The 122,267-nt window shown below is 42.4% G+C and overlaps 3 protein-coding genes across 12 annotated transcripts; 2 read left to right on the plus strand and 1 right to left on the minus strand.

Annotated features, from left to right (window-relative positions):
* Positions 1-27,815: 27,815 nt before the first annotated feature.
* si:ch211-223a10.1 (putative ZDHHC-type palmitoyltransferase 6) lies at positions 27,816-50,187 on the plus strand. 5 transcript variants are annotated; one of them, XM_035753854.2, is made up of 11 exons: positions 27,816-28,154; positions 36,103-36,238; positions 36,671-36,781; positions 40,085-40,217; positions 40,728-40,906; positions 41,125-41,198; positions 41,364-41,526; positions 41,634-41,719; positions 45,237-45,427; positions 47,133-47,202; positions 49,042-49,167. In XM_035753854.2, exons 1-10 carry the CDS (start codon positions 28,043-28,045, stop codon positions 47,184-47,186), a joined length of 1,239 nt encoding a protein of 412 aa, XP_035609747.1. In that variant the 5' UTR covers positions 27,816-28,042; the 3' UTR covers positions 47,187-47,202; positions 49,042-49,167. The 5 variants fall into 5 exon arrangements, with proteins under 5 accessions (XP_035609747.1, XP_035609746.1, XP_035609745.1 ...); XM_035753853.2 differs by having other exon boundaries at positions 47,133-47,211; positions 49,042-49,157; XM_035753852.2 differs by lacking the exon at positions 47,133-47,202 and having other exon boundaries at positions 41,427-41,526; positions 49,042-50,187.
* Positions 50,188-56,024: 5,837 nt separating this feature from the next.
* On the plus strand, positions 56,025-79,128 carry LOC118369465 (rho GTPase-activating protein 22). Of its 3 annotated transcripts, none has more exons than XM_052498301.1 (11): positions 56,025-56,398; positions 56,718-56,809; positions 65,777-65,955; positions 66,376-66,463; positions 70,253-70,378; positions 70,547-70,763; positions 71,148-71,280; positions 71,508-71,581; positions 72,454-72,575; positions 73,841-75,026; positions 75,175-79,128. In XM_052498301.1, the coding sequence occupies exons 2-11, from the start codon at positions 56,767-56,769 to the stop codon at positions 75,389-75,391; spliced, it is 2,385 nt and encodes a 794-aa protein (XP_052354261.1). In that variant the 5' UTR covers positions 56,025-56,398; positions 56,718-56,766; the 3' UTR covers positions 75,392-79,128. The 3 variants fall into 3 exon arrangements, with proteins under 3 accessions (XP_052354261.1, XP_052354263.1, XP_052354262.1); XM_052498303.1 differs by lacking the exon at positions 56,025-56,398 and adding an exon at positions 56,427-56,593; XM_052498302.1 differs by lacking the exons at positions 56,025-56,398; positions 56,718-56,809 and adding an exon at positions 58,123-58,383.
* Positions 79,129-85,090: 5,962 nt separating this feature from the next.
* Positions 85,091-116,276, minus strand: LOC118369466 (mitogen-activated protein kinase 8). 4 transcript variants are annotated; one of them, XM_035753857.2, is made up of 12 exons: positions 116,106-116,276; positions 98,724-98,897; positions 96,478-96,607; positions 96,006-96,064; positions 95,486-95,624; positions 89,797-89,962; positions 89,539-89,610; positions 88,527-88,709; positions 88,319-88,443; positions 88,088-88,151; positions 87,557-87,637; positions 85,091-87,221 (listed from the first exon to the last, which is right to left on the minus strand). In XM_035753857.2, the coding sequence occupies exons 2-12, from the start codon at positions 98,849-98,851 to the stop codon at positions 87,058-87,060; spliced, it is 1,311 nt and encodes a 436-aa protein (XP_035609750.1). In that variant the 5' UTR covers positions 98,852-98,897; positions 116,106-116,276; the 3' UTR covers positions 85,091-87,057. The 4 variants fall into 4 exon arrangements, with proteins under 4 accessions (XP_035609750.1, XP_035609752.1, XP_035609749.1 ...); XM_035753859.2 differs by lacking the exon at positions 89,539-89,610 and adding an exon at positions 89,043-89,114 and having other exon boundaries at positions 98,724-98,902; XM_035753856.2 differs by having other exon boundaries at positions 98,724-98,902.
* Positions 116,277-122,267: the final 5,991 nt, after the last annotated feature.

Raw genomic sequence — 122,267 nt, forward strand, 5'->3', positions numbered from 1 at the left:
CGGTGGGCTGCCACCGGATGGCTGGTGCGTGGAGGTGGCACTGGGTAGACCGGACCGTGCAGGCGGACCGTGCAGGCACCGAGCCTGCCCAACCTTACCTGGTTGAATGCTCCCCGTAGCCAGGCCAGTGCGGCGAGGTGGAATAGCCTGCAATAGGTTGTGCTGGCGAACCGGGGACACCATGCGTAAGGCTGGTGCCATGTACACCGGCCCGAAGAGACGCACTGGAGACCAGATGCGTAGAGCCGGCTTCATGGCACCTGGCTCGATGCCCACTCTAGCCCGGCCGATACGAGGAGCTGGAATGTACCGCACCGGGCTATGCACACGCACTCGGGAAACTGTACGCTCCACCGCATAACACGCTGCCTGCCCGGTCCCTCTCTCTCTCCGGTAAGCATGGGAAGTTGGTGCAGGTCTCCTACCTTGCTTCGCCACAATCCCCGTGTGCCTCCCCCGAATAAATTTTGGGGGCTGCCTCTCGGGCTTCCAGCCGCGCCGCCCTGCTGCCTCCTCATACCAGCGCCTCTCTGCCTTCGCTGCCTCCAGCTCTGCTTTGGGGCGGCGATATTCCCCTGGCTGTGCCCAGGGTCCTTTGCCATCCAGAATCTCCTCCCATGTCCAGGAGTCCTCTGTTCTTTGCCACTGCTGCTGATGCCCTTTACCATGCTGCTTGGTCCTCTGTTGGTGGGTGTTTCTGTAACGGCATTCCTCCTCCTCTTCTTATCAACGGAATACTGTTGTGAATAGAGTTTGGCCGTTTTAAATGGTGTACATTGTGAAATAAAATAAGCATGTTTTTTTCAATTATCTGCTGATTGATGACCAACCAAGAGAATTGAACATGACTCAACAGAAGAACCATATCTCCACCTTAAAACAATCCTTGCTCCTTTGTTCTGTGCAGTCTGCAGCCTCCTAATTTCACTTGCTTTTGTATTTCCCCAGACCACAGAACATTAGTTCACCTGACTCTCAATTAATGCTTGGATTAATTGCTTAAGAATCTTTCCCGGTAAATATTTAGCTATCCTTCTGATCATGCATGCAGTTGTATTTTTTATTTTTACATACTGTTGTGTAGATGAGTTATTTGAGACGACCATGATAAGCAGTTGTCTAGCTGCACACCTAGTAGTATGGTTTCTGCCACTCTCTCAATTTGTACTTCCCCCATACTTAATTGTATCCCATGCTGTGTTGACCTTTTCCTGGTGGAGCAGACCAACATAACCTTGGTTTTCTTGGTATTCAAAACAAGTTTGTTACGGTAAACACGTTCCCTGATATTTCCCAGATCTACTTGTAGAGCTTGCTGTACCCGTTGAACCGATTGTCTTGCTGTATAAACTGTAGTATCATCTGCAAATATAGTAGTTTAAGTTTCAGATAAGGTTTGTTGGTATGTATTAAGGTTGTTGGTATGTATTAAGTAAAGAAGTGGCCCAAGGCAGCTACCCTGCAGTATTCCACAGTTTAAGGCATGAGTGGAAGAAAACTCCCCCTTTGATATAGGTGGACTGTTTCCTGTCAGTTAGATATGACTGTACCCAATTCATTGCTACCTCCTTAAACCAATAATGTAATAATGTCGTCAAAATTGTTTCATGGTGCACTAAATCAAATTCTGCACTCAAATCTAAAAATAGTACACCCACAAACCTGCCAGTATCCATAGCATTGAACCACTGGTCAGTCATGTCAACCAATGCAGTGGCAGTGGAATGGTTTTTGCGATAAGCATGATCATTGGCTGTAATCAGATCATTATGTTTGATGTACTCCCATATTTGTTTATTTCAGTGGAGCTGCAATCTGGGGAGCAGCATAGCAAAGTAAAAAATTGTCCATAAGATCATAACCTGTACATTTATCATCGGATGATGACTTCAATAGCTTTACCACCTCCTTTGACACCCTTTTTGTAGATTAAAAGAGCTGATTTTTTTTGCTCATAATATGATCATCAATCCATTGGACAATAGCTTGTTTGGAAGAATGGGCGTTGAAATTATCTCTCAGTAAATACATTTTCTTTGTAAAAAAAATAGCAAAATGATTCTTCTCCCATCAACCTTCACACTAGATGGGCATGATGAAATAGACAAACTAAGTAAGCCCTTAACTGTATCCCATACCTTTTCATAATATTTTTTTACAATCAATAAAAGCATTTTTGTCTAATATATATTTTTCTTACTATTTAATTTAACTGCATAATTACGTAGTGTTCTATAATTCTGTTAATCATTTTCTAGTTTAGATGTGGCTGCTAAAACTTTTGCCATATTTATTTGAGAAAATGCCTCACCCAGTTCATTACCAATCCATGGAGATGGACGCACCCCAACTGTACAGTACTCTTTTTTACTGGGGCATGATGGTCCATTACTCCTTTGGTCGTAATGGACCAATTATTCTGTAATTATTCCTCCTTTGGTCGCCTTTCCTTCCAGTTCTCTGCTGCCCATGACTGGAACGAATTGCAAAAATCTCTGAAGCTGGACACTCACATCTCCCTCACTAGCTTTAAGCACCAGCTGTCAGAGCAGCTTACCGATCGCTGCACCTGTACATAGCCCATCTGTAAACAGCCCATCTATCTACCTACCTCATCCCCATACTGGTATTTATGGATTTATTTTGCTCCTTTGCACCCCAGTATCTCTACCTGCACATTCATCTTCTACCGATCTACCATTCCAGTGTTTAATTGCTATACTGTAATTACTTCGCCACCATGGCCTATTTATTTCCTTAATTTACCTCATTTGCTGTATATAGACTTATTGTTTTCTTTTGTTCTACTGTATTATTGACTGTATGTTTTGTTTATTCCATGTGTAACTCCGTGTTGTTGTATGTGTCAAATTGCTACGCTTTATCTTGGCCAGGTCGCAGTTGCAAATGATAACTTGTTCTCAACTAGCCTACCTGGTTAAATGAAGGTGAAATAAAATAATAAGATAAAAACCTCAGTGAGCAAATAAATAAAACATTCTGTAGCGTGATTTAAATAATTTTCTAGTTAAATCAGCTCCCAGGGTACAGCAGCCAAATCATTGTAAAATAGCTCATGATTAAATGTTTAAAAATGTCCTTAGGCCACAAACTTTGGGGTTTCTTTGGAACCTTGATCTTCATGGTTATGGTCACAATATTATGTCTGTCTGTCCAGCCCACTGGCATTGATCTGGCTTTTAAGCATTGCAATGGTATATTAAAGAAGATCAGATCAATGCACATGTCCGAATGATGACCTAACTTAGTTGATGATCATATCTCATTAATTTAGTTATTTCTGACTTATTGTGATCCTTCCAATTGTCGTAGCGTTTGCTGTCATAATGTGAAGCTTGTTATTTAAAAAAAAATCAATTCTCTATCTGTAATTATTCTATTATTATTATATGTGATTAAACAAATCACGGAATAGTAATTAACTAGGAAGTCTGGGCACCACGGGAAAATGTTGTTTATAGATTTGCAATTTTCTGAATATAATGCTTCAGATATTTTATTATCTTATCGATTACAGTCTTCTATTAATGTATTATTACCTCATCAGTCTCATTCCTGAACATCACAAACCCTTGGATATCTGCACAAACCCTAGCATCATAAATCATGAATCAGCGATATACAAATTGGCTTAATTATTTATTTCCTAACTAACTAATCAATCACAGAATTATATAAACAAACAAACAAACAAAACAAAACAAACACACACAGTAGGTCATACATTTGTTACTAACATGACACAAAGAAACGTCCCTAGTGGACGAAACTGATATGACGACTTGGTAGACAAAGGAAAGGGGTGGGGACATCTCAAGAGCGGGAAAATTCAGAGTTGATAACTACACTCATGGAAATGCTAATACTTTGAACATGAATAACTGCTCATTCGAAAATAAATCACAATTTACATATTTATGATTGTATGCCTTTGTCCCTCTCTGCGATCGCCGTTCCGTCTGCTGGGTAGATTGTCGACAGAAAGTTTCTGGTTTGTCCACCAGAGATCAAAGTCTTTCGTAGTTGTAGCTTGTTATAATGGATATGTCAGAGTACCATTCGGTCGTTCGACGAATGGTGCAGGTCTACAATTTTGTTTCTGGTGTCCTTTGACAGCTCTTTGGTCTTGGCCATAGTGGAGTTTGGAGTGTGACTGTTTGAGGTTGTGGACAGGTGTCTTTTATACTGATAACAAGTTCAAACAGGTGCCATTGATACAGGTAACGAGTGGAGGACAGAGGAGCCTCTTAAAGAAGTTACAGGTCTGTGAGAGCCAGAAATCTTGCTTGTTTGTAGGTGACCAAATACTTATTTTCCACCATAATTTGCAAATAAAATCATTTTTTTTTAAATCTCATTTTGTCTGTCATAGTTGAAGTGTACCTATGATGAAAATTTACAGGCCTCTCTCATCTTTTTAAGTGGGAGAACTTGCACAATTGGTGGCTGAGTAAATACTTTTTTGCCCCACTGTATATGACACAATTTATATTAAAATCACCCAAGATAAATACATCTCTGTTACTGTCTGTGGCCAGGTCAAACCCAGTGCATAAGTCATCCAGATCGAACACCTTAGACGTAGGAGGTCTATACACACATTCTACCAATATGGGTGCCTAGTGAGGCAGATATACTTGAACCGATAGTGCCTCTATTTGACATACATTAAGGTCCCTCCTCATCCCTCCTGTGAAAAGGTATGTGATTTTGAATATACAGTACTACACCCCCAACATTCCTATTCCTGTCCCTTCTCAGTAGACTATATCCATGAATGTTAATTTGCCCATAATTTACATATGCATCCAAATGCATTTCGGTCAAAGCTAAAATATGAATATTATTTATGTTGACTAAGTTAAAAACCTCATGTAGTTTGTTAGTGTAAGGGGTGCGAACTGGCGGCAGAGAAGTCAGACACAGCATAACTGTTTTTCCAACAGCGTGTCAGGATTTGGCCAGGGTTGTTCCGGTTTTTGGTCACTAGATGCCCCCATTGTGCCTTTTGACCTTTTGTTTTCCCTTGATCCCCATTATTATTTGCACCTGTGCCTCGTTTCCCCTGATTGTATTTAAACCCTTTGTTTTCCTCTGTTCTTTGCTCTGTGTTTGTATGTTAGCACCCAGCCCTAGTACTCTGTGAGCTCTTGTTGATCCCGGTGGACTCTCTTGTGGAGTTCTGTTGTTTTGTTCTTGTTTGTTTATTTTTGAGTATCTTTTGAGGCTTTTTGTGCTGTGCCTTCCACCTTGTGGATTTGCCTTTTTATCTTGGAGGATTGCCTTTGTTCTTGTGGAATTCCTTTTGAGGTTGTGGAGTTACATGTTTTCCTGAAGAACTTCACTTTTTACTTCATTAAATACACCGTCTCAAGTACTGCTGTGTCTGTCTCATCTTCTGGGTTCTGTTGACTATTCGTGGCTCAGTTGGTTTAGTGACTGTTTCTCACTCCGGAGACCCGGGTTCGTAACCGGGTCCTGACACAGCACAGTTTATTAACAAACAAAACCCTGGAAAACAGACTAATAAAATAAATGGGTCCATAACCCAACACACACCAGGACAGACAAGCACTTACAACAAACAATCACCCACAAGGACATGAGGGGGAACAGAGGGTTAAATACACAACATGTAATTGATGGGATTGGAACCAGGTGCGATGGAAGACAAGACAAAACCAATGGAAAATGAAAAGAGGATCAGCGATGGCTAGATGGTCGGTGACTTCGACCGCCGAACGCTGCCCGAACAAGGAGAGGGACCAACTTCGGTGGAAGTCATGACAGTTAGGAAGGCGACATACATTAACCTTAGCTATATGCAACCCTTTCCTTGTCGAGTAAAGAGCATGTATTCATTATAATTGAAGTTGTCAACATACACTACAACACACAAACTCAGATTTGAACATTGGATTAAAATAGCCAGGAAGTTACTCTAGAGTCCCGATACAGTTGCCCATTGATGTAAAGTTTATCCATCACCAAGGAGACTCGTTGATTCAGACAACGCTTTTCCTTCATGATAGGATACAGTTTTTTTCTCCTTTCACTGATCTCCGTGGGGAAGTGATCATTCATTCCAAAATCAGTGTTTCTGAGTTCTCTGCTCCTGCTCTTCGCCATTTCCTTTTGCTTAAAATGTTCAAAACATCAAATAACAGCCCCGTGTCCTATTCCCAGAGGCCTTACTCATTCTATGGACTCCGGAGTAAGTGACATTACGCGCGACATCTGTGGGCAGTTTCAGCTGAGTTGGGACAGTGTCCTCACAGCTTCTGCTGTTGTCATTCTCTGGTATCCCTGACAAGATTGTGCTGCATTGAAAAGATTGTCCAGCAATGATTGACACTGTACATCAAGCAAGGTTTCTTTAAGTTGTTTGTTCTCCCTTTGCACCACCTCCACCTTGCCATGAATAGAGTCTACAGTACCTTTCAGCGCCGTGTTCTCTTTCCTTCGATCCTTCGATCTGACGTTGGCTGAATTCTAGACTGGCACATGATGCATTGTTGTCCTCTCGTAGTATATCCAAGATATCAAGTTTGGCAAGCTTTCATTTCATGGATTTCAACAAGTCAACATCCCATATCCGTAAACCTCTCCCCCCTCTCCAAGCGCCCCCTCTTGCTTGGGGTTGGTTCGATGCTTTCATTGATACTGCTTGGCCAATTTGGATTTGGTTTGTTTTGTTGATTGGGTTTGTTGTCCTTTAACAGTGCTTGAATCCTCCGAAACCATCGACATGTTTCTTTGAGCTCGTAAGTATCTCTTGTCAATGAATCTTTCAAGCTCTTCAATGGATTCTGAATCATCCAGTGTGTTTGCCGGCAGTGTAAAACAAAAATAACAAAAGAACGCATGTATCTTTCCTGTACAGGCCGTTTGTAGATACACCCAATAATGTTTTTTTTTTTTTACGATTGTGTACTCACTGAGTGTAGAGGGATGGTTCCCTACAGAAAGATCTTCCTATATAAGGAGTAGTACAGAGGACCTGGAGCAGGTATCAGATATCAACCCTGACAAGTTCATGCCTACGGTTATAGGAGCTCTCTGTTCCTCTACACAACAGGAGCTGGGCCTTAAACATGAGTCCCAACAACTGCTGCAGGTTTACACACACACGCGCACGCGCACACGCACACACACACCACATACACACACACACACACATCTCTAATGTATTATGGATTGTTGTCCAACACAATCTGCTAAAGCATGAGGTGAAATGGACTGATCTGCAGATTTCATTTTCACATCTAATTGTAGCAAATTGTAACACATTTAAAGCATAATAAGCCAGTGAATTTGTTATCTTATCCTCCGGGAGCCTTATTGCATTACAGACAAATGCAGATTGATTCGCTAATACAGGTTTAGCTGTTAGCCAGGGTGCTATTCGATTACACCTCCAGCCTTGTTCTGTAGCTCTCTGAAGATTAGGACCTCTTTCACATCAGAGAATGGCTGATAAACCTGATTAGGTCTAAATGAGTTAGCGTCTTACTGTATGTGTCCATTTTTATAGATCAGAGTGAAAGGAGTACTAACTCGCAAACGGTATGTGTGCGCGCGTGTGTGTGTGTGTGTGTGTGTGTGCGTGTGTGTGTGTGTGTGTGTGTGTGTGTGTGTGTGTGTGTGTGTGTGTGTGTGTGTGTGTGTGTGTGTGTGTGTGTGTGTGTGTGTGTGTGTGTGTGTGTGTGTGTGTGTGTGTGTGTGTGTGAGCGCGAGTGTGTTTATGTGTGTTAAACTTGGTTAAAGCGCATGGCAATCCAATTGTGTGACCTGGGTTGGCGTGTGTTGATAGCCGTTGTGATTACTCCAGTTCTTGTTAATCACATTTCTCCCTGCGTTCTGCCACTCCATTACATATCTGATGGATTAGACCACTAAATTAGCAGGAAGCTTATCACATTTAGCTTTGTCCTCAACAATGGCTGCCCCAAATCATTTATGATTTAGTGATTTATTTATGTCTGGACTATTTTTCATCTGTTCATGACCTGCTTGTTTTAATTGACTGAACAGAACCACGAAAGAGATAGGACTTCGATTTAGCTTCTCGAAAGGCAATTGAATGCATTGTACATTATTACTCATAACATATCTAGCCGCTGGTCATCGATGTTTCTGTGACTGCATACTCACATACCTCATACATCTGAATACTGATTGTGAACTGAATAGCTTGGTCCAGGCTTTTCTGTTTGTGCTGTCCTGTAAAGGGTTAATTCTGTATTGGTTCAAGGACCTGGATTTATGCCTGTATTGTTGCCATATTATCTCCTCAGCAAACACGTTAACTGGTATCTCTCTGCCTTATCCATTGAATCTCTATAATGTGACATCCTCTACCTTGTTCGTTAAATAGTCAGAAAGGACTAGAGCACGGATGGAGTCAGAATATAGTATGTGATTCCTCTCTCTCCCCGTCTTTCCAATCAGTTCTGAAGGTCCTGGAGACAACCATTTCCGTGAACGGGGTGGTTCACCTAATAAACTGGCCACTGGGTGTATATTAAGTAGCCTTTACATATTTTTTTGCACAGAAATGGTTGAAAAAGTGTCGGATTGCTCTTTTTTTGTCAATGTTTTCACCCCTTTTTAAATGTTGTTTGACATTTAAACCTTTTAAAATGTTATTTTGTGTTCCCTGAAGTCTACTGGTTACAATGATACAGTACCTTCAGAAAGTATTCTCACCCCTTGACTTTTATCACATTTTGTTGTGTTATAGCATTTAAAAAATGTCACAATGAGGCCAATGGTGACTTTAAAACAGTTACAGAGTTGAATGGCTGTTGTTACGTTATAGACTTATTTTAAAATGGAATAAATATTTTTTTGTTCCACAGCAATCTACACACACAATACCCCATAGTGACAAAGATAAAGGTTTTTGCAAATGTATTATATATAAAAACAGAAATACCTTATTTACATAAGCATTCTAACCTTTTGCTTTGAAAAATTGAGCTCAGGTGCATCCTATTTCTATTGATCGTCCTTGAGATGTTTCTACAACTTGATTGGAGTCCACCTGTGGTAAATTCAATTGATTGGATATGGTTTGGAAAGGCACGATATAAGGTCCCACAGTTGACAGTGCAAGTCAGAGCAAAAACCAAGCCATGAGGTTGAAGGAATTGTCCGTAGAGTCTGAGACAGGATTGTATCGAAGCACAGATCTGGGGAAGGGTACCAAAACATTTCTGCTGCATTGAAGGTCACCAAGAACACAATGGCCTCAATCATTCTTAAATGGAAGAAATTTGGATCTACCAAGAGTCCGCCCGGCCAAACTGAGTAATCGGGGGAGAAGGGCTTTGGTCAGGGAGATGACCAAGAACCTGATGGTCACTCTGACAGAGCAGAGTTCCTCTGTGGAGATGGGAGATCCTTCGCGAAGGACAACCATCTCTACAGCACCCTTTATGAGAGAGTGGCCAGATGGAAGCCACTCCTCAGTAAAAGGCACATGACAGCCCGCTTGGAGTTTGCCAAAAGGCACCTAAAGGCTCTCAGACTATGACAAACAAGATTATCTGGTCTGATGAAACCAAGATTGAACACTTTGGCCTGAATTCCAACCGTCACGTCTGGAGGAAATCTGGCACCATCTCTATGGTGAATCATGGTGATGGCAGCATCATGCTGTGGTGATTTTTATATATGATTTTTTAAATAATTTGTAGACTGCAAATTGACCCCAAGAAGACCGAACAGATTTAAAATTTGACTAAAACATAATAATTTCAAACCTTTCTTACATTTGTATATGATGACTTGTCTCTCTATAATGTGTGAAAATACATTTTACATTTACGTCATTTAGCAGACTCCCGCCGAAGGTGGCTCCTCTTCCTGTTCGGGCGGCGCTCAGCGATCGTCGTCACCAGTCTACTAGCTGCCACCGATCCCCTTTTCCTTTTCTGTTAGTTTTGTTACACCTGTTTCTTGTTTGGGTTTTGGGTAGGGCTATGTAAGCCGGTTATGCCCGCCTGCTTTTGTGCAGGCTTATTCCTCTGTTGGTTTGTGGATGTGCATTTGTATTTTATTTTCTCCAGACTGTTTGGGTCCTGTTTTTGGGCCGGTCAGTTTAATGCACCTAGTGTTTTTGTCGTGACCGTTTTGTACCGGAATAAATACGATTGTCCTAACCCTCTGCTCTCTGCGCCTCCAAACCCACTACTCCTAGAAGACCTGACACAGACGCTCTTATCCAGAGTGACTTACAGGAGCAATTACGATTAAGTGCCTTGCTCAAGGGCCCAGAAAGATTTTCCACCTAGTTGGCTCGGGGATTTGAACCAGCAACCTTTCAGTTACTGGCCCAGCACTCTTAACCCCTAGGCTACATGCCGCTCAGATTTCCCAAATTAAAATCACTTGGAGCTGATTTCCTGATTTCCTGATTTCCTGATTTTTGTATGTTCAACAATGAAAATTCAACAGTTGGACCACCAGTTGGGGAACCCTGGTCTATGACTAGGGTAGCTGGAGACCTTGGCAATTTTTAGGGCACTCCTTTGACACTGTCTTGTATAGAGGTCCTACAGAGGTCCTGGATGGCAGGAAGCTTGACCCCAGTGATGTACTGGGCCATACGCTCTGTAGCGCCTTGCAGTTGGAGACTGAGCAGTTGCCATATCAGGCGGTGATGCAACCAGTCAAGATGCTCTCGATGGTGCAGCTGTAGTTGTAGAGTGTTTTTGAGGATCTGAGGACCCGTGCCAAATCTTTTCAGTCTCCTGAGGGAAAATAGGTGTTGTCAAGCCCTCTTCACGTCTGTCTCGGTGTGTTTGGACCATGATTATTTGTTGGTGATGTGGACACCAAGGAACTTGAAGCTCTCAACATTCTCGACTACAGCCCCGTCGATGAGAATGGGGGCATGCCCCGCCCTCCATTGCTGTAGTCCATGATCATCTCCTTTGTCTTGATCAAGTTGAGGCTTTGCTGAATGGGACAAACTTCTCTCTTCAATGAGAGCCCAAGCACCTCCCCAGTGTTTCCCCCAATCAGGTATTCAGACATTTGCACAATCTAGCACAAACTTTTTCCCCCTGTCACATTTTCTAGATGGCGCTCGTATTACCTTCATTGTTGTTTTCCATACAAATAATAACTTTGGAGATGTATGCGTTCCAGTCAAAGTAAGTGCCTTATGTTCTGTATATCTTGTTGTTTCTTCTGTAGTATACCGTATGTACAGTGCCTTGCGAAAGTATTCGGCCCCCTTGAACTTTGCGACCTTTTGCCACATTTCAGGCTTCAAACATAAAGATATAAAACTGTATTTTTTTGTTGTTGTGAAGAATCAACAACAAGTGGGACACAATCATGAAGTGGAACGACATTTATTGGATATTTCAAACTTTTTGAACAAATCAAAAACAGAAAAATTGGCCGTGCAAAATTATTCAGAGCCTTTTACTTTCAGTGCAGCAAACTCTCTCCAGAAGTTCAGTGAGGATCTCTGAATGATCCAATGTTGACCTAAATGACTAATGATGATAAATACAATCCACCTGTGTGTAATCAAGTCTCCGTATAAATGCACCTGCACTGTGATAGTCTCAGAGGTCCGTTAAAAGCGCAGAGAGCATCATGAAGAACAAGGAACACACCAAACAAACATAGAGGCATGCACAAACTACCCAACATCAGATTATTTAGATCAATGATGAGCTCACCCTTGATGTGATCTCTGCATGTCTGGCAGACATATCAGTGTGGATGACGGATCACCACCTCAAGCTGAACCTCGGCAAGACGGAGCTGCTCTTCCTCCCGGGGAAGGACTGCCCGTTCCATGATCTCGCCATCACGGAGCGCTAAGAACCTTGGCGTGATCCTGGACAACACCCTGTCGTTCTCAACCAACATCAAGGCGGTGGCCCGTTCCTGTAGGTTCATGCTCTACAACATCCGCAGAGTACGACCCTGCCTCACACAGGAAGCGGCGCAGGTCCTAATCCAGGCACTTGTCATCTCCCGTCTGGATTACTGCAACTCGCTGTTGGCTGGGCTCCCTGCCTGTGCCATTAAACCCCTACAACTCATCCAGAACGCCGCAGCCCGTCTGGTGTTCAACCTTCCCAAGTTCTCTCACGTCACCCCGCTCCTCCGCTCTCTCCACTGGCTTCCAGTTGAAGCTCGCATCCGCTACAAGACCATGGTGCTTGCCTACGGAGCTGTGAGGGGAACGGCACCTCAGTACCTCCAGGCTCTGATCAGGCCCCGCTCAGCCCAGTCAAAACTGTTCGCTGCTCTGGCCCCCCAATGGTGGAACAAACTCCCCCACGACGCCAGGACAGCGGAGTCAATCACCACCTTCCGGAGACACCTGAAACCCCACCTCTTTAAGGAATACCTAGGATAGGATAAAGTAATCCTCCCCCCCCCCTTAAAAGATTTAGATGCACTATTGTAAAGTGGCTGTTCCACTGGATGTCATAAGGTGAATGCACCAATTTGTAAGTCGCTCTGGATAAGAGCGTTTGCTAAATGACTTAAGTGTAAATGTTAAATGTATGTGATGAATTGTAAATAGTCATTTATATTAGCTAATTCATATTATGGTTTCTGTCAGTCAAGAGCGCAGGTAAATATGTCAAGGTCTGAACATTGCATCCAAAAATAAACTGGTCACATGCAGGACATAACGTTGTAAGGAATGTGTTCTTGCAAAATATTTCTGTGGAAAAAACAGTGTTGCCAGCTCAAACAGTTACTGTTGCTTCAAACCGGAAGTTCTAAATAAGCGTTCTAATCAAACCGGTTTGAGCGTACGCTGCAGGGAACACTGTAGAATGATCACACACATGTACTGTCAAAAGGGCTAGGGAGTTTTTTAGGATAAAAATAAACAGAATAGAGGTAAGCACAGGCAAAATCCTAGAGGAGAACCTGGTTCTGCTTTCCAACAGACACTGGGAGACAAATTCACCTTTCAGCAGGACAATAACCTAAAACACATATACACTGGCGTTGCTTACTAAGACAACATTGAATGTTCCCGTGTGGCCTAGTTACAGTTTTGACTTAAATTGGCATGGTAACCTATGGCAAGACTTGAACAAATATTGTACAATCTAGGTGTGCAGATCTCTTAGAGACTTACCCAGAAAGACTCACAGCTGAAATCACTGCCAAAAGTGATTCTAACATGTTTTTACATCATCATGGGGGTATTTTGTATAAGATGGGTGAGAGAAAACAAATATTGAGTTCTGGCTGTAAACACAGAAAAATGTGGAATAAGTCAATGGGTATGAATACTTTCTTGGAGGTACTGTATTTATGGACGCGAGTCCACTAGCTACTGCTAACACAGTCCCTACCTCTGCAGACGGAGCGTTTGAACTCTTTTTCTATTTACATCCATTTGGATACGTCCGTGACAATGAGCTAACGTTGCCCGATTTTTCCCTGGCTTAGCTAGAAGAGTTTGCCTTCTCATCGGGACACTGGACACTGTTCGTTAGGAGGTAGATCGCATTGCATATCAAACACACTAGACTAGAAGCTAGCTCGAAAACTTGGCAATATGACAACCACATTTTTTTTTTTTAAACAGAACACTGGTGGGAATTGGCCTCTATGGATAGGGCTACATTGAAATGTTTCTTACAGAAGAAATATGGAAAGCATATGCATAACCATGGTACTAAATGAAAGGGAACAGTTTGGAGATCATGTATTAAGACCAAAAGGGGAGGACAGAACAGTTCACCTGACACAAGACTGAATCAAAACATTACACTGTTGATTTGATGTACATTTAGCACTTGCTGTACTTTTCGCCGCATTTGTCGATAACAAAAATCTGGAAAACACTCTGGGATACATTCAGTAACACGATACGAATATTCCTGGAAAATATGGGGTAGCTGCAACATAAGACAAAAAAAGTACAAGGGTTTGAGAGAGAGAGGACTAACTGGTGTCTCCAAGTCGCCACACACCTCTGCAAAGCATGCACAGTTCCTAAGTCATTTCAATGCACTTTTATGACTCAAAAGAATTACAGTCGTTTAACATTATCGGTGTGGAAACGTTATTCGTAGAGTTCACAGCCTACTACGCTTGTGAGAAGTAAGCTTTTTATTTATTTCAGAACCATTATGAGTTTTGTCAACCTTTTCATTGTCTTTTTGTTTGGAGTGCTCCATGAGCAATGAGTATGAGTCTGGTTTCTCTGTCCTGATAACATTGAAGAAGCATGCGTGCCTTCTATGCAAGCATAGAAGTAGATCTAACTGGCCTGCTGCGTGCAAATGTAGGAAAGTACCCATTTGGCAATGTCTGATTTCTGATTGTCCTAACAGACCACATAAGTTGGTCGTAGAAAAACAGTGTTACGATCTGATCCACCCAGTGGAGGTCTGGCGAATGAATACGCTTTGGGGACCGAGCCGTAACATAAGTCAATGATCTTATTTTTCCTTGTTCGACAGGTCACATACTGGGTGTAAGTACTCAAAGTGCAGCCATTGAAATCCCCCCTGATGAATTTGGGGTAAAAAATCATGTCAGCTGCAATGACAATGTTTGCTCTTAAATGCACAGATCAAGTTTGGAAGCGCAGAATTGTCAGAATATTATGAGAGGGTTTTCTATTTAGGAGCTGAGATGTGGAGATGTTTGTGGTAAACAAATATATATAAATATATAAGTGGTTTGTAATACCCTACATTTTTTACTTGTAATCAAAATCACATCACAGGCAAATAAGATCATCTTAAAACAATGTGGTCTCTACGCTGGCGAGATGTGCTCCTCTAGGTGATAGATGGGCTGTGTGTGGTGTGTGTGTGTGTGTGTGTGTGTGTGTGTGTGTGTGTGTGTGTGTGTGTGTGTGTGTGTGTGTGTGTGTGTGTGTGTGTGTGTGTGTGTGTGTGTGTGTGTGTGTGTGTGTGTGTGTGTGTGTGTGTGTGTGTGTGTGTGTGTATGTGTGTGTGTGTGTGTGTGTGTGTGTGTGTGTGTGTGTGTGATCGATGCGTAGCCTCTGTACAGTGGTGTTTTATGAATGCGGTGTGTGTGTTAACAGAGTTACGACAACAGACTCTACTTCATCATCTTAGACATAATCACCTCATGGCCTGTTAACCTGAGAGGGTGGCTGGGGGGCAAGAGCGAGAATGTAGGGAGGGGTGCAGGGAGTTGTTTGGAGAGTACAAGGAATGAGTGCGGGAAGGAGAGGAGCCATCTGGTGGTGGGAGGCACACAAGGTTGTATTTTGAGACGTGCCTTGTAAGAGGCTTCTTTTGTTCCACCCATTAGTGAGAGTGCTGTAGCAATGTAATAACTGTATGTGGTAGTCAGTGGTGGCTGCTGAAAGGAGGACGGCTCATAATAATGTCTGAAATGGAGCGAATGGAATTGCTTCAAACACATGGAGATCACGTGTTTGATGTATTTGATACCATTCTACCTTTTCCGCACCAGCCATTCCAACGAACCTGTTCTCTCGTGGTGGTAGTAGTGCCCCATCAATTTAAAATGTATAGGGTACAGATTGGGGTGGCAGAAAGTCTTGAGCATTTTGCCATGTCAATTTCGTCTGCTTTGCCATGTAGTTGCTGCCAGCTTGGAAGCCTTTATTAAAGGCCTCTAAACGTGGAAGTGACATAAAACACCAAATATTCAGTCATATGGAGAAGGTTTTAGTTTAGTTTAGTTTAGTTTATTTTATTTTTACATGGACAGTGCACATTAATCAACGTTTCAGTAAAAGTGCCGGTTTTAGCCAGCCGGCTAATTTTCAACCGCAGTCCCTGGGCAGGTTATTAAAAACAATTACAATATAGACAATAGCACCATAGACATAGCAACATAGGACAAGCAAGACATAGCATACAGACAGAGCAACATAGGACAAGCAAGACGTAGCATTCAGACAGAGCAACATAGAACAAAAAGCAGCAGGACAAAATTCATAAAAGCAACAAAGTGTTTCCACACTTCAGAAGCTACAGACAACAGACAACATGGAAAGCGGCAACACACAGCTAGGGACCATGTTCACAAATCTGATTGACCTTCAGCCATGTCTTCAAGCATTTTGTGAAAGTGTGATATGTGGTGCAGTTATGTGTGTCTGATGGCAGTGTATTCCAGACATGGGAAGCTCTCACAGAGAATGCAGATTTACTAAAGGTGCTTTTCCTTAGGGGAACTATACAGTCACCTCTCATGGCAGACCTTGTGGATCTGCTGCCATATGTCTGGGTTTTCTGTTTAACAAAAATATTGAGTGGAGGGGGAGCCAGGCCATTAAGGATCTTGAATACAAGACATGCGTCGGTGTATTGCACAAGATTTTCCCAACTCAAGAGCTCATGTTTTCTAAGGATGTGACAATGATGATGGCTATTGGGCTTCCTATCAAGCACTTTGAGAGCCTGTTTGTAGACAGAATAGGTTTTAATGTTGTACAGCAAGCTTGGGCCCAACTAGTCAAGCAGTATGTTAAGTGGGGAGTATCATAGATTTGAAGTACAGTTTTGCTACCTCTGTAGTCAAACAATTTCGTATAAATCGGAAATTAGCTAGATTGAATTTAGTTATTTGAATTACCTTTTTCACATGCTTTTTAAAAGAGAGGTTGGAATCAAGTATGATGCCAAGGTACTTAAAATCAGATACCACCTGGAGCTTCTCCCCTGACACATAGACATCTGGCTCAGTAGCATCTGTTGCCCTCTTTGTGAAGAACATGCAAACAGTTTTTTTCACATTGAGATGCAAACACGAGTCACAGAGCCACTTTGTAACCTGGACCATTACAGTAGTGAGTTCTTGTGCAGCTTGTTGTTTGCTCTTTGCATGCACATATATCACTGTATCATCTGCATACATTTGAACTTCAGACCCAGTACATACAGAAGGCAGATCATTAATGTACAGGCTGAACAGGAGGGGCCCCAGTATTGACCCTTGGGGCACGCCCACATCATAGCTACGAGTGGGCGACAGCTCATTGCTCACTCTGACACACTGAGTTCTGCCTTCAAGGTATGATTTCATCCATCTCAAGGCATCAGGGGAAAAGTTGAACTTGGACAATTTTGTGATGAGAATCTCATGGTTAACAGTATCAAAAGCCTTCCTTAGGTCCAGAAACACAGCCCCAACAGCACCCCTTTGTCCATCTTGGACTTCACATTTTCCAGAAGAAAGCAGTTGGCCGTTTCTGTGGAGTGTTTCGCTCTGAAGCCAAACTGCATGGAGTGTAATGTGAAGGGGCTGTTGTTGAGGTGGGCAATCAGTTGTTCTGCTACACACTTTTCAACAACCTTTGACACCACAGGTAGTAAGTATACTAATGGGCCTGTAGTTACTCACGTCAGCAGGGTCGCCTGATTTAAAGATGGCCGTTATTATGGTCGACTTCCATACCCTTGGAAACACACCAAGACCAATAGATGTGTTGGTGACCTTAGTAATGGGGCCAATGAGTGACTCTTTGTAGTTTTTAAGAAAGGTAGAGTCCATCCCAAACACATCTTTGGCTTTAGAGTTCTTTGGTGAGCAAATCACCTTGGAAAGGTGGAAACGAGTTTCCTAGGGTTAGAGACAGAAGCTTGACATTTGGAGTGGGAGAAAGTGGCTTTAGCAGCAGACACAGAGGAAGAGAAGGTAGAGATCAGGGAGTGAAAGGATGATAGGTCCTCCGGAAGTTTAGTTTTCCTCCATTATCGCTCAGCTGCCCGCAGCCCTGTTACGTAAGCTCTCAATGAGTCACTCAGCCACGGAGCGGGATGGGAGGGCCGAGCCGGCCTGGAGGAAAGGGGACAGTGCGAGTCGTAGGATGCGGAAAGGGAGGAGAGTAGGGTCGAAGAGGCAGAATCAGGAGACAGGAGGGAGAAGGATTTAGCATTAGGGATGGATGATATAAAAGGAGAGAGTAGAGGGAGAGAGAGCGTTTGGGCTTCTTGTGTACAATTTGCTGTCTACAAATGATTTGTAATTATGTTCCCCGACCATCCGCCTCAGCTCTAATCACAGCAATATAAGGCTAGTTTGCAATATGAGACTAGTTTTATCAATAGATTAAAAAAATACACTTGATGACATTGTTGCATGCTAAATATTTCTGATCAGTGAGAGATGAGCAAAGTATCTAATGTGCTTCCACTTCCACTTGTACAGCCAGGGATTCATTAACCAAATGCAGTGCATTTGGAAAGTATTCCAACATTTTGCATCAATCTACAGACAATTCACCATAATAGCAAAGCAAAACCACGTTTTTTGAAATTATTGCATTTTTTTTATTTTTTTTAAAATACATTTACATAACTATTCAGACCCCTTACCCTTTGTTGAAGCACCTTTGGCAGCGATTCCAGCATTGATTCTTCTTGGGTATGACATCACAAGCCTGGCACACCTGTATTTTGGGAGCTTCTCCCATTCTTCTCTGCAGATCCTCTCAAGCTATTTTCAAGTCTCTCCAGAGATGTTCGATCGGGTTGAAGTCCGGGATCTGTCTGGGACACTCAAGGACATTCAGAAACTTGTCCCGAAGCCACTCCTGCGTTGTCTTGGCTGTGTGCTTAAGGTTGTTGCCTTGTTGGAAGGTGAACCTTCGCCCCAGTCTAAGGACCCGAGTGTTCTGGAGCAAGTTTCAAACTTCATTGATTTAAGAATGATGGAGGCCTCTGTGTTCATGGGGGCCTTCAATGCTGCAGAAATGTTTTGGTACCCTTCCCCAAATCTGTGCCTCGACACAATGCTGTCTCGGCGCTCTGCGGGCAATTCCTTCGACCTCATGGCTTGGGTTTTGCTCTGACATGCAATGTCAACTATGGGACCTTATATAGACAGGTATGTTACTTTCCAAATCATGTCCAATCAATTGAATTTACCACAGGTGGACTCCAATCAAGCTGAAGGGGCATCTAAAGGATGATCAATGGACATTTCAAGTTTCACAGCAAAGGGTCTGAAAACCTACAGTTGAAGTCGGAAGTTTACATACACCTTAGCCAAATACATTTAAACTCAGTTTTTCACAATTCCTGACATTTAATCCAAGTAAAAATGTCCTGTTTGTTTTAAGAATGTGAAATGTCAGAATAATAGTAGAGAGAGTGATTTATATCAGCTTTTATTTCTTTCATCACATTCCCAGTGGGTCAGAAGTTTACATACACTCAATTAGTATTTGGTAGCATTGCATTTATATTGTTTAACTTGGGTCAAACATTGCAGGTAGCCTTCCACAAGCTTCCCACAATAAGTTGGGTGAATTTTGGCCCATTCCTGCTGACAGAGCTGGTGTAACTGAGTCAGGTTTGTAGGCCTCCTTGCTCGCACACGCTTTTTCAGTTCTGCCCACACATTTTCAATGGGATTGAGGTCATAGCTTTGTGATGACCACTCCAATACCTTGACATTGTTGTCCTTAAGCCATTTTGCCACAACTTTGGAAGTATGCTTGGGGTCATCGTCCTTTTGGAAGACCCATTTGCGACCAAGCTTTAATTTCCTGACTGGTGTCTTGAGATGTGGCTTCATTATATCCACATAATGTTCGCTCCTCATGATGCTATCTATATTGTGAAGTACACCAGTCCCTCCTACAGCAAAGCACCCCCACAACATCAGACCAGAGGACATTTCTCCAAAAAGTACGATCTTTGTCCCCATGTGCAGTTGCAAACTGTAGTCTGGCTTTTTTATGGCTATTTTGGAGCAGTGGCTTCTTCCTTGCTGAGCGGCCTTTCAGGTTATGTCGATATAGGACTCATTTTACAGTGGATATAGATACTTTTGTACCTGTTTCCTCCAGCATCTTCACAAGGTCCTTTGCTGTTGTTCTGAGATTGATTTGCACTTTTCGCACCAAAGTACGTTCATCTTTAGGAGACAAAACGAGTCTCCTTCCTGAGCGGTATGATGGCTGCGTGGTCCCATGGTGTTTATACTTGCATACTATTGTTTGTACAAATGAACATGGTACCTTCAGGCGTTTGGAACTTGCTCCCAAGGATGAACAAGACTTGTGGATGTCTACTATTTTTTCTGAAGTCTTGGCTGATTTCTTTTGATTTTCCCATGATGTCAAGCAAAGAGGCACATAGTTTGAAGGTAGGCCTTGAAATACATCCACAGGTACACCTCCAATTGACTCAAATTGTGTCGGAATCTTCTAAAGCCATGACATCATTTTCTGGAATTTTCCAAGCTGTTTAAAGGCACAGTCAACTTAGTGTATGTAAACTTTTAACCCACTGGAATTGTGATACAGTGAATTATAAGTGAAATCATCTGTCTGTAAACAATTGTTGGAAAAAGGACTTGTGTCATGCACAAAGTAGATGTCCTAACCGATTTGCCAGAAATATAGTTTGTTAGCAAGACATTTTTGGAGAGGTTGAAAAACGAGTTTTAATTAATCTAAGTGTATGTAAACTTCCAACTTCAGCTGTATGTAAATAAGGTATTTCTGTTTTCTATTTTATTACATTTGCAAACATTTCTAAAAAACTGTTTTTCAATTTGTCATTATGGAGTATTGTGTGTAGAATGATGAGGAACATTTGGTATTTAATACATTTTAGAATAAGGCTGTAACGTAACAAAATGTGGAAAAAGTTAAGGGGTCTGATTACTTTCCAAATACACTGTATATCATATTAACATGGCATAAGTCATTACAAAATGTGTAGAATTGCAGGAAATTTGTTTCAAACTGCAAACATTTCTCTCCACCCCATGTCAAAATGGGTAGATTTGCAGGAAATTAGCTGTAAAACAAAACAAAAAATATCTTATGCTATATTGGCATAAATCATTGCAAAATGTGTAGAATTGCCGGAAATGTGTTATAAACTTGCAATCTTCTCTCCGCCCCATGGCAGAATGTGGAGAATTGCATTTTTCTCTTCACAGTCAAGAGGGGAGCCCCCCAAAAAAGGCTAAGGACTTCAATCTTACAGTGGTGAAGTAATTGCAACTTCAATTGGTGCTGGAGGTAGATGGTTAACATCAAAAGGTTCCTTTTGCCATATTAAAGAGTGACAAACCACTCATCATTGGGTTAAAGTCATGTAACTTACTGGATCTAGTGAATCCAGTAAATGACTCATTTTGAGAATGCATATGCTGAGGTTTTCCAGAGAATAGGAAAACTCAAGGTGCAGCACGAAATCAAGTTACAGCAGCCAAATAGACCAGTGATCCATGCACCTAGGAAGGTACCATTATCCCTCTCTCAGGCTGTGTATGGATCGAAAAGAGAACAAGTAAAATAAAATGAAAAGAGAACACTCAGCTGCCTACCGGGGGGGTGATATTTGGGGAGATGGCATGGGATAAATACTTCTTAAAGCTAGACGCCTTCTCAGGGTTTTGGCAGACCAGTCGAGACAAGGAGAGTACAAGACCGATTTTATTTCTCACATGCGCTAAACACAACAAAAACCTTACCGTGAAATGCTTACTTACAAGCCCTTAACCAACATTGTGGTTTTAAGAAAAATAAGAGTTAAGAAAAGATTGACCAAATACACTAAAGTAAAATTTTTAAAAAAGAGCAACAATAAAATAACAATAGCGAGGCTCTATATACAGGGGGTCCTGGTACAGAGTCAATGTGCGGGGGTACAGGTTATAGTCGAGGTAATTGAGGTAATATGTACATGTAGGTAGGTTTAAAGTGACTATGCATAGATAATAAACAGTGAGTAGCAGCTGCGTTAAAAAAAAGCATGGGGAAGGTCAAAGCAAATAGTCCAGGTAGCCATTTGATCAGCTGTTCAGAGTCTTATGGCTTCCGGATAGAAGCCTCATGGACCAAGACTTGGCGCTCCGGTACCGCTTGCCGTGCAGTAGCAGAGAGAAAAGTTTATGACTAGGGTGGCTGGAGTCTTTGATCATTTTCTGGGCCTTCTTCTGACACCGCCTGATATAGAGGTCCTGGATGGCAGGAAGCTTGGCCCCAGTGATGTACCGGGCCATACGCACGCACTACCCTCTAGTGCCTTGCGTCGGAGGCCAAACTGTTGCAATACCAGGTGGTGATGCTCTTTTTGAGGATCTGAGGACCCATGCCAAATCTTTTCAGTTTCCTGAGGGGGAAAAGGTGTTGTCATGCCCTCTTCAGGACTGTCTTGGTGTGTTTGGACCATGATAGTTCGTTGGTGATGTGAACACCAAGGAACTTAAAGCTCTCAACTTGCTCCACTACAGCCCCACCGATGAGAATGGGGGAATGCTCGGCGTTCCTTTTCCTGTAGTCCACGATTTCCTTTTGTCACGCCCTGACCTTAGAGAGCCTTTTATTCTCTATTTGGTTAGGTCAGGGTGTGACTAGGATGGGCAATCAATGTTTTCTATTTCTTTGTTGGCCGGGTATGGTTCCCAATCAGAGACAGCTGTCTATCGTTGTCTCTGATTGGGGATCATACTTAGGCAGCCTTTTCCCACCTGTCGTTTGTGGGATCTTTGTTTTTGGTACTGTGCTGTTTAGCCCTACTAGACGTTACGTTTCGTTTTGTATTTTTCATTTTTTTTTCATTTAATATATTAAAATGTATGCCTACCACGCTGCACCTTGGTCCGATCCTTCCATCGACGAACGTAACAGAAGATCCCACCACAAACGTACCGAGCAGCGTGGCCAGGAGGAGCAGACATCCTAGACATGGGATGATATCTTGGACGGTAAGGGATCCTGGACGTGGGAGGAGATCCTGGCCGGAAAGGATCGCCTTCCATGGGAGCAGACGGAGGCAGCGAGGGAGGAACAAGGAAAACACCGGGGTTCGCGACCACGACGGAAGCCCGATAGGCAGTCCCCCAAAAAGTTTTTGGGGAGGCACAACTCCCCATACTCACCATGGGGAGCGTGTGACCGGTCAGGCACCATGTTTTGCGGTGATAGGCACTGTGTCTCCAGTGCGCATCCACAGCCCGCTGCGTGCTGTGCCAGCTCCCCACACTTGCCGTGCGAAAGTGGGCATCTGTCCAGGACGGGTGGTGCCGGCTCAGCGCGCCTCGTCTCCAGTACGCCTCCTCGGTCCAGGATATCCTGCGCCGGCCATACGTACTGTATCTCCAGTGTGCCTTCACAGCCCAATGCATCCTGTGCTAGCTCCCCGCACTTGCCGTTTGAGGGTGGTCATTTGTCCAGGATGTGTTGTGCCAGCTCTACACTCAAGACCACCAGTGCGACTCCACGGTCCAGTATATCCTGTGCCAGCTCCATGCACCCGGCCCCGTCTAGCCCTACTAGACGTTATGTTTCATTTTGTATTTGTTGTTTTAACTGTGTTCATTTAATATATTAAAATGTACGCCTACCACGCTGCACCTTGGTCCGATCCTTCCATCGACGAACGTAACACCTTTGTCTTGATCACGTTGAGGGAGAGGTTGTTATCCTGGCCACACACTACCAGGTCTCAGACCTCTCTCTATAGGCTCTACGTCTCATCGTTGTCGGTGATCAGGCCTACCACCATTGTGTCGTTGGCAAACTTAATGATGGTGTTGGAGTCGTGCTTGCCCACTCGGTCATGGGTGAACAGGGTGTACAGGAGGGGACTAACCATGCACCACTGAGGGGCCCCCGTGTGGAGGATCAGTGTGGCAAATGTGTTGTTTCCTACCCTTACTGAAGAACACTACTGCTAGTCAGATGATAACTCACATTGTCATTCTTTGCTCACCATGGGGTCGCAGGGGTAGTCCATACGGACAACACTACACAGTTCAGCTGTTCGGCTTTCAGTGATTTTGCTAAACTGTAGGGGTTCAAGTATGTCAGATCAAACCTACTGTACTCACAGTCTAATGGATTAGTCGAGAAAGATGTCAGAATAGTGAAACTACTGCTTAAGAAAGCTCTTGACTCAAAGACTGATCCATATCTAGCTTTGTTAATCTACCTGACTACTCTCCTGGAGAGCTGTTGTTCAACAGGAAACTCAATACTCGGTTGCCAGTGCTACCAGAAACAGAAAAGGATGACAAGGCCATTCTTAACAAACAGAGAGAAAAGTGAGTTACACACAGGATAAATAGGAGACACTTGTTACTGTACATGTACCTGAGTGTGAGAAAACAGACAGGCAAGAGAGTGAAATTACAAGTCAGACAATGTTCAGCCCAGCCACTCCTGTGTCAGACAACACCAGGGCAGCCTGATGAAACAGGACAGTCAGGTACAGAATTAAAGGCACCTCAGAGGCTGATTGAGGAAATGTAAATATGTTATTGAAATGCAATGTTCACCATGCAAATGTATTGTAACCAGGTTGTTTATAGACAATTGTTTTATCTCTTACGGAACAAAAAGTGTCTTGATAAGGTGGATGTGGCATATTGTATGTGATTTCCCGATCTAATTCCTGCGCAACCTCCATAAATAACCCCCTTGACAGGCGCCCTGCTTTGGAAATCCATACACAAAACATTCCATTCAAAACTATTTTTGGGGCACAAAGCTGCCATGGTTCTTTCAGGCACCAGAGGGTGGCAGAGACAACCCTTAGATACTTTCTTTGTTACTCAGGTGTTGCTTATCATTTCATTATGATTTCCCTTTGAAAAGAGTTGTGTTTTCTGTCCATGTTTGCAGAAGCGTGATTTCGGTTGCTCTGTGTGTTTCTCGCCTGAGTAAGTTTTTGAGTCCTTGGTTGGTTTTTCCAGTATTACTGTGATCCTTCTTTTACCTTATTTTCAGGAAAGTATTTATGTTTATCCTGAACCATTGATTCCTGGTCCATTCTCTGTACCTGGGCCCAAACCCACCATGTCACAAAAGCACACTTCTTCTTTTCCGCGGAACACGAACAAAATCCGAGTAAGAACAGGGCTTGTTCTTCTCACCGACGTCACCTTACACCCAACTCTTCCATGATACTCCTCGTGACTTCGAACGAATTCTCCAGGCAACATTGATTTTGTTTCCTTTACTTTTCACGACTGTAGCCCTCTCCCTCTCACTCTCTGTACTCTCATCTTCACCCGACCCACCATTAGTTTTCGAACAGAACATCTGTTTCCACCATCTTCCTCTTTCATCCCGTGGGAGCCTCCTGCTGCTCCTTTTCCCTTCTGGTCCCTCACTCCACATTGAGACCTGTTTGGCTTGTTATAGACATGTCATGTTACTAATCTTGATGATGATGATGATGATAGCAGGGGAAAAGTGTTGCCAAACATCAACAACAATATTTTCTGTGATATTGCACTTCCCCATACACCTCAAGGTATGGCAATATGTCCATATGAATCATGACTTTATAAGTACTGATAGTTTATTCTCACTTAATATACACTCTAGGTACTATAAAATAGATAATACATAACTGTACATCAAAGGCAATCACTTTGTGGAATACTGTAGTTTTTTTAATGGGTGAAGCAGTACATGGCTCTCACTATAGTAGTGCTGTGTGAGAAGCCTGCCACTAGTCCTGGTAGATAGCACCATCTTGTGGTGTGTAAACTTCAAATGAGCAGCGGGTACTGATGAGAATTACAACCCTGGATTATCATGAAATAAGGCCTATACATTGTATATTTCGCTCGGACTGTCCAGTAAAATCCCCATTAACTATGTCTTTCGCATCCCCTACTTTTAGCCACTGACTTTCTTAACAGTAAATTCAACAAGTGGTTATTATTGAACATTACCAACATACTGTATTTCTTCAGAGTTTATTATTTCAATAAAACCCAATTCTTGTGTTCTTTTTTAGGCACTTTTCTACAGCGTTGTCCATATGGGTTGGAATATTCTACTGGTTTTGAACCTAGGGGCAAGTAGACCCCCAGCTCCGCTAAAACCATTGACAACCATACTGAACCAAAATATAAACGCAACATGAAACAATTGCAAAGATTTTGCTGAGTTACAGTGCATATGAAGAAATCAGTTAATTTAAATATATTAATTAGGCCCTAATCTTCGGATTTCACATGACTGGGCTGTGGCACAGCCATGGGTGGGCCTGGGAGGGCATACGCCCGCCCACTTGGGAGTCAGGCTCAGACAATCAGAATGAGTTTTTCCACACAAAAGGGCTGTGAAGCCGGTTGGACGTACTGGCAAATTCTCTAAAACGACGTTGGAGGTGGCTTATGGTAGAGAAATTAACATAAAATCTCTGGCAACAGCTCTGGTGGGCATTCCTGCAGTCAAGATGTCAATTGCATGCTCCCTCAAAACTTCAGACATCTGTTGCATTGTGTTGTGTGACAAACTGCACATTTTAGAGTAGCCTTTTATTGTTCCCAGCACAAGGTGCATCTGTGCAATGATCATGCTGTTTAATAAGCTTCTTGATATGCCACACTTGTCAGGTGGATGGATTATCCTGACAATGGATAAATTGCGCACAAACAGGGATGTAAACATTTGAGAGAAAACATTTTTTGTGAGGGTAGCCTCATGATATTTCTCAATATTGGCCTCCATTAATTTGATATTTGAGGGATATAAAATAAAAGTGAACTATACCTGACAAGTATGAGTGGTTTAGGTTAATTTCCCATACTTTGTGGGCTCTGCCTGTCAAGCAGCAGAAGGGCGCATTTGCCAATGTACTGTTGGCTGATAATGTTTACTTTGCGAGCTACGGTAGAAACTTTTTGTACTGTTAGCTAAACATAGTGTTGGCTATGCCAGCAACATTCATTTTAAATATGTCTTTCAATGGAAGAGATTTGTTGTTGAGATTTTCAGTTTCTCTGATATAAATCAACAAATCCATATACGCAGCCTGGTCTCATAGACTAGACGTAACAGTAAAAGTAAATCCGGGACCGTAAAAATAGTATGATTGATATGCTATGTTTGATATGGTTAAATATGACAGAAGATTACGTCTAGCAAACAAAGGTTTCATATTCGAATCTCATGGACAACTTTAGCATTTAGCTAATTATCTACTTTACAACTACATAGCATGTTAGCTAACCCTTCCCCTAACCTTTTCCCTTTTAGCTGACCCTTCCCCTAACCTTAACCCTTTATACTAACACCTAGCCTAGTTAATGTTAGCCAGCTTGCTAACGTCAGCTTTAGCCATCTAGACACCTAGTTAACGTTAGCCACAACAAACTGGAATTAGTCAAATGTCATATGTTTAGCAAAATTGTAACATTTGTAGCTTTAGCAAATTCATAACATATCATACAAATTGTAATTTGTAAAATAGTAAGTAATAGATGATGGACATCCACAAAATAATACCATACGAAACGTAACATATCATAGTAGATGGAGAGTATTGGGTTTACATACTGAATAATACTAAATACTCTGTGACCAGGTTGCAGCCAGCACTGCATGGTTTTATTTCTAGGAACACAAGTTAAAAAATATATATATATTATGAATAAAACAAATACAAAAAACAGAAATATACAAACAAGAGTACATAAACCTAACAGACATGGGTATTACATATCAATATTTATTTTAAATTTGTTAAATACTTTTATCGTACGTAATGCTTTTTTGTTTTTACATTTACTGATCATTTAAAAAATAATATTTAAATGATATCTTAAATAATGTGAAGGGGGGTTTGTTCTCTGCCCCACTTCATTTTATGGATAAATAATCTCCCATGAAAGATAAACAAATTAACAATGAAAATTAAATCAGGGTCCATATCATTTGGATCAAAATAAAACATAAACATCAGAGTCTCTCAAATTAACATTAATAGTCGTTTCTTTTCAAATAAAATCTTCAAGGAACACAAGTCGTGATGAGGAAAACTCAGAGCCGGGTCACGTGTGTCTATATCTATTCAGATGCGCGAGGCGGGGTCTGTCCTGCCAACTGCAGTCTAATCTAACGTGAATGTAGCATGCATGCGTGACTGCAGACAGTTTAAAGATAACCAAAAAAAATCTAAATCCTTGATAGACAAGGGTCTTTACTAAATGAACGTATGGTTGTTGTTACAATGTATCGTCTCTGTAAAGATATGTTGTTTACATTGACAGAGTGATAGTCAGGCGTCACAGTATTTGCATTATGCATCCGACGCCTAGGATCGATGGGGACATTTTTGACTGTATCCAACGAGGGAACATTGATCAGTGTGCACATTTCATTCAACATGATCGATCTATCCTCAAAGAGAAAGGTACGTTTATAGGCCTGCCTATGCATATTTGTAGTATGCATTAGCCAACCATTTACTGTGCACACATTTGGGGAATGAATGTTATTTTCGATTTTTTTATTAATCCAAAAGCCTACCACATTGCAGAAGAGCATTTGTGGAAACCAAGACTGTTCTCAGGACAGGCCTGGTAGCTAGATATTTTCGCTTCGGAATCCATTTCAACCAACCCAACCCTTTTCGTGCGCAGCCGGCTATACAAGTATATGTATCCCCGTGGAGCGGTTCGTACATAACATTGTCTATTCAGGCTGCAAAGGTGTCTATTTCCCCTTTAACTCGATTTAATGGCGAGAAGAAAACCGGGAAATACGCATACTGTATTTATGAAACACCATGCTACAATGCTTGTCCCGATGTCGCATACTGTGTTCTTTCAATCAGGTTGCAGCGGTCCGGGTTTTTTTTTCAACCCTGGGGTGTAATCATCATTAGTCCAAACAGTACCGCTTTGCTACTAAAACAGAGGAAGACCCGAAACATTGTAAAAGTCTCCAGCCACCCAAGCCATAGACTTTTCACTTTGGTACCGTCCGGCAAACGGTACCGGAGCGTCAGCTCTCGGGCCAACAAGCTCTGAGACAGCTTCTAACCCCAAGACATGCTGTGCTGTAGTCTTTAGGTCTCTCTTTATGTAGATTTGTGGTGTCATTTGTCGTGATCTGTGTTTTGTCCTACATTTAAATGTTTAATCCCAGCCCCCATCCCCTTCATTGTAAATAAGAATGTGTTCTTAATTGACTTGACTTAATTGAATTGACCATTTTTACCAGAGATGGACTCAAGGATGATCAATGGAAACAGGATGCACCAAAGCTCAATTTAGAGTCATAGCAAAGGGTCTGAATACTTATTTAAATATGGTATCTGTTTTGTTTTTTTTCTTATAAATTAGCAAACAATTCTAAACCTGTTTTCACTTTATCATTATGGGGTATTGTGTGTAGATTGATCAGGATTTTTTTCCAATCAATTTTAGAATAAGATAACTATGCACTGTATATACAATGCCTTCAGAAAGTATTTACACCCCTTGACTTTTTCTACAAAAAATTACAATTAAATCCATTTTAATCCGACCCAAATTGTGTTACAAGGTCGGATTAAAATGGATTTAATTGTATTTTTTTTGTCAACGATCTATACAAAATAATGTACTGTGGAAGAAAAATGCAAACTTTTTTTTGTAAAAAAAATATATATATACATACACACTATATTTTGATTACATAAGTACTCAAGCCCTGAGTCAATACATGTTACAATCACCTTTTTGCAGTGATTACAGCTGTGAGTATTTCTGGGTAAGTCTCTAAGAGCTTTGCACACCTGGATTGTACAATATTTGCACATTATTCTTTTAAAAACCCTTTAAGCTCTGTGAAGTTGGTTGCTGATAATTGCTTGACAGCCATTTTAAAGTCTTGCAATAGATCTTCAAGCCAATGTAAATTGTATCTTGGCCACTCAGGAACATTCAATGTTGTCTTGGTAAGCAACTCCAGCGTATATTTGGCCTTTTGTTTTAGATTATTCTCCAGCTGAAAGGTGAATTTCTCTCCTAGTGTCTGTTGGAAAGCAGACTGAACCAGATTTTCCTCTAGGATTTTGCCTGTGCTTACCTCTATTCTGTTTATTTTTATCCCCCAAAATATTATAGTCCTTGCCAACAACAAGCACACCCAGAACATGATGCAGCCACCACCATGCTTGAAAATATGAAGAATTGCACTGTGATGTGTTGGATTTGACCAAAATATAACGCTTTGTATTAATTTTTTGAATATATATACTTCTTGTCACCCTTTCATTTAGGCTATTATTGTGGAGTAACTACAATGTTGTTGGTTCTAAGCTGAGATATGGAATTGTTTTACGAAGGTCATACCATGGATCTTTTAGCTATTTGATTTGGAATGGTGGGACCCCTTTAGGTATCAAAAAATATATATTTAAAAACAAAAAAGTTCAAATATACAATTTGGCCTTTACTACTACAAATACATTGAATAACACATTCATTAAAAAAGACAGTCACAAAACTACTGACGTACTTCCATTCATTTATATGGGTTACCTTTAAACGAGTCCCGTGTCAGTTTGGGAGAGGGGGGTGGGGTCATAGAGCAAAACGTGTTCGTGAGATTCACCCCTTTCTATAGAGGGGTTTGTTTGTAGGCCAAACTGTTCTGATCCTACAGATGTTTTTGTGAGAAGACAATTTTAAGGATGTCTTCTGGTCTGACAAACAGCGCTGTAGCTCTGACACTTTTCACCTGCCATATGAGTTCTGTTATACTCACAGACATCATTCCAACCGTTTTAGAAACTTCAGAGTGTTTTCTATCCAATACTAATAATAATATGTTATTATATTAGCATCTGGGACAGAGTAGGCGCACTATTCATCCAAAAGTGAAAATGCTGCCCCCTATCCCAAAAAGGTTAAACACGGTTTCCCATTCTTGTTCAGTGAACCATAAACAATTAATGAACATGCACCAGTGGAACGGTCATTAAGACACTAACAGCTTACAGACGGTAGGCAATTAAGGTCACAGTTATGAAAACTAAGACACTAAAAGAGGCCTTTCTACTGACTCTGGAAAAACACCAAAAGAAAGATGGCCAGGGTCCCTGCTCATCTGCGTGAACGTGCCTTAGGCATGCTGCAAGGAGGCATGAGGACCGCAGATGTGGCCAGGGAAAGAAATTGCAATGTCTGTACTGTGAGCCGCCTAAGACAGCACTACAGGGAGACATGAAGGACAGCTGATTGTCCTCGCAGTGGCAGACCATGTGTAACAACACCTGCATAGGATCGGTACATCCGAACATCACACCTGCCGGACAGGTACAGGATGGCAACAACTGCCTGAGTTACACAAGGAACGCGCAATCCCTGCATCAGTGCTCAGACTGTCTGCAATAGGCTGAGAGAGGCTGGACTGAGGGCTTGTAGGCCTGTTGTAAGGCAGGTCCTCACCAGACATCACAGGCAAATCTAGTGCCTCCATGAGGAGGAGATGCACTGCAGTACTTAATTCAGCTGGTGGCCACACCAGATACTGACTGTTACTTTTGATTTTGACCCCCCTTTGATCAGGGAAACAGTATTCCATTTCTGTTCGTCACATGTCAGTGGAACTTGTTCAGTTTATGTCTCAGTTGTTGAATCTTATGTTCATACAAATACTTACACATGTTAAGTTTGCTGAAAATAAACGCAGTTGACGGTGAGAGGACGTTTCTTTATACAGTTGAAGTCAGAAGTTTATATACACTTAGGTTGGAGTCATTAAAACTTGTTTTACAACCACTCCCCAAATTTCTTGTTAACAAACTATAGTTTTGGCAAGTCAGTTAGGACATCTACTTTGTGCATGACACAAGTAATTTTTCCAACAATTGTTTACAGACAGATTATTTCACTTATAATTCACTCTATCACAATTCCAGTGGGTCAGAAGTTTTCAATACACTAAGTTGACTGTGTCTTTAAACAGCTTGGAAAAGTCCCGAAAGTTATGTCATGGATTTAGAAGCTTCTGATAGGCTAATTGACATCATTTGAGTCAATTGAAGGTGTACCAGTGGATGTATTTCAAGACCTACATTGAAACTCAGTGCCTCTTCGCTTGACATCATGGGAAAATCAAAAGAAATCAGCCAAGACCTTGGCTCTCGACCCCAGCCTGTAAAACTGGGTCCTGGACATTGACTGGCCTCCCTCCGCTGATCCTCAACACTGGGGCCCCACAAGGGTGCGTTCTCAGCCCTCCCCTGTACTCCCTGTTCACCCATGATTCTTATTCATGCCTTTACAGTTGTGTGTGTATAAGGTAGTTGTTGTGAAATTGTTTGATAACTTGTTAGATATTACTGCACGGTCGGAACTAGAACCACAAACATTTCGCTACACTCGCATTAACATCTGCTAACCATGTGATCAATAAAAATTTTATTTGAAGTGGTAGTTCACACAAGCTCCCAGAACGGAAACGCAGAGTGCTGAAGCGCGTGTCCTCGGTTGCAACACTCACTACCGAGTTCCAAACTGGGTTTTCATGGCCGAGCAGCCGCAGACAAGCCTAAGATCACCATGCGCAATGCCAAGTGTCGGCTGAAGTGGCATAAAGCTTGCTGCCATTGGACTCTGGAGCAGTGGAAACGCGTTCCGAGTGATGAATCATGCTTCAGCATCTGGCAGTACGACAGACAAATCTGGGTTTGGCGGATGCCAGGAAAATGCCACCTGTCCCAATGCATAGTGCCAACTGTAAAGTTTGGTGGAGGAGGAGGAATAATGGCCTTGGGCTGTTTTTCATTTTGAAACTATCAGACCAGGGGTGAAAATACAGACTGCTGCAACTTGATTTGCTTAACGTGGTACTTGGCTTAACGCGGTACGTGACATCCGGGACTAGCAATAGCCACTCTAGCATGGTAGTGGAAAATGGTGTTTCATAAAGAATGTATGCATATTTTTTCATTTTCTCCCGCCGCCTTCAGTTAAGGAGGAAACCGACTTTGGGCTAACCACACTATTCTAAGGCCACATCTGGGTAGTGTGCCTAAATTATCATATCGTTATTTTCGGGAATTTGTTCTTAACTTCTATAAGTAAATGTTGAATAACAAGTACCGTAATTGCTGGACTATTAAGCGCACCTGAATATAAACCGCACCCACTGAATTATTAAAAAATATGTATTTTGTACATAAATAAACTGCACATGTCTATAAGCTGCAGGTGCCTACCGATACATTGAGACAAATGAACTTTACACAGCCTTTAAACGAAACACGGCTTGTAACAAAAATTAAACAGTGGCCTACCAAGAAAGTCATTGGTCACTATCTTCCTCCTCCTGTGCACTGAAACCACTGAAGCCATCTCCTTCGGTGTCGGAGTTGAATAGCCTCAGAATTGCTTCATCCGATGTTGGGTCGTTTTCATTGTCGCTCTCGTCACTTTCATCCGGAGGCAAATACCCCGCTGAGCTCATGCTGCCCCTTCAACACGCAGCAGTCCAGCCTTTCCAAACCCGTTGATGATAGTGGATTTTTTGACAATGCTCCATGCTGTCAGGACCCACTGGCAGACTTGACCATAAGTTGCTCTTCGCATGCGGCCCGTTTTAGTGAAGGATTTCTCCCCACTTGTCATCCAAGCCTCCCACTGAACAAGGAGCGCCACCTTAAATGCACGATTTACACTGATGTCGAGTGGCTGCAAATACTTTGGGCCATCTGCTTTTCTTCCCTCTGAAAGCTGTTGTTGTCAGTTCCTCACGCTGCTTTCCAACGTCTTATCATTGACTCATTAAGGCCAAGCTCCCGTGCAGCAGCTCTATTTCCTTTTCCAACAGCCAGATCGATCGCCTTCAACTTGAAAGCTGCATCATATGCATTTCTCTGTGTCTTTGCCATGATGAGGGTGACAAAATTACTACCGTAATCAGAATGATGGGAAGTTTGAGCGACGGTGCTCAATTTTTTGGCGGCATGAATCTTGTGAAAGCGGGAAAATTCCATAAATTAGCCGCGTCATTGTATAAACCATGAGGTTCAAAGCGTGGGAATAAAGTAGCGGCTTATAGTCCGGAAATTACGGTATGTCAGAGGTGATCATACTGAGATGACTGTTGTCAGAGCTTTTCCAGAAGCCTTTTTCACACAGCTATCGCTTTGCAGCATCAAACCTGCATGAGCAAATTGCTTTGTTACAGGCAGCAGATATTGATACATATGTATCTGTGTATATACACTGCTCAAAAAAATAAAGGGAACACTTAAACAACACAATGTAACTCCAAGTCACACTTCTGTGAAATCAAACTGTCCACTTAGGAAGCAACACTGATTGACAATAAATGTCACATGCTGTTGTGCAAATGGAATAGACAACAGGTGGAAATTATAGGCAATTAGCAAGACACCCCCAATAAAGGAATGGTTCTGCAGGTGGTGACCACAGACCACTTCTCAGTTCCTATGCTTCCTGGCTGATATTTTGGTCACTTTTGAATGCTGGCGGTGCTTTCACTCTAGTGGTAGCATGAGACGGAGTCTACAACCCACACAAGTGGCTCAGGTAGTGCAGCTCATCCAGGATGGAACATCAATGCAAGCTGTGCCAAGACAAAGTTTTCTGTGTCTGTCAGCGTAGTGTCCAGAGCATGGAGGCGCTACCAGGAGCCAGGCCAATACATCAGGAGACGTGGAGGAGGCCATAGGAGGGCAACAACCCAGCAGCAGGACCGCTACCTCCGCCTTTGTGCAAGGAGGAGCAGGAGGAGCACTGCCAGAGCCCTGCAAAATTACCTCCAGCAGGCCACAAATGTGCATGTGTCTACTCAAACGGTCAGAAACAGACTCCATGAGGGTGGTAATGAGGGCCCGACGTCCACAGGTGGGGGTTGTGCTTACAGCCCAACACCGTGCAGGACGTTTGGCATTTGCCAGAGAACACCAAGATTGGCAAATTTGCCACTGGCGCCCTGTGCTCTTCACAGATGAAAACAGGTTCACACTGAGCACGTGACAGACGTGAGAGAGTCTGGAGACGCCGTGGAGAACGTTCTGCTGCCTGCAACATCCTCCAGCATGACCGGTTTGGCGGTGGGTCAGTCATGGTGTGGGGTGGCATTTCTTTGGGGGGCCGCACAGCCCTCCATGTGCTCGCCAGAGGTAGCCTGACTGCCATTTAGGTACCGAGATGAGATCCTCAGACCCCTTGTGAGACCATATGCTGGTGCGGTTAGCCCTGGGTTCCTCCTAATGCTAGACCTCATGTGGCTGGAGTGTGTCAGCAGTTCCTGCAAGAGGAAGGCATTGATGCTATGGACTGGCCCGCCCGTTCCCCAGACCTGAATCCAATTGAGCACATCTGGGACATGTCTCGCTCCATCCACCAACGCCACATTGCACCACAGACTGTCCAGAAGTTGGCAGATGCTTTAGTCCAGGTCTGGGAGGAGATCCCTCAGGAGACAATCCGCCACCTGATCAGGAGCATGCCCAGGCGTTGTAGGGAGGTCATACAGGCACGTGGAGGCCACACACACTACTGAGCCTCATTTTGACTTGTTTTAAGGACATTACATCAAAGTTGGATCAGCCTGTAGTGTGGTTTTCCACTTTAATTTTGAGTGTGACTCCAAATCCTGACCTCCATAGGTTGATCAATTTGATTTCCATTGTGTGATTTTGTTGTCAGCACATTCAAATATGTAAAGAAAAAAGTATTTAATAAGAATATTTAATTCATTCAGATCTCGGATGTGTTATTTTAGTGTTTCCTTTATTTTTTTTGAGCTGTGTGTGTGTGTGTGTGTGTGTGTGTGTGTGTGTGTGTGTGTGTGTGTGTGTGTGTGTGTGTGTGTGTGTGTGTGTGTGTGTGTGTGTGTGTGTGTGTGTGTGTGTGTGTGTGTGTGTGTGTGTGTGTGTGTGTGTGTGTGTGTGTGTGTGTGTGTGTGTGTGTGTGTGTGTTAACCAATCTTACCATCTTATCACCACTACTGGCCATATTCCACCTGGTTTAAAATCATACAAAATTTAAGGTCCAGCATTCCATCACAGTTCCAGAATGCATCACCACTCACTGTTCTTAGATGACTGCTGAAAGCTGACTGCTGATGTCTCTTGTTGGGATTTTGTCATGTCTAGTTTAACTACTCATCTCAGATTATTGACAATCAGTCTATCCTTTCAGACAGACCTCCTGTGACAGTATGGCAGGAAGTCACAGCAGCTAAAAAGACAGTGGTATAGAGACAATAGTAGACCTACTGCTCTTTGGGTGGTTAGGTTGGAAGTGACTAGGTAATACAATAAATGTGATCATTTACAGTTATAGCACCCTAATCATCTTTGTGTGTCGGTCTGTATCTGCGTCTGTGTGTAGGCTGGGGTGGTTTCACTCCTCTCCACTTTGCGGCCCTCCAAGGTAACCGTTGGATAGTTAACCTGTTGCTAAGCAATGGAGCTGACCCCAACCTGACCTGTGATGCAGGAATGACGGCCTTCCATTTAGCCTGCAGGTCAGTAACACTACCGGTCTCCTACCACGTCAGTATCTGCAGATTTTAATGGGTTGAATAGGTCCCCCTATCCAGTCCTATTAGATCTATGGAAAGGGACTAGGGGAAGAGTGTTGGGCCCCTGGAGCATCTAGAAATGCCCCTGTCTCTCCCTCTTCTCCCTGAAATGTGTACTTGTACACTCCCCCTCGATGTGAAAGGAATGGACTGGTGTAAGAAATATGGTGGAACCTCCTTCCAGCCTGTGCTTACATCAGTCCAATGCTTTGAAATCCTTGAGGGGGAGTGATCAAGTGCAAATCAAATTGTATTGGTCGCATACACATATTTTGCGGGTGTAGCGAAAAGCTTGTGTTCCTAGCACTAGTAAATAATTAATTGTACTATTAATGCTAGTAATTATTATTGACTGTTATGTCTGTGTCTCTCCAGGCATGGTAATGTATATGTGATGCACCAGATTATGCAGCATGGAGCTGATCTACGCATAGTAGACCATCAGGGAAAAACCGCCCTACACCATGGAGTGTCTGGAGGCAACATGTAAGGAAACACACACACACACACACACACACACACACACACACACACACACACACACACACACACACACACACACAGCTACATAATATTACACGTGTGTGTGTGTATACAGTGGGGCAAAAAGTATTTAGTCAGCCACCAATTGTGCAAGTTCTCCAACTTAAAAAGATGACAGAGGCCTGTCATTTTCATCATAGGTACATTTCAACTATGACAGACAAAATGAGAAAAAAAATCCAGAAAATCACATTGTAGGATTTTTAATGAATTTATTTGAAAATTGTGGTGGAAAATAAGTATTTGGTCAATAAACAAAAGTTTATCTCAATACTTTATTATATACCCTTTGTTGGCAATGACAGAGGTCAAATTTTTTGTTGAGTCTTCACTCAGCAAAAAAAAGAAACCTTCTCTCACTGTCAACTGTTTATTTTCAGCAAACTTAACAGTTGCAAATATTTGTATGAACATAACAAGATTCAACCACTGAGACATAAACTGAACAAGTTCCACAGACATGTGACTAACAGAAATGGAATGGAATAGTGTGTCCCTGAACAAAGGGGGGGGGTCAAAATCAAAAGTAACAGTCAGTATCTGGTGTGGCCACCAGCTGCATTAAGTACTGCAGTGCATCTCCTCGTGGACTGCACCAGATTTGCCAGTTCTTGCTGTGAGATGTTACCCCACTCTTCCACCAAGACACCTGTAAGTTCCCGGACAATTCTGGGGTGAATGGCCCTAGCCCTCACCCTCCGATCCAACAGGTCCCAGACGTGCTCAATGGGATTGAGATCTGGGCTCTTTGCTGGCCATGGCAGAACACTGACATTCCTTATTTGCAGGAAATCACACACAGAACGAGCAGTATGGCTGGTGGCATTGTCATGCCGGAGGGTCATGTCAGGATGAGCCTGTAGGAAGGGTACCACATGGGAGGAGGATGTCTTCCTTGTAACGCACAGCATTGAGATTGCCTGCAATGACAACAAGCTCAGTCCATTTATGCTGTGACACACCACCCCAGACCATGATGGACCCTCGATCCCACTCCAGAGTACAGGCCTTGGTGTAACGCTCATTCCTTTGACGATAAACGCGAATCTGACCATCAGTGGGTTAACTGCCTTGTTCAGGGGCAGAACTACAGATTTCTACCCTGTCTGCTCAGGGATTTTATCTTGCAACCTTTCGGTTACTAGTCCAACGCTCCTAACCACTCTAATCACCCCTGGTGAGACAAAACCGCGACTCGTCAGTGAAGAGCATTTTTTTTGCCAGTCCTGTCTGGTTCAGTAACGGTGAAATACATCCACAGGTACACCTCCAATTGACTCAAATGATGTCAACTAGCCTATCAGAAACTTCTAAAGCCATGACATCATTTTCTGGAATTTTCCAAGCTGTTTAAAGGCACAGTCAACTTGGTGTATGTAAACTAGTGACCCACTGGAATTGTGATACAGTGAATTATAAGTGAAATAATCTGTCTGTAAACAATTGTTGGAAAAATTACTTGTGTCATGTACAAAGTGATGTCCTAACCGACTTGCCAAATCTATGGTTTGTTAACAAGAAATTTGGGGAGTGGTTGAAAAACGTGCAGTTTTAAGAGTTTAAATGACTCCAACATACGTGTATGTAAACTTCCAACTTCAACTGTATGTGAACCCTTTGAAATTATCTGGATTTCTACATCAATTGGTCATGAAATTATCTGGATTTCTACACAAATTGGTCATGAAATTAGATCTGATCTTCATCTAAATCACAACAGACAAACACAGTCTGCTTAAACTAATAACATGCAGATTCTTGTATTTTTCTTGTCTATATTGGAATACATAGTTTAAACATTCACAGTGTATGTTGGAAGAAGTATGTGAATCCCTAGGCTAATAACTTCTCCAAAACCTAATTGGAGTCAGGAGTCAGCTAATGTGCAGTCCAATCAATGAGACGAGATTGAAGATGTTGGTTAGAGCTGCCCTAACCTTTAAAAAACACTCACAAAATGTTGAGTTTGCTCTTCACAAGAAGCTGTGCCTGATGTGAACCATGCCTCGAACGAAGACATCTCAGAAGACCCGAGATTTTAAAAATGTGACTTGCATAAAGCTGGAAAGGGATACGAAAGTATCTCTAAAAGTATTGATGTTCATCAGTCCACTAAGACAAATTGTCTATAAATGGAGAAAGTTCAGCACTGTTGCTACTCTCCCTAGGAGTTGCCGTCCTGCAAAGATGACTGCAAGAGCACAGCGCAGAATGCTCAATGAGGTTAAGAAGAATCCTAGGAGTGTCATCTAAAGACTTACAGACATCTCTGGAACATGCTAACATCTCTGTTGACGAGTCATCGATACGTAAAACACTAAACAAGAATGGTGTTCATGGGAGGACACCACAGAAAAAGCCACTGCCGTCTAAAAAAAAAAAACATTGCTGCACATCTGAAGTTCGCAAAAGAGCATCTGGATGTTCCACAGTGCTACTGGCAAGATATTATGTGGACAGATGGAACAAAAGTTGAGTTGAATGGAAGGAGCACACCAACATCAACCTCATGCCAACTGTATAGTATGGTGAAGGGAATATCATGGTTTGGAGCTGCTTTTCTGTCTCAGGGCCTGGACAGCTTACGATTGTCGACAGAAAAATGAATTCCCAAGTTTAACAAGACATTTTGCAGGATAATGTAAGGCTATATGTCCACCAATTGAAGCTCAACAAAAGTTGGGTGACGCAACAGGACAACGACCCAAAACACAGAAGTAAATCAACTAAATGGCTTCAACAGAAGAAAATAGTCCTTCTGGAGTGGCCCAGTCAGAGTCCTGACCTCAACCCGATTGAGATGCTGTGGCATGACCTCGAGAGTGGTTCACACCAGACATCCCAAGAATATTGCTGAACTGAAACAGTTTTGTAAGGCGGAATGGTCCAAAATTCCTCCTGACCATTGTGCAGGTCTGATCCACAACTACAGAATGTTTGGTTGAGGTTATTGCTGCCAAAGGAGGGTCAACCCGTTATTAAGTCCAAGGTTTTACTCCCACTCTGCACTCTTACAGTGTTTTCAATAAAGACATGAAAGCATATTATTGTTTGAGTTATTAGTTTAAGCAGACTGTGTTTGTCTATTGTTGTGACTTAGATGAAGATCCAATCAAATGTTAAGACCAATTTATAAAGAAGTACAGGTCATTTCAAAGGCTTCACATACTTTTTCTCGAACCACGTATGTATGTGTGTTGTGCATCAGTGACATATGTCACACTTACCCCGCGTCGTGTCTCCTAGTGTTGCGATGCAGTACCTGTGGGAGACGGGAATGTTCAGGTGGTGCGACGGAGACATGTACAATGTCACACCTCTACACCTGGCTGCTGATGCTGGCAACACCGAGGTGATCCGCTACCTGCTCCGAAACAAGGTGAGGTGGACATACTTACTTGCTTGGAGAGTAAGTCTGATGATGACTTCCATGTTCCCCTTCTATTGGGGAGTTTCGCTATGGAGTTTACCTTACAGAGTTAGGTGCGTCCACGATATCTCCTTTCTCCTGGAGTGTGCACTCATTCACTACTTCCCACACATGTAAAATCTTTTAAATTAGTGAAGGCGGAGGAAAGTGGGAGTTCCGCCATATTTCCAGGCGGGTCTGTTCAAGTCAGTCAGAGGTGAACAAGTGCACAACCTCTGTAACATGCGCTGCTTGCTGAAAGAGCTGGGGCCCGATGGAGCACTCTACTGCAGTACCCTTCAACTATTTAGGATTGCTGCCTCACTATTTAAAATGTGTGTGTGTGTGTGTGTGTGTGTGTGTGTGTGTGTGTGTGTGTGTGTGTGTGTGTGTGTGTGTGTGTGTGTGTGTGTGTGTGTGTGTGTGTGTGTGTGTGTGTGTGTGTGTGTGTGTGTGTGTGTGTGTGTGTGTGTGCGCCAGAGGTGTATGGTGGAGACTGTGGATGAGGATGGGTTGACAGCGGTCCATGTGGCATCAGAGAGAGGCTGTATAGAGATGTGTTGGACGCTGCTACAGAGATCAGGCTTCAGGATACTACACTTGAAGACCTACAGCGGACACACGCCTCTGGACCTCTGCAGGCAGGGAAGGACATTCAGGTGGGTCGCAATAGCTCTAACCTTTACCTGGGTATTAAATTAGGCACAAAACCGAGGACAACAGACAAAAACAGGGACTTTTATTGTCAGTTGCAAAAAGTTTTAAAACGTTTTCCATTGTGTGACAAATACCACCCAGGAATATATCACACTGTCAACCTCTTCTGTCCCATTGCCATACCACCATCACTTTCTGTGTTGGGGTTGTATTTCTACAGACATCTGCAGCTGGCCAAACTACTGACCCGCTACATGAAGGAGCCACCCTTCAGCAAACCTGACGAGTCCCCAAGTTAGTGCTACACCTTTAGTCTCTAATGAGGCTGTGATACGTTTAACTGTACTAAACATTGTGTGCCAACGAATCATGTTCATGTGTATAATTGTTTCTGTGTGTATCCGTGCATGTGTGGATCTTTGTTTGTGTGTGTGTGTGTGTGTGTGTGCGTGCGTCCAGTCCTGTACTACTGGACATTATTCTTCCCGTGTCTGATCGGAGGAGTGATTCTGATTATCGCAGCGATGTTGGGGGGCTACGGAGGGATAACGTGCGCCGTCCTCTTCCCTTGGCTGGCCAGGAGTATTTTCTCCCAGTTACACCGCATGACCACCTACCAGAGGTACAGACTGTGTGTCTATGTGCTAACTGTGTGTTTGTGTATGTCTGCGTTATACATTATATTCATCCATTGTATTGTTCTTTGTTCCATTAACTGTTGTGTTGCAGATTGGCCAATCCCGTCTACCTAGGGACTATGATAGCTGGACTGTTCCACTCTCTAGTCTGTTTCTACTACAAAATACTGCCGCCTAATATCCTTTATCTTACAGTGATACTGTACTGTTTGTGCTTCTACACCTGCATTGCTTGCTGTTTGGGGTTTTAGGCTGGGTTTCTGTACAGCACTTTGAGATATCAGCTGATTTACGAAGGGCTATATAAATAAATTTGATTTGATTTACTGCCTAATGTATACATACAGTTGAAGTCGGAAGTTTATATACACCTTAGCCAAATACATTTAAACTCAGTTTTTCACATTTCCAGATATTTAAACATAGTAAAAATTCCCTGTTTTAGCACAGTTAGGATCACCACTTTATTTTAAGAATGTGAAATTATTTCAGCTTTTATTTCTTTCATCACATTCCCAGTGGGTCAGAAGTTTACATACACTCAATTAGTATTTGGTAGCAATTTGGTAGCATTGCCTTTAAATTTTAACTTGGGTCAAACGTTTCAGGTAGCCTTCCACAAGCTTCCCACAATACGTTGGGTGACATTTTGCCCTTTCCTCCTGACAGAGCTGGTGTAACTGAGTCAGGTTTGTAGGCCTCCTTGCTTTGCACAAGCTGTTTCAGTTCTGCCCACAAAATGTCTACACGATGAGGTCAGGGCTTTGTGATGGCCACTTCAATACCTTGACTTTGTTGTCCTTTAGCCATTTTGCCACAACTTTGGAAGTATGCTTGGGGTCATTGTCCTTTTGGAAGACCCATTTGCGACCAAGCTTTAATTTCCTGACTGGTGTCTTGAGATGTGGCTTCATTATATCCACATAATGTTCGCTCCTCATGATGCTATCTATATTGTGAAGTACACCAGTCCCTCCTGCAACAAAGCACCCCCACAACAAAGAGTTCTATTTTTGTTTAATTAGACCAGAGGACATTTCTCCAAAAAGTACAATCTTTGTCCCCATGTGCAGTTGCAAACCGTAGTCTGGCTTTTTTTTATGGCAGTTTTGGAGCAGTGGCTTCTTCCTTGCTTTGCTGCCTTTCAGGTTATGTCAATATAGGACTTGTTTTACTGTGGACATAGATACTTTTGTATCGGTTTCCTCCAGCATCTTCACAAGGTCCTTTGCTGTTGTTCTGGGATTAATTTGCACTTTTCACACCAAAGTACGTTCATCTCTAGGAGACTGAACGCGTCTCCTTCCTGAGCGGTATGATAGCTGCGTGTTCCCATGGTGATTATACTTGCATACTATTGAACGTGGTACCAAGGATGAACCAGACTTGTGGAGGTCTATTTTTTTTCTGAGGTCTTGGCAGATTTTGTTTGATTTAACCATGATGTCAAACAGAGGCACTGAGTTTGAAGGTAGGCTTTGAAATACATCGACATGTTCACCTCCAGTTTACTCAAATTATGTTAATTAGGCTATCAGATGTATGTAAAGCCATGACACTTTCTGGAGTTTTCCAAGCTGTTTAAAGGCATAGTCAACTTAGTGTATGTAAACTTCTGACCCACTGGAGTTGTGATACAGTGAATAATAAGTGAAACAATCTGTCTGTAAACAATTGTTGGAAAAATTACTTTTCTACCAAATGGACAATGACCCCCAAGCATTCTTCCAAAGTTGTGGCAAAATGGCTGAAAGACAACAATGTCAAGGTATTGGAGTGGCCATCACAAAGCCCTGACCTCAATCACATAGAACATTTGTGGGCAGAACTGACAAAGTGTGTGCGATCAAGGAGGCCTACAAACCTGACTCAGTTACACCAGCTCTGTCAGGAGGAATGGGCCAAAATTCACCCAACTTATTGTGGGAAGCTTGTGGAAGGCTACCCGAAACGTTTGACCCAAGTTAAACAATTTAAAGGCAATGCTACCAAATACTAATTGAATGTATGTAAATATATATGTGTATAAATATCTACAGTGGGGCAAAAAAGTATTTAGTCTACCACCAATTGTGCACGTTCTCCCACTTAAAAAGATGAGGCCTATAATTTTCATCATAGGTACACTTCAACTATGACAGACAAAATGAGAAAAATAAATCCAGAAAATCACATTGTAGGATTTTTAATTAATATATTTTCAAATTATGGTGGAAAATAAGTATTTGGTCACCTACAAACAAGCTAGATTTCTGGCTCTCACAGACCTGTAACTTCTTCTTTAAGAGGTTCCTCTATCCTCCACTCGTTACCTGTATTAATGGCACCTGTTTGAACTTGTTATCAGTATAAAAGACACCTGTCCACAACCTCAAACAGTCACACTCCAAACTCCACTATGGCCAAGACCAAAGAGCTGTCAAAGGACACCAGAAACAAAATTGTAGACCTGCATCAGGCTGGGAGGACTGAATCTGCATTAGTTAAGCAGCTTGGTTAGAAGAAATCAACTGTGGGAGCAATTATTAGGAAATGGAAGACATACAAGACCACTGATAATCTCCCTCGATCTGGGGCTCCACGCAAGATCTCACCCCGTGGGGTCAAAATGATCACAAGAACGGTGAGCAAAAATCGCAGAACTACACGGGGGGACCTAGTGAATGACCTGCAGAGAGCTGGGACCAAAGTAACAAAGCCTACCATCTGTAACACACTACGCCGCCAGGGACTCAAATCCTGCAGTGCCAGACGTGTCCCCCTGCTTAAGCCAGTACATGTCCAGGCCCGTCTGAAGTTTGCTAGAGAGCATTTGGATGATCCAGAAGAAGATTGGGAGAATGTCATATGGTGAGATGAAACCAAAATATAACTTTTTGGTAAAAACTCAACTCGTTGTGTTTGGAGGACAAAGAATGCTGAGTTGCATCCAAAGAACACCATACCTACTGTGAAGCATGGGGGTGGAAACATCATGCTTTGGGGCTGTTTTTCTGCAAAGGGACCAGGACGACTGATCAGTGTAAAGGAAAGAATGAATGGGGCCATGTATCGTGAGATTTTGAGTGAAAACCTCCTTCCATCAGCAAGGGCATTGAAGATTAAACGTGGCTGGGTCTTTTAGCGTGACAATGATCCCAAACACACCACCCGGGCAACAAAGGAGTGGCTTCGTAAGAAGAATTTCAAGGTCCTGGAGTGGACTAGCCAGTCTCCAGATCTCAACCCCATAGAAAATCTTTGGAGGGAGTTGAAAGTCCGTGTTACCCAGCAACAGCCCCAAAACATCACTGCTCTAGAGGAGATCTGCATGGAGAAATGGGCCAAAATACCAGCAACAGTGTGTGAAAACCTTGTGAAGACTTACAGAAAACGTTTGACCTCTGTCATTGCCAACAAAGGGTATATAACAAAGTATTGAGAAACTTTTGTTATTGATCAAATACTTATTTTCCACCATAATTTGTAAATAAATTAATAAAACATCCTACAATGTGATTTTCTGGAATTTTTTTCTAATTTTGTCTGTCATAGTTGAAGTGTACCTATGATGAAAATTACAGGCCTCTCATCTTTTTAAGTGGGAGAACTTGCACAATTGGTGGCTGGCTAAATATTTTTTTGCCCCACTGTATATAAAAAATGTGTGGCCTACATGTAGTATATTGTTGGTTGAGCCTTAACCCGCTGTGACGCTTGTGGGGGGATAGTGTTCTGGGTCATGTGTCGCTGGTCCAGTTCTCTATGGTTTTGGCCATGTTCTGGAAGATTCTAACCCAGGATCCTGGGGAGCTGGGACCGGGAGATGCAGATCCTCGCTTCTCCTCCATAGCAGACCTGCTGGAGAAAAAACAGAATCCTCAGAGGTTCTGCATCTACTGTGAGGTGAGGAGAACCAATCCATTAATCAATGCCTTTTCCCACATCTTTTTTTCATCCATCCTCCATATTCCCGAACAAAACTGTGCACATCCACAGAGAACTACATTTCCTAAATGCTCACCAAACAGCGCCTCGATCCAGCCGGCAGTTTTCTTTATCTAGATTACTCAACTTTGGCAAATGTGTTGAGACAACAAAGGAATCTATGTACCCAGAACTTTCCTGCCCCAAAATTTAGTTAACTAAAAATCGTGTTGCAGCAGATTGCCTTGATTAAAAACTTAACTCAACTTAAAAAAATAATATATATGTTTTACAGTGGTGTTCATCAATAGCAGCAGATGTAATAAGCTGAGTTTTCTGTAAATGTTTTGTTCAAATGTAAAATATATTGTTACTTAATTAAATTTAGTGTATTTTGGGGGAATTGCCAACACTGTCACTTAAAACCAGTTGTTGGAACCAAAATTACTTTCCAATCGTTTCATTCTGAACAGAACCATCGGTTGCAGTCCAAACACTTAAAAGACAGACCCTCGTCCACTTACCCTCGCCTTATGCCCTTGGGGGAATCCCCGTCGCCATCTTGGTGGGTGGTCCAAATGATTAGCCAAGCAAGGGAAGTTTGTAACGTAAGCCCCTCAGCCCTCGTTTTTAGTCAGCTTTGTGAGTGTACCATTTATGTTCACTCCTGGCCTGAAACTCCCCATAATTCAATTCGCGACGATTGTACATCCGCTAAGAAAAGTCTGCGAAAACGTTTTATTTTTATTTTTTTTATATCAATGGAGAAGTCAACATACAAGTAAGTATAAACAAATGCAAATAAGTTAGACATTCTGCTACTACGTAAAAAGTAAATGATTTTGTTTGGTTATCTTTTGGAAATTGTAGAGATGAAACATTTCCCTTGTTCAGAAGTTCCAGCTCGGCAGGCTAACGTTAGTTAGCTAATTTATTTGCTAGCTATTATACAGTAGGCTTATATCAATAATGAAATATTGAATATGTAGACATACACTCATAATTGACTGTAGTGCATATAAAGCACCCACAAGTTACCGGTGGCTGGAAACACAATCATCGCGTGATGAATGAGTGACACATTTCCAGCCAAGGGTGGCCCATTTAAAAATCATGGGTGGCCCATTTAAAAATCATGGGTGGCCCATTTAAAAATCATGGGTGGCCCATTTAAAAATAATTCCTGTCTTCTTTTTCTTTTTTTTTTGAGAAAAATCAGTATACATACAAGAACTATACAGACAATGATAACATATGCTAGGGGGTACAACAAATGACAGATTATGGAAAGACTTTAAAAGATGCACACATATTGATTGTTTTAACAGCTTTCTTATTAAAATAATGTATAATGGTCTTAATATAATGCTCGGATTACTTATAGAGAACAGTGGGTTTTTTTTTTTATTAGTGAATTTACATTTTTGAATATGAAATTTTTCCATTAGCACAATTAGATTTATACGGTCAAATTGTTTTTCTTTCTTATGGTTAAGGAAACCGAGCAGCACATTCTCCCATTAAAAAAACAAAAGTCATCAAGAATATTAACAATTATAAAACCGTGAATATCTTTCCATAATTGTTTTACATGTAGACAATGTCAAAATAAATGTGAAACTGTTTCTGGGTGCTCAACACAAAAAGTACAATCAATGTTAATGTATTTTTTGACTTTCTTCAGGTAATGATTCGCTGGGTAATACTTATGGATCATTCTGAAAGGGACCTCCTTTGACCTTGTTAACAAGCAAGTATGTGTGGTAATAACCAGACTTTTTTTCCCAACAACGCTCACCACAGGATATGAATACTTGTCTATGAAAAGCAGATAATTTTGCAGGAATCTTATCAATGTTATAGTTACAAAGTAACAAAATTGAAGCCACCAAAACGCGAGAAGAAATAATGAGGGATGAAATTCCAAATTGAAGTAGGATTCTTTACAATTTATCTTAAAAGTATTAATCAAAGTAGGAAAATCTACAACATTTTGTCCACCATATTCATATGTGTTCATAACGACAAATTTCCTAATGTAATGTGTACGATTTTTCCAGGTGAAGTTGAAAAGCACCTGGTCAACCGCTTTACCCATGTTGTTGTCAAGATATAGGGACTCCTTCCTTCTTAGCCCTCCAAGTGTATACTCCTCAGACGTCATGAGACGTCAACAGAAATGTCCACTTCATTTGAAGGCTGAGGGGTTAGGGTGTGTCTAAGTGTTTGGACCGTAAGCAAATCATTTTTTTGGATTCCGTTCCGACCAGAAAAATCAAAACATAGTAACGGTTTATATCGTTTCTTTCTGTTCCATTTTAAACCTCAAAACTATATTTTTGTACATTTAGCTAGACATTAAATTACTTAACCAATGGATAGAACAGCTTACTATGTAGCTACATGCGTTGGACAACAAGTGTAGGGTGTGCGAGATGCAACTGAAATTTCGCAGAGAGCGCTGGGCATCTTGTTGTTATGACATGCATTATCTGAACAAGGCCCATGGAATTATACATACGGTTGAGTGGCTTCTATGAAGGAACTTTTGAATATCTTTGAACTTCAGCGAGTTGGTTTAACTAACGTTGGATTTAGATAATTAAAATAACACGTCTTACCTTTCTGTAGTTAATAAATCCATTGTGAAACGTGATAACTGTGGTATCTGTCACTAGCATTGAAAAGTAAATCCATTCTTCTAATGAAAAATATTAAAAATCTCCCTAATTTTTTAATCATGCTTCCGAGGGAGGGGAGAGGCAGGTAGCCTACACACTGTTAAAAACTTCCAGCTGGCAGGCAGACACTGGAATAAGTTTGAGTGACAGCAAGGGTTTTGCATAGACTCCTTGTTGCGTTTTTTGTGGGACTGAAAAAAATAATGCCCAGAACGTTAACCGGTTCCCATGCTTTTAAAATAACTGTTCTGTTATGGAATAGTATAGATCACTTTCGCTCTGGTTCTGTTGCTCAAATTTCGTTATTTTACGATTTTCAGTTATTTTCCCTGAACCGGTTCCAACCCCTGCTTAAAACAGTTGTGTTTATGATATGATTTATAGAAGTGCGTAGATGCGATAAACAAGTCAATCGAACTCGAACATAACCATGGAAACACGTGGGGGAAAAGAACCAGTCTCCCCATTGCCCTCCAGCAAAATTTGCCTACATTTAGGCCTATTTCACTCTATGTTGAGGCACAAATTGGAGTATAATGCTTGTATGGATGTCAATCCCAACACATGTTCATATCATTACCAATCAACTGCATTGGTTAAAAAAAACTGACTACCACAATCGATTTATACAAACGGGAATTAGCATTTAGTAGTCACTTCTTCTAAATCTGAAAAGGGACATCTTTTACATTTTAATGCACGAAAACGGACATATATCCAAATGTAACTTAAGCACGAAAATGGACATATATCCAAATGTAACTTAAATACATAAATCGTGACGGATTTGACATATCCACTTTGCTAGATCAAATGTGCTAAATGTGCACCAATCTGGTCCGCATCTATCCCTTCTCAAGTTAACCACTCAAACAGGAAGTGTTTCTCACTGCTGTTCCCTCTCTTCTCTAGTTGTTCCAGCCGGACCATACTAAACACTGCAAATTGTGTGATGTGTGTGTGAGGGATTACGACCACCACTGCCTGTTCCTGAACCGCTGCATTGGTAGGGGAAACCACCGCCTCTTCATCATCTTCATCCTCTCCATGGCCGCAGCACACCTAATTTTTGTGGCTGCGGCAATTTACCACCTGTATGTGGTGGTGGTGTCCCTTGAGGACCAGTCGTTGGTTAGGGCAGTAGCTGCACAGTTCTGGGTGGTCACATTGACAATAATGAACGCTCTGACAATCCTTTGGGAGGCTTGGCTGTTGACAGAACAGTTTGATGCCATCGCCATGGGGACTACAACCTACTTCAAACCTACCTGCGAGACTCGGCAACGGTCACTAGGACACCGCTGGACAACGGTTCTTACCTTCCTATTGGAGGGGAGGAGACGGTTAGATTATGGACAGACGGAGGACAATATCTCCATAGACATTTAGACAATATGCACTCTAAAACCTGTGGTATAATGAAGAACAATGTATATATGAATTCTATATTCCATTCTTGAAACCAACTGGATCATCTGTGAGACTGTTCGCATGGTGAGCTAGAGTCTAGTCATTACTTTGGGAAGCTAATACCGCTATTAAACATATAACAAGTGGTGTGTAGACCAGAATTGGTTCTAATAGATCTTAACATTAGAGATTCCTTAGATTGTCTTTGGGGGTGTGGTCGTCAATATATCTGTTTAAACTTTATACTTGAACATAGGTATTGAAGAATTATACTTTTAACATGTAGACTGAATGCCGAAATCTTGCCAGCTAACAAATCAACATGTCACACTCCTCACATAACGCACTGACTTAACACTATGTCCTGGTTAAGCATTTCCTATGTATACAGTACATGTAGAGCTAGTTTTATGTGATGCTCTGAGCTATTTTAAAGCTGACCGTACTTCTACAACAATGTAGCTAGTTTATTGTGCTGTCCTGTGAAGGATCCCACTATTTTACTACAGTATATCCTGTGGAGTTAGCTTTCTGTTTGACATTTTAATGCATTGGTGTATTTAAAACAGTGTTTCATGGGAGATAACTGGTCACTTGAAACGTGACCGGTTTCTTTTTACTTAAATAAAAAGTCATTTGATGATGTGATACATGCTTTTATGTTATTGGTGGCGTAAACCATAGGTAACAGTGACTAGACTTTAGCTTATAAGTACAATGTAATTTGGCTAATCGTATGGCTATGTTAGTTCAGGGAGCTAACACAAGTCTACAGGTCTCAGGCAACATGAATTATTAGGCAAGAGTGGTTCGACATGTAAAACCACCTTTGTCACATGTTAACATTGGCTAATAGCATGTCGTGACTCTGACCTACTCTAATAGCAAAACCAAGACTCAGCACTGCTAACAGACCACATCCAGTCATCTCCCGTTACTCTCACTGATTTCCTCAATGGGGACATATTGCTAGATTAGATGATGATTCAGTAGCCATCTAAGCGTGGTGTAGTCAGGTAATGAATATACTGTACAGTGCCTTCGGAAAGTATTCTAACCCCTTGACTTTTTCCACATTTTATTAGGTTACAGCCTTATTCTAAAATGTATTAATAGTTTTTTTCCCCCTCAATCTACACACAATACCCAATAAAAAAAAAGAAATATTACATTTACATAAGTATTCCGACTCAGTACTTTGTTGAAGCACCTTTGGCAGCGATTACAGCCTCGATTCTTATTGGGTATGACACCACAAGCTTGGCACACCTGTATTTGGGGAGTTTCTCCCATTCTTCTCTGCAGATCCTCTCAAACTCTGTCAGGTTTGATGGGGTGCAGCAACGCACAGCTATTTTAGGACTAAGTATGGGCCACTCCCAAAACATTCAGAGGCTTGTCCTGAAGCCACTCCTGCATTGTCATAGCTGTGTGCTTAGTGTCATTGTCCTGTTGGAAGGTGAACCTTCACCTCAGTCTGAGGTCATGAGAACTCTGGAGCAGGTTTTCATCAGGGATCTCTCTGTGCTTTGCTCTGTTCATCTTTGCCTCAATCCTGACTAGTCTTCTATTCCCTGCTAATGAAAGACATCCACACAGCATGATTCTACCACCACCATGCTTCACCGTAGGGATGGCGCCAGGTAGCCTCCAGACATGATGCTTGGCATTCAGGCTTAACAGTTAAATATTGGTTTCATCAGACCGGAGAATCTTGTTTCTCATAGTCTGAGAGTCTTTAGGTACCTTTTTGCAAACTCCAAGTGCCTTTCACTGAGGATTTGGCTTCCGTCTAGCCACTACCATAAACGTCTGACTGGTGGAGTGCTGCAGAGATGGTTGTCCTTCTGGAAGGTTCTTCCATCTCCACAAAATAACTATTGAGCTCTGTCAGAACTTTTTTGGTACCCTTCCCCAGATCTGTGCCTCGATATATTCCTGTCTCAGAGCTCTAAGGACAATTCCTTTGACCTCATGGCTTGGTTTTTGCTCAGACATTCACTGTCAGCTGTGGTACCTTTTATATAGATGTGTGTGCCTTTCCAAATCATGTCCAATCAATTGAATTTACCACAGGTGGACTCATCTCAAGGAGGATCAATGGAAACAGGATGCACCTGTGCTCAATTTCGAGTCTCTGTTATCAAAGGGTTCTTATGTAAATAAGGTTTTTCTGTTTTGCATTTTTAATACATTTCCAAACATTTCTAAAAACCTGTTTTCGCTTTGTCATTATGGGGTATTGTGTGTAGATTGAGTATTTTTATTTATTTAATCCATTTTACAATAAGGCTGTAACAAAAATGTGGAAAAAGTCAAGGGGTCTGAATACTTTCCGAAGGCACTGTATCTGAGCGGTTTAGCCATTTGCCTCACATGCAATATTATTGAATGTCCTCTGCATGGCCTGCTCTATATACAGAGTGTTTAAGATGGGAGAAAGCAGTCTGTACAGGTTGAGGAGGCCAGAAGACCTAACATCCATTCTACTCTCTACCACTCTCTCTCTCTCTCTCTCGTCACTCACTTACAAACACTCTCACTTTCACACACACACACACACACACACACACACACACACACACACTAAATCGGCATTATGGATTCTAGCAGTAGAAATTGTCTGACGTGGCATCGCCTCTGTTCCTGGCATTCCATTCCATCTGGTCCTTTTCCATTAGCCAATCAAATCATATAATGTTAATAATCTATGTCTTATTGGTGAGCTGGTCTGGTTGAGTTTCCAGGATCAGAGGGGATTGTATGTGTCATGAAGTGATTATTGTCTTGGACTGCTGCCGGTGACCATAGCAACGGAATAAACAAACATTAACAAAGTGTGAAAAGTGAATAGCTAGAACACCATAAGCGGAGGCTAGTGATTTAAAAAATGTAATGAGAGACCCACGGTATAGATGCAGACCGCAACGGAAGTGATAATGCGTGTTTTAAAAAAGAAATGATTTCAACCTAAAACATTTAATAAAGACAAGTATATTAAAATATTATGGGCAATGAGATGGCTACTTATAGTGTTAGGCAGATATCACAGCAGTGATTGAATGAGAGTATGAGTTGGGGTGTGTTCGGAGGCTTGACTTCAGTCCAGGACAGGGGTTGAGGTGTTCAGAGGCTTCAGTGCAGGACAGGCTCATCATGGATGGATGGTGTTGGAGAAGAGCTCAACTCTTCCACTGAGGGCAGGACAGGATTTGACTGGGAAGACATAACACAACACAGTTAGACAAAAAAAAAAGCTAAGAATTCATTAGTCCAAGCAAAGATTTTTTTTAAATCCCATTGATGTGTAATAATGTGATGGTGTTTATCTGATTTTCTCTCATCACTGTATGTAGAGTCGATTGACAGGGCTACTCACAGTGCATGGAGATGAAACATTCAATGCACCAGAGGATGAGGGGGCACATGAGACATGGCTTCAGTTCATGTCAGGAGAGTGTTGACACTGGTAGTGGAGTGGTCCTTCTGTAGCTCAGTTGGTAGAGCATGGCGCTTGTAACGCCAGGGTAGTGGGTTCGATCCCCGGGACCACCCATACGTAGGATGTATGCACACATGACTGTAAGTCGCTTTGGATAAAAGCGTCTGCTAAATGGCATATATTATTATTATTATATTATGGAGAGGGCCATCATGGCTTAATCAGGGAAGAGGAGGGGACTTAGCTGTAAATACAAATAGCAGGTACATTGAGTTACACATGAATCACTGATTTGAAAATGTAATTCGCTCTCCATAAAGTAATTTACTCCGCTGCAAATAGAACTAGCGGTTGCAGTCCATTACAGCAACGTCTTCATAATGGCCAAGCACGTTTCTCCATTAAATTAAACTCCGACATCTGAGAGTTCACAGAGTCAAACTCGAACTGCGCATCTCGCCCTCTTGACGTATCAAGGTAGCCCAGAAACCTGATCATCCGCATACCTGATGAAAACTGACAACTGCAAGCTACAGCTGATGTCTGTGGTTTAATCCATTTGCCATGCGAAAAAATGCTCTGAGTCAACCTCTTAATCTCACTTTTAATGGATGATGCAATGAAAGCTATTAAATCATTCTGAATTGATTTCGACATTCTAGAGAAGACCGTGGGATCTTCCACATGCTCAGTAAGTAAAGCATTGTAAAGTGCAATTTCCTCTGCAAGCTCCTTGTAAGAGGAACTTCCCTTTCATCGTGCCCCCGAAAAGCCAAAAATGACTTGGCCAGAAATACAGTAGTGTCGATAAACTGCTTGAGAACATCCCAGTTTATTCTTACAGTACCTTCTCATTGTGTTGCGCAGTTGGAATATGCAGACCTTTGTGCATTACATGATCGATGCAGTTTTTTCCCAGAAGCTTGAATCTGATCTGGGCAATAAAATAAACAACAAATAAATGCGCTACATTGTTGTAGGAAGGCATTCTGGCAGAGAAAACTGCACTCTGGTAGCTATCTAGCTTCTTGTTACTAAAGTTAGCAAAGCAAAACTGAAATAAATAAACTCAACACAAAAATTCAGTTCTAAAACCAAGAAAACAACATATATAATTTACCTAATTTGTTTCCTGTAATTTGAAGAAACTCATTTTAATCTAATAGTTTTTTGGGGATATTACCTCAGTCTCTAACTGTCCAACAATGTCACGGATTCACCAAGCTTCTCCACACATAGGACCCCCATGATGTTCTACAGCCCAACCCCAATACACCACACTAGATTAATGAACTGTTCCTATGATTGGATGGACAACGTGTCAGTTCATACTGCAAAAGCATCGATTGGTTGGACATCCTCCGGAAATCGTCAAATTACCAAGTAGGTTTATGGAAGGGGGTGAGAAGTATGAGCCTCCTAGGTTTTGTATTGAAGTCAATGTAGCCGGAGGGGGACAGAACATAGCTGTCCTCCGGCAACACCATGCTAGCCTAGAGGGTGCTGTTGAGACTACTGTAGGCCATTGCAAAACAGTGTGTTTTATTTAATATATTTAGTATAGTTTTATCTTAAAGGATAACTTTTTAATGTTTTTTTTTTTTTACTGATAAGCATGCATACATGTATTTACATGCAACAGAAATGACTCATCCAAAAATTTATTTTTATTGGTAAACTCTGTTAACAGATAGTGTTAGCCAGCTAATTAGCTAGAGTGGGAAATTTATGAAGCTTTCAAGACAACTTGGAAATTTCCGACTTAGAAAGACGTTGTAGAAAAATGACCTCAGAGTTTCCCAATTGGAAAATATCAGAATCAACCACACTCTTGGCTGCATCTAGCTGATCTAGGGTGTAATCATTTGTCCAACAGTTGCAAACGAGAGTTTCTATTGGCCACATTCAGGTGTGCTTAGCCCAGTTTCGTTCCATTTGCTTCCGTTCTAAGAAAAGTTTTTCAACAGAATCGGTGGAATGAATACACTCCTGATCAGACAGGTCACTTTCATAGCAGCAACGTTGTATTCCTTCTCACGTTTACGCTCTCTCTTCCTCTCACCTTTTCCCTTCGCTTGTGGACTTCAATGCACAACACATCAGCTGCCTGTAACCAGGCGACAAAAACGTGGCAAAGCCAAACCATATCATAAATGTTGACAACTACACACAACCTACATCGTTGTCACCATATTAGCTAACGTAACGTCATACTAAACATACTGTAGCTATTAGAACTAATGCGTTAGTAAACCCGCTACAATCATGCAGTACAGTGTACAGTCACTAAGCAGTTTAGCAGTTACACCGGTGGGCCCCGGTGACAATAAATTAGTAAAACATTAGCTTACCTTGACCTAGAAGAGCTCCAGTTTTGGATAGTTATAGCCAGCTAACTAACATAGCATCCCTCTATTTGAGCCGGGGGGTTTGAGTAGGCTAAATGTACCCAGAGGAGGACGGAAGCTAGTCGTCCTCCGCATACACCATTGTGCTACCCTACAGAGTGCAAAAGATTGCAAAACGGTGTGTTTTATACATTTTATGGTGACATGCATATATTTAGTATAGTTTTATCTAAAAAAATATACATTTTTTAATATTTCAATATTTGTATTTTTATGACATTCACTGAGGAGGATGGTCCTCCTGTTCCTCCTATGAGGAACCTCCACTGGTGCTGACGTATCACCATGCAGGCTACGTTTTCAATTGTGATTGGTCAACAATGATGGCACCTCTTGAAAATTAAAGCAGATTCCTATTTTCTCCGACTCAACTGAGCGACTACCAGCACAGCAGATCACTCCACCTCTCTTTCAGAACAGAACAGATATTTTTGCAGGTTTTGCAACCATGGGGTGGTCAACCTTCCTCCTGGAGAGCGATGGGATGTGCAAGCTTTTTTCCCGTCCTGCTTTAACACACCTGATTCAGCTCATCAAGATCCTGATGAGCAGCTGATTAGAATTAGGTGTAAGAGCAGGGTTGGACTTGGAACTAAATCCTGCACACCCAGTAACTCTCCCAGGAAGATGGGGGTTTGCCATCCCTGGCACAGACGAAAATGGGAATGTAAATGCTACGACTGTCTGTATGGACTGTCTATTAATACCCAGAGGAACCAACATGTGTTTAGCCAGAGGGCTGCACATTCACTTCTCCATGCTGACTACCCACTTCCTGAGACAGAGAGAGAGGAAGCACATGATTCTGACCCCACACTATGTGAAGACCTGTGTCTGCATTTCGTACCACTGTCTCCGAGCTGTGTGTTTCTTTCTGTGTGTGTGGATGCCTATGTGTATGTAGGTCTGTGTGTGTGTGTGTGTGTGTGTATGTGTGTCTCCTATCTCCACAGTGAGCTATTGAGGACTGAAAGGCGTCTCTCTCTCTCTGTCTGAGATGACGTGGCAGGTAATAGTCTCTTCTATTTAGTAGCATCACCAGTCCTGAGCATAGCCTTCTATAGCTCCAGACTATCACTGCTCTGTTATGCTGGTGTCAACTCTGGGTATAGAGCATTAGCGCTATCATTATCATCTGAATGCCTCTCACAATTATCAATTATATGACTGACCGACTGAGCATTCAGGCTGTTGAATACACCTTGTAAGTGGAGTGAGGGTCATGGTGTGAGATAGTTGTTGACTTTCTGTTGTAGTTTTTCTCAGACTCTCTCTCTCTCTCTCACTGTGTGTGTGTGTTGACTCTGAATGTTTGTGTGTCCGGTCAGCATTCCAGATAGTGGTACCGAGCAGTAGACAGATGGAGTAGTGTCTGTGATGAACCTTTCCAAGACCATGGACAGACAGAGACGAGACTCAGGTAATGACCAGCTCAATGTTCTAACAACACCTGAGCTATGTTCGAATACCCATACTAACATACTGTATACTACTGTATACTACATACTAATGAGTATATGTATGTTATTCCCCCTAGCAGAGCTGGATAGGCTGTTTTCATGTTATTTGGAGCTTTGGTGACTGTAACTGTGCTGCTGGCAACAATTTTGAATTACCCTATTTGCCGACGTTCACTGACACCGGCCATATTCAACGGATGTTGAGCGTTTGTAAATTCATCAGTTATTCTGCTCTCTGGCACACTCAGACACGAGTGCTCTGAAATCGGAGTAGAAGGCCAGAGCGAATTAACAATGACCATTGAGAACGCACAACAACTATACCACTTAGCTACGGTAAGAATGACATATAGTTAATATACTGGCAGTTCAATGTATTAGTAGCCAACTAACGTTAGGTTAGCTAGCTAACATACCAGTACGTACTGCTGTAATGATATGCTACGAGGATAACGTAGCTAACAAATTGTCAGCCAACCTAACTGATTTGAAAAAGTCATTACTTGATTTACATTGCTGAAAATGTTCTTAACATTTGTCATAACTACTTAAAGCAAAGAGATTGTATCCGCTCTGGTCGGCCTTCGGCTGCATATTTTCTGCCATTTTCTTGAAATCTGAAAATGTTGTGAAGCCACGCCCATTTTCTGAAGAATTGTATTATCGGCCCGAAAAGCACAGTGTCCAGAGCTGGTATTCTTCGTATTTTGCCGAATTTAGTACGACATCCTAGAACTCTTGGCATACTAACTCTATCCATACTATAACCAATACGCATACTACATACTCAATTTACATCACAAATAGTACGGTTAGTGCAGTTAGTATGAATATTCGAAATACAGCTCTAGAGTGTTTGGTGTCCACAGAATTTGCTGTTCTAAAATGATACGGACAGCATTTGTAGTCTTTTCTGGGTGCAGAAGGCTAGTGAATGGTTTACCTGAAAACAAGAGTAGAATAGTTTTACATACCTGGCTAGTAACCTGAAGTGGACTATGGCAAACGTATGTGTGTTTGTGCATGTGCTTGAGTGTGTGTGCACCCTTCTGTGTCTGTCTGAATAATGCAGCAGGAGTAATATTAGAACTGAGCATGTGCAGGAGAAGTCTACCCCTTGCAAAACCTCTAAATCGCTCTAAACATCGCTCTAAACATCTCTCTCTCTCTCTCTCTCTCTCTCTCTCTCTCTCTCTCTCTCTCTCTCTCATTGGGCAGGGCTGTAAGTACACTGGGCTAGTGAGACAGAGAGAGAGAAGGGGAGAGAGAAAGGGGAAGGGAGAGAGAGTGTAACTGGAAAGGAGAAAGAGAGGGAGAGTGGAAAGAGAGCCCGGAGGGTGCTTGCCCGGAAGGAGATTGAGTGGCAGTGAAGAAGAGAGATAGAGAAAGGGTGGTGCCTCAGGGAATAAAAAACAGGGTGAGGCAGCAGAGTGAGAGGAGAGAACAGTGTGCGTGTGACTGGAGGGGTCCAGACATGGGACTAGCGCTGCAATGACAACCATGCTTAGCCCTAAAAACAGACAGACACGCAGGGGTAAGGACAATCTTTCATCCTCTCCTCCCCTCTCTGCAGCATCTCGGCAGTATGCCGGTCTTGCTGTCTCACGCTCTCTGCGACTGTTATAGCAACTGTGTCTCCATAATGCATGCAGCACACTTTATCTCTTAGTGTTTTGGCTGTGTGATAGTTTACTTCTGTTTTTGGATGATATGATTATTGCATCTCCTTGCATGTGATAAAGCCACTATCTGATGAGCGCTGTTCTCTCTTTTCCAGTCTCTGCTAGACTCAATGAAGTTTATGGAATTGATAACAATTGATGAAGTATTCAGAACCCTTGACTTTTTCCACATTTTGTTACGTTAAAGCCTTACTCTAAAATTGATGAAAAAAAAATGGTCATCAATCTACACACAATACTCTATAATGACAAAGCAAAACAGGTTTTTAGCCACTCTTCAGTAAAAGGCACATCACAGCCCGCTTGGAGTTTCCTAAAGGGCACCTAAAGACTCTCAGACCAAGATAAGCAATATTCTCTGGTCTGATGAAGCCAAGGTTAAAATGATTTGGCCTGAATGCCAAGCATCACGTCTGGAGGAAACCTGGCACCATATCTACGGTGAAGCATGGTGGTGGCAGCATCATCCTGTGGGGATGTTTTTCAGTGGCATGGATTGGAAGACTAGTCAGGATTGAGGGAAAGATGAACAGAGCAAAGTTCATCTTTGGACCTCAGATTGGGGCGACGGTTCACCTTCCAACAGGACAACGACCCTAAGCACACAGCTAAGACCTAAGACAACGCAGGAGTGGCTTCGGGACAAGTCTCTGAATGTCCTTGAGTGGCCCAGCCAGAGCCTGGACTTGAACCCAAATGAACATATCTGGAGAGACCTGAAAATAGCTGTGCAGCAATGCTCCCCATAAAACCTGACAGAGCTTGAGAGCATCTGCAGAGAAGAATGGGAGAAATTCCTCATATACAGGTGTGCCGAGCTTGGTAGCGTCATACCCAAGAATACTTGATGCTGTAATCACTGCCAAATGTGCTTTGTCATTATTGGGTATTTGGTGTAGATTGATGAGGGGGTGAAACAATTTAATACATTTTATAATAAGGCTGTAACGTAACAAAATGTGGAAAAAGTCAAGGGGTCTGAATACCTTGCGAAGACACTGTTTCAAAACACACAATCTACCACAGCGACCATGTTATTTTTGTGAAGCGTATTTGATTTTGAGTTCAGACACAAAGTTTATTGTGAAAAACTTTTGTAAGATCAATACTTTCAGTTTATCCAAATTAGGCAAGTAAGTTAAGAACAAATTCAATGACATCCTAGGAACAGTGGGTTAACTGCCTGTTCAGAATGACAGATTTGTACCTTGTCAGGTCGGGGGCTTGAACTTGCAACCTTCCAGTTACTAGTCCAACGCTCTAACCACTAGGCTACCCTGCCACCCCAAGCTTGCAAAACAAAAGACCACCTGATTGTTACAAATGATCGTGATATCATATCGTTCTACCAGGTAAGCCTACTTTGCAGTTAACATTTAGAAAGTTTCATGGGAAAGCCTTTAGAAATGACTGTTTCAGCATAACTAACTGGCTACACAAAGTGGTAGACACAGGCATTCCCATGTGTTACCTCTCAGAAAGTCTCCTTTGCCAAGATAATCCACCCACCTGACAGGTGTGGCATATCAAGAAGCTGATTATACAGCATGATCATTACACAGGTGCACCTTGTGCTGGGGGACAATAAAAGGCCACTCTAAAATGTGCAGTTTTCAGGGTGCGTGCAATTGGCATGGTTACTGCAGAAATGTCGAACAGAGCTGTTGCCAGCGAATTGAATGTTCATGTCTCTACCATAAGCCGCCTCTAACGTTTTTTCAGAGAATTTGGCAGTCCATCCAACCGGCCTCACAACCGCATACCACGTGTAACCACGCCATCTCATGACCTCCACATCTCCACAGCTTCTTCACCTGCGGGATCATATGAGCGTGGGGAGGGAGGTGCTCAGGATTATTTCTGTCTGTAATGAAGCCCTTTTGTGGGGGAAAAGTAATTCTGATTGGCTGGGCCTGGCACCCCAGTGGGAGGACCTGTTTCTTAACCAGAAGGGGACTAGGGTTCCAATTTGGGAACACCCCCCACGTTCAGCTGGAAGGTGGCGCATGGAACGCAAAAATATTCCTAAAAATATTTAACCTCCACACATTAACAAGTCCAATGGCTCAAATGAAAGATAAACACATTGTTTATCTACCCAGCAAGTCAGATTTCTACAATGTTTTACGGCGAAAACATAGCACATATTTATGTCAAACCACCACCGAAGACACAGCTAATTTGCATAGCCAAGTTGAAAAAAATATGCAATCAACAAACGCAGGATTAAAAGAAAAATAATGCACTAACCTTTTGAAATCTTCATCAGATGACAGTAATATAACATTACACAGTACATTTATGTTTTTTTCAATAATATGCTATATATATCCATAAATCTCTGTTTACAATGATGCATCGTTCAAAAAATGCTACTCAAATGTCCTGAGAAATGACGATAGCTCCGGCAGATAACGTCAGCTAACAAGGAATACACATCATAAACATTGACTAAATATGCATGTTCTACATATATATAGTTAGATACACTTCTTCTGAATGCAATCGCTGTGTTACATTTATTTTTAACGTTACAGGTTTCGTTCACTAGGCTATACTATGAGTCGGCGCTCAAAAAGTAGCATTATGGCTCCTCTATCTTGGAGTCCACAGAAACCCAAATTTACCACATAAATATTCCCTTACCTTTGCTGTTCTTCCATCAGAAGACCTGGAAGGAATTATACTTACCAAAAACAGCGTTTAGTTTTGCAGTCTGTGTCTTTCGGTTCTCAAACACGACACATTTCGGTTGAAATGTAGCCAAAAGTCAAGTGGATGCGCACCAAAACGTTGAACTTACATATTATATGTCGACTAAACTTATCAAACTAAGTTCATAATCAAGCTTTAACATGTTATAAAGGTGTACAGCAATTTGCATATATTAGCAACTTTTGACAAAAAAAAATTATGTTTACTATGGGCACGCAATTACTCCAGCGGGGGCAGTAGACAGGCCTATCCCCAGTGGGTAGGCCCATGCCCAGTCATGGAATCCATATATTAGGGCCTAATTTATTTATTTAAATTGACTGATTTCAATTCTATGAACTGTAACTCAGTAAAATCTTTGAAATTGTTGCATGTTGCATTTATATTTTTGTTCAGTTTACAAATCACTGATGCATTCTTTAAAGGTCCAATGCAGCCATTTTTATCTCAATATCAAATAATTGCTATTTAACATTTAAGTACCTTACTGTGATTGCTTTCAATTACAATACTAAAAAAGAAACCAAAATAGCCTCTTAGCAAAGAGCAGTTTCTCAAGCAAGAATTTTGCTAGACTGTCTGGGAGGGGTCTGGCGAACCGGACACCCCTACAGCCTCCGCAAGGCGTGGGGCCCACGAGCTCTGGGGGCCAATGCTCCATTCATCATTGTCTATTTTGAAATATACATCATTTTAACAGTAACCCTCCAAAAAGTGTTTCATTAACCTTTTTTAAATTCCCATATGTACTAGGAAGCTAAGTGTTTGTTTCTTGGGCTTGAAGAATATGACTGATCAAAGTGCCTCAGACTTTGAAAAATAAATCATTGAACTGATTGAAAATAAGGGGATATTGTAGCCCTTGATTCTGACTCTCAGTTCCATTCCATTACACATACGAGTCATTGGACAAAGGCGTCTTCTGTATGGGGGAGTTTTATTAAGAGCTGCAATGCTCGGTCTAAACATTAACACGTATCGTTTGCAGTACGGTTTTGGAAACATATCAGCGTGAAATAATTTTTAAAAAGGTTCAATTGATACACACGGCCATATTTCCATGGTACATCGCTTGTTTGCGGAAAACAGAAGACAGAGTGGACTACCTGTGCTAATTAGCTATCTGTGTCTCCCAACACCTCTGTGTAAATAAAAGACTGACTCCAAAAATGTGTTGTCAGCTGCAACTGTGTTAAAACCAGTTAAAACAGTGTACAACAAGTGTGTATTTTACATTTGTGAAATTATTTTGACGTGATATGAAAGTAGAGTGATTTATGTTTCTAGAACCGAGAATTGAGAATCGATTGACGTTCAGATGGAGTATTTGGCTGTTTTGGCTTCCAGAGCCAATTCACCCTTTAAACAGAACATGTAATGAATGTCCTTGTGAAACTAGACAGAAAGGAGTGGTGCTTCAAATACAGCAGTTCTGGAACCTCTTTAATTCAGCCTCTTGCATTCTCTTTAATTGCCAGCCTCAACAGGTTGCGGGAAGAGATTAACTGTAGGCTATTGGAAGCTCTGGGCAAAGGGTGGCTACTTTGAAGAATCTAAAATCTAAAATATATTTAGATTTGTTTAACACTTTTTTTGGTTACTACATGATTCCATGTCTTATTTAGTCGTTTTTATGTCTTCACTATTATTCTACAATGTAGAAAATAGTGAAAAAAACAACAGAATATTATTTAGTTTATGTAAAGACAAGATTAAATCAAGAATAGTCTGATGGGTGACAATATTACCCTATCACTTTTACCCTTCCCTAGATCTGTGCCTCGACACAATCCTGTCTCTGAGCTCTATGGACAGTTCATTCAACCTCATGGCTTGGTTTTTGCTCTGACATGCACTATCAACTGTGGGACCTTATATAGACAGGTGTGTGCCTTTCCAAATCATGTCCAATCAATTGAATTTACCACAGGTGGACTTCAATCAAGTTGTAGAAACATCTCAAGAATGATCATTGTAAACAGGATGCACCTGAGCTCCATTTTGAGTCTCATAGCAAAGGGTCTGTATACTTGTCGCCAAACCCACTGGCTCCAGGTCATCTACAAGACCCTGCTAGGTAAAGTCCCCTCTTATCTCAGCTCGCTGGTCACCATAGCAGCACCCACCTGTAGCACGCGCTCCAGCAGGTATATCTCTTTGGTCACCCCCAAAACCAATTCCTCCTTTGGCCACCTCTCCTTCCAGTTCTCTTCTGCCAATGACTGGAACGAACTACAAAAATCTCTGAAACTGGAAACACTTATCTCCCTCACTAGCTTTAAGCACCAGCTGTCAGAGCAGCTCACAGATTCCTGCACCTGTACATAGCCCATCTATAATTTAGCCCAAACAACTACCTCTTCCCCTACTGTATTTATTTATTTATTTATTTATTTTGCTACTTTGCATCCCTTTATTTCTATCTCTACTTTGCACATTCTTCCACTGCAAATCTACCATTCCAGTGTTTTACTTGCTATATTGTATTTACTTTGCCACCATGGCCTTTTTTTGCCTTTACCTCCCTTATCTCACCTCACTTGCTCACATTGTATATAGACTTAGTTTTCTACTGTATTATTGACTGTATGTTTGTTTTACTCCATGTGTAACTAACTCTGTGTCGTTGTATGTGTCGAACTGCTTTGCTTTATCTTGGCCAGGTCGGAATTGTAAATGAGAACTTGTTCTCAACTGGCCTACCTGGTTAAATAAAGGCGAAATAAAATAATAAAATACTTAAGTAAATAAGGTATTTGCTAAAATTTCTAAAAGTATGTTTTCATTTTATCACTATGAGGTCTTGTGTGTAGATTCATGCGGATTTTGTATTTATGTCATCCATTTTAGAATAAGGCTGTAACTTAACAAAATGTGAAAAAATTCAAGGGGTCTGAATACTTTCTGAATGCCCTGTAGGTATGAAACACAGTTAAATCAAGTTTATGACTGCACTGGTCCTTTAATATCATGTACTTGTTGCCTTTGAATTGAATGAATCAGCACTCACTTTTTCAGAAACAACTGTACAGGCTATCATTACAACAGTTATTATCTAGGTGATTTTCTTTCCAGGTTGCATAGCAAAATATCTAGGAAACAAAATGGTCGCACTTTAGAGCCCTGGTTACGGATATGCATACATATGCATCTTACAGTGTACAATTCCACACTAGGGGGTTATAGCTTAATGAAATATTTGGTTGCTTGGCCCTCTCATCTCAGAAGGATATATTTCAATAGAAGACGGAGCTGATCATAGTGTACTGTACATACTACTATGTCGTATTTATTCCCGGTGATGAATTGTCGTTGTGGCTGTGTGACATGTCGGACTTACTACTGTTGTATATCACAGCTTACTACTACTGTAAGGGCTAAAAGTGTCCATCACGACAGCTGAGTGATAAACATAGTTTCTCTCACATGGTACTAATCACTGACGCAGTAGACGGCTCCAGGCCTACAGGCAGGCCTGTCCGCAGCGTGACATACCTCCATGCATGACTGGATGGACATGGCTGTGGAGGCAGCGAATCACAGGACTGAGACTAGGCACAGACTGTATGGTGTACCACCACTTAACTCTTGCACTTGTCGTTCATCCACTCGCATTTGAAGAAGGTTTTTACTTGAGAAGATGGTGATCAGTGGTTATTTTACCGACCAAATGTGTTGCGCAGTACACGTAATCCATTGCGATCATGACTCTGCAAAATGCAAGGGAGAGGTGGAGAGAGGGAGAGAGAGATCAGCCCTGAGCTGTCCTCAGCAGAAACAAGGGGTGCAATTAACAAAAAATATATAAATAATTGATTTTCTCTCTGTCTCCTCTCGCTCTCTCTCACATTAGACCAGTGTCTAATGTGTCATTTCTCTTTTAATCAGTCTGTTATGGTTGTTCTGAGCTGTTGGAGAGAGACACATAGGACCTCTACAGCATTCATATCTACTCGATTGGAGGGTTTTGTTTCAAACTTATTTCAACATACTTGATTCCTATAAATCATCTGCCCCATTGGCTGTATCAGGTGTGTTAGAGCAGGGCTAGAGCAAAAGCCTGGACATCCAGTAGCTCTCCAGGATGGTTTTCAATTACTGATAATAGACTGGTCCAGGTAGTAATGGATAAATCAGCATGTGCGGCTCAGCCTCTGAGATCCGCCTGCTCTCATATTATAGGGACCTCAGTGAATTAGGGGTTAGGGATGCTCTAGCTGTGTGTGCCTTTGTACACGCATAGGTTATGTGTGTGTTCATCTCTGTGGAGAAGGAACTAGGATCCAGGTGTGTTAGAGCAGGGCTCCAGCAGCTGAGGGTTGTCCATCCCTGATAATAGACTGGTCCAGTTGATAATGAATAAATCATTATGCACGGCTCAGACACTGGAATCAGACTGTTCTCATAGGGAACTCAGTGGAGAATGATTAGGGATGGTGTGTGTGCGTGTGTTGCATGCATTTGTATGTATATAGGTTATATGTGTTTGTGTTCATGTTTCTCTCCCCTCCCCCATCTATAACTCCCCAGCCCGCTCTAAAAGCATGGTGCTGGGCCGCTGCAGTTCTCCTCTAGGCCAGGAGATGACGCTGAAGGCCGGCTGGCTGAAGAGACAGAGGAGCATCATGAGGAACTGGCAGCTGCGGTGGTTCGTTCTCCACACTGAAGCACTGTACTTCTATAAGGACCAGGATGAGACTAAACCTCAGGTATACTACACTCTAGTTTAATGCACATATTCAGGACACTTTCAAGCCACTCAAAATATATCAAGACTAAAGGAGACGATGGAGCCTATAATGTTTCGTAACATTTCTGTAATGTTTTTCGTGCTCAGCACGTCTTCCTTCCCTGTGCTCTAAGTGATTTCAAACAGAGAGTTAAGTAATGTTTCTGTTTGATTATAGCAAACCACACAATGCTCTACCTTTTAATACTGTATTCTCGCCTTTCTTTGTCTCTCTGTTTCTGTCTCTCTCTGTTGCTCTCTCTCTGTCTCTCTCTGTCTCTCTGTCTCTCTGTTGCTCTCTCTCTGTCTCTGTCTCTCTCTCTCTCTCTCTCTGTCTCTCTCTCTCTCTCTCTATTTCTCTCTCTCTCACACTCTCTCTTTCTCTCTCACACTCTCTCAGGGATGCATCATTCTCCAGGGCAGTCAGGTCAGTGAGCTGTCGGCCAATCAGGATGAAGCTGGTCGCCACCTGTTTGAGATTGGTCCAGGTAAGAAACCATGGAGACAACTAAGCACTCCCTCTGATGATGCACTTCCTGGTTCAAATCAAATTGTATTCATCACATGCTTGGTAAACAGCAGGAGTAAATTAACAGTGAAATGTTTACTTACAGGCCCTTCCCAACAATGCAGAGAGAAAGAAAATAGAGAAACGGTAGAAAAGTAAAACACATAATATAAGCAACAATAAATACGTGAGAAATGACAACTTGGCTATATACACAGGCTATCAGTACCGAGTCGATGTGCAGGAGTATGAGGTAATCGTGGTAGATACAGTATGTACTTAAAACTAGGAATAAAGTGACAGAAAATAGACAGTAGCAGCAGCGTATGTGATGAGTCAAAAAAGTGAGTGCAAAACGGGTCAAAGCAGACAGGTCTTGGTAGCTACAGATGAAGTCGTAAGTTTACAGACACCTCAGCCAAATACATTCCTGACATGTAATCCTAGTAACAATTCCCTGTCTCAGTTAGGATCACCACTTTATTTTAAGAATGTGAAAAGTCAGGATAATAGCAGCGAGTGATTTATTTCAGCTTGTATTTCTTTCATCACATTCCCAGTGGGTCAGAAGTTTACATACACTCAATTAGTATTTGGTAGCATTGCCTTTACATTGTTTAACTTGGCTCAAACGCGTCGGGTAGCCTTCCACAAGCTTCCCACAATAAGTTGGGTGAATTTTGGCCCATTCCTGCTGACAGAGCTGGTGTAACTGAGTCAGGTTTGTAGGCCTCCTTGCTCGCACACATTTTTTCAGTTCTGCCCACACATTTTCTATGGGATTGAGGTCAGGGCTTTGTGATGGCCACTCCAATACCTTGACATTGTTGTCCTTAAGCCATTTTGCCACAACTTTGGAAGTATGCTTGGGGTCATTGTCCATTTGGAAGACCCATTTGCGACCAAGCTTTAACTTCCTGACTGATGTCTTGAGATGTTGCTTCAATATATCCACATCATTTCCCTCACTCATGATGCCATCTATAATGTGAAGTGCACCAGTCCCTCCTGCAGCAAAGCACCCCCACAACATGATGCTGCCACCCCAGTGCTTCACGGTTGGGATGGTGTTCTTCGGCTTGCAAGCCTCCCTCCTTTTTCCTCCAAACATAACGATGGTCATTATGGCCAAACAGTTCTATTTTTGGTTCATCAGACCAGTGGACATTTCTCCAAAAAGTACAATCTTTGTCCCCATGTGCAGTTGCAAACCGTAGTGTGGCTTTTTAATGTTTTTTTTATGGTGGTTTTGGAGCAGTGGCTTCTTCCTTGCTGAGTGGCCTTTCAGGTTATGGCGATATAGGACTCGTTTTACTGTGGATATAAAAACTTTTGTACCTTTTTCCTCCAGCATCTTCACAGGGTTCTTTACTGTTGTTCTGGGATTGATTTGCACTTTTGGCACCAAAGTACGTTCATCTCTAGGAGAGAGAACGCGTCTCCTTCCTGAGCGGTATGATGGCTGTGTGGTCCCATGCAGTTTATACTTGCGTACTACTCTTTGTACAGATGGACGTGGAAAAACTATAGAGCTTACATTTTTACCGTTGGCCATTGTCCCTAATGCTACTTCACCACTAACCCGTTTTTCAGGGGAAACGGAACATTGGTTGAAAATACTGTACCCCTGAAAACCGGATGTTAGTGTTTTCTGGCGACTCATAGGCTACTTCATTACTTTGCCTTTCACCGTCAAAATCCGAATCGAGAGCAGTCAAGCTGTGATCGGCCCAGAAACCTGATGAATTGCGTTTCAGTAGAATGCTACAGACTCTGTTCATTACCTCGAATTTAAGTGAACGATTGCAGTTGCGATATTGTTTGGTGTGAGATTGTGAAATCCATGTGGGGATGCAATGTATTTGTGAGAACACCGTAACTTCTGAGTCTTGACGTTTAGCAAGTATCTGCAAAACAAAACTAAAATCTCTGTTCTAGAATTCATATTTTGCGTGTTGCAATAATGTCCAGATCACTCAAAGTGACACTTGCAAGTGCAACTCAACTTTAATTTGCGTGACCCCTGCTGCATGCCCGCTCGTGGGACCCGTCCTCTGCTCGCTCGACCACATTCTGTGCTCTCGACTGGCCTTTATGCTTGTGGAACCCATCCTCTGCGCTCTCGACTCAATGTTTACTTGCTCAATTATGTCTGATCTTGCTCGACAGCTCCATCTCGCACGTGCTCGACTCCAGAGATCCATTTGACACCATACATATAGACAGACAGGACTGACCATGCCCTGTAGTATCTAGGGGCTCCCGAGTGGCGCAGCGGTCTAAGGCACTGCATCTCAGTGCTCGAGGCTTCGCTGCAAACCCTGGTTCGATTCCGGGCTGTATCACAACAGGCCATGATTGGGAGTTGCATAGGGCGGCGCACAATTGTCTCAGTGTAGTCCGGGTTAGGGAAGGCAGGGGTAGGCCATCATTGCAAATAAGAATTTGTTCTTAACTGACTTGCCTAGTTAAATAAAAAAATATATAATAATAATAATAATAGATTGATATTAGGAGCAGAACATCTTCTATTTGAGTAATTTAGCAGATGCTCTTATCCAGAGCGACTTACAGTTAGTGCATTCATCTTAAGATAGCTAGGTGGGACAACCCCATATCACAGTATAGAAAGTAGAGAGCTAGTGCTGGTTGTTTTTTTTTTTTGTGTGGTTTTTTTTTTTTGGGGGGTCGTGGTGAAGAGGAGGTTGGGTGGCAGAACAGAATGCTCGGGTTGGGGTGTAGGGCTTGACCATAGCCTGATGGTAGGGAGGGACAGTTCCTCTTGCTGTTCCGTAGGTATCCACCATGGTCTTGTAGTGGATGCAAGCTGCGATTGTGGAGAGGTCTTTAAGTGGCAGGCCTTCCCCGGGAGGAAGATCAGCTCCATCTTGCGGAGGTTGAGCTTGAGGTGGTGGGCCGACATCCAAGTTGAGATATCTGCCAGGCATGCAGAGATGCATGTCACCACCTGGGTGTCAGAAGGGGGGAAGGAGAAAAGTAGTTGAGCGTCATCCGCATAGCAATGATTGGAGACACCATGTGAGGATATAACGGAGCCGAGTGACTTGATGTATAGAGAGAAGAGGCCTAACACCGAGCCCTGGGGGACACCAGTAGAGAGAGTACATGGTGCAGACACAGATCCTCTCCACGTCACCTGGTAGGCGCGGCCTGCCAGGTAGGATGCAATCCAAGAGTGTACAGAGCCTGAGACATCCAGCCCTGAGAGGGTGGAGGGGAGGATCAGATGGTTCACAGTGTCACTGGCATAGTTGCACCACCAACATCTAGTGGTCTACTCAGAAAAATACAAAGATTGGCACCACTGTTAAAGGCTCTTTGTATGGCACATAAGCACAGCATGATGCATTGCATGATGACACTGACAATACCAATGACAACATACTATGTAGATGGCATCCGTGCTCATGAAGACATCATCAGTGCACTCTGCATATAGTTACCAATGACAATGTACTAAGCATACAGATTCAATTGATCAATTTCCACCTGCCATACTTGATGCTAGTGATTCATGCATTGTTTTTAAATCCCCTCAGAGACTGAAGAGTAAGTGTTGAAATGTACAGTTTTGGCGTCATATCGGTTGCTCACGGCTCTGTGTGTGTGTGTGTGTGTGTGTGTGTGTGTGTGTGTGTGTGTGTGTGTGTGTGTGTGTGTGTGTGTGTGTGTGTGTGTGTGTGTGTGTGTGTGTGTGTGTGTGTGTGTGTGTGTGTGTGTGTGTGTGTGTGCGTGTGTGTGTTTGCAGGAGGCAGTGGAGAGAGGGATCGTTCAGGTCTGAGCGAGTCTTTCCTGTTGATGGCTAAGTCTCAGAGTGACATGGAGGAATGGGTCAGAGCCATACGAAGAGCTATATGGGCCCCGCTAGGAGGAGGTAACACACACACGCACACACAAACACACACATGCTCATACACATACTCAAACACACACAGACACACACACACACACACACACACACACAAACATGTAAAGTCCTGTAAGAGCAAGTTGATTGTGTGTGTGTGTGTGTGTTCTTGGAATTTGGGTGTCATTGCTCTAGGTATTTTTGGGCAGCATTTAGAGGAGACAATGCAGTGTGAGAGTGGGTGTGGCAGCAGCAGCAAGCCTCTGGTGCCTCTGCTGGTGCAGCAGTGTGTGTGTTTTATACACCAGCACGGCCTAACGGAGGAGGGGCTGTTCAGAATGCCTGGACAGACCAATCACGTACGAGAGCTGCAGGACGCCTTTAACTGCGGGGAGAAACCACTGTTTGGCAGGTAGAAGTCCTTTCCCTTTACATCAACCTTTCCTTCACAGGTAACACAGCATAACACAACGTAAAACACAACATATTGGGGGGCTCCCGAGCGGCGCAGCGGTCTAAGGCACTGCATCTCAGTGCTCGAGGCGTCACTACAGACCCTGGTTCGATTCCAGGCTGTATCACAACCGGCCATGATTGGGGGTCCCAAAGAGCTGCGCACAATTGGCCCAGCGTCGTCCTGGTTAGGGTTTGGCCGTGGTAGGCAGTCATTGTAAATAAGAATTTGTCCTTAACTGACTTGCCTAGTTAAATAAAGGTTAAAAACAAATTTAAATACACAACACAGACAGGTAGATGAGCTCTATTGTAAATCAGTCATAATTCTTATGTTTAACAGTAACACTGATGTCCACACGGTGGCGTCCCTGCTGAAGCTGTACCTCAGAGAGCTGCCAGAGCCTGTGGTGCCTTTCAACAAATACACAGAGTTCCTCTCCACTGCTCAGCTCCTGGCCAAGGACCAGGAGGAGGTGTGTGTGTGTGTGTGTGTGTGTGTGTGTGTGTGTGTGTGTGTGTGTGTGTGTGTGTGTGTGTGTGTGTGTGTGTGTGTGTGTGTGTGTGTGTGTGTGTGTGTGTGTGTGTGTGTGTGTGTGTGTGTGTGTGTGTGTGTGTGACACACATGTGCCCCTTTTCAAAGTAGTAATGCTCTCATTCAAATCCTAATGAATAATGATATTGGGGCTTTGTCTTTTTGAAGGGGATCCTTGAACTGGGCAGGCAGTTGAAGAGTCTTCCTCAGGTCAACTACAACCTCCTCAGATACATCTGCAGGTAAAAATATGCTCTACCAAATGGTTGAGTTGCCAATTAAAGGAATGCTATTAAGTCAAAGCTAGTGATAATGGCCAATAAAGACATATTTTTATGGGATTTTTTTGTCTGTGCAAATATAATAATATAATACATTATTTACTGTCTGCCTGTTATCTTCAATATGTTTCATAATATCATTCCGTACATGTCATTAAACTGTAAATGCATACATTTACATGCATTTGAATTTTCCGATTTTGACACACAAATGTAGCATATTTTATTAACATTTCATATCCTTATATAACTAAGCTTATCTTCCATTATAAGTCAATTAAGCAGACATAATGTAAATGAATGTTGTTGTTTTTTATTATTTAAAAAGTATACGCAAATTCCAATACAGTTTACTCTAATTGGGCAGCTCAACCTGCTGGTTGAGATGTTTGCCCTGTGTTACCTATCAAAGTTTAAGTAATGTAAACACAAATGATTCATTTATGGCCTATATGTAGTGAGGCTAAATACACACATTTCGCAGAACAATCATTTAGCGGATGATTTCTTCTTGGTGTGCCAGTTAAAGGGTTAACACTTGAAATAGATGTTTAATGGCATCAACAGGCAGCTGAGGCAGCAGAATGAGGCAGATCGCACAGACTGTGGCAACAGCATGACTCACCACCACTTCTCATACTGTATCTGTCTCAGTTTGAATCCAACTGAACATGCGGGAGAGTTGAGATTTTCAGACAATCTTGGAGGAAATAAAAATGTTGCTTCGGGGGGCTATTTATATGTCTCCTCTGTTTTATTCTCACCAGCCTTTACATGTGCGTGCATATATGCGTGTGTGCTTGCATGTGTGCATGTGTGTGTGTGCACTATAGATTCCTAGATGAGGTCCAGTCCCACTCAAGTCAGAACAAGATGAGTGTTCAGAACCTGGCCACTGTGTTCGGGCCCAACATCTTCCGACCCAAGATGGAAGACCCACAGATCATGATGGAGGGTAGATACCAGCACATTTTTCTCTGTGATGACACGTGCTATGAGCAAACTAACCGCAACATTTTACATAGAGGGGATTTGCTCAAGATGAAACTTTTATTTTTACAATATCAGTGAGAAGGTATGCATTTACATTACATTTACATTACATTTAAGTCATTTAGCAGACGCTCTTATCCAGAGCGACTTACAAATTGGTGCATTCACCTTATGACATCCAGTGGAATGTATGCAATTGTTTAAAGAGTTTAAAGCCAATATATGTCATGTATTTCTCACCTAAACAGCAGCCCTGCTACTTTTTTGCTATAATCTGTGGGATTAGGCTGGAGAAAGCATTTTCATTGTTTGGTGTTAGGTTCTGAACAAACTGAGTAAAAACTCAAACGGACAACTAGGAAAAGCTGAAACCAAGTTTATTCACCCACTGCGTCAAACAGCTACAAAGACATGTTTACACAAGCACATATATTTATACCCTCCTACTAGGAATGTTCAACTCCTTGCACATCTCGACAGCCAATAAGTACTTTGTTGCTAGTCAGGAACTTAACTGGTTCCTCTCAATGGTGTAGTCATGGCCCTGCCTCATGCTAGAATCTTCGTGGGCATGGAAATATATGCATGTGGGACCTTCTCACTTCATCTGACCTGACCTCGGGCCGAATTCCTTGCTCCTCCCTAATCCACGGCTGTCCTAATTGATCAGTGACTGAAAACCTTTGCCTCCCTCCTTAGGAGCCATGAGATTGAACAATATTATGTTTTGACGTAATGTAAACTTTCTGCACTCCCCCCTCCTCACTCAATAACTTTCCATACACCTAGTTCTTATCCCCCCTCCTCACTCAATAACTTTCCATACACCTAGTTCTTATCCCCCCTCCTCACTCAATAACTTTCCATACACCTAGTTCTTATCCCCCCTCCTCACTCAATAACTTTCCATACACCTAGTTCTTATCCCCCCTCCTCACTCAATAACTTTCCATACACCTAGTTCTTATCACCCCTCCTCACTCAATAACTTTCCATACACCTAGTTCTTATCCCCCCTCCTCACTCAATAACTTTCCATACACCTAGTTCTTATCCCCCCTCCATTGACCCCAACATGTACAGTACATTCCTTATACATGTAAAGTAATCATTAAGTTCTAGTATGGAAACATGATCAAATATATATTTCAAGCTAGAATCCCAAACTGGAAAAGGGGTACATACAAATCCTCTAACTAACGATTAGCTTTTTATTGCATCCTGCAGGTAGTTCCCAGGTGCAGCACCTGATGACTGTACTGATCAGTGAACACTCTCGTCTGTACCAGGGGCAGGCAGAGACTCCCAGGGAGGACCAATCTGCCCCTTCTCCAACTCCCTATCCCCGGGTCCCCCCGATTCAGCGCTGCAGGGTGGAATGGCTCTCACAGGAGGACATCCTGCCCCCCCACCCCGCCAAGGACTATACATCCCTGGAACAGACCCCTAACACCCCAAGTCAGGAACCACTTCAACCCCTCCTGACCTCCGCAGTGTCCTCTCTTGACACTGACCGCCCTGGATCAACCCCCAAGGAAAGAACAGAGGGAGATTCTGAGGGAATGAATGGTGGAAGAACAGAAGAAAAGATGGAGAGAAAGAGTGAAGGAAAGAGCGAAATAAAACTCTCGGGTGGTAGTGGCGCCGACCTCGGCCCCAGTAAACAGTCCAAAAGCCAGTCTTCATGGAGGTCCTCTTTGAAGGGTAGGTCCGGGTCAGGGGGGGTAAGGGGGAAGTTGGGGGGGTCAGCAGTTGATGTGTCGACAGTCACCGGAGGCCACTGGCTGATGAATGGCCTGACGTCCTTCCGGAGTCACCGACGGACCGCTTCGACTGGCGAACGACTCAAAGAGTCCTCGCTTTGCCTGAAAGAGACACATATAGATTCTCTGCTAGACTCATATACTGAGTCCTCTTTGTCACTAAAAGTCTCCCAAAGAAGCATGCTGAAAGACTCATCTCCTTTACATATAGACTCCTCCTGTTCTACTATAGTCTCCTCCTGTCCAAATATAAAGCCCTCCCAATCTGTCAGAAACTCCCCCCATTCCAACAGGCTCTCGACCTATGATAACGTTAATGTCACTCCCTGCAGTCTGAGCTTGTCCATTGGCAGCCCCTCCCCCTGGACCTCTTGTGAGATCCCATTGGCTGAATCTACAGGAAGTGAGCACGGGACACTGATTTCAGGTTTAGGGTCAGGGCAGTCTGTGGCAGGACCCTCGATACCTGAGGACAGTAGCTCTCCTCTAGAGCTGTGTGTGAGCAGCGCTGACTGGAATGAGGGTGACCCTGGGGATGACATCACAGGTCAGAGGTCAGGGGGGGTCAATGAGGGTCTATTCAGCCTGGTGAAGGAGTTGAAGGAGGAGCTGAGGAGACAGAGGATCAGCTATGAGACACGCATACACAAGTAAGAACTAGCTTGTGTTCTTGTTGATATGGCAATGTTATGTTGTGGTGTTTGTGTATATGTGAGTGTGTGCACATACATGCATGCGTGCACATCCACGCGTGTGTGTCTGTTGTACTCTCAAACCTCTCTCGCTTGATGTTCTCAGGTTAGAGGATTCGTGTTCAGGTCTTCGTCTCCAGTCTGGTCGTTTAGAAGAGGATCTAGGCCAGGAGAAGAAGAGGTTATTCATGTTGGAGATCCAACTGGGGAACTCGGAACGCGCAAGGCAAGATGCTGAGACTCAGAATGTTCTCCTGCAGAAAGAGATGGAAGAGTTATTTGCTACACTGGGGAACCTGACCACTGGCACAGATACCAGCTAGACCTGAGCAGACAGCATTAGCCCACCGAGCAAAAGCCTACAAACTGGGCACAAACTGAATGACTCACTGTCGTATCAACATAATATGTCAACGTATAGCGACATGGAATTTATGTGGAAAATGCATTCAATTTGAAAAAAGTAATGAACGTAAAATGTTGTTTTGAGGGTGATATTTCAAACACGGGATTATGTCATCCTGGTAACCAAATTTCAAAATAGACAAACCTTGTATCAAATATGTTGAACTTGTACCTTTAAGAAAACATCAGATCTTCAACCTTATATCCACGATAAAAAATAACTATAGGCTGGGCAGCACCTCCTACTGGATAATGTGTCTATAGCTACCTTTTGGTCTCCCATCCAGGGTTTTAACTAAGCCTAGCCCTGCGGAACTATGATATTTGTCACTGACTATCACCAATATTCTATCGCGAGAATGATTGTTAAGAGATCTCCACTTATTCCACAAACTGGAATTAAAGCCAGACTAAATCAGTGGCACAGATGGAACTATCCAAGCAGAAGACACATCTCCTTCAAATGTTGATATTTGGTTGTGTTGACAACCAAACACAATTCAATGTCACTTTTGAAGTACTATAAATAGCCTATAAACTTGTCGACAAATTGTATGTTGGATTCACTTCTCTAACTCAACCAAAAATAAAAGTTAAAGAATAGGATTAAGCCAGTGGCTCAGATGCAACTATCCAAGAAGTCGATACATCTCCTAACACAATTCAATATGGGCCCGATTCAGACGTAGGAAAGGTGTATATTTCCTACGCACGCCTTTCCTACACACTTCTCAGTAGTTCCGATTCAGACTTACCTTATGCAGGTGCGTAAAGGGCTTTGAAGGTGTGGTTCCATTGCACACTCAGAATAAATGTAATTCGACTGCTGAAAACGCTCCCACTTGCTAGCTAATAGATGTTCTTGTGGAGTTTTCATTGAATAGGGTTTTCAGTACATTACCCCTTTAAATTAGGTATACCTTTAATTTGAATTTTCTCAACAGACGCACTAGAATATACAGTGCCTTCGGAAAGTATTGAGCGCTTGACTTTTTCCACATTTTGTTACGTTACAGCCTTGTTCTAAAATTGATTAAATCGTTTTTCCCCCTCATCAGTCTACACACAATATCCCATAATGACAATGCAAAAAAAAATGTTTTTGTGCAAATTTACATAAGTATTCAGACCCTTTACTCAGTACTTTGTTGAAGCACCTTTTGCAGCGATTACAGCATAAATTATTCTTGGGTATGACGCTACAAACTTGGCACACCTGTATTTGGGGAGATTCTCCCATTCTTCTCTGCAGATCCTCTCAAGCCCTGTCAGGTTGGATGGGGAGAGTCACTGCACAGCTATTTTCAGGCCTCTCCAGAGATCGGGTTCAAGTCCGGGCTCTGGCTGGGCCACTCAGGGACATTCAGAGACTTGTCCCGAAGACCCTCCTGTATTCTCTTGAATATGTGCTTTGGCTCCGATGTCCTGAGCTCTCTGGAGCAGGTTTTCATCAAGGATCTCTCTGTACTTTGCTCTGTTCATCTTTGCCTCGATCCTGACTAGTCTCCGAGACACTGCCGCTGAAAAATATCCCCACAGCATGATGCTGCCACCCCCATGCTTCACCGTAGGCCAGGTTTCCTCCAGATGTGATGCTTGGCATTCAGGCCAAAGAGTTCAATCTTGGTTTCATCAGACCAGATAATCTTGTTTATCTTGGTCTGGCCGTCTTTAGGTGCTTTTTGGCAAACTCCAAGCGGGCTGTCATGTGCCTTTTAATGAGGAGTGGCTACCATCTGGCCACTCTACCATAAAGGCCTGATTGGTGGAGTGCTGTAGAGATGGTTGTCCTTATGGAAGATTCTCCCATCTCTACAGAAAAACTCTAGAGCTCTTGTCAGAGTGAACATCGCGTTCTTGGTCAGCTCCTTGACCAAGGCCCTTCTCCCCTGATTTCTCAGTTTGGCCGTGCGGCCAGCTCTAGGAAGAGTCTTGGTGGTTCCAAACTTCTTCCATTTAAGGATGATGGAGGCCATTGTGTTCTTGGGTACCTTCAATGCTGCAGACATTTTTTTGTACCCTTCCCCAGATTTGTGCCTCGACACAATCCTGTCTCTGAGCTCTACAGACAATTCCTTCAACCTCATGGCTTGGTTTTTGCTCTGACATGCACTGTCAACTGTGGGACTGTATATAGACAGGTGTGTGCCTTTCCAAATCATGTCCAATCAGTTGAATTTACCACAGATGGACTCCAATCAAGTTGTAGAAACATCTCAAGGATGATCAATGGAAACAGGATGCACCTGAGCTCAATTTTGAGTCTCATAGCAAAGGGTCTGATTACTTATGTAAATAAGATATTACTGCTTTTTATATTTTATAAATGTGCAAAAAAAAATTTTTTTTAACTGTTTTCGCTTTGTCATTATGGGTTATTGTGTGTAGATTGCTGAGGATTCTTTTTTTTTGCATTTAGAATAAGGCTGAAACTTAACACAATGTGGAAAAAGTCAAGAGGTCTGAATACTTTGCGAAGGCACTGTAAGTAGAGAACAGTTCAGAAAATTAGGGATCATTTAATGAGTCATGTAAATACACACATATGTCTCATTTTCAGCATCTATTGGTATATTTAAAATGCTCTGCCCTTGTATTATTTAGGGTTAGGGGGAAAAAACTGGTTTGTAAGAGCCTTTACGCGCAAAATAATGGTGAATAAAACAATAGAACATTTTCCCACGTGAAAACCTCTCACATGTAAACATTTTAATTGGTAGATTCATGTAAAAACTTTTACATGTGATTGTTTTTCACGTGAACGTGCAATTCCCACGTGAAAGTGAGAATTTAATGTGAAATATTTGAAACTGCAAATTCAAATTTTTTTTTTTACATGTGATTGTTTGCAATTTGCAATTCCACGTGTGAAAGTGAATCTACTTTGCATTCTCATGTCAGAAAACTCCACATTTACTCCAATGTTTGTAAACAAAGTAAATGTAAACAAACCATATATAACCTAAAAACATGCTTTAAACTATAATATTGAAATCATAGATGGTCAGTTCTTGCAGCCATAGCGTCTATGGATTTGAGAGCAGTTGTATTTCTCCAGCCCCAGGCCTTACATTTTTTTTGCGAAACTGTGGTAGGGATCACACTTATTTCATGTTTAAATTAAGGATTGCCGCTTTAAACATATTTAATAGAGTAGTAGTGTCACTCACTATATGGTGCAATCCTCTAGTGAGTGAGTTACTTTTGCGCCATTAGTATCAAGCAAAACTGAAGTCGAGAAGAAAATTGTTATTGTTGCAAACAAAAATAATGATATTGAAAGCAAAACAAAAAATATTGCAAGGAAAACATTTTTAATGCGAGAGCAATAAATTGTAAATGGATGCAAAAAAGTGTTTTCAGTTAAACATTTTTTGATAACGCAAATAAATAAAACATCTCCCTCTTTCCTGCAATTGTCCCTATATTTGATTGTTAACCTGGCCTTTTTTCCTGTTGCACGTTTTAGCACACGTATTCTAGCAACATTAGCACCCTGTATTGCACTTCTGGTTTGCTGCTGAAGCTACGTAGGGTTGGTCCTGTTCGATCCCTGGAAGTGGTGTCCGAAAACCAAGTCAGACTCATGAACATTTCACATGTAAAACAAATAAATAAAATATACATGTGATTTGTTCACGTGTCTCAAAACCAAGCTTTTTTCACATGCTTTTTTTCATGTTTTGTTTTAAGGGTTGAAAGGTGACAAAAGTGTACAATGGGGGTTAAACAGTAGTCCTATAAATATACCCTAATAATCCTCACTAATCATGGAACTGTGATAACGTTCTTGAAAACACCAGGTGAAAGGTTTTTTTGCACCATAAAAGAAACACTGTAGAAATCATCCACACAACTGGACAGTGTTTGTGTTTTGCAAACCTATCTTTTGTGATGTCCTTACAATGTTCTCACCAGCCATATAGAAAACTCCCTGAGCCACAGACAGACTGCATTACTGCAACGCACAGCCCCCACAAACACCTTGAAAACGACTCGTTCCCATAGGCTTGTACTATCTATGAAAGCCTCAGCAGTTAGCATGTTTACATTTGGTTCGTTTTATCAGTTTTATTTAGATGGAAAACGTGCGCTAAATGCTGTAGCTCTATAACTAGATAACGTTAGCATAGAGGTAGCAATCTAGCTCTTTCACTCTTTCACTTTCCCAGTTCACTTCCATAAAAAAAGGTGCAAAAACAGCGAATAACGTTCTGTTTCCGTGCGCTTAACTCGGGTCGGAATTCCCCCCTATTACTTTAGTAATAAAGTTAAGTCTATTTTGTAAACTAATGTAAAATTCAACCTTAAAATGTGACCCACCTTCTCTTTTCTGTCTTAGGTTCTAAAATTTGAAGTTGTGTTTTTTATTTATTTTTACATTGGATAAAAGTACAGACTCTGAGATTTAAAATGGCAACTGTCGTTGGACGAAACATGGGTAAGTAATGATGCTTTAAAGGTGATACATTTATAATCCCATTTAGAAGAAAAAATGATTAACACACTTGCTCTCCATGAATCCTTGGGTAACATATATTTAGAAATGAATACTTTCACCTAAATGCACTCTCTGAACATTATCACATTAATAAACATAAAATCGCTTATTGTTGTATAATAAAGAACCTTTCACATTGAACAGCTACAGCGCTGATCTTTGTTTACACACATTTCGCATCGCTCACAACCTCCAAAACCTGCGACCATCCCATCTCTTCATTTTCGAACACGTGACTGTGGCCACGTCAGTGCGGTAGTGCTTAAAAAAATCGAAGGAAAGATTTCAAACATAAAATACTTGATTAACTAGGCAGTAGCCTACAATAACAGTACCAGTCAAAAGTTTGGACACACCTACTCATTCCAGTGTATTTCTTTATTTGTACTATTTTGTACATTGTAGAATAATAGTGAAACATCAAAACTATGAAATAACACATATAGAATAATTTAGTAGCCAAAAAAGTGTTAAACAGATTTCTATTTATATTTGAGATTCTTCTAAGTAGGCACCCTTTGCCTTGATGACAGCTTTGCACACGCTTGGTATTCTCTCAACCAGCTTCATGAGGTAGTCACCTGGAATGCATTTCAATTAACAGGTGTGCCTTGTTAAAAGTTAATTTGTGGAATTTCTTTCCTTCTTATTGCGTTTGAGCCAATCAGTTGTGTTGTGACAAAGTAGGGGTGGTATACAGAAGATTTGGTCAAATTGATGCATTATTTGGTAAAAGACCAAGTCCATATTATGGCAAGAACAGCTCAAATAAGCAAAGAGAAACTACAGTCCATCATTACTATAAGACATGAAGGTCAGTCAATCCGGAACATTTCAAGAGCCTTGAAAGTTTCTTCAAGTGCAGTCACAAAAACGATCAAGCACTATGATGAAACTGGCTCTCATGAGGACCGCCACAGGAAAGGAAGACCCAGGGTTACCTCTGCTTCAGAGGATATCTTAATTACAGTTACCAGCCTCAGAAATTGCAGCCCAAATAAACGCTTCAAAGTGAATCAGGCTTTCATAGTCGAATTGCTGCAAAGTAACGACTACTAAAGGACACCAATAAGAAGAAGAGACTTGCTTGGGCCAAGAAACACAAGCACTGGACATTAGACTGGTGGAGATTTGTCCTTTGGTTTGATGAGTCCAAATTTTAGATTTTTGTTTCAAATTGCCGTGTCTTTGTGAGATGCAGAGCAGGTGAATGGATGATCTCCGCATGTGTGGTTTCCACTGTGAAGCATGGAGGAGATGGTGTGATGGTGTGTGGTTGCTTTGCTGGTGGCACTGTCTGTGATATATTTAGAATAAAAGACACACTTAACCAACATGGCTGCCACAGCATTCTGCAGCAATACGCCATCCCATCTGGTTTGTGCTTAGTGGGACTATTTTTTGTTTTTCAACAGGACAATGACCCAACACACCTCCAGGCTGTGTAAGGGCTATTTGATCAAGAAGGAGAGTGATGGCGTGCTGCATCAGATGACCTGGCCTCCACAATCACCTGACTTCAACCCTATTCAGATGGTTTGGGATGAGTTGGACCACATAGTGAAGGAAAAGCAGCCAACAAGTGCTCAGCATTCCAGGTGAAGCCGGTTAAGAGAATACCAAGAGTGTGCAAAGCTGTCATCAAGGTAAAGGGTGGCAACTTTGAAGAATTTGTTTAACACATTTTTGGATACTACATGATTCCATGTGTTATTTCATAGTTTTGATGTCTTAACTATTATGCTACGATGTAAGAAAATAGTATAGCCTTCCACAAGCTTCCCACAATAAGTTGGGGGAATTTTGACCCATTCCTCCTGACAGAGCTGGTCCTACTGTTTCAGGTTTTTAGGCCTCCTTGCTCGCACACGCCTTTTCAGTTCTGCCCACAGATTTTCTATAGGATTGAGGTCAGGGCTTTGTGATGGCCACTCCAATACCTTGACTTTGTTGTGCTTCAGCCATTTTGCCACAACTTTGGAAGTATGCTTGCGGTCATTGTCCTTTTGGAAGACCCATTTGCGACCAAGCTGTAACTTTCTGACTGATATCTTGAGATTTTGCTTCAATATATCCACATAATTTTCCTCACTCATGATGCCATCTATTTTGTAAAGTGCACCAGTCCCTCCTGCAGCAAAGCACCCAGACAACATGATGCTGCCACCCCCGTGCTTCACGGTTGGAATGGTGTTCTTCGGCATGCAAGCCTCCCCCTTTTCCTCCAAACATAACGATGGTCATTATGGCCAAACAGTTCTATTTTTGGTTCATCAGACCAGAGGGCATTTCTCCAAAAAAGTGCGATCTTTGTCCCCATGTGCAGTTGCAAACCGTAGTCTGGCTTTTTTATTGCGGTTTTGGAGCAGTGGCTTCTTCCTTGCTGAGCGGCTTTTCAGGTTATGTCGATATAGGACTAGTTTTACTGTGGCTATATATACTTTTGTACCTTTTTCCACCAGCCTCTTCACAAGGTCCTTTGTGTTGTTCTGGGATTGATTTGCACTTTTCACACCAAAGTACATTCATCTCTAGGAGACAGAACACGTCTCCTTCCTGAGCGGTATGATGGCTGTGTGGTCCCGTGTTCCCATGGTGTTTATTTTCTGAGGTCTTGGCTTATTTCTTTTGATTTTCCCATGATGTCAAGCAAAGAGGCACTGAGTTTGAAGGCAGGCCTTGAAATAAATCCACAAGTACACCACCAATTGACTCAAATTATGTCAATTAGCGCCATGGCATCATTTTCTGGAGTTTTCCAAGCTGTTTAAAGTCACAGTCAACTTAGTGTATATAAACTTCTGACCCACTGGAATTGTGATACAGTGAATAAGTGAAATAATTTGTCTGTGAACAATTGTAAAAATGACTTGTGTCATGCACAAAGTAGATGTCCTAACCGACTTGCCAAAATTATAGTTTGTTAACAAGAAATTTGTCGAGCGGTTGAAAAACAAGTTTTAAAGACTCCAATCTAAGTGTCTGTAAACTTCCGACTTCAACTGTGTATCATAAGATCCTTTGAGTAACTTTGGTTCAGGTCATGTTATTATATGAACAAAGGAATCTAGCCTGAGGCATATTTCTGTCCTGCCCTTTGGAGCAGGACATGTAATGTCCGCGGCCTTTGCATTGCAAAAGTGGTGATGTTCTCAAAAATACATGTTTTCCGGGTCATGGGGATGCTTTCACGTCTCTGGGAGGAAGGACAGCAACATTGCACAGCAGCTGAAACCAGGTTCCATCGGAGTGGAAGCTCCTTGGCCACAACAACACCGGGCTCCAGACAATTAAAGCTGTAAAGGAGGAAAAGCAGAGAAAAAAATAGGCAAGACATTAGAACATTGCATACCAGCAATAACATTAATTCACCCCCAAGTTCAATTAACAAGCTCAAAGGACAAAGACAACATACCTGAAGTTTTACTTGTTCATCCTCGATCATCTCCTTGTACTGGTGGTGGAGAGCATATTCATGCTGAAAGACAAAATCCAGAAAAGTTGTTTAAAACAAGAATTCATTCATGTCATAACGCTTGTTATTGTCTGTTGACTGCTACAGCTGCATTAAAATGCCCTGTACACACTTAACCTGCTTCCAGACCAACAATTGCAATAACTAGCTAGATTTAGCAAACATTTAGCTTCATAATTACCAGCTGGCTAGATGTAAATGGTATTCATCTAGCTAACCAGTTCAAGAAGCAAAAAAGTGACATCTAAAATCCCAATAGCTAGCTAGCTATTTAGCTATAATTTCATCGTTGCTAACTAGCTAGACAACTTAGTATGTATCCCTATGACGTAACATGGGGTTTGATAAGCACTCGCACCACAGTGGCTATTTTCAGAAGCTAGCTAGTTAAACATCACAAACTGGCAAACATGAAAAATACTATTATCATGTTATGCATGCCTGAGCACATCAGCAATCAACATTAACAGCAGAACGCATCTGGCCACCTCAGCTACAGTAGCTTGCTTAACGTTGCCTCGTCCCATCTGTAAACAATGGTTCATTGTGGAACAAAGCAAGCAAGTAGGTACAGTACCTGTAAGCAACTGTCTAACTGCCTAGCTATATACACTACAAGACCAAAAGTATATAGACACCTGCTCGTCGAACATCTCAGTCAAAGATAATGGACATTAATATGAAGTTAGTCCCCTCTTTCCTGCTACAGAATACCAGCTCCACTCTTCTGGGAAGGTTTTCCAGTAGATGTTGGAACATTGCTGCAGGGACTTGCTTCCATTCAGCCACAAGAGCATTAGTGAGTTCGAGCACTGATGTTGGGCCATTAGGTCTGGCTCGTAGTCGGCGTTCCAATTCATTCCAAAAGTGTTCGATGGGGTTGAGGTTAGGGCTCTGTTCAGGCCAGTCAAGCTCTTCCACACCGATCTCGACAAACCACTTCCATACGTACCTCGTTTTGTGCACCAATGCCTCCGTGTGATGAAACAGGAAAGAGCCTTCCCCAAACTGTTGCCACAAAGTTGGAAGCACAGATATGTCTAGAATGTCGTGTTGAGATTTCCCTTCATTGGAACTAGCCCGAATCATGAAACACAGCCCCAGACCATTATTCCTCCTCCACCAAACTTTAAAGTTGACACAATGCATTGGGGCAGGCAGCGTTATCCTGGCATCCTGACGTTAAATGCTGCATACTGTATGTCGGCTCAATTACCTTTAAATGTCAAGCACGTTATAATCGCAGATATACAGTTGATTGGAATTAATCCCGGCCTTAATCTGTGTCTGGGAAACTTCCCCTGTGTGTGCTAGACTGTTAGTTATCACTTTAAAAATAGCCCTGTAAATGGTTCCATTTGATACTTACTGAACTTACACTGTTAAAATATCTACCTCAGGTGTTCCAAACATTCTAGGCTAAGAGATGCTGCATCTCTATTCCCACTCTTGAATACTCGCCACAGTTTCAGTTTCACCACACCACAGAAAAGTTTAGTGATTGTCGCTTCTGATTTTTTAAATATCAGGTACATGTCCCAAAACTGATCAGACGCTAGTGAAAGCCTCCATTCATTTGTCAACATAAACGAATGTCCTTACAAGAAGTATGTGTTGAGAATAAAAACAATTCAAACATAATCAAATTCAACCCTTTATTTGCAGGAGTTGCAGGTTGACATTGTCTAACTTTTTCCAGTGTGTACATTAAGTCTGTAGTGAGGCCTTGTCCAGATCAAAAGGCTAAAATTTATACAACTGGCCTTTGCGGAAAACACCACGAAACCTGGGTTGCGCTCAGGAGGGTGAAACTTACTAGACGGATTCCACAGATTCCATCTGAACGCTCCAAAGTATTGAGCCCTCCTGAACGCAGCCATGTTTCTGGTGTGTGATAGGCCTGACCACAGCCAGGGATGGGGCCCAGTTCCAAACATACACAGGTCATACAGGGATTGAACGTTGAGAAGAGGGGTGAGGGATCGGTTTGGAATCGAGCCATCAAATACGTCTTCATCTAGAAAAAGGAAAACATGGCTGGCGGCAAACCTTTTGAAACCCCTGGAGAACATCCACCTAGCATACAAATCAACCACTCACTACCTACTCTATAGTCTACAAATCATAGGTATTGCACATCAACTGAAAATAAAACAAAAACAAATGTATATACATAGTACACATGGGTTGAATCAACATTGTTTCCCACGTCATTTTCAATGAAATTATGTTGTACCATCATGGAATAGACATTGAATTGACGTCTGTGCCCAGTGAGTACGTACAATACTAGCAGTCTTCTAACATTGATAATTGTACATTTCCAAATAAATAAATAAAAATAAAACTTTATTCACATTTGTTTTTTTAAGACCGTATGCTGTGGACTGTTCTGTCAGTCAGAAACTCATATAGGCGAGGTAGTTAATGAAAACCAAGTCCTCTAACAGAGACGGCACAGAGAGAGGAGCTCAGGCGTACTAAGCTAACAAAACACTCTTCGAGTGCCTCAAACAGCAGAGCGAGATAGAGAGGGGCTATAAAAAAAAAACGCAGACAACTGTAAGAGCACTTAAATCAAATCGAATGAATTAGGGCTAGGGGTTTTGCCTGGTCATGTAACCTGAGGAAAGACTCCTGGCCCCGACAATAAAACATAAGCAGCCTTTCCGCTACCCTTGGCCCCAACCCTTTGATGTTTGCAGAACTGTACAGGTGTTTCTACTTATCCAGAACTACTAAGGGTGAAGGGTGAGGGACAAGCAGGAGGGACAGGGAGCACATTGTAACTGGTTGAAGAAGTCAAGCAACGAAGAGGGGACAGTGTCTAAAGTATTTGGGCCAGGTGCTTTTATTGCCTTCCCATACTCCCAATATCTGCTCATTAACATTTGATAACAAAGCTATCTCCAGATCCAACACCCCAAAAAAACGTTACAATTACAGTCATATAATAAATAAAGAGATGTTCCATTACTAGAAAAAAATAAAGTTGTAGCCATGACTACAGAACACTACAGCTACGGGTAGGCAGAGTAACAGGGTGTCGAAATATGTTCAATGGTTTTTAGGATCCATTTAAATGGAGATGACCACTAAATGCTAGAAAATAAAATATGTGTTTGTAAAGGAAACACTTTCTAATAGAGAAAAGGGGGAAAAAGTTCCATCCACTGTGAGATCCAAAAGACTACAACTTACAGCATAGAAATACTGTACACAGCTTGGAGGGACAGAAGCTGACACAAGAAAATAAATAAATAAATAAATATAATCATTTACAGCATGTACACAATCGGCAATACAGAATATAGGAGACAGAGAAGTTAAAAGAAGCTGTACATAAAAAAAAATGTTTTTAACAAAGGACCCTTAAGTGTCTCAAACTATGTATACTATGACAGGATGTGTAGGGCTGTGTCTGTGTGTGTGTGTGTGTGTGTGTGTGTGTGTGTGTGTGTGTGTGTGTGTGTGTGTGTGTGTGTGTGTGTGTGTGTGTGTGTGTGTGTGTGTGTGTGTGTGTGTGTGTGTGTGTGTGTGTGTGTGTGTGTGTGTGTGTGTGTGTGTGTGTGTGTGTGTGTGTGTGTGTGTGCGTGCGTGTACGTGTGTTATCTGCAGCAGGCCAGTGCTCCCAGGGAGGTGTGGCTGTCCAGGCTGATGTCTGTGTCAGAGGTCATGGTGGGGTCACTTGGCTCAGTCGACATGGAGGATACGTCATTGGCCGAGGAGGAAGATGAGGCGGGCTGAGGGGAGCTGTCAATCACTGCTGCACCTGTGCTGCGAGAAACACACAGGATGACTGATACACCTGTACTAGGTACTAGCACGCACATTTTCAAACACACACACTGTCCTTTAAGATTCACCTGTGTGGCACACACCATAGGGTGCCGGAAGAGCCCCTCTGAGTCTGTAAGGGGTGCAGAAACCCCCCTACAGTATCCAACTACATAATTCACCTCCCTCCTATGAGTCAGATCTGCATGCTCTCTTTCAGTAACAGCGTTTTACTCGTGATGTTTTTCAAAGTGAAATGTAATACAATAACAGCAGAGACCAGCTCACATAAGTACAATGAAAAACATCAGAAACAGTGTGTTAACTAACCTAAAGGAGGAGGTTGTCCTCTGATCACTCCATTCTGCTTGGTCCACTCGTCCCACTCATACACCTCCTTCCAGATCAGGTCTAGGAAGAGAGTGAAGGGAGGGAGGGAGGGGGAGAGAGAGAGAGATTTGCCCTCTTGACACGTAACAAAACACAGAAATCATCACCGGGGGAAGATCATAAACACCCATGGGGGGGGGGGTGTATCAGTATGACCCCATCCTATTGGACCCTGACCCAGGCAAAACCGGTGACAGTGGTATTTACACCCAGCCGTTGAACCTGGCCAGCTCTGCAGCATCACGTTTCACACCATAACATAACATGGAAAAGTCGTAAACCAGTCAAATGTCAAAGTTACAGTGAAAATGTTGTCGCGAAAAGTGAAAGCTACTCTGTTACAATGGAACCAAAATGAAGTCCTAAAAGTGCAAACTCCAAGATAAATCGGGCATATACGTTCAAGTATTTCAGAGTTGTTGACATATGTATGTGACCCATGTCTAGTGAAAAGTAGTAACGTCTCTTAACCTTTCCACTCCTCCACCGTATGCTCTCGCTCATCCAGCTGCTTGTCTGTGATCTTTGGAGGGGGCTGAGAGGAAAAAGAAAGCAAAGGAAAGAGAGAAGAGAGGGAAGAAAGGTTCATCCCTACATCAAACCATTGACCGTAGTTCACTCTTCTGACTAGGAGTGTCAACCGTTTCAGTCCAATTTCCAAGTTTCCCCCACAATAGATCATACCACTTGTTAAACACTTACTGCCTCCACTTCTGCTGGGTCGTACCACACGTTGATATAGGGGTGTTTCAGGGCCTCGTCCACCGAGATCCTCTTAGACGAGTCAATCACCAACATCTTAGACAGTAGGTCTCTGGCCTGGCTCGCTGGGAATGGAGAGAAAATATAGTTCAGACCAGCACATGCATACACACAAACCCTACCCACACACATTCTCAGTCTCCAGTACCTTTCAGTTTGTTGTGTTCTGAGTCTGCAGGGAAGAGGACGTCCGGGAAGAGTTTGTCGAAGCTGTATCCTGCGTAGCGCGGTCGGTTCTCAACATACGTCCTCACTGATTGGTTGAGCTTCATCAGGAACTCCTGTGGCGGAGTCCCAAGCTGCTCTATCACTTTGTTCCACTGGTCAATGTCTGAGCGGGTGGAGTTAGGGAAAGAGCACACACAGATTTCTCCAACAAACACACACTTTGACTTTGTTAGAGAACTACTTTGCCGGAACTATCCCTATGTTCTAGAACTATCTGTATGTGCCGGCAGAAGCTGAGGTGATTATTGGGGAGGGAGGATGGGAGCATGGCTGTACTTGGATATGGTGGATATGGTGGATATGGTGGATATGGTGGTGGGTGGAGAGCAAAAGCGGTGCGCTACAGAGCAGTGGTTGATGGTATGAACATGGTAAAAAAAAAAAACACACAGGCAGGATTTAAAAAATGATATCACGGTAAAAGAGGAAAGGATACGGTCAGTGCCTGGGAACAGCACACTACCTCTGACCATCTCAGCCACAATACAGCCCACTGACCACACGTCCACTACACGATGAATGGAGAGATGACATGCAAGCACAGCGGAGAGGGGAGATGAAGAACAGAGGAAGGAAATGAGAGAGTGAAGAGTTTATGGGTTACAAAACAAAAATGGATATCGCAAACAAATCAGATGAATGAAACAGAAGACGGGAAAAGAGTGATACATCTGATGAACGAAGGAGAAGCATTGAATGAGTACATTGGGTAAAGGAGAGTGAGGGTGGATGCAGCGGTCAAGACTCTGCAAGTCTCGAGCGGCGGAGCCCTCTGTCAAAATGGGAAGGAAGGAAGAAGCAGGAAATCAGGGCGTGAGATTCATTTTCCATCTCGGAAACTGAGAGACTGAAGAGAAATAGCTCCGCAGAGGTGGCAAACTGTTTTATTACTTAATAAGGAGGTCATTCACAGCCAGAAGCACTAAGGATACAGTCCCTTCCTGGGAACAGGATTTTGTGACGGACCATTTCTGCCAGAATACACCCCACAGACCATATGTCCACTGTTTACAACATGGAGAAGAGGAGGGGAGGGGGGTGGAGACACAGAAACAAGCTAATTAGATTTTAGCCATTAATAAAGAGGCCATTGTTTCTGCAGTGGTGGTAAACGCATACAATTGTTATCGGTAGAATAAATATTTGATTGATTGATCAATTTATTCATTGTTTGATTGACAGTTACTGACCGTTGGCCTGGTAGCCCATCCCCAGTATGACCTCTGGTGCTCTGTAGTATCTGGTCACTACATAGGGGGTCATCAGTAAACCTGTAGCCGCTGTTCGAGCCAAGCCAAAGTCCAAGATCTTTAATGTACAGTCTGACTTCACCACAATGTTACTGGGCTTCAGATCCTAGAGGAGGGACAAAGAGAGAACAATATCATCAACGTTGTCATCATCATCATCAATAGCAGGGCCAAAACTGTCATTAAGCGACTTATCAGTTGCACACCACAATTTTGGAGGGGGGTTGTAGCCTGGGAAGTGTGTTCCAGCGCATTTTTTACTCAAATATTCTGGCAGACAGAATCTCCATCAGAGAGCATTATTGCATTCTTGGCAATATGTTTTCTCTATTATAATAATATAATAATATATGCCATTTAGCAGACGCTTTTATCCAAAGCGACTTACAGTCATGTGTGCATACATTCTACGTATGGGTGGTCCCGGGAATCGAACCCACTACCCTGGCGTTACAAGCGCCATGCTCTACCAACTGTGCTACAGACTGACCCCTCCGGTCTCAGCCTCCAGTATTTACGTTGCAATAGTTTATGTGTCGGGGGGCTAGGGTCAGTCTGTTATATCTGGAGTATTTCTCCTGTCTTATCCGGTGTCCTGTGTGAATTTAATCTCTCTCAATTCAATTCAATTTGCTTCATTGGCATGACGCAACAGTGTACATATTGCCAAAGCTTATTTTGGATATTTACAATATAAAAATGAGAATCAAAATTGTCAACGGGACAACAGTAACAACAATAACCAAGTGTCAAAATAACCCTACATTCAACAATAACAATAAGCATACAGTAGAGTACATGTGCAGGTTGATTGGTCTGTCAGACACTGTCCCTCAACTTATGGCAGGCAGCAATGTAGTGCGCTGCCAACACACAGCTCTCTGCATCCTCCCCCAACAGGACGGGTGGCCTACTCTCATCAGAGAGGTCTTCGAAACCTTGAATAAGGGTTTCAAATTTGGGGAAATTACACTCTTTCCTGACATTTTGTCAGGAAATGCAGCTCCGTCTCAGGTTCTGCTGTTGTGCAGTGGTTGCGCAGCCTTCCCTCTACAGGGAGCCAGGTGTTCCTGTGTCTACACTTCTCAATGGGAAGGCTGTGCTCACTGAGCCTGTACTTTGTCAAGGTTTTTCTAAGGTTTTGATCAGTAACCATGGTCAAATATTTAGCCGCAGTGTACTGTCGATTTAGGGCCAGATAGCACTGCATTTTGCTTTGTGTTTGTGCTTGTGTTTCCCAATAAGCAATATAGTTTTGTTTTGACTGTGTTGTAATTTGGTTTATCCTGATTGATTGGATGTTCTGGTCCTGAGGCTTCAGTCTGTTAGTAGAACAGGTCTGTGAACTCAGCCCCAGGACCAACTGGATGAGGGGACTCTTTTCTTTGCTCAGCTCTTAGCATTGCAGGGCTTGGTAGTGATTTGAGAGGTGGTCACTGTATTTTAGATGTTTCCAAATCTCAATTGCTCTTTTTTGAGTTTTTATTGTTAGTGGATATTGGCCTAATTCTTCCCTGCATGCATTGTTTGTAGTTTTCCTCTGGACATGTAGGAGAATCTTACAGAACTCTGCATGCAGGGTTTCAATGGGGTGTTTGTCCCATTGGGTGAAATCTTGTTTTGCAAGTGGACCCCACACCTTGCTGCCATAAAGTGCAATTGGTTCAATGACACATTCAATTAGTTTGAGCCAAATTTGAATAGGTATTTCAAGTTGAATTAGCTTTTTAATGGCGTAGAATGACCTGCGTGCTTTCTCTCTCAGTTCATTCACTGCCTCATTAAGGTGTCCAGCTTATTTTTAATCCTAAGTAATTGTAGTGTGTGCAGTACTCTATATATTTTGTACCAATTGAGAACTTTGGTCTAATTCCCTGAGATCTGGATCTTCTCTGGAAAACCAGTATTTTAGTCTTTTTGGGGTTTACTGCCAGGGCCCAGGTCTGGCAGTACTGCTCTAGCAGGTCCAGGCTCTGCTGTAGGCCATGTGCTATGGTCATCTGCCAAGAGGAGGCATTTAACTTCTGAATTGTGGAGACTAACACCAGGGGCTGAGGATTTTTCTAGAAATAGTGGCCAATTCGTTGATGTAAATATTGAAGAGTTCAGGGCTCAGATTGCAACCCTGACAAAGGCCCCGCCCCTGGTTAAAGAATTATATTATTTTCTTGACGATTTTAATGCTGCACGTATTGCCAGTATACATTTATTTAATTACGTCATATGTTTTACCCCCTACACCACTTTCAATAACTTTGTAGAACAGTCCTGTATGCCAAATAGAATCAAATGCTTTTCGGAAGCATATATTTTGGTATTATTTTGGTGAACATGTTTATCTATCAGGGTGTGTAGGGTGTAAATATGATCAGTTGTGCGATGTTTTGGTATAAATCCAATTTGGCTTTTACTCAAGACATTGTTCTTATTTAGGAAGTTTAGAACTCTTACATTTATAATACTACAGAAAACCTTCCCCAGGTTACTGTTCACACAAATGCCTCTGTAATTGTTAGGGTCAAATTTGTCTCCATTTTTAAAGATTGGGGTTATGAGTCCTTGATTCCAGATGTCAGGGAAATAACCTACACTCAAATTAAACAGTTTTAATATAGCCAATTGAAACTTTGCACTAGTGTTTGAGCATCTCATTTAGGATGCCATCAGGTCCGCATCCTTTTTTAAATTAGAGAGCCTGAAGTTTCTTATAGAGTTCCTAGTCAGTAAAATGGATTTATTTTGTCCTTTATAGCTTTTTCTAATTCATTCAACTTCTCATGAATTCCCTCTCTCTCTCTCTCTCTCTCTCTCTCTCTCTCTCTCTCTCTCTCTCTCTCTCTCTCTCTCTCTCTCTCTCTCTCGCTCTCGCTCTCGGAGGGAGGAGGAGGACCTGAGCCCTAGGACCATACCTCAGGACTACCTGGCCTGATGACTCCTTGCTGTACCCAGTCCACCTGGTCGTGCTGCTGCTCCAGTTTCAACTGTTCCGCCTGCGGCTATGGAACCCTGACCTGTTCACCGGACGTGCTACCTGTCCCAGACCTGCTGTTTTCAACTCTCTAGAGAAAGCAGGAGCAGTAGAGATACTCTGAATGATCGGCTATGAAAAGACAACTGACGTTCACTCCTGAGGTGCTGGCTGACTTGTTGCACCCTCTTCAACCACTGTGATTATTATTATTTGGCCCTGCTGGTCATCTATGAACATTTGAACATCTTGGCCATGTTCTGTTATAATCTCCACAAGGCATAGCCAGAAGAGGACTGGCCACCCCTCATAGCCTGGTTCCTCTCTAGGTTTCTTCTTAGGTTCCAGCCTTTCTAGGGAGTTTTTCCTAGCCACTGTGCTTCTACACCTGCATTGCTTGCTGTTTGGGGTTTTAGGCTGGGTTTCTGTACAGCACTTTGTGACATCCGCTTATGTAAGAATTTTATAAATACATTTGATTTATTGATTGACTGATGGTAAGGGAACATAAACAATGAGAGCGACAGATGGGGGACATTAGTGAAGCTACGTAGGAGTATTGGAGTGGCGTCAACATAATATATTATAAAACCGTCAGCATCCATTTTCCTCACCATATTAACAACAGTAATGAGTCACACCATTTTAACTACAATAGTATAGTGAGTCATCTTCCACAGATTTGCATGTACGCTAGCAGCTTAGTAGTATGACATACAAACCAGTTACGATGTTATAGAATCAAGATTATTCATTGGGATTTTCCCATTCTTGTCTAATGTGTACAGTTGAAGTCGGAAGTTTACATACACGTATGTTGGAGTCATAAAAACACGTTTTTCAACCACTCTACAAATTTCTTGTTAACAAACTATAGTTTTGGCAAGTCGGTTAGGACATCTACTTTGTGCATGACATAAGTCATTTTTCCAACAATTGTTTACAGATTATTTCACTTGTAATTTACTGTATCACAATTCCAGTCAGAAGTTTACATACACTAAGTTGACTGTACCTTTAAACAGCTTGGAAAATTCCAGAAAATTATGTCATGGTCTTAGAAGCTTCTGATAGGCTAATTGACATCATTTGAATCTTTTGGAGGTGTACCTGTGGATGTATTTCAAGGCCTACCTTCAAAATCAGTGCCTCTTTGTTTGACATCATGGGAAAATCAAAAGAAATCAGCCAAGACCTTAGAAAATAATTTAGACCTCCACAAGTCTGGTTCCTCCTTGGGAGCAATTTCCAAATGCCTGAAGGTACCACGCTCATCTGTACAAACAGTAGTACGCAAGTATAAACACCATGGGACCACGCATCCGTCATACCGCTCAGGAAGGAGACGTGTTCTGTCTCCTAGAGATGAACGTACTTTGGTGCGAAAAGTGCAAATCAATCCCAGAACAACAGCAAAGGACCTTGTGAAGATGCTGGAGGAAACAGGTACAAAAGTATCTATATGCACAGTAAAACGAGTCCTATATCGACATAACCTGAAAGGCCGCTCAGCAAGGAAAAAGCCACTGCTCCAAAACTGCCAAAACTACAACCGTGAAGCGGCTTTGCTACAGGAGGGAGTGGTGCACTTCACAAAATGACTGCATCATGAGTAAGGAAAATGATGTGGATATATTGAAGCAACATCTCAAGACATCAGTCAAGAAGTTAAAGCTTGGTCTCAAATGGGTCTTCCAAATGGACAATGACCCCAAGCATACTTCCAAAGTTGTGGCAAAATGGCTGAAGCACAACAAAGTCAAGGTATTGGAGTGGCCATCACAAAGCCCTGACCTCAATCCTATAGAAAATGTGTGGGCAGAACTGAAAAAGCCTGCGTGAGCAAGGAGGCCTTACAACCCTGAAGCTTGTGGAAGGCTGCCCAAACCATTTGACCCAAGTTAAACAATTTAAAGGCAATGCTACCAAATACTCATTGAGTGTATGTAAACTTCTGACCCACTGGGAATGTGATGAAAGAAATAGAAGCTGAAAGAAATAAGTCTCCTTACTATTTTTCTGACATTTCACATTCTTAAAATAAAGTGGTGATCCTAACTAACCTAAGACGGGGAATTTTTACTTGGATTAAATGTCAGAAATTGTGAAAAACTGAGTTTAAATGTATTTGGCTAAGGTGTATGTAAACTTCCGACTTCAACTGTACCTGCTCCATTGCTCCAAATATGTGTCCCAAATGGCACCCTATCTATCCCTCCCTATACAGTGCACTACTTTGACCAGAGCCTGTGAATAGGGTGCCATTTCAGATGCAAACACAGTTAATTAGAGCAGAAGCAGTGTTTAGATCATTAGCAGGATCCTCTTGATCTCCTGTGGATGTAGCCAACATCAAAGCTCTGACATCATCACCTACTCTTTGTGGAGGAGTTACTGTAATCAGATCTTTGGGCTTACTTTTCCAGGAAATACAAAAATACCCCAGAATTTGTAATGACGAGCTACAAATTATAATGATGAGCTACATTATTGCTACATTATTAGCTTAGTGTTACCCTGAGCCATACCCTGCGTCTACCTGTTAGCTAAGTGTTAGCACGTACAGCATGAGCCGGTCCCTGTGTCTACATGTTAGCTTAGCGTTAGCGTGTATGAGCCAGCATGAGCCTTACCCTGTGTATGAGCCAGCATGAGCCTTACCCTGTGTATGATGCCGGCATTGTGGAGGTGTTTGATGCCACACAGCATCTGGTACAGCAGGTAGGACAACCTCTCATGGTCCAGCTCCATCTGAATCACCTGGCACAGGTTGGCATCCATCAGCTCCATCACAATGTATCTACACAGGTAGGAAGTGAGATGAGAATATGCACACACATGCGCGAACACATACGGGCACACACACATACGGGCACACACACACACACACACAAACAGGAGCACACACCCTCATCGTGAGGTAACTGTGGAGCCGGCTGGATGGCTTGAACAGAGAGAGCTGACATGTATGCATAAATAAGACATTATAGATGCCAAGTTTTGGTCATGATATGGTTTCAGTTTTTTTTTAGAGAGATTTCACACAGTTATTCTGGTAATGGCCGAGTCATTCTGCCACTGATGGCAAAAGGTCCTCCTCTGTCTTAATTCCTAACAGCGTGTAACCATTTTACACTGTCAAAGGTTGATCATGTTATTCGACACCAATTCATGTACTTACACATCTGCAAATTCTTCTAATGACTTTTGTGGGCTGAATACGTTTAACAAGCCAATGATCTGTAGAGGTAACAACATAAGCACGTAAACACAACAACAACATTAAGTCATACAGGTTGCTTAGATTAGTTTCCTCAACGTAAGAAAACACAGTCCACATGTTTGTAAATCAATTCAATTTCAAACGTATCGTACAATGAAACAATAAAAAAGGTCTCTGGATGCTGATTGACTGAAACCGCGTTCTAGTCCTCTGTATATTCACAATATAAGCTACCCATGACAAATGCCTGTTTACTGTTCTATCTCTCTGAGTATCATTACGCATTCATAACATATTATTATTCCATCTGTTCCTGTCCAGCCCGGGCCAATCATAAACGTAATCGAGCATTATTGTCATAGAGTCTCGTCCAGAATAGAATCGAAACAGCAGGAAGAAGTCGTTGACCAGTGTTGCTCGGCAGACTTACATTTTTGTGATTGACACATTTCATTAACACCAGTTCTCTGTACGCTCGCTTGGCGTGCGTCTGGTTCTGGAACGGCCGACTCAACTTCTTAATAGCCACATTTCTCTCAAGGTTGTGGTCATACGCTGAACTAAAAGGCAAGACAAAAGAACATGGCAATACATGAACACATCTGCGACAATGGCGTGATACAGTCTGTGGTAAATAGGCATTTAAATGGATGTCTGATTGGTGTTTCTTTTCATTGGGTATTTTACAGCATATGACCTTGAAACATAACCTAAAATGAGGACACTGTCCCATTGAATGAATTCCATGGTTCATTTTGCCATTGATGAACCAGCTTTGGCATTAGCCTTGGTTCATTGATTCAGCACCACAGTGTTTAGACAAATTCAAACATCGGGGAAATTGGTATGTAGCTCTGAATTGTATGTTACCTTGGAAACCAATTGAATCTGAAATAAAGGTATTTCATTGGGGCTAAATAAATAAAAAATATCTCAAGCAAAAAGGATTTGGAAACAATAAACTGCTACACTTTATTTTGCATCCCATCGTTTACTGGTAATTACCTGGCACAAACCACTGTTCAAATATTAATGAAGTAGTATATGACTGGCAGAAAAAAACTAAGGGGAGGAAAAAGTACCCAATTGTCATACTTGAGTAAAAGTAAAGATACTGTACCTTAATAGGAAATGACTCAAGTAAAAGCAAAAGTCAACCAGTAAAATACTACTTGAGTAAAAGTATACAAGTATTTGGTTTGAAATATACTGAAGTATCAAAAGTAAATGTAATTTCAAAAATGTACTTAAGTAGCAAAAGTAAAAGTATAAATCACTTCAAATTCTTTATACTAAGCAAACCATTTGGCACAATTGTTTGTGTGTTTTTTTTTTTTTAAATGTACGCATAGCCAGGGACACACTCCAACACAGACATCATTCAGAAACAAAGCATTTGTGTTTAATGAGTCGCCAGATCAGAGGCAGTAGGGATGAGTGTGTGAATTGGACCATTTCTGTCCTGCATTCAAAATGTAATAAGTACTTTTGGGTGCTGGAGGGGCCTCCCGAGTGGCACAGTGGTCTAAGGTTCTACTAGCTGATTCGAGTCCAAGCTCTGTTGCAGCCAGCCACACCGGGGGTGGCAAGCAATTGGCCCAGTGTCGTCTGGGTTAGAGGAGGGCTTGGCCGACAGCGACTCCTGTGGCAGGCCGGTTCCAGTGCACGCTGACATTGTCGCCAGGTGTTTCCTCACATTGGTGACACATCCGACACATTGGTGCGGCTGGCTTCCGGGTTAAGTGGCCATTGTGTCAAGAAGCAGTGTGGCTTGGCTGGGTTGTGTTTCGGAGGATGCATGGCTCTCGACTTTCGCCTCACCCGTGTCCGTATGGGAGTTGCAGCGATGGGACAAGACTGTAACTACCAATTGGATACCATGAAAAAGGGGTAAAAAAAACTTTTTTTTAAACTTTTAGGTGTCAGGCAAAATGTATGGAGTAAAAAGTACATCATTTTCTTTAGGAATGTAGTGAAGTAAAAGTAGAAGTTGTCAAAAATATAAATAGTAAAGTACAGTACAGATAGTACAGATACCCCAAAAAACTACTTAAGTTGTACTTTAAAGAATTTTTACTTAAATACTTTATACCAATGCCACCAAATTAGATCTTGTTTTTCAAATGTATCGTGGGGCTGACATTTTCCATCAAGGCACTCTTGAAGAAAACAAATTGATGAACTTGTTGATTAAAAGCATATATTTCTAAACATTTAAAAGCATAACCAACAAACGCCAATGCATTTCGGCATGATGCCAGCCTTCATCTGGGGGTAAAGGTTGTAATGTCCACATGGGGGCTCTATGAATCACATTTGAGTGGCAGAATAACCAATAAGAAAACATGACATTAAAAAAATAACACAAGGAAATTAAACAGGGGTGTGAACATAAAGTAAATGATATAAGAATAATTCAAATTGGCCCCAATAAATCATACAAATAGCATAAAAGATATATAGATTAAAATGACCATACCAATCGAACAATTTGTATTTACTAAGGGGTGACCTTCATCCCCTTTGTTTGTTGCTGCCAGTCATAGACTGCCCTTTTCAAAGAGTACCTCGTACCAAGTCTCCATGGCCTTATAGCTATTACCCATTTGAGCCCACCAGCACATAGTTTTTTCTTCTCAGTAATGAAATAGTAATTTGCAGAGTGATTGCACTTACCAGACGATTCCCTGTGCTCCTGAGCCAATGGGCCTTAGATTCTGGTAGCGCTTCAGAACTTTGAAGGTGGAATCTCCGACATCTAAACTATAGAACTCCCTCTCTCCTCCTCGCTTGTTTTTATTCATGATGAAACCTGGAGGAGCTACTTTCTGGGCATCCAAACTAGGCTCTCTGTACTATGGACACGCACACACACACACACACACACACACACACACACACACACACACACACACACACACACACACACACACACACACACACACACACACACACACACACACACACACACACACACACACACACACACACACACACACACACACACACACACACACACACACACACACACACACACACACACACACACACACACACACACACACACACACACACACACACACACACACACACACACACACACACACACACACACACACACACACACACACACACACACACACACACACACACACACACACACACACACACACACACACACACACACACACACACACACACACACACACACACACACACACACACACACACACACACACACACACACACACACACACACACACACACACACACACACACACACACACACACACACACACACACACACACACACACACACACACACACACACACACACACACACACACACACACACACACACACACACACACACACACACACACACACACACACACACACACACACACACACACACACACACACACACACACACACACACACACACACACACACACACACACACAGTGCACACAACACACGTGCACACACGCACACACACACACACACAGAAAGAGAGAGAGAGCATAACATGTTTTTAGGATACAGAACACAGGTAGCTACGGTATGTTCGGAAGTGCATGTTTCTAGCTTTAAGATCAAATCTGCATTAGGGGAAATAGCACCACGGATCACCCCCAGCGCCATTGTTATTGTTTCGCTGTTGATAAAAACGAAGGAGAGTTGCATTCGGTAGTGTGGTAAAACAAATCATTAAAAGGGCATATTCTGCTGTCCTATCGTGAGTGCAATGATGTCACATAAAAAGTGTTTGAGGTTTGCAATCACTTCTTTATTGTAGTAATATTCCGAACGGACATGGCAGTTTCACAAATGAAGGATTCCAGCTTTAACCTATTATTCTTATGAACCTTATCCAATGCTACAGTTTTCTTTCTTAAAGCTAAAAGGTTTAAAAATCAGATGATCAGATGTTTTCAAAACTCAGAAGCAATCTTCTTTTGAGATAAGTCCACGTCCCAGGCCATGTGTATATGCCACAATCAAAAATGAATGGAGAAGATAAGCACCTTGCAATTTCCAGATCTGTGGTGCTCATCTTTCAATGATTTTGTTGGTTGAGGTATTGTATATACAGTGCCTAGTGAAAGTCTTCACTCCCTTGCACTTTTGTCACATATTGCTGCCTTAAATTAAAATCTAAAAAGGAATAGAAAATTATTATTTTTTTTCTACAGATCTACATAAACTGCTCCACATTTTCAAAGCGTAAGACAAAATTGTAGACGTGCGGAAATGAATAAAAAAATAGAAAACGAAGATATTTTAATTGCGTAAGTCTTTACACACCTTCCTGAGTGAAGAGCAAATATTTTCCTGAAGAAAAAAACACTTCATTTATTGAATGGTGTCCTATCTGTTCGCAAAAGTAGTGGTTCTCATTATTTAATAATAACTTACACTGTCTTTGTAAGGTCCCCCTGTTAGATAGTGATATGCAAACAATGATTCAACCTCAGAGCCACCAATTAGTTTTAAAAACATGTCAGTGATTCATTTTTAGACAGGGGAGGTTCCAAAATATTTCATAGACACTGAAAATTTTGGGCGGCAAGTAGCCTAGCGGTTAGAGCATTGGTTCAGTAACCGAAAGGTTGCTAGATCTAATCCCTGAGCTGAGAAGGTAAACATCTGTCTTTCTGCCACTGAACAAGGCAGTTAACCCACTGTTCCTAAGCCATCATTGTAAATAAGAATTTGTTCTTAGCTAACTTGCCTAGTTAAATAAAGGTATATATATATATATATATATATATATATATATATATATATGTCACTTTGGGTAAATAATGTGTAGGCGGTGTATCATATCACTGGGGATCTGGCTGTCCTTCCTAACTGAGCTGCAGGAAAGAATGGAAACTGTTCAGGGATATCACTATGTGGCCAAATATGATTTTAAAACAGCCACAGAGTTCATTTGCTGAGCATTGATCAACAAACTGTGCATTGATCAACAACACTGCATTCACTCCACATTACTGGCTTGTTTGAAAGAGTGAAAAAAAGGAATCTTCTACAACAACAAAAATCACTACTGTTTGCAACATGGCCCTTAAAGTTATACTGTACTTCAAGTCAGCATGGCAGAATATTAAACTTTTGGGTCAAATCCAACACAACACATCACAGAGTGAAGCCCTCTACATTTTCTTGAATTGTGGTGGTAGTATTATGTTATAGGTATGCTTGTCACAAGCAGGGACTGGGGACTTGTGTCAGGCCAAAAGTAAATATGAAAGGGGCAAAGCCCAGGGAAAAACTTTTGAAGACCTGCATCAGTCTTTTGAAGAACTAACACTTGTTTTTCCAGAGGGAAAATTACACACATTTTAAGACATATGACACACCAGCTGTCCACAAGGTGTTGTGTGTTCCTGAGTGGTCCAGTCTCAGTGCTGACATAAATCTGTTTGAAAAACTGAGATAAGACTTGAATATTGCTGTCCATCAATGATCCCCAAGCAAATTGACTTAGCTTCAGCAATTTTGCCAAACACAAAGGATATATACTCAAGAGGACTGTTATTAGCATGTTTAACCACTCGTCTGTAAATGGTAGATTATCAGACACTCAACAAGGTCTGATTTAATTATTACTGAAACAGGATACAAGGTGGTAAATATAATGATCCAGTCCATTAAAAACAATTGGAGGCCCCTTACACTTCAGTGTTGTGATGCAAAAATTAGAGCAAAATGTACAGCCCATCGAATTAAAAAGGCATTGTCTGACATTGTTCATTCAGACATTTTTTTTTACATGGACGACACATGTAATAATATAAAGGAAAGTACTGGAAACAATAGAAAAATATGGGAAACCAGGCCTGCTATTCATAGCTGACTTGCCTGGTCATTTCAATTTGAGAGAATCTCTTATAAAATGGGTTAAAATCATGTATAGTAAAATAGTAAATAATGGCTACATCGAAGAAAGTATTAAACTGTCAAGAGGAGTAAAACAAGGTTGTCCACTATTGGCATACATGTATGTTAGCTATTAAATTCAGGTCCAACAATGATATCAAGGGATTAGACATGTGGTGTCATTGTTTGCTGATGATTTAAATCCTCAGAGGATCTCTGGATTACAAACCAATTTTGGTAAGTTTACTCTATTATGTGTTTGTAGTTTACCAATAAAATGGTCTGATGGTGATGTGGATATAGGCTGTATACATATTCCGAAATAAATTATCTCACGCCAATAAATGTTTATAGATAATATCTTGCTACCATGGACAGGTAAAATACCTGTCTATTTGTGGGGGGAAAATCACCCTGATTAACTCTTTAATCATATCCCAGTTTACCGATTTGCTTATGGTCTTGCCTACACCTAGAGAACAGTTCAAAATGAAATGAGAAAACAGTATTACATTCGATTTGGTACGGCAAGCTAGACAAAATTAAATGGGCCTATTTATCTAATGATATATATTATATAAATAGGCCTGTTTGTAATGAATACTCAGCGAGAAAAAGGTGTAGATTCACGCGCAGAGCACAGCAGATGTTTATTAAGCCTTCGCAGAAGGCAGGAATCATGGTCACAGGCAGGCAATGGTCAAACACAGGTAGGCAGTCAAAACCAAACAATACCTCACACCCATACGAACAGAAAGAACTGAACGAAATAGGGAGCTGATGAGACCAGGTGAGAAACGAACACGTGAAATCAATGAAGAAAAATGAAAGACAGGGCTACATTCAAGAACACAAAGAAACAGGGCTACGTTCAAGAACATAAAGAACACAAGGTTGACTACGAAAACAAAAGCAGAACATTACACCATTTTAATTAATTATTATACAAAATTCTCGCAATCAATATCATGTTATTTATATGGGGGATACAACCTTCCCAGCTCTGCAGATTTAGTTGTGAAGAGACAGAATCAGTTGAAGTAATACGGCTACAGATTCATCTGCCTCACCTAAAGCCCATTCTTGTGGGAAGCTGCTATGGACTAGAGGTCGACCGATTATGATTTCTCGACGCCGATACCGATACCGATTTATTGGAGGACCAAAAAAAAAGCCAAACCCGATTAATCGGACAATTTTTTTATTTTATTTGTAATAATGACAATTACAAAAATACTGAATGAACACTTATTTTAACATAATATAATACATCAATAAAATATATTTAGCCTCAAATAAATCATGAAACATGTTCAATTTGGTTTAAATAAGGCAAAAACAAAGTGCTGGAGAAGAAAGTAAAAGTGCAATATGTGCTATGTAAGAAAGCTAATGTTTAAGTTCCTTGCTCAGAACATGAGAACATATGAAAGCTGGTGGTTCCTTTTAACATGAGTTTTCAATATTCCCAGGTAAGAAGTTTTCGGTTGTACTTATTATAGGAATTATAGGACTATTTCTCTCTATACCATTTGTATTTCATTAACCTTTGACTATTGGATGTTCTTATAGGCACTTTAGTATTGCCAGTGTAACAGTATAGCTTCCGTCCCTCTCCTCGCTCCTACCTGGGCTCGAACCAGGAACACAACGACAACAGCCACCCTCAAAGCAGCGTTACCCATGCAGAGCAAGGGGAACAATCACTCCAAGTCTCAGAGCGAGTGACGTTTGAAACGCTATTAGCGCGCACCCGCTAACGAGCTAGCCATTTCACATCGGTTACACCAGTCTCATCTCGGGAGTTGATAGGCTTGAAGTTATAAACAGCTGCTGGCAAACGCACGAAAGTGCTGTTTGAATGAATGCTTACGAGCCTGCTGCTGCCTACCACCGCTCAGTCAGACTGCTCTATCAAATCATAGACTTAGTTATAACATGATAACTGTAATGAGTTTCCTCCTCTTCTTCCGAAGAGGAGAGGCGAAACGGATCAGAGGACCAATACGCGGCGTGGTAATTTTCCATGGTACTTTTTTAATGCGTAAAGGTACACATGAACAAACTAACAAAAAAACAAGAAATGTGAAACTCAAAACAGTCCTATCTGGTGCACACACAGAGACAGGAACAATCACCCACAAACACACAGTGAAACCCAGGCCACCTAAGTATGATTCTCAATCAGAGACAACTAATGACACCTGCCTCTGATTGAGAACCATACTAGGCCGAAAACATAGAAATTCCCAAAACCTAGACAAACAAACATAGACTGCCCACCCAACTCACGCCCTGACCATACTAACTAAATACAAAAACACAGAAAATAAAGGTCAGAACGTGACAGTACCCCCCAAAGGTGCGGACTCCGGCCGCAAATCCTTGACCTATAGGGGAGGGTCTGGGTGGCGTCTGTCCGCGGTGGCGGTTCTGGCGCGGGACGCGGACCCCACTTCACCATTGTTTTAGTCCGCCTCATTTTCCGCCTCCGTGGCTTTCTCACCATGGCAACCCCTCTCAATGACCCCACTGGACAGAGGGCAGCTCGGGACAGAGGGGCAGAAGCTCTGGACAGAGGGGCAGGGGCTCTGGCGCCTCTGGGCTGAGGGGCTCTGGCGCCTCTGGGCTGAGGGGCTCCGGCAGCGGCGCCGGACAGGCGGGAGGCTCCGGCAGCGGCGCCGGACAGGCGGGAGGCTCCGGCAGTGGCGCCGGACAGGTGGGACGCTCCGGCAGCGGCGCCGGACAGGCGGGACGCTCCGGCAGCGGCGCCGGACAGGCGGGACGCTCCGGCAGCGGCGCCGGACAGGCGGGAGGCTCCGGCAGCGGCGCCGGGCAGGCGGGACGCTCCGGCAACGGCGCAGGACAGGCGGGACGCTCCGGCAGCGGCGCCGGACAGGCGGGACGCTCCGGCAGCGGCGCCGGACAGGCGGGAGCACCTGCAGGGAGGAGACAGAGAGACAGCCTGGTGCGTGGAGCTGCCACAGGAGGCAGCGGCGCCGGAGAGGCGGGACGCTCCAGCAGCGGCGCCGGACAGGCGGGAGGCTCCGGCAGCGGCGCCGGACAGGCGGGAGGCTCCGGCAGCGGCGCCGGACAGGCGGGAGGCTCCGGCAGTGGCGCCGGACAGGCGGGAGGCTCCGGCAGCGGCGCCGGACAGGCGGGAGGCTCCGGACAGGCGGGAGGCTCCGGCAACGGCGCCGGACAGGCGGGAGGCTCCGGCAGCGGCGCCGGACAGGCGGGACGCTCCGGCAGCGGCGCCGGACAGGCGGGAGCACCTGCAGGGAGGAGACTGAGAGACAGCCTGGTGCGTGGGGCTGCCACAGGAACTACCAGGCTGGGGAGACTTTCAGGAGGCTTGATGTTAGGAGGAGCCTGAAAGATCGGGCTGTGGGGAGCACTGGAGCTCTGGTGCGCAACCTTGGCACCACTTCCCCAGGCTGGACAACTACTCGAGCCCGGACCCTCCAGAGTGCAGGCACAGGTTGAACCGGGCTGTGGGTAAGCACGGGAGATCTAGTGCTTACTACACGCACCTCTCCCCTAGGCTCCACTCCCACAGTTGCCCGGTACGAGCGGAGCGCAGGCAGAGGACGCACTGCACCCTCCCAGCGCCCCGGAGACACAGCACGCAGAGCCGGCGCAGGATAACCTGGACCAAGACTGCGTACCGGCGACCAGACCCGCTGAGCAGGCACCATACGCCCTGGCTCAATGCCCAAACTCGCATGGCACTCTCGGGGGGCTGTCCTATAGCGCACCGGGCTATGGACACGCACTGGCGACACCGTGCGCTTAACCGCATAACACGGTGCCTGACCAGTAATGCGCTGCTTATCATGAACACGAGGAGTGAGCTCAGGTCTGCTACCTGGCTTAGTACCACCCCTCGTGTGCCCCCCCCAAAAAAAAATTTGGGGCTGCCTCTCGTACCTGTCGCACTGCCGTGCTGGCTCCTCACATTGCCAGCTCCTCTCTCCGGCTGCCTCTGCTTTCCTAGCTGCCTCCACCTGTTCCCATGGAAGGCGATCCTTTCCCGCCAGGATCTCCTCCCAGGTGTAGCAACCCTTGCCGTCCAATACATCCTCCCATGTCCATTCCTCCTGTGATGCTGGCCGCTGTTGTTGCTGCTGCTGCTGCTGTCGTCGCTGTCCTTTACCACGCCGCTTGGTCCGATTTTGGTGGGTGATTCTGTAATGAGTTTCCTCCTCTTCTTCCGAAGAGGAGAGGCGAAACGGATCAGAGGACCAATACGCGGCGTGGTAATTTTCCATGGTACTTTTTTAATGCGTAAAGGTACACATGAACAAACTAACAAAAAAAAACAAGAAATGTGAAACTCAAAACAGTCCTATCTGGTGCACACACAGAGACAGGAACAATCACCCACAAACACACAGTGAAACCCAGGCCACCTAAGTATGATTCTCAATCAGAGACAACTAATGACACCTGCCTCTGATTGAGAACCATACTAGGCCGAAACATAGAAATTCCCAAAACCTAGACAAACAAACATAGACTGCCCACCCAACTCACGCCCTGACCATACTAACTAAATACAAAAACACAGAAAATAAAGGTCAGAACGTGACAATAACACACAGAGATAGGAGCCTTAGGTCATTAATATGGCCAAATCGGGAAACTATCATCTCAAAAACAAGACGTTTATTCTTTCAGTGAAATACGGAACTGTTCCGTGTTTTATCTAACGGGTGGCATCCATAAGTCTAAATATTCCTGTTACATTGCACAACCTTCAATGTTATGTCATAATTACGTAAAATTCTGGCAAATTAGGCGGCCCAAATTGTTGCATATATACTGACTCTGCGTGCAATCAACGCAAGAGAAGTGACACAATTTCACCTGGTTAATATTGCCTGCTAACCTGGATTTCTTTTAGCTAAATATGCAGGTTTAAAAATATATACTTCTGTGTATTGATTTTAAGAAAGGCGTTAATGTTTATGGTTAGGTACACATTGGAGCAACGATACGCACCACAACGATTATATGCAACGCAGGACACTCTAGATAAACTACACTGCTCAAAAAAATAAAGGGAACACTAAAATAACACATCCTAGATCTGAATGAATGAAATATTCTTATTAAATACTTTTTTCTTTACATAGTTGAATGTGCTGACAACAAAATCACACAATAATTATCAATGGAAATCAAATTTATCAAACCATGGAGGTCTGGATTTGGAGTCACACTCAAAATTAAAGTGGAAAACCACACTACAGGCTGATCCAACTTTGATGTAATGTCCTTAAAACAAGACAAAATTAGGCTCAGTGTGTGTGGCCTCCACGTGCCTGTATGACCTCCCTACAATGCCTGGGCATGCTCCTGATCAGGTGGCGGATTGTCTCCTGAGGGATCTCCTCCCAGACCTAGACTAAAGCATCCGCCAACTCCTGGACAGTCTATGGTGCAACGTGGCGTTGGTGGATGGAGCGAGACATGATGTCCCAGATGTGTCCATAGCATCAATGCCTTCCTCTTGCAGGAACTGCTGACACACTCCAGCCACATGAGGGCTAGCATTGTCTTGCATTAGGAGGAACCCAGGGCCAACCGCACCAGCATATGGTCTCACAAGGGGTCTGAGGATCTCATCTCGGTACCTAATTGCAGTCAGGCTACCTCTGGCGAGCACATGGAGGGCTGTGCGGCCCCCCAAAGAAATGCCACCCCCCACCATGACTGACCCACCGCCAAACCGGTCATGCTGGAGGATGTTGCAGGCAGCAGAACGTTCACCACGGCGTCTCCAGACTCTGTCACGGCTGTGACGTGCTCAGTGTGAACCTGCTTTCATCTGTGAAGAGCACAGGGCGCCAGTGGCGAATTTGCCAATCTTGCCAAACGTCCTGCACGGTGTTGGACTGTAAGCACAACCCCCACCTCATACCACCCTCATGGAGTCTGTTTCTGACCGTTTGAGCAGACACATGCACATTTGTGGCCTGCTGGAGGTCATTTTGCAGGGCTCTGGCAGTGCTCCTCCTGCTCCTCCTTGCACAAAGGCAGAGGTAGCGGTCCTGCTGCTGGGTTGTTGCCCTCCTACGCCCTCCTCCACTTCTCCTGATGTACTGGCCTGTCTCCTGGTAGCGCCTCCATGCTCTGGACACTACGCTGACAGACACAGCAAACTTTCTTACCACAGCTCGCATTGATGTTCCATCCTGGATGAGCTGCACTACCTGAGCCACTTGTGTGGGTTGTAGACTCCGCCTCATGCTACCACTAGAGTGAAAGCACCGTCAGCATTCAAAAGTGACCAAAACATCAGCCAGGAAGCATAGGAACTGAGAAGTGGTCTGTGGTCACCACCTGCAGAACCACTCCTTTATTGGGGGTGTCTTGCTAATTGCCTATAATTTCCACCTGTTGTCTATTCCATTTGCACAACAGCATGTGAAATGTATTGTCAATCGGTGTTGCTTCCTAAGTGGACAGTTTGATTTTACATAAGTGTGATTGACTTGGAGTTACATTGTGTTGTTTAAGTGTTCCCTTTATTTTTTTGAGCAGTGTAGTAATACCATCAACCATGTGTAGTTAACTCGTGATTATGATTGATTGATTGATTGTTTTTTATAAGATAAGTTTAATGCTAGCGAGCAACTTACCTTGGCTTACTGCATTGGCGTAACAGGCAGTCTCCTCGTGGAGTGCAATGTAATCAGGTGGTTAGAGCGTTTGGACTAGTGAACTGTAAGGTTGCAAGATTGAATCCCCCGAGCTGACAAGGTAAAAATCTGTCGTTCTGCCCCTGAACGAGGCAGTTAACCCACCGTTCCTAGGCTGTCATTGAAAATACGAATGTGTTCTTAACTGACTTTCCTAGTTAAATAAAGATTAAATAAAGGTGTACAACTTGAAATCGGCCCTAATTAATCGGCCATTCCGATGAATCGTTCGACCTCTACTATAGACCACCTGTGCTAACAGTCAGTATCTGGATAATATGTGTGAAAGGCTTGATAATGTGTGTGACATCATCAGAGAAGTATATTTTCTGGGCGATTTAAATATTGACTGGCTATCATATGAAACTACTTATTCCAGTTACTAATAAGCACACACCAGTTAAGAAAATGACTGTAAAACGGTTAAATCCCCTTTGATTGAGAGGGATGAGGCAAAAGGTATGGCAATTAAGTCTGGCAGCCCAACTGATTGGCAAACGTACTCCAAATTAAGAAATCATGTGACTAAACTAAATAAAAAATACAAATAAACTACACTATGAAAGAAAGATAAATTATATAAAGAATGATAGTAAAAAGCTTTGGTGCACCTTAAATTACATTTTGGGAAAAAGGCCACCTCAGCTCCTTCATATATTGAATCAGATGGCTCATTCATCACAAAGCCCACTGATATTGCAAACTACTTTAATGATTTATTCATTGGCAAGATAAGCAAACTTTGGGATGACATGCCAGCAACAAATGCTGACACTACACATCCAAGTATATCAGACCAAATTATGAAAGACAAGAATTATACTTTTGAATTCCGTAAAGTCAGTGTGGAGAGGTGAAAAAATTATTGTTGTCCTATCAACAATGACAAGCCACCAGGGTCTGACAATCTCGATCGAAAATTACTGAGGATAATAGCAGACAATATTACCACTCCTATTTCCTAAATCTTCAATTTAAGCATGTGCCCTCAGGCCTGAAGGAAAGCTAAAGTCTCCCTTTACTGGCTCAAATAGCCGACCAATCAGCCTGTTACCAACCCTTAGTAAACTTCTGGAAAGAAATTGACCAGATACAATGCTATTTACAGTAAACAAAAGATTTCAGCATGCTTATTGGGAATGACACTCAACAAGCACAGCACCTACACAAATGATGGATGATTGTCTGAGAGAAATTGATGATAAAATTATTGTGGGGGCTGTAAGACATCAGTGCAGCTTTTGACATTATTGATCATAGTCTACTGCTGGAAAAACGTATGTGTTATGGCTTTACACCCCCTGCTATAATGTGGATAAAGAGTTACTTGTCTAACAAAGAGAGTGTTCTTTAATGGAAGCCTATCAAATATAATCCAGTTAGAATCAGGAATTCCCCAGAGTAGCTGTTTAGGCCCCTTGCTTTTTTCAATTTTTACTAACGACATGCCACTGACTTTGAGTAAAGCTTGAGTTTCTATGTATGCGGATGACACAACACTATACACGTCAGCTACTACAGCGACTGAAATGACTGAAACACTCAACAAAGAGCTGCAGTTAGTTTCAGAGTGGGTGGCAAGGAATAAATTAGCCCTAAATATTTCTAAAACTAAAAGCATTGAATTTTGAACTAAACACTCACTAAACCCTTATCCTCAACTAAATCTTGTACTAAATATTGTGGAAATTGAGCACGTTGGGATGACTAAACTGCTTGGAGTAACACTAGATTGTAAACTGTCATGGTCAAAACATGTTGATGCAGTAGTAGCTAAGATGGGGAGAAGTCTGTCTATAATAAAGCGATACTCTGCCTTCTTAACAACACTATCAACAAGGCAGGTCCTACAGGCCCTAGTTTTGTCGCACCTTGACTACTGTTCAGTCGTGTGGTCAGGGGCCACAAAAAAGGACTTAGGAAAATTGCAATTGGCTCAGAACAAGGCAGTACTTTTACTTACGAGAAGTATTGACATGTTGAATGCACCGAGCTGTCTCGGACACCCATGCATACCCCACAAGACATGCCACAAGAGGTCTCTTCACAGTCCCCAAGTCCAGAACAGAGTATGGGAGGCACACAGTACTACATAGAGAGATGACTACATGTAACTCTATTCCACATCAAGTAACTAACGAAAGAAGTAAAATTAGATTTTTAAAAACAGATTCAGAAAACACCTTATGGAACAGCGGGGACTGTGAAGCAACACAAACATTGGCACAGACACATGCATACACACACGATAACATACGTACACATGGATTTTGTCATGTAGATATGTGGTAGTGGTGGAGTACGGGCCTGAGGGCACACAGTGTGTTGTGAAATCATTAAGACAAAGTGTGTTTAACACATTTTGGTTACTACGTGGTTCCATGTGCGTTATTTTATAGTTTTGATGTCTTCACTATTATTCTACAATGTAGAAAATAGTCCAAATAAAGAAAAACCCTTGAATGAGTAGGTGTGTCCAAACTTTTGACTGGTACTGTATATATATTTGCAAAAAAAATCTACAATCTATCTGCAAAATATACAAGCTGATCTACCCCTACCCCCCTCTGCTGCTCCAAGAGTTGCGTAAAGTTGGTGAAATTATTGCTTTTTTAAAGTGTATTTTTGATTTACTTCTAAGTGTAGAGTAGGTTGTGTAAATCAGTTGGGAAAAAATCTAATGTAATCCATTTTATATTTAAATATAAGGCAGCAAAATGTGACAACTGTGCAAGGGGTATGAAAAGTTTCCCTAGGGACTATAGCTGGATCTAAACAACGGATGGTGTGGGATGTTGATTCTTCTTACTACTTTTGTGGTATGAGAACACCTGACAAAACGTGAAGTGGAATGTAATGTCCCTTAAACTTTACAAACAGAGGAGGTGGGAGTATACAATATCCTCAGAAGCCACTGGTCTGAGTGTGAACCATAGGTGGTCTACTTCTCTCAATAACCATACACTTGAATATGAAACATGAGCCGAAGAATATCTCTCTCAGGGCTCAGGGTTCAATGGGATGGGGTCATACTGATACTGACCCTCCAATGAGTGTTTCCCCCTCTTTCTCTCTCTCCCATCTTCTCACTGATCTATACTGAACAAAAATATAAATGCAACATGTAAAGTGTTGGTCCCATGTGTCATTAGTTGAAATAAAAGAGCACAGAAATGTTCCATAAGCACAAAAAGCTTATTTCGCTTTTTGTTAATCTACCATAAGCCTTCTTAACAACACTATCAACAAGGCCTCCAGCGTTGCTTTAGAGAATTTGGCAGTACGTCCAACCAGCCTCACAACAGCAGACAACGTGTAACCACGCCAGCCCAGGACCTCCACATACCGGCTTCTTCACCTACGGGATCGTCTGAGACCAGCCATCTGGACAGCTGATGAAACTAAGGAGTATTTCTGCCTGTAAAAAAGCCCTTTTGTGGCAAAAAAACTCCTTATGATTAGCTGTGTCTGGCTCCCCAGTGGGTGGGCCTGCTTACCAAGTGAGTGGGCCTATGCCCTCCCAGGCCCACTCATGGCTGCACCCCTGCCCAGTCATGTGAAATCCATAGATTAGGGCCTAATTCATTTATTTAAATTGACTGATTTCCTTATATGAACTGTAACTCAGAAAAATCCTAAAGAATGTTGAATGTTGCATTTATATTTTAGTTCAGTGGAAGTTTTCATTGCTGTCTTAAGCCCAGTCTGAACTGCACTAAAGCCCAGAGACATTGGCCCGATTTGACTACATTGAAAATACATCTTTTGTAACCATCGGATAGTAACGTCTGCGTTCACCTATCATGTCAGGCAGCCTAGTGGTAGCCTCGTGGTTAAGTGCATTGGGATAGTAACTGAAAGATTGCTGGTTTGAATCCCTGAGCCGACGAGGCAAAAAATCTTTTGATGTGCCATTGAGAACTTAATCCTAATGCTCTGGATAAGAGTGACTGCTAAATGACTTAAATTGTAAATCAATGATTTCCCTCCATTTTTAAATACATACCATTGGAGGTAACAGCCACTAAGGGTTTCATTAGCTTTCACATATCTTATCAGTTCAAAACTGTGGTTTCCCAAGGAAGGGAGGACGGAAGCATGCATTGTGATTAGTCCATCATAATAGGGCTAAATATGTTTCAGCCCATGCTGTTTCCTCTGACATCCCGACTGTCCTGGTTACGTCACACTTGCGCATCAGAGACATCCCCCGCCGTGTCAAAGTAAACACTCAGATTCCACACACACACACACACACACACACACACACACACACACACACACACACACACACACACACACACACACACACACACACACACACACACACACACCACACACACACACACACACACACACACACACACACACACACACACACACACACACACACACACACACACACACCCGCACAGTGTTACAGTAATTATTTATATCAATCATCAGACAGAAGCCAGGCATTCATACGATCATGGTTCAGATGGATCAGGTGAGTGGATGGAGTGTGATGCTTAGCGTACTGCTTTTAATTGTAGGTTTTATAACCTGCATGGGTATACTGTAAGTCTGAATGAATAAATTAACAATTGCTGTATAATGATCACAAACATACTATGGTTAATGGATAAAGTATAACATTATGTAGCCAACTTCTGCTATACCAATTGAGCTAATGTTCTACTTAGCTCTTGGATGATGTCAATTACTGTATGATGCAGTTACCAGTGAACAGTAACACCTGTTAATGTATTACAGTGAGTGTTTATTATGTGTAATCATTACGTGACAAAAGGATGAATACGGGCTATAAATGCAGTATCTTATCTTTCCACTTCAGTCAGTGGCTGGCTGCACCAACAGCAGCTCTCTTTCTCTCTCCCCCTTTCTATAGCTCCCTCCTCCTCTCTCTCCTTTCTCTGTCCATCTCCACTTGGCATTATTAGGTAGGTCTATCAAGGGCCTATGAGTCAGGCCGGCAGCTACACTTCTACAGCCCTGCAATTACAGTCAGGGGCCCTCCACTCCAGTTGTCTTCATAATTAACATGATTAACAGCCCCTCAACACTGCCAGTCAATCCTGAGCCCCACCAATACAGGGACTGACTAGAGCGTATATCCGACAAAACATCCACAATTATGAATCTCCCCTCAAGATATTAAAGGGGCAATCCAGTCACAAATGTGATTTCCCTGTGTTTTACACATATTTCCACACTATGAGTTTGGAATAATACCGTTAAATAGTGAAAATTATGATAGTGCCATTTTAGTGTAAGAGCTGTTTGAATAGACCACCTGCAATTTCTGCTTGTTTGCACGGTTTTTGGACCCCCTGGCGACATCACCAGGTGGTGTAAGTTAATACACCAATAACAAAGAGTTTCCCCTTCTCTCTGTTAAAGATGCACTATGCAGATATCGCTCCGCCATTTCCTGGTTGCTAAAAGTCTAATAGATCACTTAATTTCAGTTTATGTGACAAAACAAGCAAGTATAGTGTAGAGAATCATTGTACTTAGGGGCCAACTTTCACTGGGGACGGGGAGGGACATGCAAAGAGAAATAGCACACATAGAACAGATCTACCATGTCGTAGACTTGCTTTCGATGAGAATGACAGATCTATAACACACATTTCTATGTGAATTTGGTTACATATTGCAGTTAGTTAATAGCAGCTGATTTTCAGGTTACATATCCCTCCCATTAGGCTCCTCCAATTAGGCCCTTCACTCAGGCCACTCCCAGACAGTCCTAGCTAAATTATTTCTTGAGAAATTGCTTTTTGCTAAGAACCTATTTTGTTTCCTTTTTACAATTTTAATTGAAAACAATTACTTAATTTCTGTTACCTAGAAATTATTTGATATTGACACAAAAACAGCTGCATTGGACCTTAATACAGTATAACTAAGCAATAAATAACATTGGAACATACACATAAACCATCTGATTAAATTCCTACATTTCCCTCTGTATTTTTATATAGAATAATAGATTGTTCACCAGTGTCATTACCTATATGGGCTTAACCTCTATGGGACCGGGGTCCCCCCCACGCAATGGTTGAGCTAACATAGGCTAATGTGATTAGCATGAGTAACAAAATAAATCCCAGGACATAGACATATGTGATATGGGCAGAAAGCTTAAATTCTTGTTAATCTAACTACACTGTCCAATTTACAGTAGCTATTACAGTGAAAGAATACCATGATATTGTTTTGAGGAGAGTGCACAATTATGAACTTGAAAATGTATTCATAAACCAATCAGGCACATTTGGGCAGTCTTGATACAACATTTTGAACAGATATGCAATGGTTCATTGGATCAGTCTAAAACGTTGTACATACACTGCTGCCACCTAGTGGCCAAAATCTAAATTGCGCATGGGTTGGAATAATACATTATGGCCTTTCTCTTGCATTTGAAAGAGGGTACAAAAAAAAAAACAACAACAAAATTATGTTTTTTTCTTTGTATTATCTTTAACCAGATATAATGTGTTATATTCTCCTACATTAATTTCACATTTCCACAAACTTCAAAGTTTTTCCTTTCAAATGGTATCAAGAATATGCATATCCTTGCTTCAGGTCCTGACAGACAGGCAGTTAGATTTGGGTATGTCATTTTAGGTGAAAACTGAAGAAAAAAAAAGGGTTGGATCCTTAAGAGGTTTTTAAGTCTTGAACATGTTATTGTATAAGTGGGTGGGTATACAGATAAAACCATAAAATAATATAGGCCTATTCTGGCACAAGACTATATGTAAATACTAGGCCTATACTTTCCAATTGTTATTGTACCTTAAATATATCCCAGGCATAGCTGCCTTCATCATAACATTGTACACTGAACATCGTGTTGCCAAGACTTCAAGAATGACAGAGGGAAGATCTTCAGGCTTAAATATCGACAATTCAGATTGTTTATAATTCAGTAGTGATCAATTGATGTAATGGCCCTGACAATCCCCGGTATGTAACTACAGTCATGATAACCTTGGCCAGCCGACCCTTTATCGTTATATGTAGATGTGACTGCCAGGTAAAAACAAACACAGGTGCCTTGAAAACATGACAATAATATGACAATAACCAACCTCGCTACAATGTAGCAAGTGAGTCTATACTTCCAAAGCCGGCTTTTTGGTAATAGCCTGGTTATTACAGCTTGTATGTAGCCGAGCCTATGCGATGCAGTATTGTGCTACACATAGCAGGATAACTTATTTTGAGCGCTATCTATGCCAATCCAACAATCGAAATCATCGTGGACCAGCAACATTAAATCCTGGACACGTTGTGCTTTTAGCTAAATATGATAGAATAAATTGCACAATTCTAATCTATTTCCAACAAACAGCATCTGTCAATTGTGTGCGGTGCGGCGAAAACGACCCTCCCCCACAGCTAAACAATACCATGGACAGCGGCGCGGAAACATAAGGCTTACCTCCGTCAACAAAATACAGAATGTCAGTTCTGGATTAGCCACAAAAGTCCGAGTCCTCGAAGATTAATTAAGTTGAATTATTTGGATAATAAATGATGGCTATTCTGTTGTCCTGCTACAAAACATGACCTCACGGAATTCACTACAATCTCTCTGCATTGACAGGCCGAGCGCGCACTGCAAGAAGACATGCGTACTACGTCACTAAAGCCCTACGCATCCGTGAGATAGGAGCTACCGCCCTATCCTTTCCTTTTATCAATAGAAATACATACAAAAATATCCTCTTCCCTGTAATGAATAAAATCAATACAAAAATCAGTACAAATCTCTCTCTCACACGCACATTATAGGCCTACCTCAACCATTTTGGCTGAATGCTGGTTTTAAGGCCTGTCTATTTGGGATGGTACCATATCAAATTATTATCTTCCACACAACAGCCAATCCACAGACTTTGCAATTATATTTATACAGGCCTATTCATCCACCTCTGTTTTGGAATGCTTGGAGACTGATGGCAGACATGCTGCGACAGAGGCAGTAAACTGAGGGGTAATGAAACGAGAACATTAAGAATGTCAGCTTTGGCACAAGGGGTCACTGCAGTACCTGGTTCGAAACCAGGCTGCATCACATCAGGCCATGATTGGGAGTCCCACAGGGCGGTGCACACTTGGCCCAGGGTAGGTATTCATTGTAAATAAGAAATTATTCTTCACTGACTTGCCTTTTTAGACATTTTCCCAAAAACAGAAATATCAAATTTACATAAGTATTCAAACCCTTTACTCAGTAATTTGTTGAAGCACCTTTGGCAGCGATTACAGCCTTGGGTCTTCTTGGGTATGACGCTACAAGCTTGGTACACCTGTATTTGGGGAGATTCTCCTGTGCAGATCCTCTCAAGCTCTGTCAGGTTGGATGGGGAGCGTCACTGCACATCTATTTTCAGGTCTCTCCAGAGATGTTCGATCGGGTTCAAGTCCGGGCTCTGACTTGGACACGCAAGGATATTCAGAGACCACTTGGCTGTGTGCTTAGGGTCGTTGTCCTGTTGGAAGGTGGACCTTCGCCCCAGTCTGAGGTCCTGAGCGCTCTGGAGCAGGTTTTCATCCAAGTATCACTATGTACTTTGCTCCGTTCATCTTTCCCTCGATCCTGACTGGTCTTTTTAAGTCCCGTTAAAATCCCCACAGCAGGATGCTGCCACAACCATGCTTCACTGTAGGGATGGTGCCAGGTTCAATCTTGGTTTCATAAGACCAGAGTATCTTGTTTCTCATGGTCTGAAAGTCTTCAGGTGCCATTTGGCAAACTCTTGGTTGGGCTGTCATATGCCTTTTACTGAGGAGTGGCTTCATTCTGGCCACTCTATCATAAATGGTGGAGTGCTGCAGAAATTGTTGACCTTCTGGAATGTTCTCCATATCTCCACAGAGTAACTCTGGAGCTCTGTCAGAGTGACCATCGGGTTCTTGGTTGCCTCCCCGACTAAGGCCCTTCTCCCACAATTGCTCAGTTTGGCCGGGCGACCAGCTCTAGGAATAGTCTTGGTGGTTCCAAACTTCTTCCATTTAAGTATGATGGAGGACACTGTGTGCTATACATACATACATACATACATACATACATACATACATACATACATACATACATACATACATACATACATACATACATACATACATACATACATACATACATACATACATACATACATACATACATACATACATACATACATACATACATACATACATACATACACTACCGTTCAAAAGTTTGGGGTCACTTTGAAATGTCCTTGTTTTTGAAAGAAAAGCACATTTTTTTGTCCATTAAAATAACATCAAATTCATCAGAAATACAGTGTAGACATGTTTAATGTTGTAAATGACTATTGTAGCTGGAAACGACCAGCATCCCAGAGTCGGGAAATGTATTCAATCGCAAAATGTATTCAATTGGAAATGTAATCAATCGCGATCTGCTGGCATTTCGGGGGAAAGCAGACAGGTTTTATTTAAAGCAGACAGTTTATTTATGGAGCTTACAGCATGAGTTGTGTTTTGGGAGCCTTTTTTTGTCTGCCCTGTGGATGTCTCAGTTTTCTATAGAGCCTGCCTGCGGGCTACATTGAAGTGTGACGATTTGGTCATGCATCTGATCGTAGATTTGGGGTCAGTCCGGGAGACAGGCTTTCTTTGGATGGGATTTTGTTAAAAGGTCAAATGTATTATTTTTTATCTTAGGATCAACCTTGTCATAGTTGCCTCTTGTTGAAGAGGCATCAGCTAACAGTTGGGGCGGCAGGGTTTCCAAGTGGTTAGAGCATTGGACTAGTAACCGGAAGCTTGCAAGATCGAATCCTGAGCTGACAAAGTAAAAATCTGTTGTTCTGCCCCTGAACAAGGCAGTTAACACATTGTTCCTAGGCCATCATTGAAAATAAGAATTTGTTCTTAATTAACTGACTTGCCTAGTTAAAAAATGCTATAGCTAGCTATCCTCTTCCTCCGTTTCTGAATACATTTTTGGCTTGCAAAATAAGTGAGCTAGATTTTTTGTTTGTGCACTACCATATGTCGATAGCCAAGTTTGTCACTGGTATGGGATAGTAAATTACCTAAAGCTAGCCAGCCAGACAGTGATAGCCGCAAGCTAAAACCGGAGAGAGAGTGAGAGAATTCACTTTCTGTTTCAAGTGTTGAATTGATCAAGTTCACTCAAATACGTTTTTCTACATTTAATTGATGAAATTACATGTTTATTCTATGAAGATAGTAATTGTGGCTATAAAACCCTCACAGACATTTTCCATACTAAAACATGAAGTACAACTTCATGCACGCCAGCTTTCCATGTACAGTAAGCTCACTGTGTGAGCCATCAAAATTGCAATTTCCAGTAGACTTCATGGTTTTATATGCAGGGAACAAACATTGTCCAATTGTAAAATAACAAATAATTTCTTAAGTTAGAACACATGTATGCTGAACCAAGATAATCTATCTACCTGACAGGTGTGACATAACAAAAAGCTGATTAACAGCATGATCATTACACAGGTGCACCTTGTGCAGGGGACAATAAAAGGCCACTCAAATATGCAGTTTTGTCACACAACACAATGCCACATTGGTCTCAAGTTTTGAGGGAGCATGCAAATTGGCATGCTGACTGCATGAATGTCAATCAGAGGTAGAAAATGGCAGAAAATGTCATGTTCACCATAAGCTGCCTCCAACATCATTTTAGAGAGCTTGGCAGTATGTCCAACCGGCCTCAAACCACGGACCACGTGTAACCATGCCAGCCCAGGACCACATCCGGTTTCTTCACCTGCGGAATCGTCGGAGACCAGCCACACGGACAGCTGATGAAACTATGGGTTTGCACAGCTGAATCATTTCTGCACAAACTATCAGAAACCATTTCAGGGTGGCTCATCGCGTGCTCAACGTCCTCACTAGGGTCTTGACCTGACTGCAGTTTTGCGCCGTAACCGACTTTAGTGGGAAAATGCTCACCTTTGATGGCCACTGGAGAAGTGTTCTCTTCACGGACGAATCGAAACGAGCCCTGGGGCACACCAGTAGTGAGAGTATGTGGTGCAGACCCAGGTCTTCTCCACGTCAAATGGTAGGATCGGCCTACTAGGTAGGATACAATCCAAGAGTGTGCAGAGCCTGAGATACCCAACCCTAAGAGGGTGGAGAGGAGGATCTGATGGTCCCCAGTGTTGAAGGCAGAGGATAGATCTAGGAGGATGAGCACAGAGGAAAGAGAATCAGCTTTGGCAGTACGGAGAGCCTCTGACACAGACAAGAGCAGTCTCGGTTGAATGACCCGTCTTGAAGTGTTTTGGAAAGGAAATAAAGATGTTTGATGTCAGAGGAGTGTTGGTTTCTTGCGGAGGGGAGCACTTGAGCTGTTTTTAAGTCAGAGGGGACACATCCTGTGGTCAGGGATGAGTTGATGAGGGAAGTGAGGAATGGGAGAAGTTCTCCAGAGATGGTCTGGAGAAAGGAGGAGGGGATGGTGTTGGTTGTCGGGAAGCCGGACCTCATTAGTTCCAGGATTTCATCTGGAGAGAGAGGGGCGAAAGAGGTCAAGGCGTAGGGTATTTCTGTGTCAGTGGGACCAGTGGACTCAATTGGCTGAGTGAATGAGGAGCGGATGTTGTCAACCTTCTTTTCAAAGTGGTTGACAAAGTCATATGGAAGGAGGTAGGGGGTGGAGGATTAAGGAGGGAGAAAAAGGTGGAAAATAGTTTCCTAGGGTTAGAGACAGAAGCTTGAATTTTAGAGTGGTAGAAAGTGGCTTTAGCAGCAGATACAGAGGAAAAGAAGGTAGAGATCAGGGAGTGAAAGGATAATAGGTCCTCCGGATGTTTAATTTTCCTCCATTATCACTCAGCTGCCCAAGCACCGTTCTGTAGGCTCGCAATGAATCAATCAGCTATGGAGCAGGAGTGGAGGGCCGAGCTGGCCTTGGAGGAAAGGGGACAGTGAGAGATAGGATGCAGAGAGGGAGGAGAGTAAAGTCGAAGAGGCAGGATCAGGAGACAGGATGGATAAGGATTTAGCAGAAGGGAGAAATGATAGGATAGAAAAGGGCAGAGTAGTGGGAAAGAGAGCGTAGATTGCGACCATCTGGATAGGGCTGAGTGGGGGGGGGTTACAATGAGATTAGTAGGTGAACAGCCTCTAGTAAAGATGAGGTAAAGCATATTGCCTTCTTTTTTTTTTTTTTACCTTTACCTGAAAGTCAGTTAAGAACATATTCTTATTTTCAATGACGGCCTAGGAACAGTGGGTTAACTGCCTGTTCAGGGGCAGGACGACAGATTTGTACCTTGTCAGCTCGGGGGTTTGAACTTGCAACCTTCCGGTTACTAGTCCAACGCTCTAACCACTAGGCTACGCTGCTGCCTTGTGAGTGGGAGGGCACTGTGAAAGTGGGAGGGGACTGGGAAAGGATGAGGTCAAAAGAGGCAAGGAGGGTAAAGAAAGAGTTGAAAGAAATTAATCGAAGTCAGACATTGGGAGGTTGAAGTCGCCAAGTACGAAGAGCGGTGAGCCATTGTCAGGAAATGAGCTTATCAGGGTGTCAATGTAATTTGAGGAACTCTAAGGACACCTGGTGGTGCGAAAGATGACTACAATTTTAAGCTTGAGTGGACACCTGCCTGTGACAGAAAGGAATTCAAATGAGGAGTTGGACAGGTGAGTGAGGGAGAAAAGAGAAAATCTCCACATAGGAGAATTTTGTAGCCCTGTGCCACCACCGCGACGACCAGATACGCTCGGACTATGAGCGAAAACGTTCTCTGGGGCGATCCATGTCTCCGTCGGGGCGAAAAAGTCAAGGGACTGTAGGGCATCATAGGCTTAGATTAACTCTGCATTTTTGACCGCAGATCGGCAGTTCCAAACGCTGCCAGAGACCAGGAATTTAACATGGGTTGTGCCCGCAGGGTACACTAAATTAGAAGGGTTGCAGCCAAGGGGTGTGGAGCGTCTGTAAAGCCTACAGGGAGAGGAGTGGACAGGTATAGAAAACACACATAGTTGCCAAAGCTACAAAAGAGCTAAATGAGATCTGAAAATAACGAGGTAAGATACTCAAGTGAGAGAGTGGTGTGGAACCTTCCTCTCTTTACTTCCTCAAACAACTCCGCGGAGAAACTCGATAGATACCGTCTTAGTTTTGCAACGAGACCGCCACTGACACAGCCCCCTCAGAGAAACCAGTGGAGACTGAAGTACTAATCACCTTGCAGAGGTGAAAAGCACAACTCCCAGTACTAATTGCTAACTGACTAGGAGAGGAGAAACCACCTCGCCTCCAATATACAGCCACCGATTACCAAAACAACAGTCACCTATTGCTCTGCCCTTTAATCCTGGTTGATGTGTCAACAATCATCTGCAAGTTATGAGCATTCAGCGTTTCACACACCAGGTAGGCTACTGGGAAGACAGGCAGCACTTAAAGTAGCAGGACCTAGTTAGTAAAAAGACAGTAAGTACGAGACAACGACAGACAAAAAAATGATTTAGCTCTCCTGGGGATATCAGGAGTCCTTTAGCTATAGAAGGACTAACCATTAACAAAATAAAACAATACTGTAGGTCTTTCTATGCATTTAATGTC

Source organism: Oncorhynchus keta, chromosome 36 (assembly GCF_023373465.1).
Source record: "Oncorhynchus keta strain PuntledgeMale-10-30-2019 chromosome 36, Oket_V2, whole genome shotgun sequence".
Lineage (NCBI taxonomy): Eukaryota > Metazoa > Chordata > Actinopteri > Salmoniformes > Salmonidae > Oncorhynchus > Oncorhynchus keta.

Excerpts from the sequence above, each read along its gene's own strand:
- si:ch211-223a10.1 (XM_035753851.2), top strand. The coding sequence starts at position 28,043 with ATGCATCCGACGCCTAGGATCGATGGGGACATTTTTGACTGTATCCAA. Across the intron at positions 36,239-36,670 it reads GCCTTCCATTTAGCCTGCAG|GCATGGTAATGTATATGTGA; the intron begins GTCAGTAACACT and ends GTGTCTCTCCAG. Across the intron at positions 41,527-41,633 it reads CGCATGACCACCTACCAGAG|ATTGGCCAATCCCGTCTACC; the intron begins GTACAGACTGTG and ends GTTGTGTTGCAG.
- LOC118369466 (XM_035753857.2), bottom strand. The coding sequence starts at position 98,851 with ATGAATAAAAACAAGCGAGGAGGAGAGAGGGAGTTCTATAGTTTAGAT. Across the intron at positions 88,444-88,526 it reads AGAACACAACAAACTGAAAG|CGAGCCAGGCCAGAGACCTA; the intron begins GTACTGGAGACT and ends CTCCATTCCCAG. Across the intron at positions 87,222-87,556 it reads AGGACAACCTCCTCCTTTAG|GTGCAGCAGTGATTGACAGC; the intron begins GTTAGTTAACAC and ends CTCGCAGCACAG.
- LOC118369465 (XM_052498301.1), top strand. The coding sequence starts at position 56,767 with ATGAACCTTTCCAAGACCATGGACAGACAGAGACGAGACTCAG. Across the intron at positions 71,582-72,453 it reads CTCCTCAGATACATCTGCAG|ATTCCTAGATGAGGTCCAGT; the intron begins GTAAAAATATGC and ends TGTGCACTATAG. Across the intron at positions 75,027-75,174 it reads TATGAGACACGCATACACAA|GTTAGAGGATTCGTGTTCAG; the intron begins GTAAGAACTAGC and ends TGATGTTCTCAG.